Genomic DNA, 144179 nt, shown 5'->3' on the forward strand with positions numbered 1-144179 from the left:
TCACTATTATTTTCTTGTTCATGATTATAATTTGTTCACTTTGTTGTAATGAGGGATAGACTAGTTGAAAGGTGTTTGCCAAAACAATATTTTATATATTATACATTAATACATATATAATGTATGTATGCATTTAACATTTAATGTGACATATTAATATACATGTAATATTTATTATATATTAGATAAAAAATTAAATTTAATTATATATTCATTATATAATATTTATATGTATTGAATATCTACATATATTTAATATAAAAAGTAAAACTAAATACATATTATAAAAGAACAAGTGTTTATCACAACAATGTTTAATATTTAATAATAAAATTAAATAAATATTGTACAGATAACTTTTTTTTATTCTTTAATTTAATATTAAATTTACAATACATATTAATATATTATATATCTATATAATTAAAATTAAAATGGACATCTTTTTAGGCATATTTAAGGCTGGTGTAATGTTGTAAACACAACAATGTTTAATATTTAATAATAAAATTAAATAAATATTGTACAGATAACTTTTTTTTATTCTTTAATTTAATATTAAATTTACAATACATATTAATATATTATATATCTATATAATTAAAATTAAAATGGACATCTTTTTAGGCATATTTAAGGCTGGTGTAATGTTGTGTGGAAGGAAATTTTGGAGTCTACCAAACTTGTAATCCTAATAATAATTTTTATGGAAAAGGTACTTTCATAACATGATTAAGATAGGTATGTGATGTCCCATGCTATAATTTTGTAATATATTAAGCAATACCTGTACGGTGGCATATATGAATTTTTAGACATCAAATCGAATTTGGTCCGACCTTTGTCAAATCTGGGATTTCTTATGCCAAAATATAAATTAGATTTGAAAAATGCAATAAATGTATGGGATTATTTAAAACAGTGAATGTTGTGCATTTCCCCATGAGCACGCCAATGATCCGCCGAAAAGTTTAATTAGCAAATTTTTTTGGTCTATTTCTTGCATATATTGTACAATACTTGAAGTGAATTGTTTGATTCAATAGAAAAAAAAAGGTTAATTGGTAGGCCATATAGAAAATGATGTTTGTACAACAAATGTCTCAATGAAAAGTGATAGCTATAAATCCTATTCATCCACTTATAGGGATACAAACATGATTAAAACACGATTGAAACATGAGATGGAAAGAGGGAGAGAGATAAGGGGAGATAGAGAGGGATTGAGAAAAAGAGAAAGGGAGAGAAAGTGGAAGAGATGGATATATATGGGGAAAAAATAGATGAATATAGCTATATAGGAAGAGAAAGGGAGAGATATGTAGACATAAAAAATATCAGTAGGGGGATAAGAAGGGAGGGAGGGAGGGATGGGAAAAGATAGAGAGGAGGGAGAGAAAGGGAGAGAGACAAGTATAGGAGGAAAAAAGAGGAGGGGGGAGAGAGGAAGACAGATAAGAAAAGGGGGAGAGGGACAAGGAAAGAGGGAGAGATATAGATAGAGGGATAGGGAAAGAGATAGGGAGAGAGAGAGAGAGAGAGAGAGAGAGAGAGAGAGAGAGAGAGAGAGAGAGAGATAGATGTACAAAAAGATATGAATAGGACAAAGAGAGGCCTAGATAGAGAGAGATAATGAGGGAAGGAGAAAGAGGGAGTTAGAGGGGAGAGAGAAGTAGAGAGATAGAGAAAAAAGAGTGGGAGAGATGAGTGAATAAGATAGAAGTAGAGATAATGAGACAAACAGTTATAAATGAAATTAATCCTAATCACGTTTAATTATTATTTGCAATTCCATAAAAAGATATAAATAATTAAAATGAGTTTCAAACTTAAATATAAATTAAAGTCAAAACCTATTAAAAAGATAAAAAATCAATTTCTAATTTTATGATTTATTTAATTCAACTTATATATTTCTTATTACTTTGAATTATTATTGGTAATTTCATAAAAAAGACATAATTAAAAAAAATAAGACTTAAATTAAATTAAAATGAAACATATTAAAAAGATAAAAAAAAATTCTTAATTTTATGATTGTTTTAATTTAACTTAAATATACATAATAATTATTAAAATAAATGATTGGAAAATAATAAATATTATAAAAGCAACCCAAAATATTATCAATGGGTTTCCTTACATACTTTATTAACTTGATCATGCGTAGTGTCTCATTTGTAGTTGTCGAATTAGAACTAAGAGTGAGATTTTTTCCATTGGATGGAGACACGAGGGCCATTTATTGGTTTGTGTTGTGCACCATTCAAAAAAATTATATGTCATATTCTACACATATAGATATTATGAAACTTAACCAAAGCATAATAAAAATAATCTCCAATAAAGCAAAAAAGAAAAGAAAAATGAGAATAAATGACCACGATGAAAAAAAAGAAAAGAAAAACAAACAATTAAAATACTGAACTGAAAAAATAACAAATATATAATATATCTAGCATTAATAATTATATTACACAAATCATAAAATATAGCTACAAATATTCAGCTCCCACTAAAGCCATGATAATAACTAAAATTGAATATTCCCATATTCCTATAGTACTTCAATTATGCAACCACTTACAAGGATCTAAACACAATTGAAAACCATCTTTGCAGTAGGAATATAATCAAGCTCAAATACCAACAAGATCATTTTATGTTTGCAAAAAGGAGGGAGGAGGAATGAGGGAGAGATAGAGGGGCAAAGAGGGATATAGAGGGAATGAGAGGGAGAGATAAAGAGAGAGAGATAAGACAAAGATACATAGAGGTCAAAGAGACAAGTATAATGAGAAGGAGAGAGAGGGAGAGATGGAAAGAGATGTTCATCATGCTAGGAAGTGATATAAAGAGAGGAGTGGAGAGAGGAAGAATATAGGGGTAGAGGGATATGGAGAGATAGAGATAGATAGGCAAAAAACATGTTGGTATAGAGGTATATGAAGAGGGAGAGAGCGAGACATATAGAAATAGAGTGGTAGAAAGAGAGATAGAGGGAGAGGTAAGGTATATTGATGTAGGGAGATAGAGAGGGAGAGATAGAGAGATATAGAGGGAGAGGGAGAGGGAGAGGGAGAGGGAGAGATATAGAGATATAGAGGGAGAGGGAGAGGGAGAGGGAGAGGGAGAGATAGATATAGATGATGAGATAGAGTGATAAAGATATGAGGGGAGATAGAAGAGGCTTGGAGAGGGAGAGAGAAACAAGTAGAGGAAGGAGAGAGAATACATGGGTGAGAAAGGGAGAGAGACACTTGTAGAGAGAGAGGAGGAGAAGAAAAGGAGGGTGGATATAGGGAGAGATAGATAAATATATAGAGAGGGAGTGGGAAAGGGAGAGGGAGATATATAGATAGAGAGAGAGGGACCTCAATGAATAAAGAAGAAGAGAGGGGGTGATATATAGAGGGATATAGAGAGAGATAAACAAGTTCTTAATGGAGAATTAATAAGGTTAAATAAACTATGCATCTATTTATAAGGATTTAAACAAGACTACAACAAAATATTTGAATCAAGGAGACAATAAGGGTCCATTACTAATAATCCGATGTTATGTTTGGAATAGAGAGAGAGAGAGAGACAGAGACAGAGACAGAGAGAGAGGTAAGGAGATATAGATATAGAGGAAGATATAAATAGAGATGGAGAGGGAGAGGGAAACAATAAATCAATAAATATAGAGAAATAGAAAGGTATATTTGTGCTTTACTTTCACATACAACCTTGTGAGTATGAATATACTATTTTGATGATGTAAGCTTTATTACTATGAAGATACCATTAAAGGCATTCCTAAATATTGATACATTATGAGTTCAAGTCCTCTTAAGACCCATACAACCTTGTATTGTTCTAATGACTTTTATGTGTTGCTAATCAAATTTTAAAATAAATTAGCATTATTTTTTATTCTCTATTCAAAAATCATATTAAATGCAAATTAATCTAATTTATTTTATTGTGTCTCTATATTATACAAATTTAATTATTAACTAAGAAACTCTTATTTTTATATTCATAACATATTATTAAATTTATAAATAAATAATTACAAAATAATATTAAATCAATTTTATTATTTATTATATAATATTAAATTTAATAACTTAAATTTATTTCTATAATCTATTCAATTATCATATTAAATTTTATTTTATCTAATTTATTTTATCATATCTCTATATTATACAAATTAAATTGTTAAAAAAAATAACTATTATTATTATATTTATATCATATTATTAAATTTATAAATAATTAATTAAAAAATAATATTAAATTAATTTATTATTTATCATATAATATTCCATTAATAACTTAAATTTATTTCTATAATATTATAAAATAATGTTAATTACTTATTAATTATTATATAATATTAGATAGAATAAAATAATATTTATTGTTAATTTATAATTTAAATATAATACTTTAATTTAATCACCACTAATTATTTAGATAAATATCTATAAATAAAAAAGGTCAAAGTGAGAAAATAAAAGTAGTTAGAGTGCATATTTACAACCATGGTGAAAATGATATTTAACTTATTAATATTTATCTTGATCTCATCCAATTAATTTGTTTTTATTGCCAGTAATGTTGTGAAAAAAAATCTAAATAAAAAAAATAAAAAATAAAGTATAGGTTGGGATACAAAATAAAATGATATATATTAAAAAATTCTCTCATACACAACACAATGACTTTCCTTCTAAGACATTTACATCATAATTATAAATTATGATGTTTTCATAAATATTTCATCAACCAAATTTTAAACATTTATTTTCATCTCTTAATAATTTTATATGAATGAACATATATTTAAATACAAATAGTAAAAGCACAAAAAGATCTACAACAGGAAGGAAAATGAATTGATATCTGAATATTAGGATATAAACAAGAAAGATACAAAACTTTAACCATGTCTTCTACTATAGACTCGGAACAAAAACCTTACCTGACTCATTTCAGGCAGTTCTTCATCCTTTGCAAACACCTAAGTGGCAAGGTAAAGTGCAAGTAGCAGGATAAGTGAGCATAAGCCAAAGACTAAAACTATAATAGGTGAAGTATTCATTCTAATGTAGAAGAGAGGTCTGCTAATTTTTATTTGATCTTTAATTGAAGATTTTATGCAATTAGTTATAATTGAAGAATTTGGTATGAGCAGTGGTTATAAATACAAAATTATATTAAATTGTGGTTAATGCTAATTATAGTTAGATAATTAACTAAAACTAATCTAAATTATATTTAAATTTTTTATTATATTCAATTTTTTTTTTTATATTCAAATAATATGAAAATATAAATTACATAAAAGAGGATAGTTAATAGATTGTCAATAAAGAATTAACTAAAGTTTTACCAAAAAATATATAACATACCCTCAAATTGAAGCAAGTAATACAAACAGCCATAACTATAAAGAAAACTGTTCAAAACTAAAAATACAACTATGACTTTATTATTTCTTTCTTTATAACCTATCCTTATGTATGCAATTATGTCATTCAAGTCAAACTTTCACTAAGCTCCCAATCTTGAATAAGATTTGAGGTTATCACCTATGCAGTAAAGAAAGTGGTGCAAATTTCCCATCTTATGAGGAATAGATTCGTTCCACAGAGCTAGGAATACATGTACACAGTCCTGTACATGTTTTTTGACAGTAAATTAACTCCACTTGGCAGTTCTTTTCCTTAAGTGCAATGGTCAGAAAATCAGAATGAATGGGGCAAAGCAAATTGCAAACAAGGGAACACTATTAAATTTTATTTTCCTAGTAGGCGTCTATTGAAACACATTAAATATTCCTGGGCAAATAGGACAATTTGTATTTTGTCAGTAGATTCCTTTGTAAATACAATGGAGGGTATTGCTCACTACAGTACTAAGATATGATACATCTTCTAATAATGTCCATTCTCAAAATCTTATAATTTTTTATTCTTTTCATCATATGTTTACTAATGGATTCTAAGGTCTATGTGCATAGTGATGGATTTTCTTTGTCTTCCCCTTTTATATTGCTATTATTAATGACACTTCTATTTCTCAAGTGACTATGGGTGTTTTTTCAATATTTTGTGATGAATTGGTTAATGCTCTTTATAATGCACATATTATTAGAGACCTAATGATTGATGGATTTAGTGAAAATAAATTATATATTACATGGTAATAGTTTTTCATATTATAAGCATATGCATGATGGTACTTTCTTAATGAATGCATTTATAGAAACCTTAACTAATGAGACTTTATAATGCTTTGATATGTCTCGTACTTATTATACTTAATTCATTACTCTCGACATGTGTTCCTTGGTTGAATACTTTACTCCTTTCCTTCTAGTGTGCTTGCATAGTAATTCTAATATATTAACCTCTAGTGATCATTACTTAAAGGATGTTCAAGATCAGACTAGTCCTTCTAATGATATAATGTTGCTAGATATCCATAATGACTTTGTTATGGATAATTTTATACACTCTCATGATGCATCAACTTTTGAGGAACACAATGAATGTATGATTATCATGTTATCTCATAATCACATTGTATTCTCCAACATAAACAAGTAGGTAGCACAAAATTTGATGAAAAGAATTTTGTTGTGATAATTTTTGTTGTGATCTCTTTCAATTTCCATTTGGATCATTTGAAGATATTATTGAAGTCATTGATGGTCAAGTTATTACATCTTCCACGACACCATTTTCTCTTACTCAACAAAACTCTGAATACTACTTATCATGAACCTTTGTAAGTTAAGGATGTTATCCAATGCTTACCCATGAATGATAATGTATGCCTTCGTTATGTTGGTAATGATAATTGTTTATTTAATTTGATTTTACGTATTGATTATTATACTCACTAGGGAATGGATCCATAGTTTTGTAACAAATTTATTTCAAATAAGTTGCAAGCTTCAAACTAGACCCATCTATTAAGAAAGTAAACAAAATATTTGCTACTCACTTCATACCAATGATACATATTAAATTTTATTTTATTTCTTTGAGCTTATGCATCTAAAAGTTCATTATATGTTTATGCATTAACTTATATATATATACATACATATATATATATATATATATATATATATATATATATATACATATATATATATATATATATACATATATATATATATATACATATATATATATATATATATACATATATATATACATATATATATATATACATACATATATATATACATATACATATATATACATACATATATATATATATATATATATATACATATATACATATATACATATATATATATATATATGTATGTATGTATATATATGTATATGTATATATATATGTATATATATGTATATGTATATGTATATGTATATATATATGTATATATATGTATATGTATATATATATGTATATATATATGTATATGTATATATATATGTATATATATATATATATGTATGTATGTATGTATGTATGTATGTATATATATATATACATATACATATATACATATATATATATATATATACATATACATATATACATACATATATATATATATATATGTATGTATATATATGTATATGTATATATATATGTATATATATGTATATGTATATATATATGTATATATATATATATGTATATATATATATATATGTATGTATGTATGTATGTATGTATGTATATATATATATATATACATACATACATACATACATACATTTATATATATATATATATATATATATATATATATTCTTAAAATAGAAATTAAAAATAAATAAATTAAACATTAACAAAATATACAATTTAATAATCTAAATACATATCACAAATCAATACATGATAAAAGGAATACATCTATAATTTTAAAATTAAATAATTATAAATAAAACTAAAGTGAAAACAGTAATTTTGGGTATTTATTGGGAGAGGTAGAAAGGTAAATTTAGGGTGAATGGTCGGACGACAGAAGCCATACTCCATATTGAATTTTAATGCCTTTTTGATCAAACTCACCACCTACACATTGATTTGGTGGGGGAAATATGGAGTATTGTCGTGGCATTTGGCAAGCTAAATGTCATTTCGACATCAATGGCTCTGCAACCTTTCCCGTAGAGTGATCTGTCACCTACTTGCTCACACACAACCAAATTAATGAGAGGAGCATAGGTTACATTACCACCCAGATCAAACTCTGCTTCTTGTTCATGAGCAATACTAACTCCGATTGGACCCAAGAGTGAAGCCAAGGTGAGTATGTTTTCTTCTTTTTCCTCTTCGCTGTGACTGCTCCATGTTACCCATGTCTTTTCAGATTCTTTTGGTTTCCATCATTTTGTTTGGTTAGCCCAATTTCTTTGGTTATGTTGCTCTATCAATTTTTAATCTGTTGTTTGATTGAGTTCACATGAATCTATTACTATTGTGTTTGTTCTTCCTATCTATACAGTTGTTTGACTACTTCTGATCTTAAAGTTTTTGTTTTTCCTGCACAATATAATCCTGTTGTTTGGATCCTTTGTAGGTTTATTTTGTGTGTTCTTATACATAGTCATAAAACTTAGCATATCAATAATACCCTAATTTCTCTAAGATTAAATTTGTGATAATGAGTGTGAATGGGGAACATAAATACTCAAGAAAGGAAAGGCATACTTTTAGGGCCACCCTTAAAGAGCACACACTAAGCTGGCCCCCACTAAACTCTGACTCCGTTCAAAAGTTTTATTTCCGTTTCCATTTTCTCATGTCACTGTAATGGTTACCATTGTTGCGGTGAAGCATTAACATTTTCAAAAATTTGTCTCCCACCCAACCAACAGTCACAGTCATACACCAAATTTGATATATTTTGACTCCATTTTCCACCTATTGTCCAATCGCGCTATAAATTCTATGTCTGTGAGGGAAGAGAGTGAATACCACGCAAACAAGTACAAACAATGATGATTGATTTGCCCAGATTATCCAAGGAGGACATGAAGATGTGCATTTATGATGACTCCGCGACTATTAAAGCAGAGCCTAATAGGTGAAAATTAAGCTAAATAATACTCAGGTACTAAATCCAAGTAGCTAAAAAGTTCAGAGATTTTGGTCAATAAAGTTTGCACTCAACCAGGATTGATCTACATTAACTTGACTACAAGTCAGAATAATATTTGGGAATTCCGTAAATAATATCATGGGAAGCTTGCACCAAAAATATTTCTTCCTTTCAATAAGGTAAGATTAGAGAAAAAAAAACATCCAAAAAAAAAGAAAACTTAAAATTCAGTTTTGTTATTATAATGTAGCTTCCAAAACTAGATGGTTGAAAACTGCTGAGGCTGATGTACCATAACAATACATCTGCCTTATTTTGATTGACTTATCAATTGATTTTGTATTATTTTTTTAATATTTTAAAATTTTAAAAATTAAATAATTTCAAATTGTTTGTAAATGTTTGTATATGTTGTTGTAAATCTATATAAATATTTAAGTTTTTTTTTTTTTAATTTAAAAAAAAAAATCTTTTAAAAACGTTTCGTATAAATGATTAAATATACTATAGTTAGTCTATAAATTGTTTAATGTAGATTGAGATTATTTTAAATAACTTTTTATAACTTTAATATAGTTTAATTATTTAATACATATTATATTAAATTGTTTTGACTATTGAAGTTTAGGTGAACTTCAAGATTATTATTTTGAACATATATGGTTTGAATATGGAAAGTGAGAGGCTAAAAGTGTTGCCAAAATTTCAAAGATCTTAGAATCGAAAATACCAAATGAAATTGAGATCATTAAAATATATTTCAATACTATTTTAGACTTAAGGGATAAAATAGGTGGTAATACTCCTTTTACATTAGGCTTGAAGGTATCTAGGGCACTAAATTGTCACCTGTTATTAATGTGTAAGAAACTTAAAGATGGGTGATTTTTGTAAAGAAACATGAGGATATGCAAAGCTTACATCCATTTGGATAGGTTGTTTTTGGATTTAGAGTAGAATTCTGAGTGAATCTATTTCTTTTCTAGGGTATTCACTATGCTAGTTCAAATCACTAGTTAATTTGGTTAGAAATTATTAAAAATGTTATACCCAAATGTTGCTATCAGATTCAATTTCTTTGTTTTAAACATTTAGAGTTTCCTTCCATGCTAAAAGATTCATGGAAGGCCAAGTTTAAAGGGTGTTATAGACATTGTTTAAAAATGTTAGGAGATATCAAAGACAAGGTGACACTTTGCAATAAAATTATATTAGTTAACATTTTTCAGAGTAGAAGGTGGAAGGGAAACTTGAAAACTCTGAGAAGATGTTGAGCGACCTCAGAATTGAAACTAGGCATAAGAAGAGTAGCTTGATGCTAGAAATGAACACTAGATTATCAATATGGAAGACATATATTGGATACAAAAGTATAGGGTGAAATAGTTGAAGGAGGGTTATCCAAACACCAAATATTTTCATCTCTCCACAAACATCAAAATTTAAGTCAATGGAATTGAGGGAATGGTTCTCCCCTTTAAAAGTAAGGTGATTAACATAGCAACCATGTGGATGGAAGGAGTGCAGTGCATTAAGGAGTTGTTGGGAAAAAGAACTAGAGAAAAACCAAGATTCCCAAACCATCTTTCTTTGCAATATACCATAACCAATCAAGTAGAATAAAAATGATGAGCTAATTTAAAAACCTTCATTAAATGGAGAAAATCAATGGGTCCATTAAGGCTTGAGGTCCAAATGATGTTCAAGCTATAGTTTATTAGAATTCATAGGACATTATGGGTTTTCTCCCCATTGGTCTCAAGTTTGGATCTCTGAACTTGGTGTTTATATGGTGTATGTAATGTGCGGGCCCTTACCCACACCCAAGGGATTAGTCTCACCTTAGCTCGCCTAAAAAATGGGTGCTAGGCTTGGTCATGGGGATACACTTCGACACCAAAAAAAAACAAAAAAACTTGACAAGCATCCTATCGTAGTTTCACCACAATAATTCACCTTGAAATAACATATATTTTTGTGACTAATACTTAAGTATTCCTATTATTTAGGTAGAATGGGCCACCTCTTTATACTATGAATTATCCTTAAAAGGACAAGGGGAAATATCTAGATTATTACTTACCTCATGCACTTCTATTGTGTCTAGGTTTGCTTCTATCATAAGTTTTTTAAACCTTGTGTTAAACTTCTTTTGTTGATTATACCTTCATATCACACTTTCAAATCTTATTTATCCACCTAAACAATTTTATAGGGGTCTATTACTGAGTAAATTCAACACAAAAGAATGAAGGCTATACACAAATCTACTATAAGATTATTTTTCCCCCTTTTTTTTTTCTTTTTTTACCCCTATTTTCTCTCTCCTCTTATAAATAGTAGATATCTATTTTATAAAATATAATATTATGCTAGATTATTATGATAGGTTTTTGTTGTTGTGATTTTCCCATCTTTGAGAAAAAACTTACAAAAAAATTATTCGAACTTGTCATTTTGTGTAGCTTTGATACATAGGGCAGTTATATGCCCTTTTATCCCACACAACATGGGAATACATTAAAAGATCTATTTTTCTTTACCATTTATATCTCTATTAATTATGTTCGCTTTGGTGATCGACACATTATTATTTTCTTTGTTCATCAAATTGTATAGAAGTGTTCCCCTTTCCTTTTCTTCACCCCTCTACTGTTTTGATCTAGGAATCCTTAATCTATATTTTTCTAGTGTTGATCATTCATTCATTATTTATTTATTTTCAAAATGTGTTCCACTACACAATGTATGGAGCTCTTACCTCGAGTAATCATGACTCCTTGTTACATATATTTTTGGTCATGAATCTTATACATTCTTGTGTTGTTGAAAGTTATTTTATTATCCAGTGCAATGTGTGTTTTTGAACTTTAGTGCAATGGTGGATGTATGTCTTTTATAGACTTTTTTTTTTATTCTTTTTGTAGTTTACTTTACATTTTTTATTTTTATCATGTTTCACTATATATATCTTCTTTAGTCTAATTAGAGTTATCTAAGGATAGGTTAAAAGTTTACCCTTAATCCAATGGTTCAATTGCATGTAAATTCTTGGCCTAAGGAAATTTGCATTATATATGCAGTGTATTTCATCTAATCTAAGAGCATTTAAAAATTTCATCAATAAGAATCTTGCCATTAGATTCATTAAATTAAGAGCTTATTTTATTTTTTTATAAAATGGTATAATTTATCAAATGTGTGTAATCAATTCAATTGTTATTATTTACCTATTGAAGATATAGGTTGGCTACTAGATTCTTATTCTTTTCATTCACTCGAATGGCTTGGGCATAAATAGATTTTTTTAGATATTCTTTGTCCCTTCTCCAATTCAATCCCTAGATGTATAAGTCATCAATGTCTTTGGTAAGAATATTTGCATGAACTTCTCTATCTATGATAATTATACTTCTTAACTATGGTCATCCCTTTCTCTTGTACTTAGAACTATAAAACCTTAAAAAAATTAACTACTACTATTTCACTTAAGTTAGTTGATTTATTCTAGTGGCTCACTAGGGTAATTAATTTACAAATTGAAACTAGGATGGACTAAAATGACTATGTATGTGTGAATCTTGAAAAAATAGGAGATGTATCTTAGAAATAAGTTAATTAGGTAGTTGAATGATCATAAGAAGACACTAATAAAAATAAAACCATGAAAGGTAAGATACTTTCTCTTTGGATGTCTTGAATGTCTAAAGTGTCAAAAATAATTTAATACCTTTGAGAATTAATAACTAAATTTATTTTGTTTGAAGATATTTTTCATTGATGAATGCTTATTTTAGTATATGTTTAAAATGAATATATATTTAAAAATATGAGTATTCTAGTAATTAATGACTTAATTTTGATTAATGGGCTAGCTTATATCCTTAAACTCCTTGATAACTTGACAATAGGTAAAGTGTACGCACAATATGGACTAATGTAATTTTAGAGAACCAAGAAAGAAAGGAAGAGAATCAACTTGGACCAATCTAAATAGCGATACATTTGTAACCTTATAATCTATAACAAGCATGTTGATGAAGTAAAGTGATAGGTTAATTACTTTAGAAAAATATTGTCCATAGCGATATATTTTCAAAGTTTTTTCAAATATGAAGTCCAATCCTTATTTGCGCGATAGGATTAAGGAAGATGTTAATCTAAATGTGATATAGATATGACAAGTTTAAAATAAAAAGATTTGGTTGGCATGACAAAAACCTCCTCTTTAGTTTTATACCCAAGAAAATTAAAAATTGATACATTATCTACGGACTAGAAACTTGAAAATATTGTGCATAGGATAGATTAAGCTCCAACTAGTGCAAACAATTTATTAGCACAAACACCAATTGGCATTGCTACTACTTTCTCGGTTAGTTTGGTTTCATGCGAATTTTTCAGATCTCTTCATTCTTCCTAGCAAGAGGCTTAATGTTTCCTATGTTCAGAACAAAATCTTGAAAATCAACGAAAAAAAAAAACAAAGCAAGTTTGATCAACTTTGTAGAGAGAAACCTGAGCATTACTAAATGCAACACCCCTAGTGTTAAAAGACTAAATAATGCCTAATATGAGCGTAGAAATCCCTTCTGCTCCATCATATATATAAGGCAGTTATTGTCAAGTATATCGGGCCTAACAATGTCTGAAATAGAGAGGTTGATATTGTCAATGCTATTGTTTCTAGGGCAACTTGCTCAGAGAGATTTAGCAAATGCAAGCTTGATATTCGAGCAACAAATCAAACTTATGTCCCTTGCTATGCTTTCCACAGTTTAGTTTTGCCTGTGGGTTAAAAACCCTCCCACGGCGAGGTGAGCCAGCACATTCCTCTATAACATCTCCCCTCCTTCACATGCTATAGAAACTATTGTGCTAAATGAGCAGATTTACTGTGCAGCAAATCTGGGCAAACGGCCCACAGGAAAGGCTGCTTGTTCGCCTCCAAACACCACAGACAAATTTCATCAGATGGAGGACACCGCCTGCATATCCAGCCACTCCAAATATCTGTGTTATAATACCATATCCTTTCCTTGCTTTGGTTTGTAGGTAGGATTTGAAAATGTGCGGGAAAAAGTACACGGGCGGGAGATTAAGATTCAAAATTGAAAATCAAACTTAACCATGGCAGTGACTATGATCTGGAGAGTTAGAAGAATGCAACAGAAAACTAAACGGAGAACAAAAAGTTAAGTGGGCCCACCATACGTCACCTAAGCTGTCAAAGGCTTAGTGTCTGGTGGTTAAGCCAGCCCTATTTTTAGATTCTATCTTTTAAATCCCTGGAAAGTTCTTTAGCCGTCCCTCTTTTAAATCATGTTTTTTCTTGTCACAATGCAACAAAATCTGTAAAAATGTGTCTAGGATGTAAGAAAAGAAGAAGAAATTATCTTATCAAGCTATTTTTTAAAATAGTCTCACCAAATCTGTGAAGTAAAGACAAAGATGAAGTGAAAGAACATCGATGTTCGCACAAAGAGAAAATATGATGTAATGACTGAGTTAAGGAGACAAATAGTTTCATAACAATCTATTTTCTACTCCTCCCATTGCATGCATAACAGTCTATTTTTTGCTCCTCCCATTGCATGCATAACAGTTAGAATAATAAGGGCCTTCTGTGAACCCATCCTTGATTTGAAAATCAGAGAAAAATTCTTTTATGACAGTTAAGATCAAATCAAACAAGAACATTCTAACATTTATTCTTATCCATCAAAACTTACGAGTTAAAATTATTATTAGGGCGTGTGCACAAATATGGTGGTCAGAAAAGTGGACACCACCCAAAAAAAACTTGGAAAAATAGGCAGCGTGTATGTGGTTTTAAAATTTAAAATTCCTGCGTACATGCTTAGGTTTGTTCTTCCCGAGCCTAGAAAAGGTAGCGCGTACGCGCTACTTTTAGGAAAATGAGTGCGTACGCGCTACGCATAGGAAAATTAGCACGTACGCACTGCTTATTGGAAAATGAGCACGTACACGCTAACAATCCAAATAAAACCACGTACGCGGTGCGTGGTAAAAAAAGTTTTTAAAAAAAACTGGGTCTCATTTACCCGTAAACCGCATTTTTTACTTCTTTTTTCTCCTATTTTCTCGTCTAAACCACGAACGGGGTGCTAAATTTATCCTCCAGGCTATGGATCAAGGTTAGTTTTTGTTTATTTTTGTCTTTCTTTCCGGTTTATGCAATTTGTTTTACATTTTGAATTTAATTTCATTAATTTTAATTAGGGTTTTTTCATTTTTTGTTTCAAAAACCAGATTCTTCTAATCCAAAACAAGAACAACCAAACACACCTCCTGAAAACCCACAAGAACAACCAAATGCACCTCCTAAAAACACACAAGAACAACCCCCAAGTCCTCCTTTTGACCGCACAGTTGAAACACAAGAAGAATTAATTAATCAGTTAGGACAAAATACATCTAAAATCAATAGACTGATTGCAAAATTGAAAATTTCTAAACTCGACCATCATCAATCCCTCGCCACTAGCCTATAAGCATTAGCTAGTGGTGCCACAACTGTTTCCACATAAATTACCAAATGGAGAAGCTTCAGGGATAGGTGTTGTCAATTCTATGCCAATGGGCTATCATACTATGGAGTAAAAAACAAATATATTTGTAAACATCAAATATGTGCCCTTTTTGTTGATCCCAAAACTAGTCAATCATTACCTCTTAATGCAAAGAGGTTTCCCATACATTGGTGTACCAATGCGCAGATGAAGAATCTTTTTTGGCAGAGGTGGTGGATGGTCTTTGATGATCCACCTTGTAATAATTATGAGGTGCCATTATTTTTTTTGACAAAAATATATTATGAGTTTGTGCTCAATGTGCGGCCAAACTATTTTGACATGAAAGAGTTTCATGGTAGAGGTGGTGGCTCTGCCCAAGATAGACTTGAAGCCCGTAGGCGATTAGCCGTGGAGAGTCGCCGCCCCCTAGCACCCAAACCCAAGGTGCATTAGGTTGTCCCATTAGAGCTGAAAGAGTCGATGGAGCTATAGACTCTTCAGGTGGCCACAACATTGACTGGTGCCATCATCCAGCATAGGACATCATTAGCATACCCTATTGTATTGGATGATGAGCTGTTAGAGGGCGATAGAGAGCCCATCGAGCATATGTGTGTCAGTTGCTCGGGGATATGCTCGGGGATAGATGATGCAGCTGGTGCAGATGGATGCTCATATCATCTATATGCACAATTTGCGGTTGTAGATGTCAGGCTCACACGGTTGAGGATGTCACGCTGACAGATGAGTTGATGGACATGGTGTTTACCCATGAGCCACATACATAGGTGTGTTGATTTGAATTCATAACATTTTATTTATCAGTCACTTTAAATTTGTAATTACATAGATGAATTTTCATTTATACATCGATTTAAATTGAGACAAATAATATGCATTTTGGGATGTAGCAGCGGTATCCCATACACCTCCCCTAGTTACCGTAGTTGCAACTTTGATGCTTGAGGTATAAATTTTGTAACATGTTAAAATAGAATAGTACACTTTGAATTAAAAAAAATACAAGATATACTAACTATCTTTAATGCTTGGTCCAATTTCTGGTTTGTAGGTGTTGACAGGGGACGAAATGTCCCAGATTGATGACATCACGCTGTCGGCGATCGATTTTGGCCTACAAGGCTATACGGTATCATATTTTGTACAACTCTTTTTATGTATTGTTTTGATGGAATATGCAAGTCATTTCATTTTAGATTTTTGAAATTATATTTAATTTATTATCTGTACTAATATCTCATGTTAATTTTTTATTTTTAGGGCTCGTCCGAAGAAAAAGAATATCTCGAAAATGCCAAAACATGTGAAGAAGGTAATTGAACACATTTTTAGTTGTACAATTGTTTGAAAATGTTGAAATCAAGTATTAGTTGGGGTTTGTAGATTGATTAGTGTTTTTTGTTTATTTTACATGTACATCGGCCATTGAGCTTTGTGGATATGTTGAATGCACCTGATTCGCCCACGAATCAAGAGAGGGCGGAGGTATGTATCTCTACTTTATTTTCTTGATTTCATGATTATATGCACGCATACACATGAACTTGTGATATATTATAATCTTATAATTTTTTCATACAGGAAATATCCATACCTATTTCGTCAATGGCGAACCCTCCTCCTTGCATTGGAGAAGCATATCAGGATCCGGTAAACTTTTGTTTGATATGTAAAATTAATGTTTTTAACCTTCAATACTTATCATTATATTAATTGTATTTAATCTTTGTACATTTTTTGTATAGGTAATAGCGACCGTTTCTACATCGACGGTGAGCCATCCTCAGTCCATTGGAGAAGCATCTGAGGCATAGGTACGTCATTGTTCTCTGTATTATAGCTTTTAAGTGTTTTTGATATATTTATGTTAGTAAATTGTATTAATTGTACATTTAATCTATAATAGAATCCTTCATGGTACAACCATAACGTGGATCCATTTAAGTATGTCTTCAAGAAAACTCCTAAGAGTGACAAGGAGAGGAGACCAAAGACATTAGCTCCTAGATCAGCCGATGAGGTAATCTATATTTCAATTGCAAAGGAATTAAAGTTAAATGCATAGTTATGTTGTTAATTGTGAACTATTTTCTACAAAAGAATTCTAACTTGGCTTTTGAATTGTGGTTTTGCAGCCATCTACAGAGCCGCGTACTGCGCCGAAGAGGCTTGATTTTGATGATCCACCACAAGTTTGAGATCATATAGTGTTAGTTTTGGTCATAGAATGACCAATACATGTAGATATATTCTACATTTTTATTGTATATTGATTTGGACATGACATATGCCACATTTTTGTAATACTTGTATTGATTTGGTAGACATGCCTTTTTTATATATATAAATATTGATATTCGATCCAATAAATGTGTAATGAGTTCATTATTTTGTATTCATTGTATTTTGTGGTTGTCCTTTTATAAATTTAAATGAATATTTGCATATGTAATCAACAATATGAATATAAACAACATAAATATATGATATAAAGCATTGCAATCGTGGAATATGATTTGATAAAATTTCTAAAATGTTGAATTAACCCTACAAAACTCCTTGTATAAAGTTCATTATTGTGTATTTGCTGTATTTGGTGGCTGCCTTTTTATAAATTTAAATGAATATTTGCATATGTAATTAACAATATGAATATAAAAAACAATATGTTTGGTGCGAGAGCACCCTCACGCTCGCAATGGTCAAATTATGTTCATCGTGTGCACAAACCAACATTGCAAGCGCGCCCGGGTGGGTAGGTTTACACTAGGCATGGCCTTGTCATGCATCCCAAAGCACCAGAACGTCGAGAGTCATACCCTACCTGTGCAATCTCTCAAGTGCCCTGATTCCAAAAAATTGTCAAAATTTGACGGACTGTTTCTTCCAATCCATGACACATACGGTCGATTTGTTTGTTCCAGTGGGGTTGCGTGAGGCTCCTTTAAAATTTTCTATCTCGGTTTTCGACGACTAGGAGCCATTTTCAATTAGTAGCATTTTTTCGCTTGCTCCAAAAACCGTCAGTTGCTTGCAAGAATGGCTAGAATTGATTCAGTTTGTCGTGTGCACAAACCGACGTCACGAGCGCATCTGGGTGGGAAGTTTTACGCTAGGCATGTCCCTATCATACATCCCAAAGCACTAGACCGTCGAGAGTCATACACTATCGGTGCGATCTCTCAAGTGCCCTAAGTCCAAAAAATTGTCAAAATTTGACGGACTGTTTCTTCCAATCCATGACACATACGGTCAATCTGTTTGTTCCACTGGGGTCACGTGAGGCTCCTTTAAAATGGCCTATCTCGGTTTTCGACAACTCGGAGCCATTTTCAATTAGTGGCATTTTTTCGCCTGCTCCAAAAACTATCAGTTGCTTGCAAGGAAAAATTGCAAGAATGGCTAGAATTGATTCGGTTCATCGTGTGCACAAACCGATGTCATGAACACGTTTGGGTGGGCAGGTTTACTCTAGGCATGGCTCTGTCGTGCATCCCAAAGCACCAGAACGTCGAGAGTCATACCCTACTGGTGCGATCTCTCAAGTGCCCTGAGTCCAAAAAATTGTCAAAATTTGACGGACTGTTTCTTCCAATCCATGACACATACGGTCGATCTGTTTATTCCAGTAGGGTCACGTGAGGCTCCTTTACAATGGCCTATCTCTGTTTTTGACGACTCGGAGCCATTTTCAATTAGTAGCATTTTTTTGCCTGTTCAAAAAACCATCAGTTGCTTGCAAGGAAAAGTTGCAAGAATGGATAGAATTGATTCGGTTCGTCGTGTGCACAAATCGACTTCGCGAGCGCGTCCGGGTGGGTAGGTTTACGCTAGGCATGGCCCTATCGTGCATCCCAAAGCACTAGAATGTCGAGAGTCATACCCTATCGGTGCGATCTCTCAAGTGCCCTGAGTCCAAAAAGTTGTCAAAATTTGATGGACTATTTCTTCCAATCCATGACACATACGGTCGATTTGTTTATTCTAGTGGGGTCGCGTGAGGATCCTTTACAATGATGTATCTTTGTTTTTGACAACTTGGAGCCATTTTCAATTAGTAGCATTTTTTCACTTGCTCCAAAAATCGTCAGTTGCTTGCAAGGAAAAGTTGCAAGAATGACTAGAATTGATTTGGTTCGTCGTGTGCACAAACCGACGTCGCGAGCACATATGGGTGGGCAGGTTTATGCTAGGCATGGCCCTTTCATGCATCCCAAAGCACTAGAACATCGAGAGTCATACCCTACTGGTGCGATCTCTCAAGTGCCCTAAGTCCAAAAAATTGTCAAAATTTGACGGACTGTTTCTTCCAATCCACGACACATACGGTCGATCTGTTTGTTCCAGTGGGGTCGCGTGAGGCTCCTTTACAATGGCCTATCTCGGTTTTCGACGACTCAGAGCCATTTTTTCAATTAGTAGAATTTTTTCGCCTGCTCCAAAAACTGTCAGTTGCTTGCAAGGAAAAGTTGCAAGATTGGCTAGAATTGATTCAGTTCATCATGAGTGCATCCGGGTGGGCAGGTTTATGCTAGGCATGGCCCTGTCGTGCATCCCAAAGCACTAGAACATCGAGAGTCATACCCTACCAACACAATGTAGAAGTTGCTTGACAACTTTTTTGACAATTTTTTTGACAACAATGACAATTTTTGCTCAAATTGTATCTAGTCTCAATCTATGACCCCTATGACCCGATAATGACTCAAATAATTATCCATGATTATACAAGAATAAAGAATGCTCATGATTGACCAGGGACACATCACATATACTCAAAACATAGTCACAAAACATTGACACACAAAATAGTCACAAAACATTGTCACATATTATTCAAAAAATTGCCTCTAAATATGGTCAAATCAGCTCTTGGCTATTTGATTATACAAAAAATTGTCTTACAAATCATCTCATGGGCTTTTATACAAAATTTGGCATTACAATATGTGCGATTCAGCTCATCACCATTTTAATATACAAAATTTGGCATGTACATATGTACAAATCAGCTCATTGCCACTTAACTATAAAAAACTATGCCCCTAAACATGTAAAAAACAGCTCATGGGCATTTATATATACAAAAACCGAATATAGAACAATTCGTCAATGATTTATACAAAATTCTCAAAATCATTCTACTCTGAACCATAGAATCAATCAAGTGAGCCTTCAGGATTGACTCTAACCCGTATTGTGTCAAGTATTGCGTCGTGGTCTGATTCATGAACTTTGCATAAAATCTTGTTATGAGGTCTACTACGATACTTCATCAAATGAATATTTGTTGCAACAACAAGGTTAGAGAAATGAAGAATATGTTTGTGTGTTTCAAAGTCCTCAAACAACCAAACATCATAATTCTTGATAGGGTATCTCTGAAGCCATGTTCCTGTCATGACAACAGACCCTATTGGGTACTCAATACCCTCTCCATCAATGATTGTGGTTGTCAATTTTCTTTTAGGCTCAACACAACGACACAAATAGTAATTTGTTCCTTCTTCATTGTTCTCTTCTGCAACAACTACATACACATGACCTGCATTTTATAAAGTGTTAATTAATACCAAAAATAAAGTATGAAGTACAACAAAATGAACCAAAAAGAATACTTGCAAAAAAATTAACTCAAAAAATCACCTGAATCCACTAGGTCAGATACATGGTCAAATTCCACTGATGTCTCCATCTGGCTCAATTGTAGTGCTTTGGTAATTTGATATGAATCAACGGGAACCAACGGTCTACAAGACCATTTGTCGACCCACTCTTATGATTCACATTCTTCCCACAAACAATACATGCATGAAGAGCAAAAACATGCCATCTGTCTCATGTAAATTACCAGTGAACTTGAATTTGAACTCATAAATGAGTGCATGTCACTCGATCCTGCAACTGTATAACAATCTAGATAATTCTCAATGTTAGATTCAGTGATCAACCAAAAATATCTATGAACCAATGACGTACCTAGATTACCTGGACCCATCATAGACTTACACCATCGCACAATTGTTTCTGCATCTACCAACTCAACACCACCTTCATACTTCAATTCTTCCCTAGCTAGGGCTCTTTTCACACATGCTCCAGCACCATCGTGCTCTCCCTTACCATGTCCAGCCTCAGTAAAATTCCAAAAATGTTGTACACCGCTTGTCACATGCATCCTTGTCAACCAATAAAACATCCTTGCATTCTTGAATTGTGCAGTGCAATTATCTAATCATATTAAGTGTTGGTTGTATCATATGTTCCTTTCCCTTAAACTATCATAGAAAACTTTAAAGCATCCTTGTACAAACTCTGATGAATGAGTGTGATCATCACTTATGTAGAAGTGATACTCTCTTACAACCTTTCTATCCTCCTCTGTGCTATCATTTGCATGCATGAATGCTATGTGTACAAAAATAGAAACTTGTGTAGAGTGATAATACATGGATTGCACTTCATTTTGAGGTTGTAGTCTATAATTTTCACCGAAATCAACGATAGAGACAATGGTGCCAAGAGGAAATGTGTCCTTACATAACTTGAATTGGTCATCTAACCATCAAGCTCTATGTGTATGCATTATGTAATCATAAACTAGTTTCTCTTGAAAGATTTTCATAAATTGAGCTACACACGTATCATTTTTCACTAGCTCACATCTCTTCAAATCTTTTCCATCTTTAACTCCATATGTGACTATCTTGTATTTTCCAAAAGAAACTAGTTTCATAACAATTTCATGTGTGCTCTCCAAATGTATGCATCTTGGTAAATGTTGCAAACCACCACATATAGGACAAGAACCTTCCAAACAAGGCATCTTATAATAAATGCAACCATCATGTCTATTACATAGCACACTTGAAATAAATTCTCTTGCCGACTTAGGAGGTGCTTGTATATTACATTCCTGCAAAACATCGTTAGTGTGCAAAGTAGAACAAATATGATGAAAAATATCATAATGCATGGAAAATTCAATATGCATTATACAACAACACGTGGTGCGTACATGATTAATCTTAATATAAAAAGGTTTTGCCATTTCAAAAAATCTTTGGGAAATTCTTATTTGAGGAAACTTTTGAAGGAATCTTTCATAAAATTTAGCTTGAGTCATATCCAAATAGTGTTTGGCATGTGGCTGACGGTTTCTAGATCCAATTCGTCTTCTAACAACATCTCTTTGGTTGGGCGATACTCTTGTGTTGTCATGCCAAAAATTTTCAATTAATGTTTTTAGTGCATCTACAACAACCTTGTCTTTGCATGGTAGTCTACCCGAAAATGCCCAAAGAGAATTATTGTTAGGTTCCTCTATTTGTTCTTGTCTCTTTAATGCTTTACTTAATGTTGTTCTACTAACGTTTAATGACTTACTTGTTTTGCTTATCAAACGATCTTTTTTTATTTTCTTGCTCATTATGGTTGATGTAATGACACGTCGAGTAGCATTATAATCTTTACTACGTTCTTTTGAACCAATAGATTGATATGCATCAAATAGAATTCTGACAATAGTTCTTTCACTGTTACTTTCGGATGATCTTAGGCCTAGAATTTTCATTGTCTCTCTAAAATTCAAATTTTTAATCATTTGAACAATTAATTGACATCTTGCGGTTTGATTTAAGTTTTTAAAATAGTTTTGCCATATTCTTTTAACCATTCTCCTACAAGTTCGTTCATTCATTTTATTGGGCATTGACTTCAATATATTCTCATCAATGTCAATTAGATACTTTGGTTTCCTATGAATGATTCTAGGAGGTGTTAACATCGATGCATTATGTACATTCAATTCATCAAGTAGAGAAGGTGTAATATGTTCATCATTTAATTGATTATTCAATGCGGTATCTTCTTCAATTGCATTAGGTTCAAATGGTAAATTATCAAATGTTTCTTCTTCAATTGCATTAGGTTCAAACGGTAAATTGTCAAATTTTTCTTCTTCAATTGCATTAGGTGCATTATATTCATTTGGTAAATTGAATTGAGATGTTGAGGTTGACATACCTTCTTCTCCCATTGTTCTTATGTCATGCAATTTCGTCATACACTGCCTTTGTCTTTCCTTTTGATCCTCTTGTTGTTCCATCGTTCCTCGCTTGTTCTTTCCCATGGTTGATATCGGTTGACCTAAATAGAATCATATTACATATATATGTAAAGAAAAGTTCAAAAATAAATAAATAACCATAAATATGCATCTTATCACTATTTTTTGGAATCAAACTATTAAACAGTCACAATTCAATCATTTGAAACCATGCAAAAACAAAAAATTAATAAAAACAACAATTCAATCATTTGAAATCATGCAAAAACAAAAAATTCACTTACTTTTATGTATACAACAGTGATAGAAGTGTAGACATAGTTCCAGTGGGCCCTTCAATGACCTCAAAAACTTCTTTTGAGGCTGTTGAGGCTCTTGGGAAACTAAAACTATGTCTATAAACCACATACACACGGTTAGACCATAAAATGTTGACAAGCCCAACGGTATTCTTTTTTGCCATTCTGGGCTGATAAGTTGCGCGTACGCGCTTATGAGTAATAAGTACCACATACGCGCTACTAATCATTAAAAAAGTTATGGCAGGGCAGGGAACTAATAGCTTCAGTACCTAGTACACTCTCTTGAGAGAGGTAGAGGGAGGGAGACAGACAGAGATAGAGAGAGAGAAGAGGGGGGAAGGGAGAGAGAGGGAGAGAGGGAAGGAGGGAGAGGGAGATAGAGAGAGAGAAGAGGGGGGTAGGAGAGAGAGAGAGAGAGAGAGAGAGAGAGAGAGAGAGAGAAGAGGGGGGGTGGGAGAGGGAGAGAGGGAAGGAGGGATAGAGGGAGAGAAGAGGAGGGAAGGGAGGGAGAGGGAGGGAGAGGGGAGAGGAGGAGAGGGGAGATGGAGGGAGAGGAGAGGGGAGAGGAAGAGAAGAGGGGGGAGGGAAGGTAGAGAGAGAGAGAGAGAGAGAGAGAGAGAAGGAAGGAGGGAGAGGGAGAGAGGGAGAGAGGGAGAGAAGAGGGGGGAAGGGAGGGAGAGGGAGGGAGAGGAGAGGGGAGAGGGAGAGAGAGGGAGAGGAGAGGGGAGAAGGAGAGAGAGAGAGAGGGAGAGAGAGAGAGATAATAGGATAAGTAGAGGGGGAGGGAGAGAGAGAGGGAGAGGAGAGGGATGGAGAGGAGAGGGGAGAGGGAGAGAGAGGGAGAGGAGAGGGGGGAGAGAGAGGGAGAGGAGAGGGGGAGAGAGAGAGAGAGAGAGAGAGAGAGAGAGAGAGAGAGAGAGAGAAGAGGTAGAGGGAGGGAAGGTAGAGAGAGAGAGAGAGAGAGAGAGAGAGAGAGAGAGAGAAGAAGGGCTATGGAGGAAGGGAGAGGGAGAGAGGGAGAGAAGAGGGGGGAAGGGAGAGAGAGGAGAGGGAGAGGGAGAGAGGGAGAGAGAGAGAGAGAGAGAGAGAGAGAGAGAGAGAGAGAGAGAGAGAGAGAAGAGGGGGGGTGGGAGAGGGAGAGAGGGGGGGTGGGAGAGGGAGAGAGAGGGAGAGAGGGAGAGAAGAGGGGGGAAGGGAGGTAGAGGGAGGGAGAGGGGAGAGGGGAGGGGGAGAGAAGAGGGGGGAGGCAAGGTAGAGAGAGAGAGAGAGAGAGAGAGAGAGAGAGATGAGGGAAGGTAGAGAGAGGCAGAGAGGTAGAGGGAGGGAGAGGGAGAGAGGGAGAGGGAGAGAGAGGGAGAGTAGGGTGGAGGGAAAGAGGAGGGGTCTTAAGGGGTCACAAGATACCATATGACCTCTTAGGAAACAATACAACCTCTAATGACACCTAAGGGGTCATATGGTGGGCTAATAAAATGATATATTAAATTTAAAGTTATGAATAGAAGATCATACAATGAGACTCCAAGCGAACAAACAATGAGGATTCACCAAAAAGAAAGTGTAAGAGCTTGACCTAACCCTAAGAGTACTTCCTAAGTTCTAAAACATATGATGCTATTAAATTTGCAAGGTTATAAGACTAATCTCGATTGTGACTATAGGAATTACACACTTGATTTCTTTCATGGGTATGTACCGTTCGAAGCTGTTTGACAAGTGATGATCATCATATACTACCACTACCATGCATAAAACAAACTTCAATTTCTTTAGGTGACAGGTGTTGTGTAACAACATGGGAACTCTCGCATACCCACCACTATCATTCTACAGGACATCATTTGTGTTACTCTCCCTCTTTCTCTTCCTACCTGTTGTTTTCTTCTGAAAAACATACTACAGGTACTCTGACTCATCATGTTGCTTTGTTGATACTATTTTCCACATCTACTCTGCTCATTAAAAACACATTCGAGAAGAATATTGCTACAGGTTTCCTTGTTTGTCATGGTAATACACCCGTGGTTCAATTTCAAACCCTATTCCTCCTATTCAATATACACACAAAAATCCATCAGTCAATTTTTTTAGGAGAGGATACATGATAAAAATCAAAGAGGAAGTTGTAGACAAGAAATAAATTCACTTACTTCTATAGAAGTGCAGACACAGTTGTAGTGGGGTATGGAGGGAGAGAAGAAGAGAAAGAGGGATGGGGTATGGAGAGAGAGAGAGAGAGAGAGAGAGAGAGACCTTGTATGCATTTGAGAGGGAGAGATGATACACTTACATGTGTATATATATGTTTAATATATTACATATATACATATATTATATGTATATAAACATATTATATACACAATGTCATATTATACACATATTATATATTACATATATTATATGTATATACACATATTATACATAGAATATCATACTATACAATAGCGCATACACACTGTTTATAGTAAAAGTAGCGCATACGTGCTTATTACATTATAAGAACCCCGTACGCGCTTTTTAAACCATAAGTACTCAGTATGCGCTTTTGACTATTTAGGCTTGGAAATAGGCCTAGATGACAAAGCTACAAATTGGAAGTTTGATTTCCCTCCATTTCTCTCATTTTTGACATGTTTTATTTTATCAACTTGGTTTATCGACTTTGTCATCATAAGGTTTACACTTCATAAAGTGGGTATTTCTAAAATTGCCACCATATTTTCACCCATCTTCTGAGCTTTCTAACCATATAATTTATTTTCAATTTGAACAACAATAACATATTATTATTGAATTTCTTTTACTAGTGTCTCCATATTTCTCACAGACATAGGTGCACCATTTTTTGAATAACTTTTGATATACTTCTCCAATTTTAAAAAACTTTATATATTATTGTAGTTCACTTGATTCTTTACAATTTTAATTTTTTTTTTTTGTATTTTCGATTTGTTTAGTGCAACTTATGCTTCGCGCACGAATAGGTACCGAATTTTCAGGATGTACTCGATTGGAAAAAAAAATAAAAATACTCAACAAAAAATTACAAAAAAATACACATCGTCTAGTGCTCACTCTTAAATATCTTTCTGCCAAAGTATTTGTCAAAATACTAAATCTAACTATGACTTTTTTGATGTGCACGTCAGACACTATGTTATGTTTTTCAGAAAAAAAATAGGGTCAGTTTTTCGTGCGCGAAGGATTTGACCCCCTTAATCTTATCCAATTTTGAAAAAGTTTAGTAGTTTGGAAACTATATTCAGAGTAATACAATATTTGTTCTTTGATTATCTTCATATCTTGAGTGGATGACTTTCAAATTTTTCCTCCAAGTTCAGGTTCACCTGATTTCAAAAAAAAAGTGTCCACTTATACCCCCGTTTTTTACCACCATCTTTGTGCGCTTACCCATTATACTTACAAACTCGTTCTTTAAAACATTAATTATTTGATTAATAATCTATACAAGTCTTCAGCCATTAGGAAAAACCACTTGGAAAAATTTAGGATCAAATCACAAGGCCACTCAATGACGTTGTGATTTTAGTGGAGAGTAAAATGTATTTTAGTTCAAAATGTCATGTTATATGCCTTCATTCTTTTCTCAAAATGTATACATACTGGTAAAATAGAAAATATAATGAAAGGAGAATTTCATTTTGAATTTGTTTGGGAATGTTTGTATTTTGTTTTAACAAAATAAACATAAAACAAAAAAACAAATCTAGAATTTTCTTCAATGAAAACCTCTCCAAGAAATCTTGTTAGTATCAAAATTCCCTCTGAGAGTTCTTTATGAGTCTAGCAACCATGTGCATTGTAGATGACATTAGACATTTGATCTAAGGGAGTTAAGATAAGTTATATCAGAATATTCTCTTGAATTTAGAAGAATTTAAAAAAATGATAATTTTAAATGAATAACAAGTAATGGTCATTAGAATATTTGCTCAAATAGTTGAAAGTTAAAAAGTATTTATTGAATTTTGTTGTAAAATGGATATTTATTTTTATTGATAATAACTATAAATAGATAATAAATATTTTGGTGGATTGTTTAATTTATATTTTGCTTAGTTTTAATAAATTAAATAATAGTACCTTTATAACTTCAGTAATTTAGTTTTAATAAATTCCTTAAATTCATGTAAGTATATATTTTTTATTTCTATTAGTTTTATCCATCAACTTAGATTTTACATTTTACAGAATGTTTTAGAGTTTAATAGAAGTTGGATATGTAAGTTTGATTTAAAAAAAAATGATTTATAGTAGTATAATGTCTTAAAATAATAATAGAAATGTTACATTTAATATCTAAAAGTATAATTAGTGGTTGTTAAATTATCTCATATTCATTTCCTCCAATTCTTGTGTGCTTTAATTAATATCCGAAGTATAAAGTATATCTTACTATCGACGTTGTTGGCATATGCACACTCCAATGAGACATTGTAGGTGACTGAAGGTTTTGTCATTGATGGCAACCTTACAATCCTATAGCACCGGCAAGGCATTATACCGGCAAGGCATTACACCAGCAAGATAGTTCACTAGCATCAACGATCACACTCTACACCGGCACTCAGGACACTGGCACCGACACAGAGAAAAGAAGTATACCGACACAAAGGCCGACGGGATTTTGTTATATTATATTTTGTTTATTATTGTAAAAACTTTGTAAGCCAACTTGGCATGTTGTAAAATGACACATATATAAAAGAGATCATTGTAGACATTTTGTAAGAAAGAAGAAGAAAGTGATGTAAGTGAAATATTAAGGCAGACCTATTACGCAAAATATAGGTTAAAGGGTTTATGTAAGAAGCAGAGAAGCAACCGGTACTGAATCAGGCATTATAGATGCTATTGTAAAGCAGTACAAGTTATTGGATTTGTATAATCCACATTGTAAGTCAGTGAGACTTCCCATTGAGCAGTGAGCTCTAGGCAGTTGGCCTTCCTGCATGTGTAGGTGGTGCAGGAGAACCCTTCAAAGGGCTCCCACCATTTGTTTTGTTTGTGTTCTTGCTTCTTCATGAAGCCATTGTAAATAAAATAAAGAGCCATGTGCTCATTGGTCCTAGTTAGGGTCCTAGTTGAGGTCTTAGGGTCATGAGTCAAAATTGAGGATTTCTTGGAAATAGAGGGTGTGTGTGCCTTTGAGGTGTTTAGGGGTCCTTCTTAGCATGTTGGTGTCCTTAGGTTTTCCCAATGTGGGTCTAGGAGTCAAGAAAAACAACATTGAGAAAGTTGCTCAAAAGTTGCAAAAGTTGCATGACAACTTTTAAAAGTTATCAAACAACTTTTCCACCTAGAGGTCAAAATATTTAGGTTAGCATGGACAACCCTAATATGGGCACACAGACCAAGGAGAGGGTAGTATAAGTAATTGCAAACCCTAAGTTAATGGGTTGGATGTCAGAAATTGTACGGCCCAAGCAAAGTGACCTAACTGAGACTGAGTTTTTATTGCCAGTCGGCACAAATGGAGTAAAGAAAGGTCATTAATGGATTGATTTGCATGAAAAACCATGTGGAGTGTCTTGTATGGTGTATTTACTTTCATTGTGAGAAATTAGATTAGGTTTTTATTTGTACGTGAGGTGTGTTTGTAAATATTTTGTAAATTGTCTTCTCACTATCCAGTTTTGGACTGGTTTGTGCAAATGGAATCATAACTCCATTCCCCATTGTGGAACCACCATGAAACTATGGGGAATGAGAGTCTAGACCCTGTACTATACTTCACAGAAAGAAAGGCCCTTGAAAATGCAGGGAGGCCATCAAAAGACCCAATCCTAGGTGAGACTGAATAGTGCCCGGCTAGGAAGGGTTAAGTTGCAGGGGTCTTGGAGAGCAAGGAAGGTCAGAGGAGGAGGCACCCTTTGGAGGAGTTGCAGAGGGGTGAGTGAAGCACCATTGGTGTGAAGGAGGAGCTTCCACCAATCCAAAAAAGGTGGCAAGAGCATCAAAATCTACACTGTGACCCCGGCAGGCCTAAAAACCCTCCCAAAAACCCTTAAAAACTTTAAAATCCACCTAGGGCAATGTACGAACACTTGGAGGCCTAAAAACTAGAAAATCCTTGAGTCCTTGCCAAATTAATAGTAGTTCTTTTGGGAAGTTTCACAAACAAGTGCATCATTTGTGAGAGGGAGCCCTAAAGGACCGGGTAGGAGGCCTAATTGGTCATAATCCTTGTAGCCCTATTGAGTAGGCAAAATACAAAATAGTGAAATCGGTAAGGGGTTGGAAGCTTGAAACCTCTTGGGGACACATGAATGGGTGGAAAAACCATGAATTAGACCTAACTTAACCTTGCTAAGACCTAGGAAGGTGTGGAACAAGCCTAGCCCTTATTTGCCTAAGTAAGGGTTTCTTGAATCTCATGAGTAGGTGAGACCTTAGGAGTAGTTTTTCAACTTGTTGGTGGGTGGATTGGGCAAGGTCAGGGGATTCCACAAGAAGGGGAAGCCTAGAGACCATAGGGTGAGGTTAGAACACCTGGTGATCCAAGGAAAGGATCCAAGAGCATAGACTAGGCTAGTCTATCCCAAACCCCAACCCATCAACAGGCCCCTCTTGTAAGTAATATTCTCTTATTGGCCAATAAGTGGATATTGTGGGTCACAAATCCCACTGAGGTTTTTCCCACACTGGGTTTCCTCATTAAATCCTTGTGTCATGGTGTGCTTTTCATGTGGATGTTTTTAATTTTGCTTATTGCATTATTTCTTGCATACCGGTACACTGTTATAATATGTTCTGCATGTTTTAAGATAAGAAATTTTGTACACTGGTTAGATACTAATTCACCCCCCCCACCTCTCAGTATCTATGGGAATCCTAACAATTGGTATCAGAGCTTGGTCCTCTATTTTTAGAAGCCTAACAGCTTGAGGAAGATCTTGACACCGGTAAAGATGGAAAATCTGATGAAGCAACTTGAAGGAGCTCTCTTAGACTATGATGCAGAAAAATTGAAAAATATCAAACTAGTAGATGATCTAAAGGCAGCTCATGATATCATTTAGGCACTTCAAGAAAATATTACTATTACAAGAAATAAGAGAAGAGAACTTTGTGAAAAGATGAAAAATGAGAATGATGAAAAGGAATCACTTAATGATCAGATAAGCAAGCTGAAACAAGAGAACATGACAACAACGAATGAGATGCAGGATATGAATATGAGATTTTGTAAAGAAATTGAGGATAGGAAGAAGAATGAAGAAGAATGCAGAAGAATTGACCAGAAGACTAAGTGATGCAGCAAATGAGAACACAAGACTTAGCTATGAAAATGACATGTTGAAGACAGATCTGATGCACACTCAGAATGGCTCCAATGAACTGATGAGACAGAAAGAGGTCTTAGAAAGAGAACTAGAAACTGCAAATCAACATAAAGAAAAATTCAAGAAAAGCTCAGAGGAACTTGGCACCTTGCTGAAGAATCAAAAACCTAAAGGTGACACTTCTGGAATTGGCTTTGAAGTTGGTGAAAGCTCCGATACTGCAAATACTCAGGATCACAACAAACTGGTAAGACAACCTAATGCTTATAAATTCAATGGAAAATGCTTTAACTGTAATAAGTATGGTCATAGAGAAAATGAATGTAGATCTAGAAATTATCAGAATATCAACACACCCACCGATCAATGTTCAAAATGCAACAAAGTTGGTCACAACTCTGAAAATTGCAGAATGAATGTGAAGTGTTATGTTTGTGGAAAATTTGGATATTCATCTAATCAATGCAGAACACAAACCGACATAGGTTATGGGAAAGCTATTCAGAAGAATAATGTAACTTGTTATGCATGTAACAAGATTGGGCATATTGCAAAATTATGTAGAAGTAAAGGATCACCGGTAGACAACAAAAGTTCTAGCTTGAAAGGTAAAGAAAAAGTTGAAGAGGTTAAGCAAGAATTCTTAAAACAATGGATTAGAAAAGGTGATCTAAATATTGGGAATACTCCTCCACTGGTGGAACCAGTCAATGGTTCACTGGCAGGACAGAGTGATGCTTCACCGATAGGACAGAGTAGTGCTCCACTGGTAGCAAGTTCTTCATTGAATTGAAGAATATTTCCTTGAGGGTTTTGGCAATCTAATGACACATGTACTATTATTCCCTCGGTTAGAGATGAGAAGTTGGAAATTACTTTATTACCGGCAGACAATGTTAAGTGAATACTTAACCGACATGCATTTAATGTGGTAGATGGCAAAAAGACACTATAAATTTAAGGTTTTGGCTCCATTTCATTTAACCGAGATTTCAAACCTACGAAGAGCGCGAAGATTTTGAGCTAAGGCATTTCGAGCAAGAGGCAAGAACACTTCAAGCAATCATCCATCCTAAAGGTAGTAAAAGGTATTTATCATCATGGCATCCACCTCTGCAATTGAATATATATCAAACCCTATTGTTGTTGAAGTTATAAAAAGACCTGGGCCCGTATTTCAATTAGTTCTCAAAGTAGAAAAGAAAGATGATACCTTAGGTGCTTTTTCTCAAATTCCTAAGGGAGTTGTTTATGCTGAAGACCCCAGAATTTACATTCATTGTAACATTGAGGAACTAGGAGATGAAGAGATTAAAACCATGTTTAAAACTGTCATATGTGATGAATCCAACAATGTAAAAGATGAACATAAGATCATTGAAACCCTAGGATTTACAGAGATCCTTAGCATTCCCGAATTACCCAAGGATGAGATTAGGATAGTCTTAAGCAGGGTACATGGTGAATTTTTTTGGTTAGATGCAATTCACAAAATCACCAAGGAAGCTGTGAAAGCTATCACAGGGTTACCGACCACCGGTAAAAGGCCAGACAAAACTAAGAAGGTTTCCAATGACCTAGTTACTTAGTTAACTAGTGCCACATCCAATAGAAGGTCCTTAAGAGTCAATGATGTAAAAGATACTATGTAAGATTTATCAGCATGATATTAGGATATAAAGCTACTCATGCAAATAGACTCAATTCAGTTTCAAGTTTATGCATTAAGAGTGCTTATGATATGGTCACGGATAATGCAAATATTGATGTATGTGAGTGGTTGAAGGATGAATTAATTGACAACTTAGGCAAGATTAAGAAGGACAAGAAAGGAACTTTTAAATTTGGAAATCTATTAGTATGTCTGATGCTACATATAACCAAACAGGTTCCCGGTATAGGCTACAAAGAACTTGGATATGATATACCGGTAGGTAAACAGCTAACAAAACTATTCAATAATATGGGAGAAGATAAGGAAAATAATATCCATGATTTCTTTCAAGCACTAAAGGCCAAAATGAAGAAAAGAATCAGATTATCACAAAAGATTGTTGACAAATATAAGGATGAAATATGCTTTGTAATCAAGAAGGATGAGATCTGGATGGAAGCAGTTATCCCTAGGATAATCTGGGTAATAGAGATGGGCTACGAAATAGATGATCATATAATTGAAACTTATGCTAAAGCACTTCTGGAAGCCCCTAAAGAACCTAAGGAAGAAGTATTTGGTAGTGCAGAAACTATTGAAAGCCAAATACAATCTAAGAAAAGAGTGAAAAAGGTTGAGGCAGTTGTAAGAAAAGGTTCTAGGCAAGCAAAGGAGATCAAGGTTAGAGTAATGGACCAAATCGGTATAATAGAGGATGAGTTAGCAGCTCCACAACTTGAAACTCACCTATCACTGGTAGGTACTTCTTCCGAGAGTGACATGCCTGCAACTTTCAAAAGAGTTGTAAGGAAAAGAGATCCCTCACCGGCAACCACACCCTCACCTAGGAGGACAAGACAAAAACAACAAGCAGTGAGATCTCCGGTAAGAAAGGCTACACCAAAGAAGAAAAAGCTGACACCCAAGAAGAAGAAGAGGACAAATAAGGACTTGGCCCCTCTTGACATATTATTGAATGAAATTACAGAGGAAGGGAAATTGAAGAATATAGAGAAACTATACGACACTCTAACAACTGATGAAAAATAACAAGTAGAAAACAGTGTTATATTGCATATGGATATATATAAGAAATTTTTGATGGAAGTAGTAGATGAAGTACCAGATGAACTATTTAAGAGACTAGAAGCAAGGAGACAAGCAGTAGTAGAAATTGACAACAAAATAAAGATAGAAAAGCTACTTGTTGTATACTCGATGAATTCACCCAAAGAAATTGATGACTTAATTGTTGAAGCCAACTGGTCAGTATTTTCTACTGCACACCGGCACATTGCTTTAATGGTTGGAAGAGTTAATGAGGTGACTAAGGAGACAAAAAATGCATGGGACATTTTCCTAGTGGAAAAAGAAAAACAAGAAGATTATTTGAGCCACAAACCTATAAAGGTATATCAGAAAGAAAGAGATAAGGGTAAAGGTAAAGTTGGTGGACCACCTAGTATCAAGGTTAAAGACAACTTACCCCCACCTCCTTTTATTACTCCACCGGTAAAAACAACAACCATAAAAGATCAACTGGTAGTTGAAAGTATGGATGTAGAGGATGTCAATCCTAATCCCAAAGTCTTATATATAGTGGATGTTGATACTCAAAAGATCAACATTGTGGTAGACAAAGATACAACTGATAAGACTGACATGGCTAGTGAGCCTCCGGTAGCTGAGCAAACTGATAACACACAGGAGAAACCGATAGATGACAAAGAGAAAAAGGTATAAACTCAGACTCAGACTAAGACAATGCAACAAATAGAGAAACAAATAGAGCAAAAGACTCCTGAATAGGAACAGCAATAGAAACAGGAACAGGTTCATAAGGAAACAGTGCCACCAGCAACTGGAAAAGTAGAAAAACCATTGCTTAAGGAAATGCAAACACAAACAGACCTACCAGAGGTCAATACAAGCTTGGTTACTTCCACTGGCAGTACTCAGAATGTAGGTTCATCATCAAGCTACAAATCAACCAATGTGACTAAAGTACTATTAGATTCAATTAAAAAGATAACAGACTGTAGCTCACAAGCTTATAAGGCAATAGATGACACACTACCAATTTTGAAGGTAATTGCTCCTAATTGTAATATAGACAATATAGATTCTTTAGGACAACTTGATACCTTGTGTAAATATATCACAAAGAACATTAAGAAAATAAAGGAAGAGACATTGAAGGACAAATTGGAAATTGAAAAGCAAAAATTCTTTGATGAGCAGATAAAGAAGTATACCAAGGATTTTGACATACTTCTACCGGAATTGTGTAATTTATTGAAAGAGTACAAAACTCTGTACAAAGACACCTATAAAGACAAACTTTTTGACTGTAGATATAGATAAGAAGATGAGCAAGGTATAGGATGAAATCAATAAAGTTGCAGATAATTTTGTTAACTCACCTGATACATATTCAGGTTTTTGAATAGAAGATAACAAATTTTGAGGAAGAATTACTTAAATTGGAAAGAGAAAAAGAGAGAATAGTGAATAAGGCAAAGCATCTAAGATTAAAACTGAGTCCAAGATTGGACTATCTGGCATCATTGCGGAAGGAAATATTTGAGGCACTGATACAGGGACAAAAAACACCGGTAGAGCATTTGCAGCTTCTCACCGTACAGTTAAAAGAACAGAGACAGAAATAAGAGATAGTAAAAAGTTTAGGGAGAGTATAAACTCGATTTTGGCAGATCTATTTCAAATTGTAACTACCCAGTTACAAGGTTGAAACTAGAAACTCTACTGACATCTTGACAACCTTTGTCATTGATGCCAAAGGGGGAGTAGTGGGATGAGAAAAATCAAATATCACAGGAATCATATGCTCAGGGGGAGCACACATTTTTGGTAACATTTTTTGGACCTCACATTTTTGGATACACTTTTGAAATTTCTCATGAATGTTGCCATCAATGCCAAAGGGGGAGATTGTTGGCATATGCAGACTCCAATGAGACATTGTAGGTGATTGAAGGTTTTGTCATTGATGGCAACCTTACAATCCTATGGCACCGGTAAGGCATTATACCGGCAAGGCATTACACCAACAAGATAGTTCACTAGCATCAATGATCATACTCTACACCGACACTCAGGACACCGGCACCGACACAAAGAAAAGAAGTATACTGGCACATAGGCCGACAGGATTTTATTATATTATATTTTGTTTATTATTGTTAAAACTTTGTAAGCCGACTTGACATGTTGTAAAATGACTCTTATATATAAAAGAGATCATTGTAGACATTTTGTAAGAAAGAAGAAGAAAGTGATGTAAGCGAAATATTAAGGCAGACCTATTATGCGAAATATAGGTTAAAGGGTTTATGTAAGAAGCAGAGCAACAACTGGTACTGAATCAGGCATTATAGATGATATTGTAAAGTAGTACAAGTTATTGGATTTGTATAATCCATATTGTAAGTCACTGAGACTTCCCATTGAGTAGTGAGCTCTAGGCAGTTGGCCTTCCTGCATGTGCAGGCCCCTCTTGTAAGTAATATTCTCTTTTTGGCCAGTAAGTGGATATTGTGGGTCACAAATCCCATTGAGGTTTTTCCCACACCGGGTTTCCTCGTTAAATCCTTGTGTCATGGTGTGCTTTTCATGTGGATGTTTTTAATTCTGCTTATTGCATTATTTCTTGCATACCGGTACACTATTATAATATGTTCTGCATGTTTTAAGATAAGAAATTTTGTACACCAGCTAGATACTTATTCACACCCCCTCTCAGTATTTGTGGGAATCCTAACAGACGTAACCATTGCACCTTGTTTAGTGCGAGTGCTAGTAACTATTTCATTATCCCATATATTTCAACCCTATGACTTAGATTAATCATTTGCATATTGACTATCTATTTGCTTGAGGTTTCATCTGTTAAAAGAGATTTGATAGGACTGTACACTCACTTCAAAACTTAAATTTTGTGTTTCCTTATTGGGTAATCACTCAAAATTTCAATGTTTCTTACTATGACATACAAACATTAAACTATTTTGACTTGTAAATGCCATTAGATAATGTTGTTGTATCTTACCATAATGTTCTTTTGACTTTAATGAGCCATTACATAATGTCAGTGAACCTTAATATATGTTGAATTTCATTCATAAATATTTCTTTGAGTGTGATCAATGATCATAGGATGGTGCTTCCTATTCTTTCTTTTGTTCACTTTGTGAAAGATGCATATTTTTGCATTGTATATTGATTTGTAAGATCCCAGGGATGCAATTTAGACAATATGAACTTAATCATGGCCTTCCTAGTATTGAATTCATTATATTTGAGCATCTCATTTGCTAGGCACATTGACACATTCAATGCCTAACATGTTGATAGTTTTTGTAACTTTCCTTCTCCTTGGTTGTCTGAGTTAGATATGAACTTATGTACTTGTTTATGACCCATTGATAACAAGTGTTCCTAAGATCAAAGTTCATGTAAAAAAGTTTTTTCTAAGGTTATATTACACAACAAATTTTGGTTTATTTTGTAGTGAAATGTTTCATGCTAAGAAATATATTTATATGCATTTCAAATGAATATTACTCTCACCCTAAGAAAGCTTCTAATATTGGACACAATTATTTGTTTGCTTTTACAAATGTATTTACTTTTGAAAAGTGAACAATACAAAATAAGTGTTCCTAGACATCTGCCCACTGATTTGTAGCAATTGTAAAATTCAAGAAAAATTCATTAGTAATATGACATCATTTAATGGTTAACTATACATATTACAAGGGTTTACCATGTTATGGTGAGAGAATGGTACTTTTTAGATGCAACAAACATCTAAATTTTGAAATCTTAAAGTAGAAATCATAGGAACATTATAGAACTTTGCAGACAAAATTTACAGTTAGGGAAATCTTCATTAAACTGGACAAAACCTACACTCCCTTGCACACCCTTGGGTCAAAACCAGGCCTGGTTTCTAATATAGGACCATCTTCAGGAAAAGATAAACCACTTCCCAATGCACTTCCACTGCCATAATTAGGCTTGCCAAAACAATCCAACAACCAAAACTAGAACCCTATCACAAGTTATGAAAAATGAGATTATACTAATTATGATTGCAACATATTAGACAATGTCTGAATATTAGCATGCAATGTTCCATGACCATTGGGGAAGGGGTGATGGGGGACAAAGGGCCTAAGTTTGGGGATGGCAGGGGGACATATCTATGTATGGAGACATAAGAGGATCATCCCTTATTGCACAAAATCATGTTTAATAATTATGGAAATATCAATTTTAAAGATAAAGGATTCATCATGTCCTCAACTAACTAGTCATATTACTATTATACATGTTCCCTTATCATTGGCGAACATAAGCTTCATTTTGATAGTAAGTTTTGTTTGTTTATGATTGAAGGTAAACATTTCTTTCCTACACAAATTTTCTTACCCTTGAGATATCTTTTTCATTATGACATTATTATAACTAAATAAAACATTGAAGTTTTATCATAAAGATTTTAAAACCTCATTCAAGACTTCTCTCTTTTTTTTTATTCTATTACATACTAAATTTTAGATATTGTAAATAACTTAGGTGAATAACCCCTTGCACCCATACATCTATGTTGAATAGGGTTTACACAGTTTTGATCAATATATTCTGCTCACTATATTACTGATAATTTCCTCTAAATCTATAGCGCAACTAGACTATAAAATCTATATTTAGAAGTATTGATGAAGTTGTTGCCAAAATAAAGACAAGCCTTGAAACAGATACCATTAAGAGCTCACCAATACAAAATACATCAATTTCCTATCATAAAAGGTTTATTTAACAAAATATATCTTGCTGAAAGGAGTATTATCTTGTACTGTTAACTATGATATGACAGTGAACATTATAAGTAGTTTTCAAACATAAACTATTAATAGAACCAACGTATCAGATACTAAAAAACATAAAATGACAAATAAATCATTAACAACTGAATTCTAAGGATGACAGTGCTTAATTTACCTGGTTAGATTGGAAAATAGCGAATTATTCCTATTCATGATCATAGGGTCTCTGTGAGGACTGGGTTAGTTCAAGTAGACCATGCCATGGGTTATTTATGAAGGCCTTTGGATATGGAATATATTAGGATAAGTGTTATGGTATGGGCTTAAGTGTTAAAGACAAATATTCACCCAAGCGCAAGCCTTTCACAACTTCATGGAAAGCAAGTATTTACAATGGAAGGGGTTTGCTTGATACAAACCATGGAAGTAATTACTGACAACAAAGATGGTGATCCAATTAATTAGCGAGTATATTAGTGGTTGAATGCATTGTTTGTGTATATACATACACATCAAGAATGGCACCAGGTAAGGCAAATTTGTCATCAAGTGGCTTTCTATCTATATGTTGAGTCTTATTGAGAGGGTAAGGCATGATTAGGATAGCAAAAGCAACACTTTCTTTATTCCATGCACAAATCTTAACAAAGGATTTTGAAATAAGAATCAATCTATATTACAAAAGCATAGACTTACCTCTTTCTCCAGTCATGATAGGGTGATTTATCTCCTCAATTGCAAGTTTTTGAATCCTTTCCCCACAAAACTGCAAGCAGAATCTTTTTTTTGTTGTTGCCAGTATCCTGTTGGTTGAAAATTTTGTACACCTGGGGAATGTACAAAATTATGGTTTCAACCATAGTGTGTGAGTATGATACTCTCCTAATTAGGGAAGACTCCCCCTATCTACAAAATAAACTAATCTAATATGGGCGAGACAACAATCTTTCTTCTTTCAAGAAAAACTATACTCTTTTCTCTTCACAAAAAAGTAATAGCAATTGGAAATAGATAACAACAAATATAGAAAAGAGACTTTTTTGTAGGATTTTTGGAACATAAAGGGAAGCAAAGTTTCCATGAAAGCACAAAGACCTCCGTCACTTCCCTGGGGTAGGAAAATAGAAATGAAAGCACAAAGTCTTCAACACTTCTACTGTCCTATCAACCTTCTCAAAATGATAACAATGTACAACACACAACAACTCAATGTTTGTCTATATAATGCACTTCACCTTACATGTACAAGTCTTAAAAATAAAAGCAACACAAAGTCTACAAGTTATCTCCTTACTTGAGCTTTCTACACTAGCTTCAAATGTGATAAACAACTCAAAGTTTGCAAGACCAAGTATGAAAACCAAACCTATATCTCCAAATGCAATTAGCAGCTCAAAGTTTGCAAGATTGAATTTAAATCCCTCTCGAACAATAAAAAAAAAATTACAATCAACTCCAAAAAATGTCGTCACATAACAACTTGAATTGGCACAAAGTCTCAACACAACTTGCCTCTTTTATTGAAAGCAATTTGATTTACATCTAAGCTCAAAGTTTTAGAGTGCACATATAAACGAACAGAATTTTGTTGCATTGCCAAAATATATCAATTACAATAGACCCCTTCAAGTATTTATATGAGAGGGGTCTTGAGGAAAAGGCGGGAGGATCCCAACTAGCTTGATAAATTCTCTCAACCACCATGACTTATTCCAACTACTAACTAAGACATTCAAAATTACAAGTCCTATTCCAAATTGACTTGTAATTGACTTACTTGTAATTACAAAAGTGCAAGTGATAAACTTGCAATTATAAAATTGTGTTTTTTTTTACAAGTAAACTTTGTCAAAAGGAAAATTACAATTCTAGAACTATTCTATGTGTTCAAAGACACTATTTTAATTACATCATCCTCTATTTTGAAAATATTCATGCTGCTACAAGATACTGTGATCGAGGTAAATGACATCTTGAACTGGAATAAGAACTTGCACCTTTGATAGTCTTTGTGTCTTTAACCAACAAACTCCAACCTTTCACATGGTTGGGGAAGTACTGACTTTTCAAGAGAGAAGTTATTTGCAAAGTTGAAGTAAGAAGCCTATCTCTATCTTGAAAGCATTCTATTCTCTTAGCCATCTCCTTGTGTGGTTTCGTCATGTTGTTGTTCTTTCTCCAATCTTGGAATCTGCTTGCAAAATAAGGATCATGCCTTAATTTATTGATTTTTTAGGTTGTGTGTGCAAACATGACTGATATGGGTAGGGATAAATTGATTCAAAAATGGGCTCACAAGTGAATTTTGGGTTTTGGGGACTTCATAACATGTGTAGAAAAACAAGAGCATTAACTTGTGATTATGGAGGATAAATATGAAACTTCATATGTGTAATGGGAAAATACAAGTTTGCACTTTAATTGGACCCTAGAGACTCATTTTCAAGTGTTTTTGAGTGCATTTTGGACCAATTTCAGGTTCTGGAAGGTTGACTGCAAGTGAATATATAATTGCAATCGGGTTTTAAAATTTTGATTGCAAGTAGAATTTAAAAGGGAAAAATGGATGAAATGGTGAGAAAGGGATTTTGACATGAAGGAGAAGATGGAAGGAATGACCATGTACATGTATGGGAAGGAATATTTTCAGCTTAACAACTTGGGAAAAGGGAAAAACTTCAACTTGTAATCAGGTTTTTAAAACCTGAAATCAAATGAATGAGTCTTATGGAAATTCTTCAACATTTATAATTTTTGTAAAAAGAAGATTAACTCTTTTTACCAAAGGGGGAAGGTCAACATTACCATAGTTACTTGTAATCAAGTTTTGAAAACCCGAATACAAGTAAATAGGAAAAATGAAAGAAGGGAAAATCTTGCACATTTACAACTTGTATTCAATGAACCTTGCTTGAAGAATGCCCTAGACCAAAATAAATGAGCTTGGAAGAACTAAAATGCTCTATAAATAGATGAAGATGCCACCACTTTAGTATTACATGCAGCAAACAAATCGGTTTTGTATTCAACTTAGAACACAAAAACAGGCTTGGAAGGAGAGTCACATTTGATGCCAAACAATCTTCATTGAATGCAGGATGCAAAATGTGTTACAAACATGGCAACAATGGCAAAATATATACTCTCAAAATGTGGAACAAACTCAGTAGAAAACAGAATCAAAATGCCTCACATGTATGCACAATGTGTTTGCCAAAACCATTGAATCTAAAAAACATGGCACCAACCATCGATCTCCAGCTGCATAGCAAGAATGTGGGATGGGTTCAGGGGAATAATGCCAAAAAAATCGGATTTGTGTGAGCAAGAATACAGATCGGTTTCTTTGTCTCCAACTTCAAGCATAACGTGTCCTCCAAAGATGCAATCAGGTTTCTAAAACCCCTTTGCAATTTTTAAATTGCATCACTTTTTCCTTCACTTGAGCAAATTCGGGTTTCTAGGGAACAAAAGCACAAAAATAAAGAGCAAAACGACAACCCCCATTATAACTAAAACAAATAAAAACATAAAAACTTGTAATAGGGAAATAAAATTTCCATTACAACTAAAAGACATAAAACATAAAAACACTATAAAAACTTAAAAAGACTTGTAATAGGGAAGTAAAATCCCTATTACAACTTAAAGGCACAAAGTAGGAACTTTTATGAGAACTTACAAGTTCTCATTAAACTTGTATTTTTAATTTAACTTGTAATTTGTCTAAAAAGTTCCTACAAACAACTTAAAAGACAAAAAGGGGAAAGGGGAAAGGGGAAATAAAAAGCAAGTTACAAGTTACAAGTCTTTTAAAAAGTTCACATGTAATTGCTAGAAAAAACCTCTACAACACTAAAACATAAAGGAAACTCTAAACTTGTAAAGGAAAGAAAATTTTTCACTTATAGTCCAAGAGAATAAAACTCGATTTTGAAGGAAAAACATAGAAAACGAATTCACAATAAAATTTGAAACAAGGATGAATCGAAGATCAGTCCAGTTCAACAAAAAACAAAAATTTTGCTTTGGGAAGCATGTCTTGGAACAAAAATGACGTATTTTAAGAAAAAAATTATAAGGATTGTCACATTTTTAAAAATCCAAAATTTCAAAAATGAGGACAACATATCCAACCCCATTTATGTCTATGGAACAGGAACGAAGGGAAGTCATTTCCTTTTTTTTTATTAATTTCCATTATCATCTCTTCTAAATTTATCGCCGCCCACCTGAGTTTCAAATGAGTTGTATTTAGTTTCTCTTTATTAAATTTTCATGCTTTCCTTTTTAAATTCGATGGGAAAGCTTTTTGTAGAGTATTTTAATATCTACCCTTGCATGGTTTTCTTACGTGGATAAGCGGAGTTTATTTGAATTTCTTTTTAAAAAACTACTAATTTTAAAGTAAACCTCATTTAAAGATCACGTGGAGTAAGTCTCTTATTTATTTATTTAAGAAGTGTGCTCTCTTTAAAAAAACTATTACTTTTATAAGCATGTAAAATCATTGACCATAAGCACTGATAAACAATAGAATACACCCATCAAACTGCCTAAAAGAAAATACATGACAATTAAACATCATGTATATGAATTAAATGAAAACATTAGACACACTCAAACTCAAGGCATAATGATCCCACAAATTACACCCACAAAAGATGACACACAAAATTTAGCACTGAATTAGAAGAAAACTAAATCCTTAATTTATCAGAAGTTCTCATCATGTCAATATGCTCATTATTCCAAATCATTTTGTTCAATATTATCGAGGTAAAGATGATGTATGCACCAATGATAACTTTCTCCATATTTGATGTGTGCATAAGATCATGTTCTTAATGTAGCAAGTTTGTCTGAACTAATGAAGAGCCCATTCTATCTCAATTATTTTTAGAATGAGTAAATAACTTTGAAGAAGCAGTATCATCATCCATTCTTTTTTTTTTCATTGAATCAATGAATTCTCATTTCAAAATTTACCAACATTTCTAATTTGCATGTCAAAATGCATCTTTTAAGGACTTGAACAAAAATTTTGTCAAAGATTTGGAATGCTTAAAAATAGTTGTAAATAGAATTTTTTTTGTCTAACCTAATGTGTCTATATGACACATAGTTTTCATTAATAGGATTAGATGGTTTCGGATTTGCTTATAGATAATGATTATGATCTATGCCTTCATTATTCGTGAAGTGAGAATGTCTTTTAAGTACACTAATGTGGATTTCAGTTGTTTCTTTTAAGGAAAATGAATGAAAAACCTTAGGTGACTACAATAAAACATTTATGCTCCCCATTTTGTCAAAATATGTTGGAATCCCTGCAATAGCGATCTTTAAAAGCAACAAGGGGCCTATTATTGCCGAAAATAGCATAGAACTGTTATGAAATTGTGTAAGGACCATGTTTTACTGAATCTGCACCAAAACCTTTTAAATAATGCTTCTGGTTGGTGTCGACCTTGTATAATCTTCTAACTAATTTTGAATCTTTGCAGTGCTGCCATATTTTATGGAAAAGTACAACAGATTCTTTGTTTGAACGCCAATTTGTGAACCTGGTTTCAACTTTGTCTGGAAGCCCTTGTAAGATGGTCTTGTATAGCTTGTAGTTGCAAAGACTTCTTTGGTTTTCTTAGAACCATATATTAACTAATATTTATTTGATTTGAATTGGGTTATTTAGAGTTATTTGATATGAAAAAATGTCTGCAGCTATTTTTATTTTTGTAAGAGGAGAAAATTGAATTTTCTTTTCGTTATACTTTTCTTTGTATGTTCAAGTTATTGTCTGTCATCTTGCTTTTATTTCAATTCCTTTGTTTATTTTGAACTTAATATATTTATCGAATCGTAGAGAGTTAACTTGTAGTTTATTTCTTTTGGTGTTTTTCAGCCTTTGAGCAAGAGTTGCTTTGAGGGCATGTATTGGATCTTGCATGATAAGTACCATAGGCTCCTCACTTTGTAGAGATAAATTAGGCATTTTTCTTTAGATACATGAATCCCAAAGAATTACAAAGTTGTTTTTATGATTCCAGAGAGATGAGAACTTACTACAGAGATGTTACACTCTAGGAGTATTTTGCTTCACTTGATCTTTGTGTGCATCGACACCATTTGATTTTCTTTGTAATTTTTTAGGTTTTATTGTTGCCTTTTTAAAGAATTCTTTCTATTTCCAGTCAGCTTTCTTACATTTGAAACATGCAGCTTTTAGCTAAAAAAGGTTCTCATTGATCATCACATTCATTAAAAATTATCTTCTTATTTTTTCACATTTTAAGCTCACAATGTGTCCATAATGTTTACTTCATTTGTTTAAATACTTTTGGTTTGCTGAATTTTTCCCCAAATGATTTTTGCTTCTTTAGGATTCATTATAATAACTAATATTAGAAGTGGAACTTTAAGCAAGATATTTGTATGCCTTTAGTAAAAAATATTTTATTTTTCTTATTTTTATGGGTGAGTGAACTCTCATGTGCTCCAGTTTCTCCATCATGTTGATCGATAACACTTCACCCTGACAATGTTTTAAGTTAACTTTTACATCCTTTATTGACATAAAATAAATAAAACTTATTTTTTTGTCCACAAAATTTACCTTCTAGACTTGGTGAAGGTCAAAAGTGGACAATCAGAAGTGGACAACTTTGGAGCACAACAGAGTAATTTTCCCTTTGCCTTATAAGCCACATGGAGTTAAAATGCTTTATGATGGGAAGCCAGTTGATCTTTCTCCCGATGAAGATGAGGTGAGATCTTGTTGGTTTTTATTTTTGTCCTTTTTTGTGTTTTTCTATGTAACATGCTACAATGTTACTACTTTTTTTCAGAATTTTTGTAAGTGTGATTCACTTGTTTATTGAGCTTTTTGTTTTTTTGTATATTTATTTACATTGTTATCTATAATCTTGTTCAATATTCTAAGAATATGTAGATTCTTCTATGTTTTGATTTTGTAGGTTGCCACTTTATTTGCAAAAGTGAAAAGTACAGCTTATGCTACAAAACCAATTTTTGTAGAAAACTTTTAGTGTGATTGGAAGCAAGTTTTGGGGAAGAAACATGTCATCCAAAAGTATTAATGGCATCTTAAAGAAGAAGAAAAGAAGAAACAAATGAGCACAAAGGTAAGTTAATATGCTACATGAATATTGTTAAGGTAGATAATCATTTTGTCAGAATTAGACAAGTCAATGTATGAATATTTTTTTCTCAAGTATGTTATGAGAAATTTTTAATGATATTGCTTTGTTTTAGAATGTTTTCATTTAGTTTATCACCTATGCCTATATCGGTTGTAAATTTGCATTCTCTTCCCTTTTTTCCTATCTCTTATTTAGATGTAAGTTGCTACTTTAGTATAGCTTAGTGCATTTTTAGTAATTTCATAGCTAAGGATATAAACAATGTAAAATCATTAAGAAATATTTACAATTTAAATGCAGTTTTAGTTAATTTTGTTGCAATTGTTTATGTTAGAAATAGGATTTTTTCAAATGAATGTAGAATTCTTTTGCAACAGATTTTTGATGTTTTATGATGTTTTTTGGATTTTGTGATTGTTTGAATGTTTTTGGTATTGTGTGATTGTTTTGAATGTTTTTGGTATTTTGTGAGACAATTTTGAATGAAGAACCCATTGAATCACAAGTAATGTAGAATCCACTTCTATCAATAGGTTAAGGGCATTGGCCCTAGTGTTAGACATGACTATGAAAAAAAGTGGGATGCAAGACGCATGAAGTAATTTTCTTGATTGCAGATCAATAACAAACCATGGTTTGGGTGGATGGATGTGTGTATGTAATGAATGTGATCGCAACAAGCCTGAAACAAAATGGAGCCAATCAGAACAAAATGGAGCCATACCCTTTACGAGTGGCACCTCTTTGCTAGGTTTTCACCATCACACTTACCCAAGGTGCCACCAGAGTGGTTGTTCACCATTTGGATGTGTGATTTTTCTTTACTATTTTGATGTTTTTGTATTTTCTTCAGGACATTTTTCTGAATGTTTTTGGTATTTTTCCGGTATGTATGGGAGCTTGATGCTCTATACATCTTATGTATAAAACTATTTGAGGTGCATGTTGTTGATTGGATCTTCTAGCGGTTCTCATTCTGAAGTAGCCAACTGATACGCCCCAGACCCAAATACAACAATGATAACATATGGACCTAGCCAGTTTGATTCAAAATTTCCCTGATGTTCTCTGTTTGGTTGGTTACGAGGATTCTCTTGAAGAAGAAGATCACCTACCTCAAATGTATGAGGTCTAACCCGATGATTATCGCTTCTTCTCATGCGTTGTTGATAGGCTTTGAGGTGGTTGTATGCAGCTTGTCATTTCTCATCAAGTAGTTCCAAGTCTTGAAGACGTGATACTCTGTATGCTTCATCATCTATCATATTATGCAAGGAAACCCATAGAGATGGTATCTCAACCTCGATGGGAAGGATGGCTTCTGCACCATAGACTAGTGAGTAAGGAGTTGCGCCTGTAGGGGTTCGAATACTAGTTCGATACGCCCATAGTGTTGGATTTAATTGAACATGCCAATCATGACCGACATCATTGACTGTCTTCTTGAGGATTCTCAATATGTTTTTGTTTGATGCTTCGGCCTGAACATTTCCTTGTGGGTAATAGGGAGTGGAAAAGCAGTGTTGGAAGTGAAACTTCTCACAAAGTTCACAGACATCTTGATTCCTGAATGGAAGACTGTTATCTGTGATGATGGACGTGGGTACACCATACTGGTAGATGATGTAATTGAGAATGAATGAGGCGATCTGCTTGCCAGTGACTTGGGTAAGTGGAACAACTTCGATCCACTTTGTGAAGTATTTGGTGGCGGTAATAATGAATTTGTGGCTGTTTGATGAAGATGGATGGATTTTACCCACGAGGTCAAGTCCCCATTGAAAAAAAGGCCATGGTGTTGTGATTGGTTGTAGTTCCTGTGCTGGTGCATGTATCAGGTCTCCATGAACTTGGCATTTCTTACACTTTCTGACAAAGTAGTAGGAGTCTTTTTCCATGGATGGCCAATAGTATCCAACTCGTATGATCTTCTTGGCTAGTGATGGGCCACTTGAGTGAATCCCACAAATTACTTCATGTACCTCTTCCAAGGCCTTTGTTATCTCATCTTGTTCCAGACATCAAAGGAGAGTACCATCAAGACTGTGTCGGTATAGGGTTTCAACAATAATGATATATCGAGCGGTTTGGCGAATGAAGGTTTTACATTGGTTATTCGATTGGTTAGGAGGAAGGGTGTGATCGTGAAGGTAGGTGTAGAACTCACCATACCATGGGGATTGAGAACCGACAAGATGACATATCATCTTGGATTCGAGGATATCATAAGCAGGAATCCAAAGCTATTCGACCAAGAACTCATAGCATGTTGAATTTTGCAGAAGATCTAGGAGAGATGCAATAGTAGCCATAGCGTCAGCAGCTCGATTTTGATCTCTAGGTATCTACTCAAAGGTGATAGTAGTAAATGATGCCTTTAGACAGTCCACCATTTGCTTGTATGGCATGTGTTTGTCATCCTTGGTTGGATATTCATTGGTTGCTTGTCAAATGACCAGTTGACAGTCACCATATAGTGGCAGTTCTTGTAACTTCCATTGTATGGCTAGCCTGAGTCCTGTGATCAAGGCCTCATATTCTGCTATGTTGTTTGTGCATGGAAATGTGAGCTTTTAAGACTTTGGGATGCTATCACCTTGAGGTGTGATAAACAGAATGCCCACCCTCAAGCCATGCCTAGTGTATGAACCATCAAAGTATAGTTTCCATGGTTGTGCTTCTGTGATCATGAATATCTCTTCATCTGGAAAATTGGAAATGAGAGGATGATTGCCTATGAGTGGTGCATCGACCAACTGATCTACATTAACTTTCCCTTTGATAGACTTACAATCCAAATACTCGATGTCAGATTCAGTTAGAATCATCACCCATTTGGCTAAGCGACTAGTCAATGCGGCTTTACTGAGTAAGTACTTGAGTGGATCGATATTTGCAATGAGTTGTACCTTGTGTGTTAATAGGTGGTGCCTTAGTTTAGGGGCTACCAAGATTACTGCTATGCAAGCTCGCTCAATAGGGGTTTAATTGAGTTCATAGCCAACCAGTGTGCGAGAGATGTAGTAAATAGCACACTCTTTCCCTACTCCATTGTGTTGTGCCAATAGTACACCCAAGGCTGTATTAGTTGCTGAAATATAGAGGAATAGAGGCCTACTTGGATCTGGTGGGATCAACAATGGCGTATTCATGAGATAATCTTTAAGCATCTAGAATGCTTGCTGGCATCTAGCATCCCACTAAAAGTGGATATTTTTGTGTAGAAGGTGTGTAAATGGGTGGCACTTATTTGCCAGTTGTGCAATGAATCTTTGGATGGACTATAGCCACCCTTGTAATGTCCTTAGTTGACTGATGTTCTTTGGTGGTGGCATGTCCATGATTTCCTTGACCTTTGCTGGATCAACCTCAATGCCTTTTCTTGAGACAATGTATCATAGAAGTTTCCTTGAGGTTACTCCAAAGACACATTTCTTTGAGTTGAGTCAAACATGATATTGTTCTAGTCTATCAAATATTTTCTCTAATATGTCTAGATGACCTTCTCTTGTGAGTGATTTTGCTAGTAAGTCATCAACATAATCTTCCATTATGGTATGCATCATATCATGGAAGATAGTGGTCATTTCCCTTTGATAGGTCACTCCTGCATTCTTGAGACCAAAAGGCATTACATTCCAACAGTATGTGCCCCATGGACATGTGAAGGTTGTCTTATGTTGATCCTCAGGTGTGATCATTATCTGATTGTACCCTGAAAAGCCATCCATGAGTGAAAGCATGGCATGTCCTGCTATTAGGTCCACTATTATGTCAATGTTTGGTAGGGGTAAGTCATCTTGAGGACATGCCTTGTTTAGATCTCTGAAGTCAGTACAAATATGGATGCCCCCATTTGGTTTACTAACAGGCACAATATTGGAGATCCAATCTGCATAATCAATTGGTCTAATAAAACCAACATCCAGCAGTTTCTTAAGTTCTGCTTTGACTAGTATTACAATCTGAGGATGCATCTTGCAAAGTTTCTGCTTGACAGGCTTGGCTCCTACAGTGACGGTGAGGTGATGCATGACTAAATCCAAATCAAGACCAGACATGTCTGCATATGACCATGCAAAGTTAATATGGATTTTTTGGAAGAATTCAATAAACTTGGGCTATTCCTCTGAAGTAAAAAGAGATGCCAGATGTATGTGGTGAGGAGTTTCAGGAGTCCCAATGTTGTATCATTCCTATTGTGTACTAGAGGGGAGAATGTCAAACCTTTCATCCTCAGGCACCTTAGAGAGGTTTTCACCATTGGATACGCTCTTTCTTTTTACTTTTGTGGGATCAAACAATGCCACAATGTGGTTTTCACTGGAAGATCCATTTTTTATTGTAATGTTTTTGCATCTGACAGGTTTGGCATCCACCCCAAAGTATGTTGCGCTATTAAGTTCTATGGAGAATCCAGCTTTGTGATCCCCACTTGGTATGTTATCCCGTAGTTCCAAAAAGTCAAAGATTGCCTCATCATTTTGGAAGTGATCAAGACATGGGGGATTAGGTTGGTTCCATTTGATGAGTTCAGGATGGATAATGGGAATTACCTCATTGATTAGGTTGAGTTCGTTAGATGTGTCAGTGAGGGTTAAGACATTGTGGTGAAGGTTGTTGATGGTACTCTCCCTGTCAGAATTAGGCGTAGGATGTGACGTAGGGTCTGTGGAAGAAGTTTCCAGTTTAGGAACCCAAGAGGTCTTTATCTGTGCTTCTCCGTAAGCAAGGATGTCTTTGTGGGGTGGAGGTGGTGATGTATCTTCCTCATCTAAAGTGTTAAGCTGCACTGAATCAAATTCCCACTCATGCTAGTCAGTTTCTCTTTCCAGTAGTTGATTACTGTACCATACTGGGATATCTTTTGAGTTAAATACTGTAGGTGTGATTGGTTGATGTACCTTTGTAGATGAAATGATCGGTGTTGTAGAAAGAATTATGGGGATCAATGAATCCGATACAGGGAGGATTGGTAGTGTTGAATTTGCTGCTTTTGCTGGAATTGCCAGTGTTGTCGATACTGCCAGGAATTTTGATATAGTTGTTGCTGCTAAGGGGACTATTGATGTTATTGCTACTGCTGATGGTGTTGCTGGTTCGATTGATGGGATGACTAGTGTTGTAGATGGGTTTGCTGGGATTTTTAGACTCAATGGGGCGGTTGCTATGTTTTTGGGTGCTGCTTTTATAGTCAAAGGCGACCTCTTTATAGTAGGTTGATATAGTGGTTTGCTGGGTTTCCCTTTAAATCTGAGTTTAGGAAGGATCTCTTTTTGAAAGCCTAAGCCTGTGTTATCTTTGGGTTTTAATTTCAGTTGCAGCAGCTCATGTTGCCCTTGCTTACAATGCCCCAAAGCACTTCGACCATCATATCCCATTCTTTGCATAATGAGAAGACCTTTTCCATATTGATCTGTGGGAAGCTTAGCTTGTAGAATGTCGATGGTGATAGGATCTTTATAGATCCATTCTACTAAGTCTTCATCTCTGGTTTCCTCTTCTTGACTCTTTCCAAGGATGCAAGGTGTCAAAGTACATGCTGTTTTCACCAATGACGTTTGGAGTACCTGTTGAGGTTTTCCATGTGTTCTAGGAGAAGTGGGCATTTGTCCAACACAAAAGAGTTGGCTTAGATTGTACTCTCCAGGACCTTCTTCTGTTATTTTCATCTTAAGCTTCTCTTGCTTGGGTATAGTAGTGTTTGAACTAGAAAGAGAGGTTGGACTTACGTATGAGGTGGAGGAGATGGCTTCTCTATTGTTGGGAACGGTAATCTCTGGTTGATGACTTATATTATGACAATATGCAAAGGGATTTCAATCCCCCAGGATTGTGATTTCTACACCATTATGCGGGAACTCGATACACTGATGGTAAGTGGATGGAATGGCTTGCATGGCGTGTATCCAAGGTCTTCCCAACAACAAATTGTATGGCAGAGGAAGGTCCAGGACTTGACAGATGATGTGTTTCACCATAGGGCCCACTCGGATTGGTAATACAACAACTCCTTTGGATGAACACGGCATCGTCATAAGCTTTGATTGTAATCTTCTTGTGGGGATCCACTTATTCAATTGCATATCCCAATGCAGTGACTAATTGTAGTGTACAAATATTCAGGCCTTCTCCATTGTCGATCAAGACTTGCTTGATCCTATGCTGGTTGATAAACCCTTCAATGTGGAGTGAGGCATTATGAGGTTGCTGGAAGGATGTGTTGTCACTTTCAGAAAAAGTGCGACAAGGTGATGACCTTAGATTTCCGACCATGGTTTGGAACTGATCTGTATTTAGGTTTGCAGGAATTGACACCTCTTGGAGAGCTTGATCCAAGATTGTTTTATGAGATGGAGATAGGCGCAATATCTCTAAGATAGATATTAGTGCGGGTATTTTATCTAATTGGTCCACAAGGTTATACTGCTTTGGGATAGATGTGGTGCCTTGTGGAGCTACTTTTATGGTAATCTTTTCGCGACGTGTAACAACATTGCAAGTGGAGCTGGGATTTTTTATGGTAATAGTTGCAATTTGTTCACTGGCATTGTATAGGAGATTCATAGTGCAACTATACGTTGCTTGCATATAATCAATGGTGTCTATGTTTCTCCTTGAAGTGGAAGGACTCCTTTGATCTTGTGATGGAAGTGGATTTTTTAACACGAAATGATCATTGGGGTGGTGTCCTTCGATTTTGATTTCACCTCGGTCAATAAGATCTTGAATAAGATCTTTCAATCTACGACAATTGCTTGTCTTATGCCCTTTCCCTTGATGGAAATCGCAATGTTCAATATCCCTCCACCATGAAGGTTTGACTTGAGGTTCATAATTTTATGTTTTGGGTAAGGTTACCAGATTTTGAGAAACCAACTGATGTAACACGATTTAGATGGGTTCTCTTAAGGGAGTGTATGTTTGATTTGGTTTAAAATTTTGTTGACGTTGTCTGGGTTCTTCTTGAGATGTGTTGCAGCCTTGATTTGGAGGAGCAACTGTGTTATTCTTGGGTGGGGGATTCTATCCTGCAAATCGAACCACAAGTTGTGCACTTTTGATAGTTCTTGCATCCACACGATATTTTTGTTTTTGTTCCAGAAATTAGGTTTGTCACTATTGAAGCGTGGATGAGGGCCATCTTTTGGTTCATTGTAGATTTTGATAAGCCCTTTCTTGATGAGAGCCCGCTCACATTTTAAGCCTTTGGTGATCATGTCATTGAAAAAATCTGTGTCTTTTACATCTAGGTGAAATTCCATTTCTTTGTTTAAGTTGGAAATAAATATTTCCACTAGTTCTTGTTCAAGTAACTGAAGAGAACATCTGCTAGACATTTGACGCCATCGTTGCAGAAAGACTAAAAATAGTTCACCTGGTTTTTGTTTAGTGTTGCATAGATCATCCATGGTGATATCACGTTCAATGTTGTGTGAGTATTGTGCTAGGAATTTCTAGATGAGTTCTTCAAATGTCCTAATGCCACCTGGTAATCGGGAAAACCATGATGTGGTTGTTCCTCCCAAGCTTTGGGGGAAAAGGCTCATTAGGATCTCATTTTCCTCTATACTTTTCAAACATGGGTGTTTCAAACCCTCGTGGAAAAGGTGGCATATGAAGATTCCTATCAAAGGGATAGGGACAAATGTCATTGAGTGAAAATTGATTAGTTTTCACACCACTATGAAGTTGTTGGGTGATATTTTCAACTTGTTGCCGCAACATTTCTATTTCATTTGGAGGAGAAGGAGGTGGGGGATTACCTTGATGAAGGTTGTATATGATGTGATCTCGACCTCTTTTTTCCTCATTGCGACTTTGTCATTGTGATTCTTTCCTTAGTTGTGCAACATCAAAGTCAAAGGGTAGTTTGGCTCCTTCTTGAGCAAGTCTTAAAAAGTGAGCATCAACATTGCTCCTGAGTATTTCATCAAACAGTCGATTAAAGAGAGGGTTGTGTTGTGCCCTTTCTATTGCCGTAAGAGTAGGAGTACCTGGATTTTCGTCATTTATGTTTCCTCCCAGGGCTTATTGGAATTCATTGAGATTTTCCTCCTCTTCTTCCTCAATTTCCATATGTCTAGTTCTAGATCTGGTTTGAGCCATTTTGTTTACAAGTTTTTGTTGAAGTTGGGTGAAAATGATGATGATTTGTTGATGAAATGAGAGATTTATGTTTGGTGGGGTGTTTTGCATATGGATCTCTAGTACTAAAGGTAGATGTTACCAAAGTTCTTTCTTGAATTTCTTGTTGTGTTTGACAAAGTGTGATATGATAAGGTTTAGAGAAATCTAAGATGTGTTACAGACTTAACTACCTAGTAATGAGAGGATTCACCCATAGACTAGTTTTAACCTGCGTAGAGATTCATTTTAGGATGAGTTTATCCTAGATGTAGAGACACTCTAAAAAGTGATGTTTTTGTGTTTGATTCAAGCAATGTCTAAATAGAACTTAGGACAAGAACTTCTTAATTTTTTGGGAGTTGAAACAGAGTAATGATGTGAATGAGGTAATGGATGAAATGTTAACTTCAATAAAAGCTTTGTGTCACATATGAGACAAATTCTTCTTCTTCTCTTTCAGGAGTTGGTGGTTCTTCCCGAGCTACGTTATATGTCATGCAAATATCTGGAAAGAAGTCAAGATTGATCTTGCCTCCTTTGTTTTTGTGATAACTCAAAGCGTGATATTGCATAAAAGCTCGGCAGTTTAATGACTCTTGATCAAACTCTTTTGATTTCCCTTGAAGATAGAGACACATGTGATGTAGAAAATCTCTATTAGAGACAAAGATTTGTCTATTAAGATAGAAAAATTTCCTCCTTTTGATAAGAGCCTTTGAGCTTAATGGTATTTTCTTCAAGTAGATGTGTTGATGAAGACTCTTCTTTCTCAAGATGTGAAGAATGGTCATATAGTTTGATACTTTTGTTGTTTGATTTTGATCCTTTGTTGGTTTCTGAAAAATGTTTGTGTTGGATGAATACTTGTTTCGGAATTTATTTTTGATTTTTCTTTGACAAGAAAACAAAGAAAGCACACAAACACAAGAATGTTGCCTCAAAAAGGCACAAATAAGTATGGGTCTAGATCAACCCAATCCTTGGACTTTTTATGACCCTTTCCTTTAAATATATTTTAGGTGTTTTCCAAAGCCCGAAGTCGACTCAATTTGCACTGGTCTTGACTCAAAATGAAAATACTTCAAACACTCTTTATCCCTAAGGTCAAATGGCCAGTTGCGATAAGTTCAACCCACATCTTGATATTTCTTCAACTTTAGTATTACATACCTTATGAATCCCGTCGTGGCAGGTAAGGATGTGATATACCAAGTCTTGCATGAGCATAACAAATAGATGATCCCTATGATGGAAGAGTCACCACTTTTATCAGGCTACAAGTAACCTTTCAAAAAGCTATGTTTCTACTCAAGGAAATATGTATGGTGAGTATATTGGGAGCAAAACCTTCTATGCTCTTGCATTGAATGTATCACAAATATCCTCAATCATTAGAATAGGTGGGCTACTACTTAAAGGTGTTTAGTAATGTTCAATATTTTTGGACATAAGTTCATTCTATAGTGACTCACTTAAGAGCCTTGTAACTTGTGGTGGGGCCCGTTTGTCCTTTTGACAACTTACACTATAGGAACAACTATACCCAAGGCTACAACTTTCGCTCTCACCTGATTTCTATAGAGGCTTGAATGATTTATCGCGCGAGGTCATTCCCAAGAGTGACCGATCTCTTGGCAGGCCTCTCTTAAAAAGATAAAACTTGAGTGTTACTAACACTTTTCTCTTGCACGTAGGACTAGGAAAGCCAAGGGAGAGGATAGTGTGTGTTAGAAGTAGGACCACTCGACAAACTCTTTTTGCACAAATGTGCCAAAAATGAAATGCACTTGTTCTTTTTAACTTGTCATTGCAATGGTGTTCTATCTAATTGGAGATGTTGCTCCAACAATCATGATGTTCTTTTTAACTTCAAAGGCAATATGTTTGAGTAAACTAGAATTTGAAATCTTGGTCAACTTAATGAAAAACACGTTTGCATGAAGTAAAATCATTTTGTAACAAATAATGACACAAATTGATTGTTCTTTTTACTTGCCCAAAATTGAAGTGTGGATTGTGCTTTTTTTTTTTAAAATTTGATGCAAGAAATGAGATTTGTCTTGTTTTAAGCACCAAAAATAGAGTGTATCCCTAACTTGGAATGAAAAAAAATTGATTGTAAGTTTTAGAGCACCAAATGAAATGAATCCTAACTTGCAAAGAAATAAAATTTGTTTGTAAGTTTTAGAGCACCAAAATGAAGTGAACCTAACTTGCAAATAAATAAAATTTGTTTGTAAGTTTTTAGAGCATCAAAACGAAGTGAACCTAACTTGCAAATAAATGAAATTTGTTTGTAAGTTTTAGAGCACCAAAATGAAGTGAACCTCACTTGCAAATAAATGAAATTTGTTTGTAAGTTTTAGAGCACCAAAACGAAGTGAACCTAACTTGCAAACAAAAAAAAAATGTTTGTAAGTTTTAGAGCACTAAAATGAACCTAACTTGCAAATAAATGAAATTTGTTTGTAAGTTTTAGAGCACCAAAATGAAGTGAACCTAACTTGCAAATAAATGAATTTTGTTTGTAAGTTTAAGAGCACCAAAATGAAGTGAACCTAACTTAAAAATAAATAAAATTTGTTTGTAAGTTTTTGGAGCACCAAAACGAAGTGAACCTAACTTGCAAATAAATGAAATTTGTTTGTAAGTTTTAGAGAACCAAAATGAAGTGAACCTAACTTGCAAATAAATAAAATTTGTTTGTAAGTTTTTAGAGCACCAAAACGAAGTGAACCTAACTTGCAAATAAATGAAATTTGTTTGTAAGTTTTAGAGCACCAAAATGAAGTGAACCTAACTTGCAAATAAATGAAATTTGTTTATAAGTTTTAGAGCACCAAAATGAAGTGTTTTTTATTTTTAAGCCAAAAAAAAGAGTTAGTTTAAAACCTGCACATGAAGCAAATAGTTAGTAAAATACGACCATATGGTGGGCTTCCACAAGCCTAATTTTTTTTTTTTATCAGTTATATGACATTTTTTACAACGTTCTGTTACAATAGCGCTACTTTGTGTGAAAACAGAAGCGCTACTTAACACAAACACGCTACAATATATACAAAAGCGCTAAAAGAAAAGATTTTTACAACAATACAAAAGTGCTAATAAAGAAACACAAGAGCTAATTAATGAACAAAAGCGCTAATTCTTGGACAATAGTGCTATTGTAAGAACAAAAGTGCTAGAATACCAAAAACAATAGCGCTAAAGCGTGAACAAAAGTGCCAAAGTCTGACCTGTGTGTCAAGCTAAACAGTCAAAAGTTAGTTTTTTAAACAAAAAAAATGTTGTTGGGTATTTGATTCATGTCGGGTTCACCAAATGATGCTCTGCAAAAAGGATTAGAAAATCTGTTCGATGGCAACAAACACAAGAGCACAAGAAACAAATGTTAGTGTTAGCAACAAAAGATTATCCTAAACAGGCATATCAAGAGAGATATTACGCATGAAATAGAAAGCATACAAACATAGAATAGATAAACTATACTCCTCCAAATTCTAATCAAGATGCTCATAGTTGCTCCTCTCTTGTTCCTCTCCTCTCCAACTTCCACATGAGTGTAGCTCTCAGCTTTTAGCACTAGCCATGGATGCCATATGGAGATTCAAGATGGTTGAATATGATAAACAAATGCTATACAAGTGTAGATAGTGATGTTATGAAAAATCTCTATGCTAATACCCGTATAAAAACAATACTCTAATGCTTCCTTGTTTTCTTGAGGAGAAGGGTTCTATTTATAGAAGAAATGGGGAAATGAAGGGTTATGATTGAACAATCTTAACAAGGGTTAGGATTGAAAGACATTCAATCTATGTGAGACTTTCAACCCAATCCCATGTTGACAAGTGTCACCATGAGGAGGCTTGAGAGGAGAGATAAGGAGCATTAAATGCTTGAGGGGACATGATGGTTACCCTAGGGGGTTGGGTTAGGGTTAGGTTAATGGATATTCCTTTTATCCAAGGGATAAATGAATGTGCAAGGGTTAAATGGTTACCTTAGTCAAAGAAATAAATGCTTTGAAGAGACCCATGAATCAAAAAGATGGTTAAGTTAGAGGAAAGTCTCTAACGAAAGGTAAAAAGTGAGTTAACCATAAATGGTTATGTAAGAGCCTTTAATGGTTTGGAAGACTTTAGAGGTTAACCATTTGAAGACTTAAAGCCTTAATTGCCTTTCAAAGACTTTGAGGGCTTTGAAAAGTGACTTCAAGTTGTTTAGGAATGTGACAATATTTAGGGGGTGAATTAGGCTAATTAGAAGGAGTTAGAAGAATCTAGAAGGGATTTAGGCATGCAAGTGGATTTTGTAGGAGAATGCAAGTGGGAGGAATTTTAGAATTTTCAATTAAAATAAAATCATTTATTTCAATGAAATGGTGTAATTTGCATTTGGATAGATATTTAAATAAATATTAATTTATTTAAATGAGAAAACAGAAGGTAAAGCATTAAATGCTTGAAGACTTTAAAGGAAACCTTTAAAGGCTTAAGAAGACTCTAGAAGGAAGTCATTAAGTTTGAAGACTTTAAGGGAAACCATTAAAGGTTTGAAAAGACTCTAGAAGGAAGCCATTAAATTTGAAGACTTTAAGGGAAACCATTAAAGGTTTGAGAAGACTCTAGAAGGAAGCCATTAAGTTTGAAGACTTTAAGGGAAACCATTAAAGGTTTCAAGTGGGTAAGGATAAATAGGATTTTAAATAAATAATTTATTTATTTAAAATAGTTGTGCAACTTGCATTTGTGTTGAGGATAAAGGTGATTTAAATAAATGTTAATTTATTTAAATGTGGGAGATGGGATTTTGGGGGATTTAAATAAATATTAATTTATTTAAATGTGAGAGAAGATTTAATTAAACAAATATGATTTATTTATTTAATTAATGGTTTGAATTTGGTCAAGTGAATTAAATCAAATAAATTGAATAATTTATTTAATTAATAGGTGAAGAGGGTTAAGATGAATTAATTAAATATTAATTTAATTAATTATTGATTGATAGTCAAATAATCAAATAAATACTAAATATTCATTTAATTAAGTGGACAGATTTATGTGACTACACTTTGCATCTGGTTATTTTGATTTCTAAGGTAAGTCACCTCAGTAGACAACCTTTTCACTTGTTCTATTAGTTCCTTCATCTCGTCCCTTTCTTCTTGAGTTTAGGATGGAGTGGATGTGTTTTGTAGATAGACTGGTTGCAATGGCGGAGCTTGTGATATTGGGGCCCCTGGATGAGGCACTAATTGATTCACTGGAGCAGGAGTTGGATTCATAGCAGGGAGATAATTTGTTATGCCAACTTGTGGATTATAAGGCATTGTTCTTGTAGTAGTCGCAGGTGATTGTAGGCTAATATTGAAAGCTTCATCATAGGCCGTCTTCATATTATTTGGGTTGGTTTGCTTGACAAACATAGAGGTGAAATAGTCCAAGGCTGCATTGTATATATTTATAGCTGCTTCATCATTCACATTGTATGGCAAGCGTAGCTTGGAATAAGCTCTCGGGAATATTTTGTTAAAGGCACCAATCGGCTCCCACTGTTGTCTTCTTACTTCAATGAATTTCTGATACACTTCTGTTGGGTAAACAAGCAACTTGAATTTTGCCAAGAATGCATCTTTCATCTATCGCCAAGTTCCAATGGAGTCCATAGGTAGATTAATGTACCAATAGAACACCTCTTCGCCCAATTAATACGGAAATAGCCGACATGCGACATCCTAATGTTGGATATCTCTATTCTGGAGAGTGTCCTCAGATACTTTAATATGCTCCTCAGCAGTACGATTGACATCATTAACATAGAACTTGGTGAAAAAATGCTCTAGATTATTTGGCATGTTATGATACGCGATAAAAGATGCGAGTGATGAAGCATTTATGGGACGCCAAGCCACTCTCGGGGCTTCTTGCTGTTGCTATTGTTGTTGCTATTGTTGTTGTTGCTATTGATGGTGTGCCATTGTAGGTGCTAGTTGTTGCTGAACTACTGGTGGTGTTGGTTCTTGAATGGGTCCTTGCTGAATACTTGCACTAGCTACTCTTGGTATCAGCCATTGTGGTGGTGGAGTTTGAAATAAATGAGTAATATCTTCGACACTTGGTGAACCTTGACTTGTGGAGGTGGTTTCCTTCTTCCCATGTTTTGGCTTGAATATAATCTCTTGGAATTCCTTTGATGTCTTTCTGGTGAGAATGTATTAATACGCTCCAGCTTCTTGGTTCATCAGAGGCGCGGAGCACGTGGAAACCTTTGGTTGAGAAATCTCTTTCAATTTCAATAGCAATCTCAACGGCCTTCTCTCATTCTCCTCATAACACCAGTCGAATTTCATTGTACTATTTTTCACTTGTGCTTATTGTTTGAGAAAAATCAGCTATGTCAGCAATGATATCTTCCTGATGATCGTAGAATCCCAAACCAGGCTGCAAAACAGGAGGTGAACTTCTAGTGCCAAGCAACACCATCTTGAGTCATAACTTCTTCCTTGAGTAATAAAGTTTCTCCTTTAATGAAATTCTTCCCTCCTTCTAGTGCCAATTCTATTGACGTATATTTTATGCAACGTCGAACACAAAATAAAGTTACCAACGATCACCTTACTCTCTCTTGATCAAAATTAGTCTACATGCTAAGATTGCACAAAAAGTTCAAATGACTAACTTCAAGGTTCCTCCAGTGCATGGACGTGACTAAGTTGATTGATGGGTTTGTCATTAACCGAAGGGGCCTTACGTTTGCATCATTCTTTCAGTTCTTTGTTGTGGCGTGGAACTTCGTCATCATATATAGAAATTTGGTGATGCTTCTGCTTTGAACAAACTCAACTGGAATAAATAGGAATTTAAAGGGGAAAGGGTTTAGAAGGATCAAAATCTACTCCTAAGGGCAGTGATATCAACAGTTAATGCTTTGGTGGATAAATTCCAAATAAACCAAGCTCTGCTTCGCCAATATCAACTACAACTTTGCAAGAACTAGTGCAATCTTCTGATGATGTTGAAGGATTTTCACGTGGAGAAAGTGCATTTGAATACTCAACACAATGCAATCCAAATGACTATTCACAATTGAACTTAGCATAAATTTGGGGGTTCAAGCTAACTTTACACTGCATCTTACAATCAGCAAGATGCAAAAAGTATGAACCATGGAAATTCATCATACACCATTACATTATCCATTGAAATCAAAGAACTTTATCTAACAACTGAGAAAATAAAATTCTACTCTAAGTGAGGAAGGTGAATCCATGCAAGTTTTGAAAAATTAACTTAAGTGGACACCATCAGAGAACAATGTTTCACTATTATTATCTCAAAAGTTATCGCAACAATTTCATACAAGTCTCCCTCCCTTCTCCTAGGGCACAATCTCACAAGGAAAGGATTTCAACATTTTTCATGATTTCCATGGCAAGGTGGTTTTGGCGCCTTAGTGCCATCTAGGGCAAAATTCTTGCTTGTGGGGGAATTTACTAAATGTGGAATCCTCCATGACCTCTTCATTTTGGCGCATGTCCTTGGCCTGGGGTGGAATTTTGCCTTATGGGAGGAATTTCAACATTTCATGCCTCTTTTGAACTTGGATGGAGTTTTTTAAGTTTCTTCCAGATCAGACCACCATATAAGGATTTGGGATGATTTTCCAAACAGAGACAAATTTCTTGAGCTTTCCATTTCAGGAATGGGCTTCCAGCACTCAAATATTTTTTGGCTCTCACTGTCTACTTTTTCACTTTCTAGAATTATTGTTAGGTCTCAGAGACAATTGAGAGGGGACGGGGGGGGTGTGAATCAGTTGTCAAATAAATTTAAGCCAAAACAACTTTAATTAAACTTAATGCTTAATACTGGTAAACCAAACTTTATGCCGGTAGACAGTTTTATCACTTAATTGCAGTACCGGTAAAGATTAATGAATGAAACCGAAAGATAATAACACCCACAACACATAACACCAATATTTGTATGTGGAAACCCTGTAAGGGGAAAAACCATGGTGGGAAACCTTACCCACAATTAGATGATACTACTACAGATAGTATGTGTATACAAATGGGGTTTGCATATGCAGAAAGGCCAAGCGCCTAGAGCTCACTGCTCAATCACAAATGGGAGTCACACTGACTACAATTGGATGGGTAAATCCAATAATGATTTACTGCTCAGAATAACATCTTCATATGCTAGATTCAGTACCGGTGTAGTTCTGATTGCTTTTACAAAAACCTTGCTTCACCTTCAAATGATGTCTGCGTGTATAGATCTACTTAATCTCGCATATACCTTCTTACAATTCTTTTTCCCAATCGCATATTGATCTTATAGATAAGATCTTACATATATACCATAACCTAAGATCAATTTTAGTAGGTCGGCTCTAATAGATATTACAATAAAACAATTATAAGTAAATCAATAACTGATGCAATAACCGATACAACATGTCGGCTTTAATGCATTTACAACAATAATAAATCATCTCCAAAGTGTGTTGTGTTGATCTAGAATAGATAAGCCTACCGATGCTTATTTTGGACCTATTTGTTGGTAACAGCAAATATGCAAATATGAATAAACTAATGAACAAATCTCCAAGAAAAAGTGTCTCAATGATGTCTTCAACATAACCAAGTATTCTCCATGTTATTCCAAGTGCGGGTGAACAAGATATCCTGTCAGTGGACCAGATACCAGTGTCTGTGCATAAGTCACTTGTTTGCCAGTGAACATTTCCAATTCTCCAGAGTTGATAAGTGTTAATAGGTGTTGACATCAATGACAAAACCATATCAACATATCCAAAATACCAACAATCTCCCCCTTTGGCATTGATGGTAACACAAGATGGAAAAACCATCAAAGTGTCAAAATAGAAATGCCAAATACCAAAAACCAACAATCTCCCAAAAGAGATCATAACCAGAAATCAAAATACAGATATAGAGAGTAACAATCTCTTCCCAAATGAATAATCTTTCTCCAAAAGATAATGTGTTTTTCCATATCAATCTCTCCCCCTTTGACATCAAATGCCAAAGTTACTACAAAACCAAGTTCAAGTACAAAATACCAACTAATTCAGTATACTAACTACTCCCTCTAAGAAGTAGCTCTCCTCATCAAAACCGAAGTAAAAGATTTCTCTGTGAGTTCTGTTGGTTGATGACAAACATCAACTGTCTAAGTCTCTATCGGTGGGGGTATGACACCAAGCTGATCTCTTAGATATTCAAAATTCTCCTTAGGCAAAGGCTTAGTGAAAATATTTGCAATCTACTCTTTAGTATTCACATAAACCAGTTTTACTTCTTTTGCTTCAACATTCTCTTTCAGAAAATTCAATTTGATAGATACGTGTTTAGTTTTAGAATGTAGTACCAGATTCTTAGATATATCAATTGCTACAATGTTATCACAATATATAGTTATAGGTTCCTTGCATTTTATTTTTATGTCCTTCAAAATTTTCTTAAGCCATAATACCTTTGTACAGTTAGTTGCTGCTGCAACATATTTTGATTCTACTGTTGATAAAGATGTGCAACTTTGTTTCTTGCTCAATCGAGAAATTAATCTGCTACCAAGAAAAAATGCTCTGCCGGTGGCACTTTTTTTGTCATCTACATCTCCTGCCCAATTTGCATCTGTGTATGCACATAATTCAAAGTTTTCATCTCTAGTATACCATAATCCAAGATTTGTAGTGCCTTGTAAGTACCGAAAAATCCTTTTTACTGCTGATTCATGATTTTCTCTAGGATTATTTTGAAATCTTGAAACAATACATACTGCATTCATAATATCAGGTCTTGTTTGTGTAAAATATAGTAAACCTCCTATCATAGATTTGTACCTAGTCAGATTAACAGGTGTAGATTCATCCCTTAGTGATAATTTGTCATTTGTAGTCATAGGTGTGCTTACCAGTTTAGAGTTCTCCATACCAAATTTCTTTAATAACTCCTTTAAGTACTTAGATTGACTCAAGAATATACCTTTATCAGTTTGTGAAATCTACAATCCTAAAAAGAATTTTACTTCTCCAATCATAGACATTTCAAATTCTTGCTGCATTTTAATAGAAAAGTCTTTACATAATCCATCTTCTCCTCCAAAGATGATATCATCAACAAAAACTTCTATAACCAAGATGTAATCATTAGTCACTTTATAGTATAAATTGTTGTCAGCATTACCTTTAGAAAAATCAATCTTTAAAAGATATTTATCCAATCTAGAATACCAAGCTCTTGGAGCTTGCTTCAACCCATACAAAGTTTTCCTTAACCTGCAAACCATATCTTTGTTATCTATCAATGAAAATCCATTAGGTTGCTCTATGTAAACTTCTTCTTCAAGATCTCCATTCATAAATGCACATTTGACATCCATTTGATATACTTTGTAGTTCTTATGTGCTGCAAAAGCCAAGAATAATCTAACTGCCTCAATTCTAGATACTGGTGTAAAGGTTTCATTATAATCAATTCCTTCTTTTTGTGAATATCCCTTACACACTAGTCTTTTTTTATTTCTGATTACCTTACCATCTTCATTAAGTTTGTTTCTGATTACCCATTTAGTTCCACTTACGTTTATGTGTTTAGGCCAGAGAACTAATGTCCATGTGTTATTCTTCTTAATTTATTCTAGTTCCTCTTCCATAGCTTTAATCCAGTGCTTATCTTCATATGCCTCATTAATTGATGATGGTTCAATTTGAGAAATTAGACATACCTCTTCATTTGTCAGTCTTCCTCTTGTCATAACTCCTTGATACTTGTTCCTAATTATCTGATCTTCAGAGTGATTCAATCTTACATACCAAGGTGTCTTTGTTTGCTACTGTTCTTTAGTTACAGTGGAATTTTCATATGATACCGGTGTAACTGGATCTTCATTTTGTACCAGTGGGTTTAATGTAGGTTCATTTGTCAGTATTTTTGCCGATTCAGAGTCTATATACCTTGAAGTTCCTCTAAATTGTTCATCAATCTTCACATTTGTACTTTCAACAATTTTTTGCAATCTTTTTTTAAAGCATATATATGCCTTACTCTTAGATGGATAACCAAGAAATATTCCTTCATCACTTCTAGGATCAAATTTACCAATATACTCATCTCTTCTAATATAGCATTTACTTCCAAAAATTCTGAAATATTTGAGAATAGGAGTAATACCAAACCATAGTTCATGAGGGGTCTTACTGGTTTCACCTTTGATGTGAACTTTGTTGAATGTATAGACTAATGTGCTTACTACCTCTCTCCAATATACATGTGGTAGATTTGATTCTGATAACATACTTCTTACTACATCCAAGATAGTTCTATTTTTCCTTTCTAAAACTCCATTTTGCTGTTGTCCGGGGTGCTGATAACTGTCTTCTGATTCCATTCACTTCACAGAATGCATTAAATTCCTTTGATGTAAATTCACCTCCTTGATCTAATCTTAGACATTTGATTCTTTACCGGTTTCATTCTCTACCATTGCCTTGAACAATTTGAATTTCCCAAGTGCTTCTAATTTTCTCTGAGAAAAGTAACCCAACACATTCTAGAATAGTCATCAATGATTAGCATAAAATATCTATCACCTTGTAAAATTTTAGTTCTAGCTGGACCACATAAATCAGTATGAATTAAGTCAAGAGCATTATTGGATTTTTCTCGAATACTTTTAAAAGATTCTCTTACTTGTTTTCCAAATTGACATTCCTTACATACCGGGTTGTGAGGTTTGACAATTTTTGGTAAATCTCTAACAGCCTTAGTAGTACTGATTTTTACCATGCAATCAAAATTTACATGACAGAGTCTCTTATGCCATAGCCAACTTTCATCTATATGTGCAATCAAGCATGTCTTTTCATTGTTATTCAGATGAAAGATATTACCTCTAGTTTGACTACCGGTTGCAATTTCCAAACCAGATCCATTCATGATTTTGCATTTACCATTTTTGAATTGTTACTGAAAACCTTTTTCAACTAATTGACCAACACTCAAAAGATTATGTTTTAAACCTTCAACATAGTAAACATTGTCAGTATTGTGCTTACCATCAAGAGATATTGTACCTTTTCCTTTGATCAAACAAGCTTTATAATCTCCAAATCTTACTAGACCTTCGTTGTATTCCTGAAAGTTCAAGAATTTACCTTTATCACCAGTCATATAATGTGAACATCTTGAATCAATGATCCATTTGTCCTTAACTTCAACTTTAGCTGCTAGGGCCTGCTCTACCGGTTGAACAGTAGGTGTTGGTTGATCTTTTGTTATAGCAACAAAAACCCATCCATTGTCTACCGGATCCTCATCAGAATCATCAGTGACTCCTTCATCAACAAGATAAATAGATTTATCTTTATTCTTCTTAAATCTGTATCTCTGATATTCAGGGTTAGGTTTGTATGTTCTTTTAGCTTCTTCTCTTAGTCTAGCATGTTTATCAGAGCATCTTGAGGCCATATGACCAATTTTATTATAGTTAAAACATTTAAAGGGTGCTTTACCTTCATACTTACTTCCAACTAGACCTTTAGGCATTTTTCTTGCAAATAGTGCTTCAAGCTCTTCAAGTTCTTCATTTTCTCTCCTGCTTTCTTCAAGTTCACTTGCATAAAAGGCTTTCCAATCAGATTTGTCAAATGATGGTATAGATGATGTTGATGCCTTAAAAGCTAAATCTGTCTTTATAGTAGCAACAAGACCAAATTCCTCAATTTCAAAGGTTGAAAGTTTTCCAATCAATGTGTCCCTAGTTACTGATGTATTAGGCATTGTTCTTAATTCATTTATAGCAGTAATTTTCATTTTGTATGCCGGTGGCAACCCTCTTAAGACTTTTGAAATAATTTCATCTTCACTTAAGGTTCCTCCACAACATTTAATACCCAAAACACTTTCATTAACTCTTTCCATAAAGCATAAATCCTTTCATATTCTTCCATTTTCAGATTTTTATACCTGACCCGGAAGCTTTCAAGTTTTGTAATTTTGACTGTGGAATCACCTTCATTCAATGTTTCCAAATGATCCCAAATAGATTTAGTAGTAGACCTATCTGATAATCCCATGATTTGTTGATTTGATAATGCACTCAAAAGTGCTTCTCTTGCCTTGCAATCATTCTCTTCATCTTTAGTCAGACTTGGTGGATTAGGCTGACCAGGAGTAGGAGCAGTATAGCCATTCTTTGTAACTTCCTAGATATCCTTTCCAATGCAATTTAGATGTGTCTCCAATCTGATCTTCCATATCCCATAGTTGGTTCCATCAAGTTTAGGACTGTCCTTCCTAAAATAGTTAGTAGACATAATATCTCCTCAAGCTATTAAAATTCTACAAAAAGAGGACTAGGCTCTGATACCAATTGTTAGGTCTTGGAGACAACTAAGAGGGGGGGGGGTGGGGGTGAATCAGTTGTCAAATAAATTTAAACCAAAACAACTTTAATCAACCTTAATGCTTAATACCGGTAAACCAAACTTTATACCGGTAGATAGTTTTATCAGTTAATTGCAGTACATGTAAAGATTAATGAATGAAACAGAAAGATAATAACATCCACAACACATAAAACCAATATTTGTACGTGGAAACCCTGTAAGGGGAAAAACCACGATGGGAAACCTTACCCACAATCAGATGATACTACTACAGATAGTATGTGTATACAAATGGGGTCTGCACACACAGAAAGGCCAAGCACCTAAAGCTCACTGCTCAATCACAAATGAGAGTCACACTGACTACAATTGGATGGTTAAATCCAATAATGATGTACTACTCAGAATAGCATTTTCATATGTTGGATTCAGTGCCGATGTAGTTTTGATTGTTTTTACAAAAACCTTGCTTCACCTTCAAATGATGTCTGTGTGTATAGATCTTCTTAATCTTGCATATACCAACTTACAATTCTTTTTCCCAATCACATATTGATCTTACAAATAAGATCTTACATATATACCATAACCTAAGACCAATTTTAGTAGGTCGGCTCTAATAGATATTACAATAAAATAATTATAAGTAAATCAATAACTGATGCAATAACTGATACAACATGTCAGCTTTAATGCATTTACAACAATAATAAATCATCTCCGAAGCATGTCGTGTTGATTTGGAATAGATAAGCCTGTCGGTGCTTATTCTGGACCTATTTGCTGGTAACAACAAATATGCAAATATGAATAAACTAATGAACAAATCTCCAAGACAGTGTTTGAATGATGCCTTTGACATAACCAAGTATTCTCCATGTTATTCCAAGTGTCGGTGAACAATATATACTGCCAGTGGACTAGGTACCAGTGTCTGTGCATAAGTCACTTGTCTGTCGGTGAGCATTGTCAATTCTCCAGAGTTGATAAGTGTTAATAGGTGTTGAGATCAATGACAAAACCATATCAACATATCCAAAATACCAACAATCAAAAGTAGTCAAAAATGCTTGACCTTTGTCACCTTGCTCGAATGGTCATGTCAGAACAAACCTTCGAAAAATAGAAACCTTTAAAGTGTCAGCATTAGATCCCTAGACAGGACACAGGAATGACTTACTATAAATAGAAACTTTCTAAAAATAGAAATTACTAAAAATAGTAAGTTTGATTTTTGGCAAAATGATGGCATTCTGGGACTCCGTAAAATCCCTAAAAAATAGAAAGTTGCTATGTTTTGGCTCAAATTTTACTAGGAGGTTACTTGAAGGGTTTTTATTCCAGTCATATGTTCAGTTTTTCCAAAACCCTAACAGAAACCCCTAAAATCTTGGACAAAAGGTAGAAACCCTAAAATAAGACAAAACAAGCCCTAGACTTCACCAAACTCGTTCAAATGAAAAGCAGATTAAATCAAAATGACCCTCGAACACCTACAAAGTGGAGAGACTAAAGAGACTGCCATCGAAACCCATAGAAAACCAAGACCAAACAACCAAAAGGGCCTAAAAGTTAAGGGGTCCCTATCTAGGATGGGGTGATGTGTGATTAGGTCACAACACCAGCCTCAATGCAAAAATTATGGAAGTTACCAGAGGTGTACTCTCCTCCATTATCGGATCTCAAGACTTTGATCCTCTTCCCACATACATTTTCTACTTGAGGTTTGAATTCCTTAAATCTCATAAGTACCTCTTCAGATTCTTTACTCTTCAAGAAATATATCCAAGTCTTTCTCGAGTAGTCATCAATAAAAATAACATAATACAAGAATCCACTCAAGGATGCAATGGACATTGGACCACATAAATCTAAATGAATGAGTTCCAAAATATATTTGGATATACTTTCACTACTATGAAATATACTTTTAGTATTTTTACCCAATGCGCAACCTTTTGCAAGTACCTTCATTCTCTTGGTTGAGTTTTGGAAGGCCTATAACCATCTTCTCCATTGTAGGTAGTGCATGAAAGTGAAGGAAACCCAATCTTCTATGCCAAATCTCATAACTAATTGACAAGTCATGAAGCAAGGCTTGAGGAGGATGAGTGCAAAGTCTATAAAGATATCCATGACGAACTCCAATGACTTGAGTCATCTTGATGTTTGATTTCTTTGGCCATGCAAGGAATTTTCCATCTACGAATGCAATTCGATATCCTTTGTCTTCCAAGGCTGATATGGAGACAAGATTTCACTTAATCCCTAGAAATAATAGTACATCATTCAATTGCAAGGAAATTCCTAAATTTAAGGGAAGAGAGGAGGTCCCATCTCCAATGATCACTTGTTCATTTGAATTTCTCTCCACCAAATCATTTAGATGTCCTCTAAATCCGATAATGTGGCGAGATGCACCACTGTCAATTAACCAAGTATTGTGGTCGGTAGGAACATTACTTGAAAGGGCTGAATAGAATATGAATCCATCTAAATCCTTTTGTGGAAGAGTCTCACCAATACCCGCAATGGAAGCTTGAGGCATAGGCCTAGTTGGACATTCTTTTGTGTTATGACCATATTTGTCACATCTAAAGCATTGGACTTTTGAAATATTCTTTCTTCTTTTGAATGTAGGAGCACCATTGGATTCCTTATCTTTCTTCCTTTTGAAATGTCCTTTCTGACCTTTCTTCTTTGAGGAGTGAGAGACAAGAACAAGAATATCTTCATTTGTAGAGCTTTGGCCAATGCCTTTCGCAACCAATCTTGACTCTTCTTGAATGCAGTCTCTCTTTTGCGATCAAACTTAGGGAGTTTTGATCTTGCACTTATCCCTTGTGTAAATGAATCCCATGATGAAGGGAGACCATTAAGTGCCAACATGGTTAATTATTTGTTATCTATAATGTGTCCAATGGTAGAGAGTTGATCTCTCAATTCGGTAATCCTCATGAAGTATGAGACGATGGATTCTTCCTTCGTCATCTTGATATGGTGAAGTTGTTGCTTCAATGCAAGATCTCGAATCATGTTGTTGATCTCATACATATCCTCTAATGTCTTGAACATGTCATATGCTGTCATCAACTTGGAGATAATTGGCACAATGTGATCTTTTACAGAGTCAACCAACACTTTCTTTGCTTTGGTGTTCTTTCTCTTCCATTGAAGCTTCTCATCCTCTTCGGTTGGTTCCGGTACCGCTTTCTTCATGAATTCATCTAATTCATTTTCTTCTAGGGCAAGCATAACTCTAAATTTCGAAGACACGAAGTTTGATGCACCCTCAAGTCTATCTTCAACTTTAAGTCCATTCACCATCTTGACGTTGATAGATGTAATCAAACTTGAAGGAAATAATGGAGGATAACCCTGCTTCTATGAATCTGATCTAATCTTTTCTGAAGCTTTCTCTGATATCATGTTAAATTTCAATCAAATTTGAATAAGAAGGTAATTTCAAAATTTTATTTGTACTTTTATCACAATCTGATATCAATGGATGATATCAATAAATCACCATACACAACAATACATGAAATATGAACTGCACTGATGTAATAACTCAATCTGTTGTGGATATTCAATCTACTTGAAGATGACTTCACTTTGTCACATAATGAATTTGTTCTTCCATGAATGAATACGGACTTCCACTAGAAATTTGCTCCACCACAAATGAATGTCGACTGCAATGAATGGATATCAATAGATTGTGATTTCGAACTTTTGTAGCTATCGAACTTTTTGTATGTGTTCGTTGATTGTTTGTTGTAGAATATTGATCTGGTTGTTGTATTATCTGATACCAAGGAGGAGAAATATAATCTCCTTTATATCCATCAAGGGTGACCCTTCCCCAAGGGTCTACACCCTACAAAGAATCATGACCCAATGAAGGGTGGCGACTTTCAACATAAGTCAACTACTTAACAAATATCAAGAACTTCCCTAAAATTGATGAAGAGAGGGTTCGACTCACCAAGAAGGAAAATGTATCTTACTATCTCCCTCATCAGGTAAAATCCTTCTGGCAAAAGATGTTAAGAGTTTTAATGAAATACTTAATAGTTGATGGAAGGTTTTCGAAGGTTTATAATTATCATTTTGTTATCCTAAACCAGTTTCGCCATGGTTTTAAGATCTCTCTGCCTTTCTATTTAGCTTCTTCCCTGAATGATAGCTTGTCCAACCATGCCAAAAAACCCAAATCCTATCCTATAGCTCACCAAGGTCTCATACTGCCTATTTATGAGCATTTGAAGAGTAAAGCTAGGGTTAATAGGGAAGATCCTTTGGTGGCAAATGCCCACATTTCAAAAGGTCATGATGGTTTTGAGTCTGATGAAGATTCATCTAACATTCCACTTTATAAGAATGGAAGGGTTGGTGATGGAGCTAAATATGACATGGTTGTGAATGCTCGTTCAGTGGAGGAACAGGGGAAGGAAGTTGATGATGAGGCAGAGAGTGAGAAGAAAGAGGCTACGGGAGAGGAGGAGAAGGTGCAGAGTAAAGAGTATTTTGAAGAGCCAGAATAAAACCCTTGTCTTGGATAGTAGGAATGAAGTTCATCACACTACAGAGGAATTTAACCCTAGGCCTGTGAGCTCTACTTAGGGTATGGAAATGACAGATTCCATTTTGAACATTGCCAGAAATAGCACTCTGGAAATTTTCAATTTCCAGAAATGGGTGATTGAAAATATCTCCAGTATTCAGAATAAACAAAGAGATTTGGATTATAAGATTCAGAATTTGATTAAGGATACCAATACAGGTAAAGAGGATGCAGAGGTGGACACTAGTGAGGCAGACGATGAAAAAGAAATGTAGGATTGGATGGAAAAAGAAATGATTAAGGGATATTTGAAGAATCTTGAAGATGTGATCAGAACCTTCAAAGATAAGGGAGATGCTGATAATGAAATTATTATCAACCGGATTACTAAAAGTGAGAAGGCCCTGAAGAAATTTATGGAGCATAGCCTAGAGGTTTTGAAGGTTTCATCTCAAAATATGAACACCCTGGTTGATTATCTGGAGAAGAACAAGAAGAACAAAGAGATGGTGATCATTGACGATGTGTCGGTCACTAGTTCTGCCCCTCAATCCTCCAGATGAAGAACAAGGCATACTACCAGTGATCTAGAGATGAAGACTAAAGACACCCATCAAAAGCAGGATAACAAAGACCTGAGAGAAGCTGCTAAGGCTATCATGATGCTGGTTAAGGACGCGGAAGAGTATAAAGTTTTCTATCTGATAAGTAATCTGGTCTTTGGTTGCCAGTCTCTCGCTGGCTTTTTGCTGTCCTTTTCTTAGCTGTTGTTTTCTCTATTGGTCTTTTGCAGCTTTTCTTTCTATGTCATGTTCTCTCTAGTTTCTTTCATGCTTATCTTCTAGTTATTTAAGCGGGTTTCGAGTCCCTTAAAACCTGATTTTCCTTAATCAAAAACAAATGACCAATCAATTTATACACATATCAAATATTATTAGCAAGCTTATTAATCATGCATATTGAATAAGGTATAAGGCATAATTAAATAGATAATCATAACACAAAATGTGTAAGGCTGATAGGCCATTCACACATTTGGATTTTCTTAGTTGGCTTGAAGGAGACCGACTGATGCTATATCATCAACATTTGGATCTTGATATCTTGTGTGCAATCAAGTCTCTTATTTGCCATCAATGACAAATTCCAGATATGACAACAATTCAAACACACCATACAATACTTCTTACACCCTTCAAAAAAATAAAAATATATCCCTTTGAAATCTTTCATATAAAACTGAAGCGCAAACCTTTTCACAATGGATGCATTCTTTCTAAGAGAGGTATCTTTTGACTCATTGATTGCATCCCTTTGTGAACAATTATCTTCTTTACTTATTAATTTCTATACTTGATGTTAATCATTGCCATTTTTGTAATAACTCCTTAAACAAATCGCCACCTTTTGTCTTTGTCTTAACCGATGCTTGCTTTGAACAAAGTGTTGTCATTTTATAAGTCAATTTTCTATTATTTATAGTGAATAACTAATAAAAAAAAAATTATGCTTTGAGGACCACCTTAATGTGAATCAATGCATATTTGTATTATTTAACAAGCAAATTTTTAGTTAGCAATGATGCCTTCAATCAATTTAGTATAATCAGATCTCATTCCAACATTCATTGTTATTTACACCTTCAACGCATGTCAAGGCTTCCTCACGAGAAGGGGAATGAACAAACTCATAATATTTTCTTTTTGATTCAGAAAGGTTGCATGACAATTAAACTTTCTCAGTTGTTTATTTCTTGAGTTCCTCATTTTCTCAAAGACTGTCTTTAATCATTTAATTTACTTTGCCATGTGTTTGCTTTGGCAACCAAGTTTGTAGTTGACTATACATGAATTCTATTTGTGTATTTAAGCATATATTTCAAAATCGTTGAGCACACTTCTATGATGTCGATCACCATTTTCCTCTAATATATCATTGCCAAAACTTTACACGGAAGAAGCAACTTAACCATTTGATGATATAGTTCTTTGCTAGCTGTGACTTGATTTTCCTTGCATGACTTCTACAATCATACATTTTTGTAAGCATCAAGGGGTCTTATACTGACCACTTTTAGAATTTTTAAGCACAAGTAATTATAGGCATACACAGAGTAGATATGTTCTGAACACATCAGGTATGAACCATACTCAAAGCATACATATAGATTTATGCAAACACAGAGCATACACATAAAAAAAAGGCATACACATGAATATATGTAAATACAGAGCATAAATGTATTGTTAGATTCCTTCTCATTGACTAGAATGATTCATTGATTTATTTTTAACCTATAGGATGGTAGGATCAAACTTCCGATACCACTTGTAATGTCCCTTTCTAAATTTTGTCTTATGAATCAGAAAATTATAAAGTTAGGGTTAGAGATTATACCTTGTCAACTTAGAAACAGAAGATTAAATATAGATTCCCGCACATGATAATAAAACCATATACAAATAGATACATTCCTTTGATGAATAAGCATGAAGGTTTTACATCATGACATGAATTCTAATTTATCTAAACATGAAGTAGGGAAGGACGATACTATGAGGCCTGTTGTAGAGTCTCTCTACCCAAGCCCAAGAGAGGTTGTGTCTTTCAACTTTCTTGCTCCACTTGGTGACTCTACGGTTCTCCTCATATATCAACCTTCTTCATGGCTAGATTACCTTGTGGGTTAGGGATGAGGCTGTAACTAGCTTTCTATAATCCTCAAGGTAAGTGCTCTCAAGGTCCTAGATGCCTCTAGAGTCGTTCTAGGACAGCCAACTTACAGGTATCTCCTAACATCTCTCCATCACACCTTCATTCCCTTTCTCACAAGTGAGCATTGTAATTCTGATTTAAATACTATATTTTTATCAGTATGTTCTTAATGATTTGAGAATCCATGATTCATTACATAGCCTCTCATATTATTGTACACAACTTGTATTCATTGTGTGAAATTACTATTAATTGCTGAGATAGTATTAATTTGATTGTGTAAATTTGATTGTGTAAGTTACCATTAATTGTAAATCAGTATTCAACATATTACCCTGCTTCTGTTATTTGTACCAATTGTCTTAGGATTTATGAAGCTATTTAATATTGTTCCTTTATGACTGTAGTTATGTGATTGTGGATCATAACAACATATAGATACGATTCTAGTAAGTAATCAAAATGATTTTGCCATGACAAGAGTCGCTGGAGTATTGCTTTGTCTAAAACCTGAACTTGCTGGCCCATGCAAATTATTTCCTCCTATCTGGATCGATGGTGTTGTCGTTCGGTGCTTTTGATTCTTTTCCTTTATACCTCTCCATGTTAGGGAGAGGTCATACCTCTTCATCATGTATGCCCTTTGGCAAGAGACACACCCTTAACACTCTTTGAATGAGTGCAACTCTTCATTATTTTTGCCCTTTGAAAGGGACACAACCTTTCACAATCAGATCTACTCCTCTTATTTAAATCAAATCTGCACTTTTGATTCCCCAATTATCCCCTCTTCAAATGAGTTCTCTTCTCTCTTTTATACCTCATATTTGGGTGAGTCGCAACTTATCACTTCATGCCTTTTGACCCTTCATTAACTCTAATCAAATTTTAATTATATTCTTTTACAATTTAATTAAATTTTAATTTTTATTCTTTTGTTTTTTAATTTTATTATTATTATTATTTATTATCGTATTATAGTTCAAAGTGGGGACATTTCATTCCATTTTATACATTATTTTTTATTTGTTCGAACATCATGTTCAATATATATTGTCTTCAATCATCCTTTATCATTACTCTTTATATTTAATATTATTTTTGTCCAATCCATTGGTTTGGATTGCAAGTTTGTGTAAATATATTGTTTACTTGTAATCTATTCTCTACTTATTGTTAGTATTATTGGACAATCATTTATGGATTTAGATGTAACTGCTATTAGCATTGAGCATCACGTGGAAGAATTTATATGCAACTTAGATACACCTTATCCATCAGAAACTGACACATTTTGTTGTTACGTTTTTATGTTTTAAATATTTAGCATATATTTATAAAATTTGTTGTGTTAATGCAGGAAAAGAAGCAATTGAAAGAAGAAAATCTAAAAGAAGAGGAAAAATACATGTGTGCTATTGTGGATGGAGTTAAATAGAAGGTCTACAATTAATTCTTATTAGTGATAAGTAGAATTACTACATAATCTTGTTTTTACATTTCTTTTCATTTGCCTTTCTAGTGAAGAAGATTTTTCATTTGCATTGTCGTAGGTTGGCAATTTCAGAGTTGAACCCCCTGGGTTGTTCTATGGTCGGGGAGAGCATCCAAAGGTTTGATTTTTATATACTTCAAAAAATTGATATGCTAAATGTTGTAAAGCTTTTGGATTTTTAGGGCTGGAATTTTTTTGCTGGTGGTTATCATTTCTTTCTGAATCTTTTGTTAGTACCACAACAATAAAAGTTTTTTGTACCTATTCTTAGATGGGTAAATTGAAGAAGTATATTAACCCAGAGGATATTACTATTGACAATGGCAAGGATGCCCCCATTCCAGAATGTCCAATTCCAGGCCATAGGTTATACAATATGTGTTATCTGTTGCTAATTGCCATTATCAATGATATCTAGTTTTGGTGTTCACTACTAAACATGTGAAGTTTTTTTCTTGGTTCTAAGTATGTTTTTTGGGCTATTTCCTCCTTACAGGTGGAAGGAGGTCAGGCATGATAGAACTGTCACATGGTTGGCTTTTTGGTATGATTCAATCAATTTCAAGGAATTCAAGTATGTAATTTTGGATGCTAGCAATTCTCGAAAAGGTCAGAGTGACTTGGAGAAGTATGAGAAGGCAAGAATGCTCAAGGTAATTTGCTTCTCCTATGCTTGCTGAATTTTGGTCATCATTTTTGAAATAATTAAATTGAGATTTGTTGGTTTGTATCCAATAAATGCTATGATGTAAAGAATCTTTTTATGTGTTCGTGCAAGATTACATAGGTAATATTCGAAATTCATACACACAAAATGTCAAATCACAAAATATGATTGAAAGAAAAATTGTTGTTGCCACTTATCTTATTGATAGGCTTTCTCTAAGGGTTGGCAATCAGAAGGTGATCTAATAGAGGATTCTTATTTTGCACAATATATTTGTATATACATGAACATTTTTGAATTGATATTGTTGTGTGTGCTTTCATTAACATTTAAGAAATGTTGTCGCTGCATCATTGGAATTTAACAGGGTAGTTAGCTACAATTTTTTTTCTCTATTTGTAAATTGGTCCAAATATGAACTGAATTCTATTCTAAACAAGTATTGTGTGTCTTATTAGAGTGATGTTAATTTTTAGCAATTATTTAAGTGTGCTAATTTTTAGACAATAGGTTAGTAATTCATTTGACTTATGATGTATAGATGACAACAATTGGGGTTATCTCTCTCTTTCTATTAATACACTTTTTATTTCACTACCCCATGTGACATAGCTTCAAACTATTCCCTATTCTTTCTTCCACTTGTTATTTTGATTGATTTGGTCTGATTTTTGTATTTCATTTAAAGAGTTGGCTAATTGCTGGATAAATTTTCAATTAGTAAACATAGTAAATATTAGCCAATTGAAGAAATTTTTGCATGCAAGAATTCCTAGATACGACTGCAAAAACTCTTCATTGATTTATTTTCAGGGTTTTTCTTTCTTTCTTGTGGAAAAGTTTTGGCATGTAGATACTAGAACAATTTATCGGTCCAACAAATCAAGAAAGTAAACTTGTATGCCTGTATGCAATTTGTTATCAAATTTAGTAAATGAACATAATCAAACATACAAATTAATTATTAATCTAGCATTATGCAACTTTTCATAAAAAGTGAAAGGTAGATGTTCTCTCTAATTGATTTAACTATTTCGGAATAACATTTCTATTATTTTCTTGAATTATAGGATGATGATGAGGCTGATATAGTTGGTTGTTGTACACTGAAAGTGGAAAATGTGAAATTACTTCCTCCAAATATCCTACAGGTTACATGATAACTGTAATTTTTATATCTTATGCTTTAAGATTGGTTACGAACAATCTCACAAACAACAAATGAAATGCATGAGTTATTGCTTTTCTAAAGCTTCTGATGGATGAGGCCTTTTCTTTCAGCTTGACTTCCTAGGGAAAGATTCTATCTGATACTTAAATAAGGTTGAGGTTGATGAACAGGTCTATATTGCTATCGATCATTTTAGAAAAGGTATTTATGCTTTAGTTGAATGCTAAATTGCATTGTACAATGCCTTTTATATGAGCTAAACCAATTTTTTTATGTTTCTTATAAATTGTACTTGTATGCTTAAGGTAAACAGGATGGCAATTTTTTGTTTGATGAGCTGGATCCAAATATACTCAATGCTCATCTCAAGAAAATAATCCCTGGCCTCACAACAAAAGTCTTTAGAACATATAATGCCTCCATCACATTGGAGAAATTGGTATGTGCTGCATTCCTTAAAAGATGGTTCTCCCCAATACACACATAGATCAGATTTAATTACATTAAGATTCCCAAAGCTTCTAGAGTCAAATAAGAGCCCTATGGCCTCTAATGTTTGAACCCCAGTATTTTGCATGGCTGCTGCCCCATGTTTCAATCACTAGGTCACATGCCATAGCTTGATGAATGATTTGGCATATGCTAAAGGTTTTTTTTAGTCTACAAATGCTTCACCATTCATTGATTAAATGCACTAATGAAGTACATTGTTTCGTATATTATGGATATGGACTATATATTTTCACAAAATAGAGTCACTCTTGCACTACATGCTATTTAAATTTTTGAGATCATAGCATCAAGCCTTTATAGAATTGTTTGCAAATTCTTGCAAAATCACAAAACTTGAATCTAGTCGCTTTTGAAGTACACTGATTCTCAATGTTCATCTTTTCTATATTTATACTCATCATATGGCTTAGGATTGCTTTGATTCCTTTCTTATGGGCTTCATTTGCAAAATATCCTTCAATTTAATGTACACCTTGTGGAGTGATTTAATTCTAAGCACAATGTAATTATTCTCATGATTGTTTTGCCTTTTGTTTTCTTGTCCTTAAACAACTTCAAGAGACAACTAGTAGTGGTGCACTAGAAAAGATTGTTGGCTACCAGCAAGCAAACAAACAAGCAAGTGCACATTCATAATTAACAATTTCTAGATTCGTGTTGTTGACTGTTTCTTTGAACATTTATAGTTGACTACTTATATATATATATTTTTTATGAGAAGCCTTAGGTCTAATGGTTCTTAAATGTTCGAGTTCTTGTTCAGGTTCCAATTCTCTGTAACCACCAGCGCTCTGAGTCAAAGTCACACAATGCTTAAATGGATAAGATATCCAAAAAAATGATAACATTTGTGGTATGTCTTTGTTTTTATTGCATCATATTAAAGGCATGCACAATGCGTTTTTCAATTTTTTGAAATGTACGTTGTAGATTTTTAGTTTTAAAACACGACCTCTTAAACAAGCAGACGTGCTTATAACTGCCACAGTGATGCTGCATTGAGTTTGTGCTTTTTTATTCTTGTATTAAAAATTTATGGATTTATTGACACATTGTATTTTTTAAGTTTTAGAAACGCATATTGTATAGTTTAAGTTTTAGAACAATACCTCTCAAACAAACAGTTGTTCTTATAACCGTCACAATGATGTTGCATTGATTTTGCACTTTTTCATTCTTTTATTAAAAATGTATGGATTTATGAAGATCAGTTAGGTCTACTTCCATATAAAGACTTGAGATAGTGAGTCTTAGATCTTATTGTTAGAGTTTGTTCATTCTTAGTTTAGATCTTTAACATTTTGGTTCATTGAAAATAGGATCTTGTAAAGGAGCTTGAAACAAATTTGATCAGTGCAAAAAAGGGAAGCAACCACTAAATTATGCAGAAGGGAAGCCAAAGAGAAACTTAAATTTTACCAAGTATGGCCCTTTATATGGAATCATGCTTTTATTTATGAATTCCTTTTTGTGTGTGCTTGAATATTTGGTATGAGAATATTTATCCTTCTCATGTTGCAAAATTTTAAAAAAAAAATTGCATAGACCAAGGTTAAAATTGTTAAAATGAAGCTAAGAATGAGAAGAAAGGATGATTTTAGGACTCTAGCATTGGAAATATCTAAGAAAAATTACTTGGACCCAAGAATCACAGTTGCCTGGTGCAAGCGTCATGACGTTCACATCGAAAAGGTAGTTGTTTTATTCATATTTTTTCTCTTTATCTTTAGAAGCTATTGCCAAATGTTTGGTTGGTTTCCATCTAGGTGGATTGGTATTAATTCCTCTTCTTTTTTCTTGCTGCCAGATATTCAATAAATCTTTGTTGGCCAAATTTGAATGGGCAATGGACGCAGAGCAAGACTACAGGTTTTGATGTTTGTTTTGATTTTCAGTCATATTAAGTGCCTAAAGGTGTAGTTTGTAAGACATCTTTAAAGAGATTAAGCAAACTATACCCATCTGGTTTATTCCCTCTTTTTTGGGGGATGGCATAAAATGTTTTTCTCAAGTCTTGTAGATTTTATTTCATGGCTTTATCCCACGTGAAGTGCTAGGACTCAACAACCCCATCTTTTACGAAAGCTATGTGATTCTTTTCCTCCAAGATGGAAGTACATGATCTATATATTTATTGCTTTAGATCCCACTGTTCTATTCTAGGCTCATGTGCCTTTCTGTGCATTTTCAGCATTGTTAAAGAGTAAGAAAACATGTTTTTATTTTATGGTTTGAGAGGGTTGGCCTTTTCTGTTGTGAGAATTAAACCAATGTTTGGTCTGGAGTTTGGCAATAAGTTAGTTCTCAGGTGGAAATGTTCACTCAAATTTGAATAGATTTATTGGTTGTTAATGCTAATAATTCTTTTGTTCTATATAACTATTTTTTAGGGTGTGTGCATTTGGTATTATTGCTTTATTAGCCGATAGGCTATTATTTGGGAGAAACCTCCCACATACAAATAATGTCTCAAACCATAAAAAACACTTTCCAATCTCATGCCAGAGGAAAACAACTTTTAGAGAACTATAACATTCATCTTACATTCAATATTTCACCTGCCACACATTCATTGGTTGAAATAGAAAAATCAATACTTGCCAGGCTTGTAATTCTGGAGAAGTTTGTAGGATATAGATGGTAAGGCATGGAGTTTATTTACAATAATCTATGCATGATAAGGGATTTTTTCTAAGAGGGGCTTCGTGCCTTGTAGAGATGCCCTATTGTTGCGTATTTGCTCCTGTGCGGAGGGGTTAATTAGACTCCAAGTCAAAACGTGGAGGTTGTAGAACATGTGAGAATAAACTAAATAGTGGCATGGAACCTTGCAGAGGTTTGACATAGGAAAAAGGGTGTATTAAGCTTCAGTGTATGGTAGTAGTATTTTCTATGAATGCTCTACCCAATATTGTAAGCTACAATCTTTTAGTCTATGAATGAAAGAGGAAATAAGAAAATGAGGGTACCTATTTGTTTTTCTTTTTGGAAGGAAAACTGCATTATACAATACACTAAGTTTTTTACAAATCTTTGAAATCTAATGTTAATTGCTATTAAAAGAGATGAGATAAAAAACTCATTGACCATCTTAGTGATTTCCTAGTGCTGTTCTTGCATCAATCTCACCCTTGTAATGTCAGTTATTAGTATTATTGCAATGATTTGAATGTTTTGTGCAAGTTTTGTGTAATCTTAAAGCCACTGGAATACAAACATCATCAATTCATGCACACAAAACAACCAACTATATTTTCACTGCAAGGGGAGAATAGTGAAAAAACATTAGAAACTTGTTGAGGGATGTTATTGAATTGTTTGTCAAATTATCTATGGTAAATACTGTGCAAAATTTGGAAAAAAATATTGGTAGCAAACTGGGGTGCATATTACATTTTCGTGCTTCCCTTGCTTTCTATTGTGCATTTCTACAGTGAAAATTTCACAAAGGTAGGGCTCAGTAAATCTTTGGAAGAGTGAAGCGGGGGAAAGAAAATGTAAGAGAAAATTTGGAAGAACTAAAGGCCTAGATGATTGCTACAATTTGGTAGTTTTTGAATCCTAAATGCCTTTTACATTAGTAATCATGTCGAACTGACAAGACAATTTTTGGAGAATTTTGAATAACTTCTCATTTGTGGTTGTGGTTGTGGCTAAGATTAGTCCAAGAGGCCTTATCATGTGGGTTCCTTTAAGTAAAATAATCCCCTCCTCTGGAAATGGTGACATGACTATATTTTTACACATGAAACACTCTTTGGTTATGTTCACTCTGTCTTTGTACATCTTTCTCACTCCCTTTCCACTAGAATGTCATCAAGTATCAATTGAACCATGTCCAACTCCCTAACCTACTATTCCAGTACCGTAGTTTAGCAGTAGAGCAATTGGCACTGATAATAACCAAATCTTGGGGACCATCTAACAAAAGGAGTTTTGAGAATGAATCATTTGTATCCAAATCTCAATGAGATAGTTCTAAAGTCTAAAAGTAGAGTAATAATTCCTCTGGAAATCTATGGGGATTTTGAGAAAGCTTTCAGGATTTAAGATGCTTAAAAAAGATAACAAACTACTGTGAAAAATGCTTGTGAGATGGGTTTTCTTATACAAAACACCAACTAGGTTTGACCTCGTAGGCACTCACGTTAGTTTCTTCCTTGCAAGGATCACACAATCATGCAACACTTAACTAGTAATAATAATTGATGAAAGAATATGATAAGTTACAAAGCCTTTGAACGTGCAACGATATCTAATTTTATCTCACAATTGCACAAGATCTCAAAATGTAAAATTTTCTTTTTAGTCACTTCAAACTTGCAAAGCCTAAAAATATAATGGTCTTCAACATTGTTGTGGTTGTTGATCTCTAGTTGGCATGCCCCTTGAGGGAGACTGTATCAAATGGAATCACAACCAATATGAGATATAGAGATTAGAAACAAAACTTGTAAGAACTTGAGGGTATTTGTAGTTTCAAAATGCCAAAAAAAATTCATTTTTTTTATATCATATCTTGAGTATAAGAAATGAATTTTGGCAGGTGGAAATGGGGTAAATATTTAGAAAGAGAAGGCTTAAAACTAATTAGCAACTTAAAGATATTAGTTTTATTCCATGGATCACAATGTAATTATATTACTGTGATGAAGAGTAGAATATGATAACATACCTACAAAGCTTCATGCTCCACTTCTTCAATCTATATTTTCATCTATTCTTAAGATTGGGAAGAAGATACCAGTGAGGCAATTGACAAGGCCATTGATTCAATCACCAGTGATGCAGCCATTGGCCATGATCTCCTCTACAACATCGACACGAATTTCTTCTAGAGTAACCAATTCATTTCTTTGGATTTGAATTGGGGCTCAGTACTAAATCTCTCCTCTCATAGGACTCAAATCCTTCTCAAATAGTTTAATTGGGTGGTTTATTGTTTCACAGATGATTAGGGTAACTAGAATTTTCAACGACTCTAGATAATTTAAGGCTAATTATAATATTTTGTCAAAAAAACCATTGAGGCTTAGCCCACTCAAGGATTTTTTCTCTTGTAGGAACAAAGGATTTGTGAGTCCTCATTTGACTGCATATCCATTGAGAGGATAGTAGATAATGCTTGGTTACGACACAAGCACACCTTAAGAAGCATCTTAATTGAGTCGATTGGACTGAGTTTTGCCCTTAGGTTTTGCAATTCAATACCCTTATATCAATTTTCACATGTTCACTAATGTTTGTTGTTAAAGTATGGTTTGAAATCTTGATACTATCATTTAAGACATGTTTATGGAGAGAGTAGAGTGAGTTGAAAACAAATGGTTTCTTAAACTTTGCTGAATCTTTTAGCCCGCTTATTATTTCCAAAACATTATTTCAAGTCCACATCGCTATTTTGATAGACTACCAAAAAGAGGCAATGAAATTCTCTGGGGGAATTTATCTAGAGTTCTTTACAATTTTTCATAAAGTATGAGTCTTAAAAAGTGAAATAGAGAAGTCTCAAGTTTTCCACAATAAAGTGGAAGTCCTAAACTGGGTTCTATTTCTATTGCTTTGTTTTGTTCTGCTATAAGTAATGTTTTATTATAGCTTGAAATAGGGAGTAGGCACCATTTCTATGAGTTTATATTAAATGTTAGACTTGGTGATGAAATCTCAATATCAGAGTGTTGCCTAAGGGACTATTTAATGTAATACAATTTGAGTTTGTTAATTTGAGTGTAGGTCTAAGTTTTACTATTTTAATGTGTAATCGGTCAATAACTATTGATGGGTCCGTCTAATGTATACTTGTGGTTGCTAACTTCTTATTAAAAATATTGGGAAGTAAAAACTCATTTGTTGACATTTTTTAGCACTGTTTTGAATATGGTCATTTCAATCTGAGCTCTTTCTCAACTCTAAACTAGGATTTAGTCTAAATGTTATCACGATATCTGGAGGGATACTTTCACTATGTATGAAGATTGATATATAGGTCCTTGTTACTAGATTAGCTTCCTATAACGTGACCTGTAACCTGAATTTTGAATGTGGAAAAATTGTGTTGCCTCCATAATGTGTCTAAAATAATTTCTAGTTCTTCTTTGATTTGTGAATTGGCTGTATGTGGGGTTTGCCCATTTTTGGTGTGTACTTTTTATTTGTTTGTGTGGTGCATTGCTGGGAGAAACGAGGAAGTTTTTGGGAGTTTTTGTAAAAGGTTTTGGAAGATCAAAGAGGTATGGGAATAATGATGAGGATTGTACCCTAAATACTAAGTATGAAATTCAACAATCCTATGAAACATGGGATGATTGCCAGGCCTGTGGGTTGCCTATAATAAAAAATCATCCTCTAGATGAAGGGCCGATGTCCTTTACAAAACTTCCTAAAAATATTAGCTGAGAGAATACTGAAAATTAAATCCTATAGTTAACATGAGGTGATTGCACCAAAATGGATTTATAGCACTTGCTATCTATTGTGATGTATTCACACATCACCCCATTATAAATGGGGACACCTACTTTTTGCTTTCTAGGGTTTTTTTTTCTATGTTTCTAGGGTTTTATCTATTAACCTTTGCATTTTGAGTGTCGCCAGGGGGATCACTAGGATGGTAGGCTCTGCTTGAGCTAGGGTAAGTCCACAGGGCCCCAGAATTAGGGTTTCTTTGAGAGTCTTCCTTAGGACTTGGTTTTTCTCTTGTTGCTAATTGTGTCTTGCTTGGTGAGTGGGTATCATCCTTGAAGGTATGAGTTAGGTCAAATTGGTGAGTGATGAAGTTTGGAATGTCATCCTGATCTTCAAATGCCCTGAAATTTGGCTAAGTCTGGAATGTCATCCTGATCCTAAAATTTGACTATGTCTGGAAAATTCAGGAATCCTCCAAAAACTAGATTTTGCATTATAACTCCTGGAGGTCTGAAACCACTCTTAAACATCTTGACAGTATATATGGAATATAACTTAAAGTATAAGAAAGAGAAAGATATAAGGAAATGCCACTTATACTTAAATGTTATATTCCATAAATGAATCCTGACGGAGAGGCTAAAATGTCAAATTTCGCTCCTAAACCTTCCAAAGGGTCCAAAGCGAATTTGAATTTCGCTCCTGACCCTTCCAAATGGTCTAGAGCGAAATTTCACAAAGGACCTAAATTCTTCACCTAAGTCATTGAATGGTTGAGAAAATCTGCAAGGATATGGAAGGAAATGGATCTAGGATCAAGTCTAAGACAAAGTCAAGTCAGTTTGAAGGTGAATTGAGCCTAGAATAGGATTTTTGCTCCTGACCCTTCCAAAGGGTCTAGAGTGAAATCCTCTATAAGACACTCTACATTTCCCAAAGCCATGAACTAGCTCATTCCCAGACATTTGTGAAGACAAAACACTTATTTGGAGTGAAGAAATGTGAAAATAAATTCAGGATTTGAGCCCAAATAGGAATTTCGCTCCTGACCCTTCCAAAGGGTCCAGAGTGAAATTCATATAAAAACCCTATTTTTCACAAAATCTTGAGCTATGTGTCAACTTAAAGAGAAAATTTGCATGGTCATGATGGAAGGAAGCCTAACAAATTATGTCTAAGGCATGAAAAGGATAAAGGAAGTAAGAAATTATCTCAAAATGAGAATTTCGCTCCTGACCCTTTCAAAGGGTCCAAAGCGAAATCCTCATTTGACACTCAATTTTGGCCTAAGGCATTGAAAATGAAGATTTTTGAGCCAAGTGGATGGAAAGTGGACTTAAATATGGTGAGAGGAGGGTGAGTTTGATCGATTTTGAAGATGGATTGGATGAAAGAGGTGAGAAATCAATCAAGAATATGAATTTCGCTCCTGACCCTTCCAAAGGGTCCAGAGGGAAATTCTTAGAAGACCCCTTTTTTCTTCCTTGTTTGCACTAAAAGTCTTGTTCTTTGGGAATGGTGGGGGTGGATTGGTATGTTTTTTCCTTAAGAGGTAGTTGGACATTTTGAAAGATAAAGATTTTGCCTAAAACATGAATTTCGCTCCTAACCCTTCCAAAGGGTCCAAAGCGAAATTCTTTATTAACCTCATTTGCTTCCATGCTTGGGCTTCAAACCTTGTTCCTTGGGTGAAGAGTGATGGAATTTTACCTTGCAAATAAGATTGGGATTGAAAAGATGAAGAGTCAAGTCTAGAATGAAAAACTCGCTCCTGGCCCTTCCAAAGGGTCCAGAGCGAAATTTCACAAAACCACTCTTTTCCCTCAATTTTATGTGAAGTCTAGGGTGGTTCAAGGTGAATTTGGATTGGAAGTGTCCTTAGGTGTGACTTTGACTTGCTAGTGATTATCAAATTTGAAGGAATTGAGCCAAATCATGAATTTCGCTACTGACCCTTCCAAAGGGTCCAAAGCGAAATTCCTTAAAACTATCTTTTCCTTTCATTTTTATGCCAAGCTAAGCCTAGACCAAGGTGGGAGAAGTTGGGAGATGCCCCTAGGATTTCCCTTGAATGGATTGTCTCCTCCACAGATGAAGATTTTAGGCAAGGACAAGGATTTTGCTCCTGACCCTTCCAAAGGGTCTAGGGCGAAATCCTAAATATGTCCTGTCCCTAGCCATGGTTTTTGGCGAAATTCTCCTTATTAGACATTTTTGAGGCCAATTAAGTGTTGTCAAGTTGAGAGAAGGATTCAAATGGAGAATCAAGTAATAACAAAGTGGAAGAAATGGAGTTGAGTGAGAAAAAACAAGCAAAGAGAGAAATTCGCTCCTGACCCTTCCAAAGGGTCCAGAGCGAAATTCTCCAAATCAACCATTTTCTCCTTGAGTGAAGCTAAAAATTTGATACCTATGGCATGGTTGAAGGTGGAGTGAGGTATTGTTGCCTTGTAAGGTGAATTGGAATGAAGAAAAGGAGGGATCAAGTCTAAAACTTGAATTTTTCTCCTGACCCTTTCGAAGGGTCTAAAGTGAAATTCCCAAAATCACCTTGTTTGCCCATGATGAAGGTCAAGGTATGAATTCTTAAGCCTTGGTGGAGAGAAGGCTAGCATGTGCTTGTCTTGGGAGGCATTTTGGAGTGAATAATGATGGAATTTGAGCTTAGTCAAGAATTTTGCTCTTGACCCTTCCAAAGGGTCCAGAGTGAAATCCTTAAAAAGTCTATTTTGTTCCAATTTTGCATCAAACCTAGTGTTGATTGAGATTAGAATCATCTCTAGGTTTGAATTTGAACAAGTTATGGTCACAAGTTGTGAAGATTTTGTCCTAAAATGCAAATTTTGCTCCTGACCCTTCCAGAGGGTCCAAGGCGAGATCCTTTGAAACTCCTATTTTTCACCCTGTTTGAGATAGGCAAAGGGCTAGTTGTGAGATTATGATGAAATGAGGTCTAAATTTGCCAGGAATGAAAATTTCGCTCTTGACCCTTCCAAAGGGTCCAGAGAAAAATTCTTATAGGGCTTGTCCTTGGAGAGAATCTTGAGCAAACTTCATTTTGTTGTCTTCTTGTTGATGATTTAAGGTAGAAAATGCTATGTTAGAATGAATTTATTATGTGTCCTTAATCATCTTTTAGTTTGTTTTGCAAATGAAAAAAGACCAGGCCAGGACAAGGATGACCTCTTCCAGTCAATCTTCATCAAGGACGTTCTACATGCAAAATCAGAGGATTCAAGGTGCTTTGAAGCGTTGGTAGACCAGGAGTTTTCAAGGAGTTTAAGTTATCCTCAAGACTTAATTCTACCACAAGATGACAAAGAAAGGCTTCACCAGTACTTCAAGGCAAAGAATGCTACCGAAGAAGGAAGACTTGACAATAAGAAAGCCTCATTGAGCACTTGGGAGTAAAAGAGGTACACCATTCATCAAATTGAGACAGATTAGAGGATCAACCAAGTCATAAGCGTTTGACAAGGTGACATCCCAGTCATCATTCTTCCTGTCGGATTGGTCCACCTTAGCATGACCAGATTCAATCTACCTAGTTTATTGGAGGTGGCACAAACTTTGATGTACCTACCCTTGCTTCTTATTAGTCCTCACTCCAAAAATGTAATTTTCTAACTGGCTCAGGAAGTTTGTTGTAACAAACCCTAATTAGGGTTTCTATCTTGTAATCCTAGCCATTGGTTTTAAGTCAATCAGAGTCGTCTGTTTGTAAAGAGCTCCCTATAAAAAGCTCTGGCTCCTCATTTATAAAGGGTTAATAGTCTATTAATAGTTAAGAGTCGGTGAATAGTTAGAAATAGTGAATAGTCAGCTGATAGAATAGCAATTAGAGTAGACTAGGAGGACAAGGCAAGAAATTGTTGCCATTGATTGTAAATAAACTCCATTTTCATTGAAGTTATGGTGAAGTGTGTTGTTTCTTTGCAATATGCATAGTCTCTTGTTGAATGTTCAGTTTAGATGATAGGTAATTAAATTGAATGAAAGAATTTATTGAATGTACTCTCATGGAATCCACCTAGTCCAAACCACTAGCCTTTTGCTGACTGTAAGTGCGCCTTGCATGGTCAACTGGCATAGAATGAGCTTAATCCCAAGTCGTAACACCTATTATGTTCATGCATTATCCTGAATGGTGATCATTATCTGATGGTGTACAATTTTAATATATTTGAAACATCCCTTAGAAGATCACACTGAGTTGGTGTCGAATTGTTCAACTTGATGGTGAGACCCAGCTTAATAAGACTCCACCTAGTCATTCATCCATCTTCTTGCATTCTAGGTCTTAGATTAAATTCTCCAAACCCTGTATCTTTTGCCATTTCTTTATCTTCCATCTAGGAGATAGGATTCAAGTTCCAGCAAATTAGACGTTTATGCAGTTGAATGTAAGCCCCCTTGTGATTCCAGCAAAATCACATCATACCTCAAAGAGCTTATCCACATGTAGAGAACCTACATATTAGAACCTTGGAGTTACTCAGACTGATCCTTCGGCGACATCTTCAGCAGTCGGGAAACTTTGTTCAATAGAGGATAAGATACCTCTGGGTATTTTATTCTATGTTTCGTCATGTACAAAAGACATATCTACACTGTCCTAAACCTTCTATTATCTTCAGAAGACTTAAAATCTGACTCACAATTCAAGATCATGAAATTTAACAATGTTTCATGTGAAGGTTTGAATATTTCAACCTTTTTATGAAGGAAAATAAGTTTTTACAACATACAATTTATTGAAAATCAGATAAGCACAACACATAACCTGAACTTGCTATGAAATTCTCATTTCACAAAGCAAGAATGAGACATAAAATAAAGGATTTTAATAACAAATCACAATATTTTAATCAAATCATTCATCTACAATATAGAAACAAGATATGTTGAGATAGAATCTGCTATCTTTATTGAATATTGGATAAAGATTTGTTGTTACGTTGTTTGAATACTGAAATGAAAATGAGCCACAATTCTTTCTGTGCTATGTAAGCACGAAAAAAAAAGAACACAAAAATGAAGAGAAGAAAAAGGCTTATAGAAGAAGTCTTGAGAAAAACTTGAAGCTGAGTTGTTATGCCTTGTAGAAATGAAGATGAACTAGTTGCTTCCACCTTGTTTCTATCTCCAAATTGCATGTGATTAGCCTCCTGGGTCGAATTTGAAGAAGAAGCATGCAAGAAAGATCCTATAACTGCTGAAAATTGAGTGTAGGTGGGTCCAAAATGCCTCTTGACTAATGATGCATCCATGTGGGATCTTAGTTGGCCTTGAACTACTGGAAACTGCTTCAAAACTCCTTAATTTTAGGGTGACACCTGCACATGATCTCCTAACTTCACCTTTTTTCTCTCAATTGATTGTGAATTGATTCTTATAACAGTTTGATTGATGATCTTTCTTTTCAAGGCATTAATGAGTCTAAAAAGTTCTACATGATCTCAAAAACAAAGCAACAATCTAATGTATTAATTAGATCATTATTAAAAAAGCTCACACCCTTATCTTTGAGAAAAATATTGAGGCAGTGAACTCTCACATCTTGCCCTTAGTTTGTTGACAGAGACCTCTAATTTTTAATCTATATAATGCTCTTAAGTCAATGCTTGGATCAAAGGACCTGCTCACTGACTCTTTTTGTCTATGACTCTTCCGTGACTGTCTTCTTTCCATTATAACCTCTGTGGCTCTTATTTAAAACCATTATTGGATTGCAAAATACTGTATTTGACTGCATCTTGGCCTTTGCTCTATTATTTTACTGTTTGATTTAAGTTTTCAAAGATGACTATGAACATAAAGCTTTTGACTGTCCTTTCCTCTATTCATTGTAGCAGACTTTCTTGGGCATATAAGTTGTTTTGACTATCCTCGTAAATGGATGCAATCTAGTCTTTCATTGATGCCTACACATTTTCCTTCCTTGTATTTGACGGTGACTGTTCATGATGTTCTTTGGATGACTTGAAATCTTGTGGATACAAGTTCTTGTCTTCTAGGAATGTCCCTTTTTCCATTCACTATGATTTGCAATCAGTATTTATATCAGTGACCTTTCCTCTGTCTTACTGTCCCTGATTATCATGAAACTGTATTATGAAGATTCATTGCATCTACTCTACACTATTTCTTTTGAGACTGCATTTATCTCTCTATCAGGCTATCTCTATGCCCACTATTATTTCTCTATCATAGGTCTTCTCTTGATCATGGGGTTTACCATCGTTGCACTCTTTTACTGATCAAACTATGTTCATAGGCCTGTGTCTTTTCTTATTACTAGACTTTAACAACAACTCAAAAATAGCTTTGAATGCAACTTATTATATGGGCTTGTATGATGACTGTGATGGATTCTCAACAGTGCCCTCTTTGAATGATCACCACTAAATTTGGATTCAAGCTTGTGAAGAAAGTCCCCAAGGCTTTGTCACTATTCTTTGGCCCATGTTGTAAATGCTGTGATTGTAGCCTTCCACTGTGTCTATAGTGGCAAATTTTATTTATGATTTCTGTCTTTTTCTCTGTTGTCACTAATTTCCTTGTTTTGACAGAGATTTGTGTCTTGTTGTATTGACAATGAAACAACTTTTGGTAGACTCATTGTTATTCTTGATCAAGGATGGTTGGTGCTGATATTATTAATCTCTCAAAAATCCTTGTCCATTCCTCTTATCTTTGCAACTGATTTTGCTCCTTTGACTGCTACTCTGTTCAAGATGCCTGATTCTATTATTACTTGTGATTGTCATTGCATTTATCATTGTCCTCCATATTTTTAATCCATATACTACTCTTAAGTCATTGCTTGGATGAAAGGACCTGCTCACTGATTCCTTTTGTCAATGACTCTTCCATGACTATCTTCTTTCCATTATAACATCTGTGGCTCTTATTTAAAATCATTATTGGATTGCAAAATACTGTGTTTGAGTGCATCTTGGCCTTTACTCTATTATTTCACTGTTTGATTTAACTTTTCAAAGATCACTGTGAACATAAAGCTTTTAACTGTCCTTTCCTCTGTTCATTGTAGTAGACTTTTTTGGGCATATAAGCTATTCTGCCTATCTTTGTAAATGGATGCAATCTAGTCTTTCATTGATGCATGTACATTCTCCTTCCTTGTATTTGATGGTGACTGTTCATGATGTTCTTTGGATGACTTTCAATCTTGTGGATACAAGTTCTTGTCTTCTAGGAATGTCCCTTTTTCCATTCACTATGATTTGCAATCAGTATTTATATCAGTGACCTTTCCTCTGTCTTACTTTCCCTGATTGTCATGACATTGTATTATGAAGATTCATTGCATCTGCTCTACACTATTTCTTTTGAGACTACATTTATCTCTCTATCAGACTATCTCTATGCCCACTAATATTTCTCTGTCATAAGTCTGCTCTTGATCATGGGGTTTACCATTGTTGCATTGTTTTACTAATCAAACTATGTTCACAGGCCTGTGTGTTTTCTTATTACCAGAATTTAACAACAAATCAACAACAACTTTGAATGCAACTTATTATTTGGGCTTGAATGATGATTGTGATGGATTCTCAACACTGCCCTCTTTGAATGATCACCACTGAATTTGGATTCGAGCTTGTGAAGAAAGTCCCCAAGGTTTTGTCACTGTTCATTGGCCCATGTTGTAAATGTTGTGATTGTATCCTTTGACTGTGTCTATAGTGGCAAAAGCTATTTATGATTTCTGTCTTTCTCTCTGTTTTCATTGTTTTCCTTGTTTTGATAGAGATTTGTGTCTTGTTGTATTGACAATGAAACTACTTTTGGTAGACTCATTGTTATTCTTGATCAAGGATGGTTGGTGCTGATATTATTAATGTCTTTCACAAAAAGCCTTGTCCATTCCTCTTATCTTTGCCACTGATTTTGCTACTTTGACTGCTGCTCTATTCAAGATGCCTGATTCTATTATTACTTGTGATTTTCATTGCATTGATCATTGTCCTCCATATTTTTAAGCTATATACTTCTCTTAAGTCATTGCTTGGATCAAAGGACCTGCTCACTAATTCCTTTTGTCAATGATTCTTCTATGACTATCTTCTTTCCATTATAACCTCTATGGCTCTTATTTAAAATCATTATTGGATTGCAAAATACTGTATTTGACTGCATCTTGGCCTTTGCTTTGTTATTTCACTGTTTGATTTAACTTTTCAAAGATGACTGTGAACATAAAGCTTTTGACTGTCCTTTCCTCTATTCAATGTAGCAGACTTTCTTGGGCATATAATTTGTTCTGACTATCTTCTTAAATGGATGCAATCTGGTCTTTCATTAATGCCTGCGCATTCTCCTTCCTTGTATTTGATGGTGACTATTCATGATGTTCTTTGGATGAGTTGCAATCTTGTGGATACATGTTCTTGTCTTCTAGGAATGTCCCTTTTTCCATTCACTATGATTTGCAATCAGTATTTATATCGATGACCTTTCCACTTTCTTCTTATTCCGGATTGTCATGAAACTGTATTATGAAGATTCATTGCATCTGCTCTAGACTATTTCTTTTGAGACTGCATTTATCTATCTATCAAGCTATCTCTATGCCCACTATTATTTCTCTATCATAGGTCTACTCTTGATCATGGGGTTTACCATCATTGCATTCTTTTACTGATCAAACTATGTTCACAGGCCTATGTCTTTTTTGATTACCAGACTTTAACAACAACTCAACAACAGTTGTGAATGCAACTTATTATCTTGGCTTGTATGATGACTGTGATGGATTCTCAATAGTGCCCTCTTTGAATGATCACCAATGAATTTGGATTCGAGCTTGTGAAGAAAGTCCCCAAGGCTTTGTCATTGTTCTTTGGCCCATGTTGTAAATGTTGTTATTGTAGGCTCCACTGTGTCTATAGTGGCAAAGTCTATTTATGGTTTTTGTCTTTTTCTCTGTTTTCAATGTTTTCCTTGTTTTGATAGAGATTTGTGTCTTGTTGTATTGACAATGAAACTGCTTTTGGCAGACTCATTGTCATTCTTTATCAAAGATAGTTGGTGCTGATATTATTAATGTCTCTCTCAAAAAGTCTTGTCCATTCCTCTTATCTTTGCCACTGATTTTTCTCATTTGACTGCTGCTTTATTCAAGATGCTTGAATCTATTATTACTTATCATTATCATTGTATTTATCATTGTCCTGCATATTTTTAATCTGTATACTGCTCTTAAATCATCGCTTGGATTAAAGGACTTGCTCACTGATTCCTTTTCTCAATGACTCTTCCGTCACTATCTTCTTTCCATTATAACCTCTGTGGCTCTTATTTAAAATCATTATTGGATTGCAAAATACTGTATTTGACTGCATCTTGGCCTTTTCTTTGTTATTTCACTTTTGATTTAACTTTTCAAAGATGACTGTAAACATTAATCTTTTGATTGTCCTTTCCTCTGTTCATTGTAGCAGACTTTCTTGGGCATATAAGTTGTACTGACTATCTTCATAAATCGATGCAATCTAGTCTTTCATTGATGCCTCCACATTCTCCTTCCTTGTATTTTATGGTGACTATTCATGATGTTCTTTGGATGACTTGCAATCTTGTGGATAAAAGTTCTTTTGTTCTAGGAATGTCCCTTTTTCCATTCACAATGACTTTAAATCAGTATTTATATCAATGACCTTTCCTCTGTCTTACTGTCCCTAATTGTCATGAAATTGTATTATGAAGATTCATTGCATCTACTCTACACTATTTCTTTTGAGACTGCATTTATCTCTCTGTCAGACTATCTCTATGCCTACTATTATTTCTCTATCATAGGTTTACTCTTGATCATGGGGTTTACCATCGTTGCTCTATTTAACTGATCAAACTATGTTCATAGGCACATGTCTTTTCTTATTACCAGACTTTAACAACAACTCAACAACAAGTTTGAATGCAACTTATTATATGGGCTTCTATGATGACTGTGATGGATTCTAAACAATGCCTTCTTTGAATGATCCCCACTGAATTTGAACTCGAGCTTGTGAAGAAAGTCCCGAAGGCTTTGTCACTATTCTTTGGCCCATGTTCTGAATGCTATGATTGTAGCCTTCCACTGTGTCTATAGTGGCAAAGGCTATTTATGATTTCTATCTTTTTCTCTATTTTCACTATTTTCCTTGTTTTGACAGAGATTTGTGTCTTGTTGTATTGACAATGAAACTGCTTTTGGTAGACTCATTGTCATTCTTGATCAAGGATGGTCGATGCAGATATTATTAATGTCTCTCTCAGAAAGCCTTGCCCATTCCTCTTATCTTTGCCACTGATTTTACTCCTTTGATTGCTGCTCTGTTCAAGATGTCTGATTCTATTATTACTTGTGGTTGTCATTGCATTTATCATTGTCTTCCATATTTTTAATCTGTATACTTCTCTTAAGTCACTTCTTGGATCAAAGGTCCTGCTCACTAATTGCTTTTGTCAATGACTCTTCCATGACTGTCTTCATTCCATTATAACCTCTATGACTCTTATTTAAAATCGTTATTGGATTGCAAAATACTATATTTGACTATATCTTGGCATTTGCTCTGTTATTTCACTATTTGATTTAACTTTTCAAAGATGACTATGAACATAAAGCTTTTGACTGTCCTTTCCTCTGTTCATTGTAACAGACTTTCTTGGGCATATAAGTTGTTTTGAATATCTTCTTAAATGGATGTAATCTGGTCTTTCATTAATGCCTGCACATTCTCTTTCCTTGTATTTGATGGTGACTATTCATGATGTTCTTTGGATGACTTGCAATCTTGTGGATACAAGTTCTTGTCTTCTAGGAATGTCCCTTTTTCCATTCACTATGATTTGCAATCAGTATTTATATCAGTGACCTTTCCTCTGTCTTACTATCCCTGATTGTCATGAAACTATATTATGAAGATTCATTGCATCTACTCTACACTATTTCTTTTGAGACTGCATTTATCTCTCTATCAGGCTATCTCTATGACCACTATTATTTCTCTGTCATAGGTCGCCTCTTGGTCATGAGGTTTACCATTGTTGCACTATTTTACAGATCAAGCTATGTTCACAGGCCTTTGTCTTTTCTTATTACCGGACTTTAACAACAACTCAACAACAGCTTTGAATGCAACTTATTATCTCGACCTGTATGATGACTACGATGGATTCTCAACAGTGCCCTCTTTGAATGATCACCACTGAATTTGGATTCGAGCTTGTGAAGAAAGTCCCCAAGGCTTTGTCACTATTCTTTGGACCATGTTTTAAATGTTGTGATTGTAGCCTTCCACTGTGTCTATAGTGGCAAAGTCTATTTATGATTTCTATCTTTTTCTCTCTTCACTATTTTCCTTGTTTTGATAGAGATTTGTGTCTTGTTGTATTGACAATGAAACTACTTTTGGTAGACTCATTCTCATTCTTGATCAAGGATAGTTGGTGCTGATATTATTAATGTCTCTCTGAAAAAGTCTTGTCCATTCCTCTTATCTTGACAAACGGTTTTGCTCTTTTGACTGCTGCTTTGATCAAGATGCCTACTTCTATTATTACTTACTATTGTCATTGCATTTATCATTGTCCTCCATATTTTTAATATGTATACTGCTCTTAAGTCATTGCTTGGATCAAAGGACCTGCTCACTGATTCCTTTTGTCAATGACTCCTCTGTGACTATCTTCTTTCCATTATAACCTATGTGGCTCTTATTTAAAATCATTATTGGATTGCAAAATACTGTATTTGAGTGCATCTTGGCCTTTGCTTTGTTATTTCACTTTTTGATTTAACTTTTCAAAGATAACTATGAACATAAAGCTTTTGACTGTCCTTTCCTCTATTCATTGTAGCAGACTTTCTTGGGCATATAAGTTATTTTGACTATCCTCATAAATGCATGCAATCTAGTCTTTCATTGATGCATGCACAATCTCCTTCCTTGTATTTGATGGTGACTGTTCATGATTTTATTTGGATGGCTTGCAATCTTGTGGATACAAGATCTTGTCTTCTACGAATGTCCCTTTTTCTATTCACTATGACTTGGAATCAGTATTTATATCAGGGACCTTTCCTTTGTCTTACTGTCCCTGATTGTCATGAAACTGTATTATGAAGATTCATTGCATCTGCTCTACACTATTCCTTTTGAGAATGCATTTATCTCTCTATCAATTTATCTCTATGCCTACTATTATTTCTCTATCATAGGTCTGCTCTTGATCATGTGGTTTACCATCGTTGCACTGCTTTACTGATCAAACTATGTTCACAGGCCTGTGTCTTTTCTTATTACCAAACTTTAACAACAACTCAACAACAACTTTGAATGCAACTTATTATCTGGGCTTGTATGTTGACTATGATGGATTCTCAACAGTGCCCTCTTTGAATGATCACCACTGAATTTGGATTCGAGCTTGTGAAGAAAGTCCCCAAGGTTTTGTCACTGTTCTTTGGCCCATATTGTAAGTGTTATTATTGCAGCCTTCCACTGTGTCTATAGTGGCAAAGACTATATATGATTTTTATTTTTTTCTTTGTTTTCACTGTTTTCCTCGTTTTGATAGAGATTTGTGTCTTGTTGTATTGACAATAAAACTATTTTTGGTAGACTCATTGTCATTCTTGATCAAGGATGGTTGGTGCTGATATTATTAATGTCTTTCAAAAGGCCTTGTCCATTCCTCTTATCTTTTCCACTGATTTTGCTCCTTTGACTGTTGCTCTATTCAATATGCCTGATTCTATTATTACTTGTGATTATCATTGCATTTATCAATGTCCTCCATATTTTTAATCTGTATACTTCTCTTAATTCATTGCTTGGATCAAAGGACCTGCTCACTGATTTGTTTTGTCAATGAATCTTTCGTGACTATCTTCTTTCCATTATAAACTCTGTGGCTCTTATTTAAAATCATTATTGGATTGCAAAATACTATATTTGACTACATCTTTGTCTTTGCTCTGTTATTTCACTATTTGATTTAACTTTTCAAAGATGACTGTGAACATAAAGCTTTTGACTGTCCTTTCCTCCGTTCATTGTAGCAGACTTTCTTGGGCATATAAGTTGTTTCGACCATCTTCATAAATGGATTCAATCTGGTCTTTCATTGATGCCTACACATTCTCCTTCCTTGTATTTGATGGTGATTGTTCATTATGTTCTTTGGATGACTTGCAATGTTGTGGATACAATTTCTTGTCTTCTAGGAATGTCCCTTTTTCCATTCACTATGATTTGTAATCAGTATTTATATCAATGACCTTTCCTCTATCCTACTGTCCCTGATTGTCATGAAACTGTATTGTAAAGATTCATTGCATGTGCTCTACACTATTTCTTTTGAGACTGCATTTATCTCTCTATCAGGCTATCTCTATGCCCACTTTTATTTCTGTATCATAGGTATGCTCTTGTTCATGGGGTTTACCATCGTTGCACTATTTTACTAATCAAACTATGTTCACAGGCCTGTGTCTTTTCTTATTACTGGACTTTAACAACAACTTAACAACAACTTTGAATGCAACTTATTATCTAGGCTTGTATGATGACTGTGATAGATTCTCAACAGTGCCCTCTTTGAATGATCAACACTAAATTTGGATTCGAGCTTGTGAAGAAAGTCCCCAAGGTTGTTTCACTATTCTTTGGCCCATGTTGTAAATGCTATGATTGTAGCCTTCCGCTATGTCTATAGTGGCAAAGTCTATTTATGATTTATGTCTTTTTCTCTGTTTTCACTGTTTTCCTTATTTTGACAGAGATTTGTGTCTTGTTGTATTGACAATGAATTTGCTTTTGGTAGACTCATTATCATTCTTGATCAAGGATGGTTGGTGCTGATATTATTAATGTCTCTCTCAAAAAGCCTTGTCCATTCCTCTTATCTTTGCCACTAATTTTCCTCCTTTGACTGCTGCTCTGTTCAAGATGCCTGTGTTGGCATTTGGTATTATAAAAGATAATAAGAGATTGTTGGTATTTCAATAAGGATATTGAGAATGTTGTTGATGATTATAGATATAACTGATCAAGGATGTTTACTGTCTTAATATTACTATTTTGTCATTGATGTCAAGAAATTGATTTTCTAATTTAGTATGATGTTGCCATATCTTGAGAAGTATTAATTGATGAGTATAAAGATGTCGGTAAAAGACACAGAAAGAATATGATGAATAAAGAGAGGAATAAGTTATTCAATGGGCAACTATTACCAAGTTAGACAATGATGAGATCATGATGTTTAGATTGTTTTGATATCATACAAATGTTATTGATTGAAAGGTTAATACTATACTATGTTACCAAGCAAAGAACCTAGTCGATAAACCCTAAGGAACCTCGTCAGTAAACCCTAAGGTTATTGCTATCTATTAAAGAAGGCAGAATGTCTACCGAGTGAAGTTTAGTATTTACCGAGTTGCAATTGAGTAATAACAGAATGCATTAAATGATTACATGCATTATTTAATGAAGGAAGCTGATGAGTTGGCTATGATTAAATGATTGGTATGTCATGAATGAAGTTTGTTAAAGAATCTATGGCAAAGGAAAATTGGCAGGAAGATCTACAGCTCAGATTGAACCGCAATACCCTAGCACAAGTTCTAAGAAATGTATGCAAGTTCCAAGGCGGGGTAAAACATTTTTAGATCAAAGAATACATTGAACCTGGTCTAAGTTTGAAGATATGATGGCTATGATTGATCATGGGAAATGTGATCAAGGAGATTAAGCAGTTGACAAATTGTTTATAAATAGGGAACTGTTGATAAACAATGTATGTGGGCAAGTGTATGCACAGGGATGCTACATAGTGATTACCGAGCACAGAAGCTTGAAGACCTGTTTTGAATAACAGAGTATAGAGCCCAGTAGATGGACAAAATTAGTTCTATGTCTAAATTGTATTAAGTAAATAAGAATCTGCTTTAGCATTTTAGATGTGAAGTTGCAGATAGATCTTTATTACTGTTATTTTGTGAAGTGACGGAAAATCTCTTAACCGAGTGGACTTAACAGTCTTATTTGTAAAACCCTCTAGCAAGGTGACATTTTGATTGAGTGTTTGAAATCCTTTAACTAGGTCACTTCTAACAAGGTGAAGATCCTAATAGATCTGAGGGAAATCCCTTAACTGGGTCACATCTAGCAATGTGTTTGTAATCTATAACAGGATTTGCTTTTAACCGAGCATACTCTAGAAGAGTATATTTCTTAGTGGGTCCGAAATCTCATAGTGGTTTTTCCCTATTTGGTTTTCCACATTAAATCTAGTGTTATGAGTATTATGATGTTTATATGCTTTTGAGTTTGCATGTTTAGCAGTTTTGGTTATATTACTGAAATATATGTTACCAAGGTTGAATCTGATGTTTTTATTGAAGATTAAGTTTGTATGATTCACCCCCCCCTCTCATCTTATTAGCTTGGCATCTATACTTATCTTTAAGTATCAGAACTATCAGCCTGATTCTATTATTACTTGTGATTGTCATTACATTTATCATTGTCCTCCATATTTTTAATCTGTATACTTCTTTAAATTCATTGCTTGGATCAAAGGACCTGCTCACTGATTCCTTTTGTCAATGACTCTTCTATGACCGTCTTCTTTCCATTATAACCTCTATGGCTCTTATTTAAAGCCATTATTGGATTACAAAATACTATATTTGACTACATCTTGGCCTTTGCTCTGTTATTTCAATGTTTGATTTAACTTTTCAAAGATGACTGTGAATATAAAGCTTTTGACTGTCCTTTCTTCTATTCATTGTAGCAGACTTTCTTGGGCATATAAGTTGTTCTGACTATCTTCGTAAATGGATGCAATCCGGTCTTTCATTAATGCCTGCACATTCTCCTTCCTTGTATTTAATGGTGACTATTCATGATGTTCTTTGGATGAATTGCAATCTTGTGGATACAAGTTCTTGTCTTCTAGGAATGTCCCTTTTTCCATTCACTATGATTTGCAATCAGTATTTATATCAATGACTTTTCCTTTGTCTTACTGTCCCTGATTGTCATGAAACTGTATTATGAAGATTCATTGCATCTGCTCTACACTATTTCATTTGAGACTACATTTATCTCTCTATCAGGCTATCTCTATGCTCACTGTTATTTCTCTATCATAGGTTTGCTCTTGATCATGGGGTTTACCATCATTGCATTGTTCTAATAATAAAACTATGTTCACAGGCCTATGTCTTTTCTTATTACTAGACTTTAACAACAACTCAAAAACAACTTTGAATGCACCTTATTATCTGGTCTTGTATGATGACTATGATGGATTCTCAATAGTGCCCTCTTTGAATGATCACCACTGAATTTGGATTCGAGCTTGTGAAGAAAGTCCCCATGGTTTTGTCACTATTCTTTGGCCCATGTTGTAAATCCTGTTATTGTAGCGTTCCACGGTGTCTATAGTGACAAAGTCTATTTATGATTTCTATCTTTTTCTCTGTTTTCACTATTTTCCATGTTTTGACAGAGATTTGTGTCTTGTTGTATTGACAATGAAACTACTTTTGGTAGACTCATTGTCATTCTTGATCAAGGATGGTTGGTGCTGATATTATTAATGTCTCTCTCAAAATGCCTTGTCCATTCCTCTTATCTTTGCCACTGATTTTGCTCCTTTGATTGCTGCTCTGTTCAAGATGCCTAATTCTATTATTACTTGTGATTGTCATTGCATTTATCATTGTCCTCCATATTTTTAATCTGTATACTACTCTTAAGTCATTGCTTGGATCAAAGGACCTGCTTTCTGATTCCTTTTGTCAATGACTCTTCCTTTACTGTCTTCTTTCCATTATAACCTCTATGGCTTATATTTAAAATCATTACTGAATTGCAAAATAATGTATTTGATTGCATCTTAGCCTTTGCTCTATTATTTCACTATTTGATTTAACTTTTCAAAGATGACTGTGAACATAAAGCTTTTGACTATCCTTTCCTCTGTTCATTGTAGCAGACTTTCTTGGGCATATAAGCTATTCTGACTATCTTCGTAAATGGATGCAATCTGGTCTTTCAGTGATGCCTGCACATTCTCCTTCCTTGTATTTCATGGTGACTGTTCATGATGTTCTTTGGATGACTTGCAATCTTGTGGATACAAGTTCTTATCTTCTAGGAATGTCCCTTTTTCCATTCATTATGATTTGGAATCAGTATTTATATCAGTGACCTTTCCTCTGTCTTACTGTCACTGATTGTCATGAAACTGTATTATGAATATTCATTGCATCTACTCTACACTATTTCTTTTGAGACTGCATTTATCCCTCTATCAGGATATCTCTATGCCCACTGTTATTTCCCTATCATAGGTCTGCTCTTGATAAAGGGGTTTACCATCGTTCTAGTGTTTTACTGATCAAACTATGTTCACAGGCCTATGTCTTTTCCTAATACCAGACTTTAACAACAACTCAACAAGAGCTTTGAATTCAACTTATTATCTATGTTTGTATGATGACTGTGATGGATTCTCAATAGTGCGCTCTTTGAATGATCACCACTGAATTTGGATTCGAGCTTGTGAAGAAAGTCCCCATGGTTTTGTCACTGTTCTTTGGCCCATGTTGTAAATGTTGTGATTGTAGCCATCCACTATGCCTATAGTGGCAAAGTCTATTTATGATTTCTATCTTTTTCTCTATTTTCATTGTTTTCCTTCTTTTGACAGAGATTTGTGACTTGTTCTATTGACAATGAAACTGCTTTTGGTAGACTCATTGTCATTCTTGATCAAGGATTGGTGGTGCTGATATTATTAATGTCTCTCTCAAAAAGCTTTGTCCATTCCTCTTATCTTTGCCACTGATTTTGCTCCTTTTATTGTTGTTGTATTCAAGATGCCTGGTTCTTTTATTACTTGTGTTTGTCATTACATTTATCATTGTCCTCCATATTTTTAATCTGTATACTACTCTTAAGTCATTGCTTGGATCAAAGGACCTGCTCACTGATTGCTTTTGTCAATGACTCTTCCGTCACTGTCTTCTTTCCATTATAACCTTTGTGGCTCTTATATAAAATCATTACTGGATTGCAAAATATTGTATTTGACTGCATTTTTGCCTTTGCTATCTTATTTCACTATTTTGTTTAACTTTTCAAAGATGACTGTGAACATAAAGCTTTTTACTGTCCTTTCCTCTATTCATTGTAGCACACTTTCTTGGCCATATAAGCTATTTTAACTATCTTCGTAAATGGATGCAATCTGGTCTTTTATTAATGCGTGCACATTATCCTTCCTTGTATTTGATGGTGATTGTTCATGATGTTCTTTGGATGACTTGCAATCTTGTGGATACAAGTTCTTGTCTTCTAGGAATGTCCCTTTTTCCATTCCCTATGATTTGCAATCAATATTTATATCAGTGACCTTTCCTCTGTCTTACTGTCCCTGTTTGTCATGAAACTATATTATGAAGATTCATTGCATCTGCTCTACACTATTTCTTTTGAGACTGCATTTATCTCTCTATCAGGCTATCTCTATGCCCATTGTTATTTTTCTATCATAGGTCTTCTCTTGATCATGGGGTTTACCATAGTTGCATTGTTTTACTAATCAAACTATGTTCACGGGCCTGTGTGTTTTCTTATTATCAAAATTTAACAACTCAACAACAGCTTTGAATCCAACTTATTATCTGCGCTTGTATGATGACTGTGATGGATTCTCAACAGTGCCCTCTTTGAATGATCACCACTAAATTTGGATTCGAGCTTGTGAAGAAGGTCCCCATGGATTTTTCACTGTTCTTTGGCCCATGTTGTAAATGCTATAATTGTAGCCTTCCACTGTGTCTATAGTGGCAAAGTCTATTTATGATTTCTGTCTTTTTCTTTGTTTTCACCGTTTTCCTTGTTTTGATAGAGATTTGTGTCTTCTTGTATTGATAATGAAACTGCTTTTGGTAGACTCATTATCATTCTTGATCAAGGATGATTGGTGCTAATATTATTAATGTCTCTCTCAAAAAGTCTTGTCCATTCCTCTTATCATTTCCACTGATTTTGCTCCTTTGACTGCTGCTCTGTTCAAGATGCCTGATTCTCTTATTGCTTATCATTGTCATTGCATTTATCATCGTCCTCAATATTTTTTTTACATTTTCATGCTAGTGTTATTGCTTTCTTTCATCTTTATCTGTCATTTCACTGTGAAAAGGTCATTGTTCATTGCTACTATTGTCATTGTAGCTCACCTCTATATGCTCTTTGATCTTTATGTTATGTGACTTGCATGGTGACTATTATAGGGCTAAGACTACATTTAAGTTTGTAGCACTGTCTTTCCTTTAGGAATGGTGCTCATTGGAACTGAATTAAGGTCTTTCTATGCTGCTCGTTGGAGTGCTCGTGCTGATTCATTTCATGGCTATGATTCAATGGCACAGTTTGTTGCCTCTGTTCTCTCTCTTTTGCTCACTGTATTTTCTTCATTATGACTATAAGTGAAGTGAACAAACAATTCTAATACCATTACTTTCTTTGAGATCCATGTCTTTGATCTCCCTGCCATAACTTTGCATTCGCTGCCCATAGCGTTTTGATCTCAATCCATGTCATGACGCTTTTGACTACTAAAACATATGACTATTATGAACTTAGGCCCACAATCTTCTCACTGTTAAAACCCTTGTCTTATGGCTAAGACAAGCTCCTAATCATCATTCATGAACCTAGGGTTTGATGAATATGGCACCTATCTCTTCGTTATACCCATTGATAGATTTTTCTTTTACAGACTGCCTTAGTATCTTTGACTCCTTAACTGTCCATGTTGGTATTTAATGATCAACAACAACTTTGAATGCAACTTATTATATGGGCTTGTAAGATGAGTGTGATGGATTCTCAACAGTGCCCTCTTTGAATAATCACAATTGAATTTGGATTCGAGCTTGTGAAGAAAGTCTCCAAGGTTTTGTCACTGTTCTTTGGCCCATGTTGTAAATTCTATGATTGTAGCCTTCCACCGTATCTATAGTGGCAAAGTCTATTTATGATTTCTTTCTTTTTCTCTTTTTTCACTGTTTTCTTTATTTTGACAGAGATTTGTGTCTTGTTGTATTGACAATGAAACTTCTTTTGGTAGACACATTGTCATTCTTGATCAAAGATGGTTGGTGTTGATATTATTAATGTCTCTCTCAAAAAGCCTTGTCCATTCCTCATATCTTTGCCACTGATTTTGTTCGTTTAATTACTGTTGTGTTCAAGATGCCTGATTCTATTATTACTTGTGATTGTCATTGCATTTATCATTGTCCTCCATATTTTTAATCTGTATACTTCTCTTAAGTCATTGCTTGGATCAAAGGACCTTCTCACTGATTCCTTTTGTCAATTACTCTTTCGTGACCTTCTTCTTTCCATTATAACCTCTATGGCTCATATTTAAAATTATTATTGGATTGTAAAATACTGTATTTGACTGCATCTTGGCCTTTGCTCTGTTATTTCACTATTTGATTTAACTTTTCAAAGATGACTGTGAACTTAAAGCTTTTGACTGTCCTTTGCTCTGTTCATTGTAGCAGACTTTCTAAGGCATATAAGTTGTTCTGACTATCTTCGTAAATGGATGCAATCTGGTCTTTCAGTGATGCCTACACATTCTCCTTCCTTTTATTTCATGGTGATTGTTCATGATGTTCTTTGGATGACTTGCAATCTTGTGGATACAAGTTCTCGTCTTCTAGGAATGTCGCTTTTACCATTCATTATGATTTGGAATCAGTATTTATATTAGTGACCTTTCCTCTGTCTTACTGTCCCTGATTGTCATGAAACTGTATTATGAAGATTCATTGCATCTACTATACACTATTTCTTTTTACACTGCATTTATCTCTCTATCAGGCTATCTCTATGCCCACTGTTATTTCTCTATCATAGCTCTGCTCTTGATCATGTGGTTTACCATCATTGCACTGTTTTACTGATCAAACTATGTTCACAGGCCTGTGTCTTTTCTTATTACTAAAATTTAACAAAAATTCAACAACAACTTTGAATGCAACTTATTATCTAGGCTTGTATGATGACTGTGATGGATTCTCAATAGTGCCCTCTTTGAATGATCACCACTGAATTTGGATTCGAGCTTCTGAAGAAAGTCCCCATGGTTTTGTCATTATTCTTTTGCCCATATTGTAAATGCTATTATTGTAGCCTTCCACTGTGTCTATAGTGGCAAAGTCTATTTATGATTTATGTCTTTTTCTCTGTTTTCACTATTTTCCTTGTTTTGACAGAGATTTGTGTCTTGTTGTATTGACAATGAAACTGCTTTTGGTAGACTCATTGTTATTCTTGATCAGGGATGGTTGGTGTTGATATTATTAATGTCTCTCTCAAAAAGCCTTGTCCATTCCTCTTGTCTTTGCCACTGATTTTGCTCATTTGACTGCTGCTTTGTTCAAGATGTCTGATTCTATTATTACTTGTGATTGTCATTGCATTTATCATTGTCCTCCATATTTTTAATCTGTATACTGCTCTTAAGTCATTGCTTGGATAAAAGGACCTTCTCACTGATTCCTTTTGTCAATGACTCTTATGTGACCTTCTTCTTTCCATTATAACCTCTATGGCTCATATTTAAAATCATTATTGGATTGTAAAATACTGTATTTGACTACATCTTGGCCTTTGCTCTGTTATTTCACTACTTGATTTAACTTTTCAAAGATGACTGTGAACTTAAAGCTTTTGACTGTCCTTTGCTCTATTCATTGTAGCAGACTTTCTAAGGCATATAAGTTGTTCTGACTATCTTCGTAAATGGATGCAATCTGGTCTTTCAGTGATGCCTACACATTCTCCTTCCTTGTATTTCATGGTGATTGTTCATGATGTTCTTTGGATGACTTGCAATCTTGTGGATACAAGTTCTCGTCTTCTAGGAATGTCCCTTTTTCCATTCATTATGATTTGGAATCAGTATTTATATTACTGACCTTTCCATTGTCTTACTATCCCTGATTGTCATGAAACTGTATTATGAATATTCATTGCCTCTGCTCTACACTATTTCTTTTGAGACCGCATTTATCTCTCTATCAAGCTATCTCTATGCCCACTGTTATTTCCCTGTCATAAGTTTACTCTTGATCATGGGGTTTGCCATCGTTGCACTATTTTACTGATCAAACTATGTTCACAGATCTATGTATTTTCTTATTACTAGACTTTAACAATAACTCAACAATAGCTTTGAATGCAACTTATTATCTGGGCTTGTATGATGACTATGATGGATTCTCAACAGTGCCCTCTTTGAATGATCACCACTGAATTTGGATTCGAACTTGTGAGAAAGTCCCCATGGTTTTGTCTCTGTTCTTTGGCCCATGTTGTAAATGCTATTATTGTAGCTTTCCATTGTGTCTATAGTGGCAAAGTCTATTTATGATTTCTGTCTTTTTCTCTGTTTTCACTATTTTCCTTGTTTTGATAGAGATTTGTGTCTTGTTGTATTGACAATGAAACTGCTTTTGGTAGACTCATTGTCATTCTTGATCAAGGATGGTTGGTGCTGATATTATTAATGTCTCTCTCAAAAAGCCTTGTCCATTCCTCTTATCTTTGCCACTGATTTTGCTCCTTTGACTGCCGCTTTGTTCAAGATGCCTTATTCTATTATTAGTTGTGATTGTCATTGCATTTATCATTGTCCTCCATATTTTTAATCTGTATACTACTCTCAGGTCATTGTTTTGATCAAAGTACCTACTCACTGATTGCTTTTGTCAATAACTCTTCCGTGACTGTCTTCTTTCCGTTATAACCTCTGTGGCTCTTATTTAAATAAATTATTGGATTGCAAAATATTGTATTTGACTGCATCTTTGCCTTTGCTCTATTATTTCACTGTTTCGTTTAACTTTTCAAAGATGACTGTGAACCTAAAGCTTTTTGGTGTCCTTTCCTCTATTCATTGTAGCAGACTTTTCTGGGCATATAAGTTGTTCTGACTATCTTCGTAAATGGATGCAATCTGGTCTTTCATTGATGCATGCACATTCTCCTTCCTTGTATTTGATGGTGATTGTTCATGATGTTCTTTGGATGACTTGCAATCTTGTGGATATAATTTTTTGTCTTCTAGAAATGTCCCTTTTCTATGATTTGCAATCAGTATTTATATCAGTGACCTTTCCTCTATCTTACTGTCCCTGATTGTCATGAAACTGTATTATGAAGATTCATTGCCTCTGTTCTACACTATTTCTTTTGAGACTACATTTATCTCTCTATCAGGCTATCTCTATGCCCACTATTATTTCTCTATCATAGGTCTGCTCTTGATCATTGGGTTTACCATCGTTGCACTGTTTTACTAATCAAACTATGTTCACAGGCTTGTGTGTTTTCTTATTACCATAATTTAACAACAACACAACAACTACTTTGAATGCAACTTATTACCTGGGCTTGTATGATGACTGTGATGGATTCTCAGTAGTGCCCTATTTGAATCATCACCACTGAATTTGGATTCGATCTTATGAAGAAATTCCCCAAGGTTTTGTCACTGTTCTTTGGCCCATGTTGTAAATGTTGCGATTGTAGCCTTCCACTATGGCTATAGTGGCAAAGTCTATTTATGATTTCTATCTTTTTCTCTGTTTTCACTTTTTTCCTTATTTTGATAGAGATTTGTGCCTTATTGTATTGATAATCAAACTGCTTTTGGTAGACTCATTGTCATTCTTGATCAAGGATGGTTGGTGCTGATATTATTAATGTCTCTCTCAAAAAGTCTTGTCCATTCCTCTTATCTTTTACACTGATTTTGCTCCTTTGACTGTTGCTCTGTTCAAGATGCCTGATTCTCTTATTACTTGTCATTGTCATTACATTTATCATCGTCCTCCATATTTTTTTTTACATTTTCTTGCTATTGTTATTGCTTTCTTTCATCTTTATCTATCATTTCACTGTGAAAAAGTCATTGGTCATTGCTACTATTGTCATTGTAGCTCACCTCTATATGCTCTGTGATCTATATGTTATGTGACTTGCATGGTGACTATTATAGGGCTAAGACTGCATTTAAGTTTGTAGCACTGTCTTTCCTTTAGGAATGTTGCTCATTGGAACTGAATTAAGGTCTTTCTATGCTGCTCGTTGGAGTGCTCGTGTTGATTCATTTCATGGATATGATTTAATGGCACAGTTTGTTGCCTCTGTTCTCTGTCTTTTGCTCACTGTATTTTCTTCATTATGACTATAAATGAAGTGAACAAATAATTCTAATACCATTCCTTGCTTTAAGATCCATGTCTTTGATCTCCTTGCCATAACTTTGTATTCGTTGCCCACAGCGTTTTGATCTCAATCCATGTCATGAGGCTTTTGACTGCTAAAACATATGACTGTTATGAACTCAGCCCCACAATCTTCTCACTATTAAAACCCTTGTCTTATGGCTAAGACAAGCTCCTAATCATCGTTCATGAACCTAGTGTTTGATGAATATGGCACTTATCTCTTTGTTATACCCATTGATAGATTTTTCTTTTACAGACTGCCTTAGTATCTTTGACTTCTTAACTATCCATGTTGGTATTTAATGATCAACAACAGCTTTGAATGCAACTTATTATGTGGGCTTGTATGATGAGTGTGATGGATTCTCAATAGTGCCCTCTTTGAATGATTACCATTGAATTTGGATTCGAGCTTGTAAAGAAATTCCCCAAGGTTTTGTCACTGTTCTTTGGCCCATGTTGTAAATGCTATGATTGTAGCCTTCCACTGTGTCTATAGTGGCAAAGTCTATTTATGATTTCTTTGTTTTTCTCTATTTTCACTATTTTCCTTGTTTTGACAGAGATTTGTGTTTTGTTGTATTGACAATGAAACTGCTTTTAGTAGACTCATTGTCATTCTTGATCAAGGATGGTTGGTGCCGATATTATTAATGTCTCTCTCAAAAATCCTTGTCCATTCCTCTTATCTTTGCCACTGATTTTGCTCTTTTAATTACTGCTTTGTTCAAGATGCCTGATTCTATTATTACTTGTGATCGGCATTGCATTTATCATTGTCCTCCATATTTTTAATCTATATACTTCTCTTAAGTCATTACTTGGATCAAAGGACCTGCTCATTGATTCCTTTTGTCAATGACTCTTCCGTGACTTTCTTCTTTTAGTTATAACCTCTATAGCTCACATTTAAAATCATTATTGAATTGCAAAATACTGTATTTGACTACATCTTGGCCTTTGCTCTGTTATTTCACTATTTGATTTAACCTTTCAAAGATGACTGTGAACATAAAGCTTTTGACTATCCTTTCCTCTGTTCATTGTAGCAGACTTTCTTGGGCATATAAGTTGTTCTGGCTATCTTCGTAAATGGATGCAATCTGGTCTTTCAGTGATGCCTGCACATTCTCCTTCCTTGTATTTCATGGTGACTATTCATGATGTTATTTGTATGACTTGCAATCCTTTGGATACAAGTTCTTATCTTCTAGAAATGTCCCTTTTTCTATTCATTATGATTTGGAATCAGTATTTATATCAATGACCTTTCCTCGGTCTTACTGTCCCTGATGTCATGAAACTGTATTATGAAGATTCATTGCATCTACTCTACACTATTTTTTTTTAGACTGCATTTATCTCACTATCAGGCTATCTCTATGCCCAGTGTTATTTCTCTGTCATAAGTTTGATGTTGATCATGTGGTTTACCATCATTGCACTGTTTTACTGATCAAACTATGTTCATAAGTCTGTGTCTTTTCTTATTACCAGACTTTAACAACAAATTTGAATGCAACTTATTATCTGGGCTTGAATGATGACTGTGATGGATTTTCAACAGTGCCCTCTTTGAATGATCACCACTGAATTTGGATTCGAGCTTGTGAAGAAAGTCCCTATGGTTTTGTCACTATTCTTTGGCCCATGTTGTAAATGTTGTTATTTTAGCTTTCCACTGTGTCTATAGTGGCAAATTCTATTTATGATTTCTATCTTTTTCTCTGTTTTCAATATTTTGTTTGTTTTGACAGAGATTTGTCTCTTGTTGTATTGACAATGAAACTGCTTTTGGTAGACTCATTGTCATTCTTGATCAAGGATGGTTGGTGCTGATATTATTAATGTCTCTCTCAAAAAGCCTTGTCCATTCCTCTTATCTTTGCCACTTATTTTGCTCCTTTGACTGCTGCTCTATTCAAGATGCCTGATTTTATTATTACTCGTGATTGTTATTGCATTTATCATTGTCCTCCATATTTTGAATATGTATACTGCTCTTAAGTCATTGCTTCAATCAAAGGACCTACTCACTGATTCCTTTTGTCAATGACTTTTCCGTCACTATCTTCTTTCCATTATAACCTTCGTGGCTCATATTTAAAATCATTATTGGATTGCAAAATACTGTATTTGACTGCATCTTGGCCTTTGCTCTGTTATTTCACTATTTGATTTACCTTTTCAAAGATGACTGTGAACATAAAGTTTTTGACTTTCCTTTCGTATGTTCATTGTAGCAGACATTCTTGGGCATATAAGCTATTCTGATTATCTTCGTAAATGGATGCAATCTGGTCTTTCAGTGATGTCTGCACATTCTCCTTCCTTGTATTTCCTGGTGACTATTCATGATGTTCTTTGGATGACCTGCAATCTTATGGATACAAGTTCTTGTCTTCTAGGAATGTCCCTTTTTCCATTCATTATGATTTGGAATCAGTATTTATATCAGTGACCTTTCCTCTTTCTTACTGTCCCTGATTGTCATGAAACTGTATTATGAAGATTCATTGCATCTGTTCTACACTATTTCTTTTGAGACTGCATTTATCATTCTATCAGGCTATCGCTATGCCCACTATTATTTCCCTGTCATAGGCCTTCTCTTCATCATGGGGTTTACCATCATTGCACTATTTTACTGATGAAACTATGTTCACAGGCCTATGTCTTTTCTTATTACCAAACTTTAACAACAACTCAACAACAGCTTTGAATGCAACTTATTATCTGAGCTTGTATGATGACTATGATAGATTCTCAATAGTGTCCTCTTTGAATGATCACCACTAAATTTGGATTTGAGCTTGTGAAGAAAGTCCCCAAGGTTTTGTCACTGTTCTTTGGCCCATGTTGTAAATACTGTGATTGTAGCCTTCCACTGTGTCAATAGTGGCAAAGTCTATTTATGATTTCTGTGTTTTCTCTGTTTTCCTTATTTTGACAGAGATTTGTGTCTTGTTGTGTTGACAATGAAACTGCTTTTGGTAGACTCATTGTCATTCTTGATCAAGGATCGGTGGTGCTGATATTATTAATGTCTCTCTCAAAAAGCCTTCTCCATTCCTCTTATCTTTGCCACTGATTTTGCTCTTTTAATTGTTGCTCTGTGAACAAGATTACTGAATCTATTATTACTTGTGTTTGTAATTGCATTTATCATTGTCCTCCATATTTCTAATCTATATACTGCTCTTAAGTCATTACTTGGATCAAAGGACCTGCTCACTGATTGCTTTTGTCAATGACTCTTTCGTCACTATCTTCTTTCCATTATAACCTCTATGGCTCTTATATAAAATCATTATTGGATTGCAAAATATTGTATTTGACTGCATCTTTTCCTTTTCTCTATTATTTAACTGTTTGGTTTAACTTTTCAAAGATGACTGTGAACATGAAGCTTTTTACTATCCTTTCCTCTGTTCATTGTAGCAGACTTTCCTTAGCATATAAGCTATTCTGACTATCTTTGTAAATGGATGCAATCTGATCTTTCATTGATGCATGCACATTCTCCTTCCTTATATTTGATGGTGATTGTTCATGATATTCTTTGGATGACTTGGAATCTTGTGGATACAAGTTTTTGTCTTCTAAGAATGTCCCTTTTTCCATTCACTATGATTTGCAATCAGTATTTATATTAGTGACCTTTCCTCTATCTTTCTGTCCCTAATTGTCATTAAACTGTATTATGAAGATTCATTGCATCTGCTCTACACTATTTCTTTTGAGACTGCATTTATCTCTCTATCAGGCTATCTCTATGCCCACTGTTATTTCTCTGTCAGAGGTCTGCTCTTAATCATGGGGTTTACCATCATTGCACTGTTTTACTAATCAAACTATGTTCATAGGCCTCTGTGTTTTCTTATTACAAAAATTTAACAACTGAACAATAGCTTTGAATGCAACTTATTATCTGGGCTTGTATGATGACTGTGATGGATTCTCAACAGTGCCCTCTTTGAATGATCACCACTAAATTTGGATTCGAGCTTATGTAGAAAGTCCCCAAGGTTTTGTGACTATTCTTTGGCCCATGTTGTAAATGTTGTGATTGTAGTTTTCCTTTGTGTCTATAGTGGCAAAGCCTGTTTATGATTTCTGTCTTTTTCTCTGTTTTCTTCGTTTTCCTTGTTTTGATAAAGATTTGTGTCTTGTTGTATTGACAATGAAACTGCTTTTAATAGACTCATTGTCATTCTTGATCAAGGATGGTTGGTGCTGATATTATTAATGTCTCTCAAAAAGCCTTGTCCATTCGTCTTATCTTTGCCACTGGTTTTGCTCCTTTGATTGCTGCTCTGTTCAAGATGCCTTATTCTATTATTACTTGTGATTGTCATTGCATTTATCATCGTCCTCCATATTTTTTTTTACCTTTTCATGCTAGTCTTATTGCTTTCTTTCATTTTTACCTAACAATTTCACTATGAAAAAGTCATTGTTCATTGCTACTATTGTCATTGTAGCTCACCTCTATAGGGTCTTTGATTTGTATCTTCTGTGACTTGCGTGGTAACTATTATAGGGCTGAGACTACATTTAAGCTTGTAGCATTGTCTTTCCTTTAGGAATGTTGCTCACTATAACTACATTAAGGCCTTTCTATGCTGCTCATTAGAGTGCTCGTGTTGATTCATTTCGTGGCTATGATTCAATGGCACAGTTTGTTGCCTCTGTTTTCTCTCTTTTGCTCATTGTATTTTGTTCATTATGACTGTAAATGAAGTGAACAAACAATTCTAATACCATTTCTTGCTTTGAGATCCATGTCTTTGATCTCCTTGCCATAACTTTGCATTTGTTACCCACAGAGTTTTGATCTCAATCCATGTAATGAGGCTTTTGACTACTAAAACATATGACTGTTATGATCTCAGTGCCACAATCTTCTCACTATTAAAACCCATGTCTTATGACTAAGACAAGCTCCTAATCATCATTCATGAACCTAGGGTTTGATGAATATGGCAACTATCTCTTCGTTATACCCATTGATAGATTTTTCTCTTACAGATTGCCTTAGTATCTTTGACTCCTTAATTGTCCATGCTAGTATTTAATGATCAACAACTGCTTTGAATGCAACTTATTATCTGGGCTTGTATGATGTGTGTGATGGATTCTCAATAGTGCCCTCTTTGAATGATCACAAATGAATTTGGATTCGATCTTGTGAAGAAAGTCTCCAAGGTTTTGTCACTGTTCTTTGGCCCATGTTGTAAATGCTATGATTATAGCTTTCAACTATGTCTATAGTAGCAAAGTCTATTTATGATTTCTTTCTTTTTCTCTGTTTTCACTGTTTTCCTTATTTTGAGAGAGATTTGTGTCTTGTTGTATTGACAATAAAACTGCTTTTGGTAGATTCATTGTCATTCTTGATCAAGGATGGTTGGTGCTGATATTATTAATGTCTCTCAAAAAGCCTTGTTCATTCCTCTTATCTTTGCCACTGATTTTGCTCCTTTACTTGGTTCTCTATTCAAGATGCCTGATTCAGTTATTACTTGTGATTGTCTTCGCATTTATCATTGTCCTCCATATTTTTAATCTGTATACTTCTCTTAAGTCATTTCTTGGATCAAAGGACCTGCTCACTGATTCCTTTTGTTAATGACTCTTCAGTGACTGTCTTCTTTCCATTATAAAATCTGTGGCTCTTATTTAAATTCTTTATTGGATTGTAAAATACTGTATTTGACTGCATTTTGGCCTTTGCTATGTTATTTCACTATTTGATTTAACTTTTCAAAGATGACTATGAACATAAAGCTTTTCACTATCCATTCCTCTATTCATTGTAGCAGACTTTCTTGGGCATATAAGTTGTTCTAACTATCTTCGTAAATGGATGCAATATGCTATTTCATTGATGCTTGCACATTCTCCTTCCTTGTATTTTATGGTGACTGTTCATGATGTTCTTTGGATGACTTGCAATCTTGTGGATACAAGTTCTTGTCTTCCAGGAATGTCCCTTTTTCCATTCACTATGATTTGTAATCAATATTTATATCAGTGACCTTTCCTCTGTCTTACTGTCCCTGATTATCATGAAACTGTATTATGAAGATTCATTGCATCTTCTCTACACTATTTCTTTTTATATTGTATTTATCTCTCTATCAGACTATCTATATGCCCACAGTTATTTCTCTATCATAGGTCTGCACTTGATCATGTGGTTTATCATCATTGCACTATTTTACTGATCAAACTATGTTCACAGGCCTATGTCTTTTCTTATTACCAAACTTTAACAACAACTCAACAACAACTTTGAATGCAACTTATTATCTGGGCTTGTATGATGACTATGATGGATTCTCAACAGTGCCCTCTTTGAATAATCACCACTAAATTTGGATTTGAGCTTGTGAAGAAAGTCCCCATGGTTTTGTCACTGTTCTCTGGCCCATGTTGTAAATGCTATTATTGTATCCTTTCACTGTGTCTATAGTGGAAAAGTCTATTTGTGATTTCTGTCTTTTTCTCTGTTTTCACTATTTTCCTTGTTTTGACAGAGATTTGTGTCTTGTTGTATTGACAATGAAACTATTTTTGGTAGACTCATTGTCATTCTTGATCAAGGATGGTTGGTGCTGATATTATTAATGTATCTCTCAAAAAGCCTTGTCCATTCCTCTTATCTTTGCCATTGATTTTGCTCCTTTGACTACTGCTCTGTTCAAGATGCCTGATTCTATTATTACTTGTGATTGTCATTGCATTTATCATTGTCATCCATATTTTTAATCTATATACGACTCTTCAGTCATTGCTTGGATCAAAGGACCTGCTCACTGATGCCTTTTGTCAATGACTCTTTTGTGACTGTCTTCTTTCCATTATAACCTATGTGGCTCTTATGTAAAATCATTATTGGATTGCAAAATACTGTAATTGACTGCATCTTGGCCTTTGCTCTGTTATTTCACTATTAGATTTAACTTTTCAAAGATGACTATGAACATAAAGTTTTTGACTATCCTTTCCTCTATTCATCGGAGCAGACTTTCTTGGGCATATAAGCTGTTCTGACTATCTTCGTAAATGGATGCAATCTGGTCTTTCATTGATGCATGCACATTCTCCTTCCTTGTATTTGATGGTGATTGTTCATGATGTTCTTTGGATGACTTGCAATCTTGTGGATACAAGTTCTTGTCTTCTAGGAATGTCCCTTTTTCCATTCACTATGATTTGCAATCAGTATTTATATCAGTGACTTACTGTCCCTTATTGTCATGAAATTGTATTATGAAGATTAATTGCATCTTCTCTACACTATTCCTTTTGAGACTGCATTTATCTCTCTATCATGCTATCTCTATGCCCACTTTTATTTCTCTATCATAGGTATTCTCTTGATCATGAGGTTTACCATAGTCGCACTGTTTTACTAATCAAACTATGTTCAAGGGCTTGTGTGTTTTTTTATTACCAGAATTTAACAACAACTCAATAATAGCTTTAAATGCAACTTATTATCCTAGCTTGTATAATGACTGTGATGGATTCTCAACAGTGCCCTCTTTGAATGATCACCACTAAATTTGGATTCAAGCTTGTGAAAAAAGTCCCCAAGGTTTTGTCACTGTTCTTTGGCCCATGTTGTAAATGTTGTTATTGTAGCCTTCCATTGTGTCTATAGTGGCAAAGTCTATTTATAATTTCTATCTTTTTCTCTGTTTAAACTATTTTCCTTGTTTTGACAGAGATTTGTGTCTTATTGTATTGACAATGAAACTGCTTTTGGTAGACTCATTGTCATTCTTGATCAAGGATGGTTGGTGCTGATATTATTAATGTCTCTCTCAAAAAGCCTTGTCCATTCCTCTTATCTTTGCCACTGATTTTTCTCCTTTGACTGCTGCTTTATTCAGGATGCCTGATTTTATTATTACTCGTGATTGTCATTGCATTTATCATTGTCCTCCATATTTTGAATCTGTATACTGCTCTTAAGTCATTGCTTCAATCAGAGGACCTGCTCACTGATTCCTTTTGTCAATGACTCTTCCGTCACTATCTTCTTTCCATTATAACCTTCGTGGCTCATATTTAAAATCATTATTGGATTGCAAAATACTGTATTTGACTGCATCTTGGCCTTTGCTCTATTATTTCACTATTTGATTTATCTTTTCAAAGATGTCTGTGAACATAAAGTTTTTGACTTTCCTTTTGTATTTTCATTGTAGCAGACATTCTTGGGCATATAAGCTATTCTGACTATCTTCGTAAATGGATGCAATCTTGTCTTTCAGTGATGCCTGCACATTCTCCTTCCTTGTATTTCCTGGTGACTATTCATGATGTTCTTTGGATGACCTGCAATCTTGTGGATACAAGTTCTTGTCTTCTAGGAATGTCCCTTTTTCCATTCATTATGATTTGGAATCAGTATTTATATCAGTGACCTTTCCTCTGTCTTATTGTCCCTGATTTTCATGAAACTGTATTATGAAGATTTATTGCATCTGCTCTACACTATTTCTTTTGAGACTGCATTTATCTCTCTATCAGGCTATCTTTATGCCCACTGTTATTTCCCTATCATAGGTCTGCTCTTGATCATGGGGTTTACCATCACTGCACTGTTTTATTAATCAAACTATGTTCATAGGCCTGTGTGTTTTCTTATTACCAGAATTTAACAACAACTCAACAACAGCTTTGAATGCAACTTATTATCTGGGCTTGTATGATGACAGTGATGGATTCTCAATGGTGCCCTCTTTGAATGATCACCACTGAATTTGGATTCGAACTTGTGAAGAAAGTCCCCAAGGTTTTGTCACTATTCTTTGGCCCATGTTGTAAATGCTATGATTATAGCCTTCCACTATGTCTATAGTGGCAAAGTCTATTTATGATTTCTGTTTTTTTCTCTGTTTTTCATTTGTTTTGACAGAGATTTGTGTCTTGTTGTATTGAAAATGAAACTATTTTTGGTAGACTCATTGTTATTCTTGATCAAGGATGGGTGGTGCTGATATTATTAATGTCTCTCTCAAAAAGCCTTGTCCATTCCTCTTATGCTTGCCATTGATTTTTTTCCTTTGATTGCTGCTCTGTTCAAGATGCGTGATTCTATCATTACTTGCATTTGTCATTGCATTTATCATTGTCCTCCATATTTTAAATATGTATACTACTCTTAAGTCATTGCTTGGACCAAAGGACTTGCTCACTGATTTCTTTTGTCAATGACTCTTCCATCATTGTCTTCTTTCCATTATAACCCCTGTGGCTCTTATTTAAAATCATTATTGGATTTCAAAATATTGTATTTGACTGCATCTTTGCTTTTTCTCTGTTATTTCACTATTTTGTTTAACTTTTCAAAGATGACTGTGAACATAAAGCTTTTTACTGTCCTTTCCTCTGTTCATTTTAGCAGACTTTGTTGGGTATATAAGTTGTTCTGGCTATCTTCATAAATGGATGCAATCTGGTCTTTCATTGATGCATGCACATTCTCCTTCCTCTTATTTGACAGTGATTGTTCATGATGTTCTTTGGATGACTTGCAATCTTGTGGATACAAGTTCTTGTCTTCTAGGAATGTCCCTTTTTCCATTCACTAGGATTTGCAATCAGTATTTATATCAGTGACCTTTCCTCTGTCTTACTGTCCCTAATTGTCATGAAACTATATTATGAAGATTCATTGCATCTGCTCTACACTATTTCTTTTGAGAATGCATTTATCATTCTATTAGGCTATCTCTATGCCCATTGTTATTTTTCTATGATAGGTCTGCTCTAGATCATGGGGTTTACCATCGTTGCACTGTTTTACTAATCAAACTATGTTTACAGGCCTATGTGTTTTCTTATTACCAAAATTTAAGAAAAACTCAACAATAGCTTTGAATGCAACTTATTATCTAGGCTTGTATGATGACAGTGATGGATTCTCAACAGTGCCCTCTTTGAATGATCACCACTGAATTTGGATTCGAGCTTGTGAAGAAAGTCCTGAAGGTTTTGTCACTATTCTTTGGCCCATGTTGTAAATGTTGTGATTGTAGCCTTCCACTGTGTCTATAGTGGCAAAGTCTATTTATGATTTCTATCTTTTTCTCTATTTTCACCATTTTCCTTATTTTGATAAAGATTTGTGTCTTATTGTATTGACAATGAAACTGCTTTTGGTAAACTCATTGTCATTCTTGATCAAGGATGGTTGGTGTTGATATTATTAATGTGTCTTTGAAAAAGCCTTGTCCATTCTTCTTATCTTTACCACTGATTTTGCTCCTTTGACTGCTGCTCTATTCAAGATGCCTGATTCTATTATTACTTGTGATTGTCATTGCATTTATCATCATCCTCCATATGTTTTTTTTACCTTTTCATGCTAGTGTTATTGCTTTCTTTCATCTTTATCTGTCATTTCACTGTGAAAAAGTCATTGTTCATTGCTACTATTGGCATTGTAGCTCACCTCTATATGCTCTTTGATTTGTGTCCTCTGTGACTTGCATGGTGGCTATTATAGGGCTGAGACTACATTTAAGCTTGTAGCAATGTCTTTCCTTTAAGAATGTTGCTCACTGTAACTGCAGTAAGGTCTTTCTATGCTGCTTATTGGAGTACTCGTGTTGATTCATTTCGTGGCTGTGATTCAATGGCATAGTTTGTTGCCTTTGTTCTCTCTATTTTGCTCACTGTATTTTCTTCATTATGACTGTAAATGAAGTGAACAAACAATTCTTATACCATTCCTTGCTTTGAGATCCATGTCTTTAATCTCCTTGCCATAAATTTGCATTCGCTGCCTACAACATTTTGATCTCAATCAATGTCATGAGGCTTTTGACTGCTAAAACATATGACTGTTATGAACTCAGCCCCACAATCTTCTCACTGTTAAAACTCTTGTCTTATGGCTAAGACAAGCTCCTAATCATCATTCATGAGCCTAGGGTTTGATGAATATGGCACCTATCTCTTCGTTATACCCATTGATAGATTTTTCTTTTACAGACTGCCTTAATATCTTTGACTCCTTAACTGTCCATGCTGGTATTTAATGATAAACAACAGCTTTGAATGCAAATTATTATCTAAGCTTGTATGAAGAGTGTGATGGATTATCAACAATGCCTTCTTTGAATGATCACAAATTAATTTGGATTCGAGCTTGTGAAGAAAGTCCCAAAGGTTTTGTCACTGTTCTTTGGCCAATAATGTAAATGCTATGATTGTAGCCTTCCACTGTGTCTATAGTGGAAAAGTCTATTCATGATTTCTTTCTTTTTCTCTATTTTCACTGTTTTCCTTGTTTTGATAAAGATTTGTGTCTTGTTGTATTGACAATGAAACTGCTTTTGGTAGACTCATTGTCATTTTTTATCAAGGATGGTGCTGATATTATTAATGTCTCTCTCAAAAAGCCTTGTCCATTCCTCTTATCTTTGCCACTGATTTTGCTCCTTTAATTGCTGCTCTGTTCAAGATGCCTGATTCTATTATTACTTGTGATTGTCATTGCATTTATCATTGTCCTCCATATTTTTAATCTGTATACTTCTCTTAAGTCATTGCTTGGATCAAAGGACCTACTCACTGATTCCTTTTGACAATGACTCTTCCATGACTATCTTCTTTCCATTATAACCTCTGTGGCTCTTATTTAAAATCATTATTGGATTGCAAAATACTATATTTGACTGCATCTTGGCCTTTGCTCTGTTATTTCACTATTTGATTTAACTTTTTAAAGATGACTGTGAACATAAAGTTTTGACTGTCCTTCCCTCTATTCATTGTAGCAGACTTTCTTGGACATATAATTTATTCTGACTATCTTCGTATATGGATGCAATCTGGTCTTTCAATGATGCCTGCACATTCTCCTTCTTTGAATTTGATGGTGATTGTTAATGTTGTTCTTTGAATGACTTGCAATCTGGTCGATACAAGTTCTTGTCTTTTAGGAATGTCCCTTTTCCCATTCACTATGATTTGCAGTCAGTATTTATATCAGTGACCTTCCCTTTGTCTTACTGTTCCTGATTCTCATGAAACTGTATTATGAAGATTCATTGCATCTGCTCTACACTATTTCTTTTTAGACTACATTTATCTCTCTATTAGACCATCTCTATGCCCACTGTTATTTCTCTGTCATAGGTCTGCTCTTGATCATGTGGTTTACCATCGTTGCACTATTTTACTGATCAAACTATGTTCACAGGCTTGTGTCTTTTCTTATTACCAGACTTTAAAAATAACTCAACAACAACTTTGAATGCAACTTATTATCTGGAAGTGTACGATGACTGTGATTGATTCTCAACAGTGCCCTCTTTGAATGATCACCACTGAATTTGGATTTGAGCTTGTGAAGAAAGTCCCCATGGTTTTGTCATTGTTCTTTGGCCCATGTTGTAAATGTTGTGATTGTAGCCTTCCACTGTGTCTAAAGTGGCAAATTTTATTTATGATTTCCATCTTTTTCTTTGTTTTCACTGTTTTCCTTGTTTTGACAGAGATTTGTGTCTTGTTGTATTGACAATGAAACCACTTTTGGTAGACTCATTGTCATTCTTGATCAAGGATGGGTGGTGCTAATATTATTAATGTCTCTCTCAAAAAGCCTTGTCCATTCCTCTTATCTTTGCCACTGATTTTGCTCCTTTGATTGCTGCACTGTTCAAGATGCCTGGTTCTTTTATTACTTGTGTTTGTCATTGCATTTATCATTGTCCTCCATATTTTTAATCTGTATACTGCTCTTAAGTCATTGCTTGGATCAAAGGACCTGCTCACTGACTGTTTTTGTCAATGACTATTCCGTCGTTGTCTTCTTTCCATTATAACGTCTGTGGCTCTTATTTAAAATCATTATTGGATTGCAAAATAGTGTATTTGACTACATCTTTTCTTTTTCTCTGTTATTTCACTGTTTGGTTTAACTTTTCAAAGATGGCTGTGAACATAAAGCTTTTTACTATCCTTTCCTTTGTTCATTCTAGCAGACTTTCTTGGGCATATAAGTTGTTCTGACTATCTTCGTAAATGGATGCAATCTAGTCTTTCATTGATGTATGCACATTCTCCTTCCTTGTATTTGATGGTGATTGTTCATGATGTTCTTTGGATGACTTGCAATCTTGTCCATACAAGTTCTTGTCTTCTGGGAATGTCCATTTTTTCATTCACTATGATTTGCTATCAGTATTTATATCAGTGACCTTTCCTCTATCTTACTGTCCCTGATTATCATGAAACTGTATTATGAAGATTCATTGCATCTACTCTACACTATTTCTTCTAAGACCACATTTATCTCTCTATCAGGCTATCTCTATGTCCACTATTATTTCTCTATCATAGGTCTGCTCTTGATCATGTGGTTTACCATCGTTGCACTGTTTTACTAATCAAACTATGTTCATAGGCATGTGTCTTTTCTTATTACCAGACTTTAACAACAACTCAACAACAACTTTGAATGCAACTTATTATCTGGGCTTGTATCACGACTGTGATGGATTCTTAACAGTGCCCTCTTTGAATGATCACCACTGAATTTGGATTCGAGCTTGTGAGAAAGTCCCCATGGTTTTGTCTCTGTTCTTTGGCCCATGTTGTAAATGCTATTATTGTAGCCTTCCATTGTGTCTATAGTGGCAAAGTCTATTTATGATTTCTGTCTTTTTCTCTGTTTTCACTATTTTCCTTGTTTTGACAGAGATTTGTGTCTTGTTGTATTGACAATGAAACTGCTTTTGGTAGACTCATTGTCATTCTTGATCAAGGATGGTTGGTGCTAATATTATTAATGTCTCTCTCAAAAAGCCTTGTCCGTTGCTCTTATCTTTGCCACTGATTTTGCTCCTTTGACTGCTGCTTTGTTCAAGATGCCTTATTCTATTATTAGTTGTAATTGTCATTGCATTTATCATTGTCATCCATATTTTTAATCTGTATACTACTCTCAGGTCATTGCTTGGATCAAAGGACCTGCTCACTGATTCCTTTTGTCAATGACTCTTCCGTGACTGTCTTCTTTCCATTATAACCTCTATGGCTCTTATTTAAAAACATTATTTGATTGCAAAATACTTTATTTGACTGCATCTTGGCCTTTGCTCTGTTATTTCACTATTTGATTTAACTTTTTAAAGATGACTGTGAACATAAAGTTTTGACTGTCTTTCCCTCTATTCATTGTAGCAAACTTTCTTGGACATATAATTTGTTTTGACTATCTTCGTAAATGGATGCAATCTGGTCTTTCAATGATGCTTGCACATTCTCCTTCCTTGTATTTCATGGTGACTGTTAATGATGTTATTTGGATGACTTGCAGTTTTGTGGATACAAGGTCTTGTCTTCTAGGAATGTCCCTTTTTCCATTCATTATGATTTGGAATCAGCATTTATATCAATGACCTTTCCTTTGTCTTACTGTCCCTGATTGTCATGAAACAATATTATGAAGATTCATTGCATCTGCTCTACACTATTTCTTTTGAGACTGCATTTATCTCTCTATCAGGCTATCTCTATGCCCACTGTTATTTCCCTGTCATAGGTGTGCTCTTGATTATGGGGTTTACCATCGTTGCACTGTTTTACTGATCAAACTATGTTCACAGGCCTATGTCTTTTCTTATTACTAGAGTTTAACAACAACTCAACAACAATTTTGAATGCAACTTATTATCTAGGCTTGTATGATGACTGTGATGAATTCTCAACAGTGCCCTCTTTGAATGATCACCACTAAATTTGCATTCGAGCTTGTGAAGAAAGTCCCCAAGGTTTTGTCACTGTTCTTTGGCCCATGTTGTAAATGCTGTGATTGTAGCCTTCCACTGTGTCTATAGTGGCAAAGTCTATATATGATTTCTATATTTTTCTCGGTTTTCACTGTTTTCCTTGTTTTGACATAGATTTGTGTCTTGTTGTATTGACAATGAAACTGTTTTTGGTAGACTCATTGACATTCTTGATCAAGGATGGGTGGTGCTAATATTATTAATGTTTCTCTCAAAAAGCCTTGTCCATTCCTCTTATCTTTGCCATTGATTTTGCTCCTTTGATTGTTGTTCTGTTCAAGATGCCTGATTCTATTATTACTTATGTTTGTCATTGCATTTATCATTGTCCTCCATATTTTGAATCTCTATACTTCTCTTAAGTCATTGCTTGGATCAAAGGACCTGCTCACTGATTGCTTTTGTCAATGATTCTTCCGTCACTATCTTCTTTCCATTATAACCTCTATGGCTCTTATTTAAAATCATTATTGGATTGCAAAATATTGTATTTGACTGCATCTTTGCCTTTGCTCTATTATTTCACTATTTGGTTCAACTTTTCAAAGATGACTGTGAGCATAAAGCTTTTTACTGTCCTTTCCTCTATTCATTGTAGTAGACTTTCTTGGGCATATAAGCTGTTCTGACTATCTTCGTAAATGGATGCAATCTGGTCTTTCATTGATGCATGCACATTCTCCTTCCTTTTATTTGATGGTGATTGTTCATGATGTTCTTTGGATAACTTGCAATCTTGTGGATACAAGTTCTTGTCTTCTAGGAATGTCCCTTTATCCATTCACTATGATTTGCAATCAGTATTTATATCAGTGACCTTTCCTCTGTCTTATTGTCCCTAATTGTCATGAAACTGTATTATGAAGATTCATTGCATCTGCTCTACATTATTTCTTTTGAGACTGCATTTATCTCTCTATCAGGGTATCTCTATGCCCACTGTTATTTCTTTGTCATAGGTCTGCTCTTGATCATGGGGTTTACCATCGTTGCACTATTTTACTAATCAAACTATGTTCACAGGCCTATGTGTTTTTTTATTACCAGAATTTAACAACAACTGAACAACAGCTTTGAATGCAACTTATTCTCTGTGCTTGTATGATGACTATGATGGATTTTCAATAGTTCCCTCTTTGAATGATCACCACTGAATTTGGATTTGAGCTTGTGAAGAAAGTCCCCAAGGTTTTGTCACTGTTCTTTGTCCCATGTGTTAAATGCTATGATTGTAACCTTCCATTGTGTCTATAGTGGCAAAGTCTATTTATGATTTCTATCTTTTTCTCTGTTTTCACCATTTTCCATGTTTTGATAGAGATTTGTGTCTTGTTGTATTGACAATGAAACTACTTTTGGTAGACTCATTGTCATTCTTGATTAAAGATGGTTGGTGCTGTTATTATTAATGTCTCTCTGAAAAAGCCTTGTCCATTCCTCTTATCTTTGCCACTGATTTTGCTTCTTTGACTGCTACTCTGTTCAAGATGCTTGATTCTATTATTACTTGTGATTGTCATTGCATTTATCATCGTCCTCCATATTTTTTTTAACCTTTTCATGCTAGTGTTATTGCTTTCTTTCATCATTATCTATCATTTCACTGTGAAAAAGTCATTGTTCATTGCTACTATTGTCATTGTAGCTCACCTCTATATGCTTTTTGATTTGTATCTTCTGTGACTTGCATGGTGACTATTATAGGACTGAGATTGCATTTAAGCTTGTAGCACTATCTTTCCTCTAGGAATGCTTCTCACTGTAACTGCATTAAGGTCTTTCTATGCTGCTCATTGGAATGCTCGTGTTGATTCATTTAATGGCTATGATTCAATGGCACAGTTTGTTGCCTATGTTTTCTCTCTTTTGCTCACTATATTTTCTTCATTATGACTATAAATGAAGTTAACAAACAATTCTAATACCATTCCTTGCTTTGAGATCCTTGTCTTTGGTCTCCTTTCCATAACTTTGTATTCTTTGCCCACAACATTTTGATCTCAATCCATGTCATGAGGCTTTTGACTACTAAAACATATGACTGTTATGAACTCAGCCCCACAATCTTCTCACTATTAAAACCCCTTGTCTTATGGCTAAGACAAGCTCCTAATCATCATTCATGAACCTAGGGTTTGATGAATATGGCACCTATCTCTTCATTATACCCATTGATAGATTTTTCTTTTACAGACTGCCTTAATATCTTTGACTCCTTAACTGTCCATGCTGGTATTTAATGATCAAAAACAACTTTGAATGCAACTTATTATCTGGGCTTGTATAATGAGTGTGATGGATTCTCAATAGTTCCCTCTTTGAATGATCACCACTGAATTTGGATTCGAGCTTGTGAAGAAAGTCCCCAAGGTTTTGTCACTATTCTTTGGCCCATGTTGTAAATGCTATTATTGTAGCCTTCCACTGTGTCTATAGTGGCAAAGTCTATTTTTGATTTCTTTCTTTTTCTCTATTTTCCTTGTTTTGACAGAGATTTTTGTCTTGTTGTATTGATAATGAAATTGCTTTTGGTAGACTCATTGTTATTCTTGATTAAGGATGGTTGGTGTTGATATTATTAATGTCTCTCGAAAAGCCTTGTCCATTCCTCTTATCTTTGCCACTGATTTTTCTCCTTTAATTGTTGCTCTGTTCAAGATGTCTAATTCTATTATTACTTGTGATTGTCATTGCATTTATCATTGTCCTCCATATTTTTAATCTGTATACTTCTTTTAAGTCATTGCTTGTATCAAAGGACCTGCTCACTGATTCCTTTTGTCAATGACTCTTACGTGACTGTCTTCTTTCCATTATAACCTTTGTGGCTCTTATTTAAAATCATTATTGGATTGCAAAATACTGTATTTGGCTGCATCTTTGCCTTTGCTCTGTTATTTCACTGTTTGGTTTAACTTTTCAAAGATGACTGTGAACATAAAGCTTTTGACTGTCCTTTTCTCTATTCATTGTAGCAGTCTTTCTTAGGCATATAAGCTGCTCTGACTATCTTCTTAAATGGATGCAATTTGGTCTTTCATTGATGCCTGCGCGTTCTCCTTCCTTGTATTTGATGGTGATTGTTCATGATGTTCTTTGGATGACTTGCAATCTTGTGGATACAAGTTCTTGTCTTCTAGGAATGTCCCTTTTTCCATTCACTATGATTCGCAATCAGTATTTATATTAGTGACCTTTCCTCTATCTTACTGTCCCTAATTGTCATGAAACTGTATTATGAAGATTCATTGCATCTGCTCTACACTATTTCTTTTGAGACTGCATTTATCTCTCTATCATGCTATCTCTATGCCCACTATTATTTCTCTGTCATAGGTCTACTCTTGATCATGGGGTTTACCATCGTTGCACTGTTTTACAAATCAAGCTATGTTCAAAGGCCTGTGTGTTTTCTTGTTACCAGAATTTAACAAAATCTCAACAACAGCTTTGAATGCAACTTATTATCCGGGCTTGTATGATGTCTGTGATGGATTCTCAACAGTGCCCTCTTTGAATGATCACCACTGAATTTGGATTCGAGCTTGTGAAGAAAGTCCCCAAGGTTTTGTCACTGTTCTTTGGCCCATGTTGTAAATGCTATGAGTGTAGCCTTCCACTGTGTGTATAGTGGTAAAGTCTATTTATGATTTCTGTCTTTTTCTCTATTTTCACCGTTTTCCTTGTTTTGATAGAGATTTGTGTCTTGTTGCATTGACAATGAAACAGCTTTTGGTAGACTCATTGTCATTCTTGATCAAGGATGGTTGGTGCTGATATTATTAATGTCTCTCTCAAAAAGCCTTGTCCATTCCTCTTATCTTTGCCACTGATTTTGCTCCTTTGACTCCTTCTCTGTTCAAGCTACCTGATTCTATTATTACTTGTGATTGTCATTGCATTTATCGTCATCCTCCATATTGTTTTTTACCTTTTCATGCTAGTGTTATTGCTTTCTTTCATCTTTATTTGTCATTTTACTGTGAAAAAGTCATTGTTCATTGCTACTATTGTCATTGTAGCTCACCTCTATATGCTCTTTGATCTGTATCTTCTGTGACTTGCATGGTGACTATTATAGGGCTGAGACTGCATTTATGCTTGTAGCACTGTCTTTCCTTTAGGAATACTGCTCACTGTAACTGCATTAAGGTCTTTCTATGCTATTGGTTAGAGTGCTTGTGCTAATTCATTTTGTGGCTGTGATTCAATGGCAGAGTTTGTTGCCTCTGTTCTCTCTCTTTGTTCACTGTATTTTCTTCATTATGACTGTAAATGAAGTGAACAAACAATTCTAATACCATTCCTTGCTTTGAGATCCATGTCTTTGATCTGCTTGCCATAACTTTGCATTCACTGCCCACAGCGTTTTGATCTCAATCTATGTCATGAGGCTTTTGACTGCTAAAACATATGACTGTTATGAACTCAGCCCCACAATCTTCTCGCTGTTAAAACCCTTGTCTTATGGCTAAGACAAGCTCCAAATCATCATTCATGAACCTAGGGTTTGATGAATATGGCACCTATCTCTTCGTTTTACCCATTGATAGATTTTTCTTTTACAGACTGCCTTAGTATCTTTGACTCCTTAACTGTCCATGCTGGTATTTGTTGTATCCTTGCTAATGACTGCTCTTAGGTTTTGCCACAGGTCCACATTCATAGCTCTTAGTGATGGATCTTTCTTATGTTTTACATATATGGTATGTCTAATAAGACTGTTATATGATGTGACTATGACTTCTACTCTATTCATGAAAGTCTTTTGTGGGTGCTTTGTATTATTCCAGAGTGAATACTATTTGAAAAGAAAACAAACTTTGAAAAATACGAAATTGGAATAAAAGTTTTTCTTCTTTTACCCATGAGAGAACAGCTCCAAACTAATGAAGACCCCCTTTCTCTATTTTCCAAACTGCACGTGTGCAAGGCATAGAGTAATGTGTGGCTTTGACTGAGACTTCTTCACGTGAGAAACCTTGAATGGCTTCCCAACTCTTGAAAACTGAAGAATCACTGAAAGTGCATATTATCTCAGATGAAAAATATGTGAAATACTGGTGAAGCAATGAAATAAATGCAATATTTTCTCCATCAGAATCCTCGATGAAGACTTGGAATAATGCTGGCTGCCAAGATGAGTCTGTTACAGCAAGAAAGCTTGTAGAAAGAAAACAAAAATAACTCAAGCTCTCTCAACAAAACCCTTGTTGAACAAGGGTTAATTCATGTTGATGGTATGCCACGTACAAAACACAACCTTACCATTTTAATTTTTCATGCAACAACATGGACCTATCTTTTGAAGCCTTTTTAGAGTTTCAACAAAACCAAGGAGATATTACCATTTTAAATTTTTCACAGTACACATGAAGAGGTAAAAAACTCACTCGAGACCTATTTTAACCTGGAAGTAGAAAAATAGGCAACAGGGATAGAGTAGATTGCTTGTATATTGAATTTATGTCAAGAATAATTTATTATCACATTTGTGAACAAATATAATGATCCAATTAGCTCAATATGCGAATGAAGGAAACTATTGAGAATATATAGGCAAAAGTGGGAGGAATTAATAAACAATATTCTTCTATTTAAAGCTGACAAGGCCTAAGGCAATTGCAAAAGCTGTCTTATTTTCAGATTCCAGTCGATAGTTTGACTAGATCTAATTGCACTGACATTATGGTGTGTCATGAATACTATTCATAATCTTAGCCAGAAAAAAACCTCAAACATGTTTATTTGCCATAAATGACTAAATCAAATTATGTTTGCGGCATTTCAATCGATTGTTCAGACTTGTGCTCCCAATATATCAACGACTGCGCTTTCTGGAACAACAATGAAAATGAAGGATGTTAATGAAATGGTAGGTTAATATTTCTACTCTTGAATTCACATCTCTGATAAATGACATTGCATAATAAAATTTGACTGGCGTGTTTCCTTTTAATATACGCAAGACAAAGTAGCTCGTAGATTTGATGGTGTTAAAGTGCGGAAGATTTTACAAAGTGCTCAGTGGGAGGGTCATGTGAAGCCGAAAGGTGCCATTTTTCTATACCTTATAATACATGAGAATTGCAAAATTGAAGTGACATTCTTTGGTCATGTTTACACCGCCCACTCTTCTCATTTTTGACCAGTTCATATACTGATGTGGACAGAAGATTCAGAAGTTTATAAAGATTTTAAATCTTCTCGTGATAAGGCAAAAGATTTTAGTTTGTCGAATGCACAAATAAAAAAAGGATGGATAGTACAAGCCAAAAATTCATAGGTTTTTAAGCAGTTCATAGGATATCTCTTGTTTCATGGCTACTTATGAGTAATAAAGATGAGGCAAAGGCATCATTGCAAGAGATACAATCATTAAAATATTGAATCTTTGTATTATTAAACAAAATTAAAAAAAACTCATTTATTGTTTCAACTTCTCTTCATTTCTTTGTTGAGCAGACTTGAATAAAGATGTTCTTACATTCCATTCGAACAGTCTGCATGATTCAACAATATAAACTTTTGTCAAATCTTTAAGGGTGAAAGGCATTTGTTGTTCCACATATGTACCGCGGATAAGCTTACACATTTATATTTTTTCATATTTTATATGTAGGATTTGATAAAATTTTAATAAAATTCTACGACAACTAGGGGTAACCCTTACACATATTTTTGGGGAGATATTTTTATATTAGAGTATTTTGGAATTTAGATTAGATGGTTTGTAGAATTCATAAGATAAGAAGATTTGAAAAAAGTTGTTTTAAGATAGAATGAAAGATGGGAGAATAAAAAGGAAGAAAGTACTATCCAAAATGTTTTTGATTAGAGTAAAATAAGTTTTGAAGGGAGCCAAAATCTTGAACAAAAACAAATAGCCAATTCCAAGAGAAAGAACCAAAAGACAACCAACAGCTGGCAAAAAACAAAACAAACGGCAAAAGGAGGGGTACAACTACCTGACTTGAGAGCCTATTGAATATTTTTCACCTTTTTTGACATTTCAACATTTCTGTTGATAACATCTTCAGAAAACTCTTTGAAAGTCATTTCTTTCTCATTTAGCTATTAGAGGCCCTTAAAAATATTTCGTATGGCAATTCTTCTCACAATAACTATGCCCCTAATCTTATGGATTTTATCAATGGAGGCTTCAAGGGCTCTTATCTTTTTCTCATGATCAAGCTTCATTTTGTTCACATCCTTCACAACATTCTGAATGAGGGCGAGTATTTTATTCATATTTTCCATGAGCAATCACACCCATCTATCCCTATTCCAATTTATCATAAGGGAGTTAACCCATTCTTTGAGCACATTCACTTCCAATATCATCTAGTAAAAGATATTACCCTGCCCTTCCGTCACATCCTTAACCATCATTAGCATATTTCCAAACCCTATGGATGAGGACCCTTTATCCATACCCACAGGGGTACCTTTCACAATATCAATAGGGATTTCAATATGGAAGTCCATCGTCTTTGCCTCCCCCTCATAATTAGGAATATCAGCCTTGTCCCCTTCCATTTCAATACATTTCTTTTTATCATTTAAATTATCTAAGTGCTTTCTGACATGGTCAGAATAGGACAATTTTGTCCCCAATGGTCAAATGAGACATATTGAGACCTTTTTTCCTTGCTTTCCCCTTTTTAGTAGGTTCACAGACAGTTCCCCCAAGAGGCTTTTACCCTTCCTAGCAAAGCCAAGGAATAGAGAATTAGGGACAATCTCAACTAAAGGCACATACTCAGAATCATCTTTATTAGTTTCATAACCATGGGGCTAGTTGGGAAAAGTCTTTTCCTTCCTAGGGCATTTAAAACTTCCAATATGGAAGCATGCATCCTCATCAGAAGGGTCATCCTTAGAGTCGGTAGAGAAATTAGAAAAGTACCTGCACACATTCTGGGCAAACTTGATTTTTCAGCCTAAGGGATTAGACTGAATGGCTAATTCTTGAGCATGCTCCATAAGAATGAGGATGAGGCCTTCATTAAGGGTTGGGGAAATGTGGTTTTTTCTATGAGGAGAAATCCCATATCTAAGTGAAGACAAAGGTAAAAAGGCAGATAAATCCATTTATCATGCCTAAAATGGTTCAAATTTCATGAAATGGTAGCTAAACAAGCTAGAAAAATGGTTGTCAAGGGTTAGATACCTCATAATCACCTCTATAAAATTGAATCAATGGGGTTTGATGGTCACACAATCATAACCCATATTAGTAGTTCTCTTTACCAATTTTCATTTAGTGCCCATGAAGAAGACATTGACTGCCTCATTTGACATCTTGCAGTCTCTGTAGAATTTCTTTCTTTCCACCCATATTCCTATAATTTTAGTAATAAGGTCTTCAGTTTTAGAGATTCCTACCTTATACGCCTAAAGAATACCATTTTCCCAACCATCTTGAAAGGATTTAGTAACCAGAGGATTATGACCATGAAGATTTTCCAGGTAGGGGATAATGCCATTGAGTGATAATTTATCCCAAATAAATTATTTATTCTACCATTTTTCATTGGAGGTGGGATCAAGTCCATTTCTATCTCCTCCCATGGCTATAATAGAGGGGTCTCACAACTAGCTAACAAGAATTAGGACCCAACATAGTAGGTAAAAAACAAGCGAGAAAACACCTCGAGTTGAGTAAACTTGAAATAAAAAGATTTTTCTTTGCCTTCCATAATGGGGGGTGGACACCTCAACCATCTTTCCTACACGAGCCATCATTACCAAGAATGTCATCTTCCCAGTATAATCTAATGCATCAGTAATGAGATGTTTAATGTCCACAAGGATGTGATCAAAAGATCCCCATCAAACAATATGATGTTGCTTAACACCAAAATTAGCAAAGCCATCAACAACTTTATTGGCCTCACAAAAGACATGAGAAATTTTATATACTCTTCCAACAAATTAAGCATGTCAATGAATCTAGGATCAAAATTTTAATTTTCCAACTAGGGATTTGAATACCCCTTAGACAATTAATAATATTTAGAGAATCACTCTCTAACCACACTTTTTGATATCCATTAGAGATTGCCAATTTGATACCAATGAAAGCTGCCTTCAATGAAAGTTATTATGTTGATGAATTTTTCAATCACCATGTTGATGAAGCTTTTAGTCACAATTTGCCTTCAATTGGAAAGTGATTATGTTTGTTCATACAATCATTCTATGTTTATGTTTGGTTAAATGCACAAAGTTGGGTCCCAATCCCACGGAAGTCCGCAGATTGGGAAAAGAGCCCGCTAGAAATGGGTGCCCAACCCGTTTCACTTCGGGTGCCCAAGCCATTCAAAACCAGGCGCACGTTTTTCAGAAACGTGCGCCCATTTTGGTTCGGGTGCTCAAAGCTAAACAGGCGTCCATTTCTTGAATGTTTTTCTTTTTTAAACCATTTTCCATCATTTTCACTATTTCAAAAACTGGTAAATGTTTCAGAGGAGCACAGGTACCCATTTTTTCATCCCAGCTGACCCCCCAGACCATTTTTTACCTCCTTCCTGGTACGTAGTTTTGTTTTTTATATTCTATTTTATTTATTTTTATTATTTTTCATAAAAAATGTTAATTTACTATTATTATTTTTCATTAAAAAAATGTTAATTTATTTTAATTTTTTAATTTTAGTGTTTTAAAGTTTGAAAAATGTGTTTTATTTTATTTTATTTCATGTTTAAAATAGTTTTTAGTTTTTAAATATTGCAAAAAACATGAAAAGTAAAAACCTTAGGAAAAAAACAAAAAACAAAAAACAAAAACGTAAACGAACAATAAACATTAGACACAAAAAACAAACAATAAACCCTAAACAAAAAAAGAACACTAAACCCTAGATAGAAAAAATGAACAATAAACCCTAGAAAATAAACGAACAACAAACCCTAAAAAATTAACAAACAATAAACCCCCCTTCTCTCTCACACACACACACACGTACACGTTACCCTCTCTGTCATTATGCTCTTTATCTCTCAATCTCTCATTACCCCCTCTCTCTCTCTCACACACACATTACCCCCTCTCTCTCTCTCACACACACACACATTACCCCCTCTCTCTCCCTCTCCCTCACACACACACATTACCTCCTCTCTCTCTCACACGTTATCCTCTCTCTCTCTTTCATTACCCTCTCTCTATCATTACCTACTCTCTATCTCTCATTATCTATTCTCTCTTTAACTCATTGTATCTCAAATTACCTACTCTCCTTGTCTCTCTCTATCTATTTTAATCATGCGTAAAAGTTTTAATGTTTAAAATTATATTTCCAAATGTTGTATTTAATTATAGGATTCTTTTGCAAAAGTTAGATGTTTAATTTATGTTTAAATTGAACTTTAAAATGATAATGAATATGAATGTTCTTTTTTGTGTGTGTGAAAAATAGGGTTCTTAAATTTGATAATACTCTAACTATCACTATTAATCCTCACTAGTTCCTAACTTAGCCCAATCTCTAAAGATATACTATATATTTACAAACATGATAACATGTCATATACTTTGACTTAATAGTGGAAAGAGAAACCACAACCTGTCACCTACTCATCCAACTAATTGCACCACCACATAGACTAAATACATAGTCAATGTTAGACTTCCTAATGTCAACATCCCATATCCAATTTGAGTTTACAAGACCCCATATTTTTAATAACATGTGGAACAATCCTACTCCTAAACTTTCTTCTTTCCAAACTTTGTGCTTTGAAAACATGGTTGTTGAAAACATGGATTTTTCTTCCTCTTTTAGATTATTCCATGAATCACCAATCATTTTAGTGATCTCCCTATCCTTGCCAGGACACAATGCTTTCAATTGTTTATACTACTCTACAAAGAAAAAATTGTAGCCATTACTATTTTTCTTTGAAAACGTGGTTGTTGAAAGCATTTTTTCTAAATTTGAGTCATTGAGATGCTAGATATTAAATTCCAACCTAGAGGTAGTATGTCCATAAAGTCCAATGGCTACCAAAGTGATAGATTTCCACTAAATGTCAGCTCTTATTGAAGTAACATTAAGTGTTGTGAAAGTGTCATAAGAAGTTGTCAAAGATTCAACTTGTCATCAAAGTGACATTATTGGTGAAGTATCCCAATTGTTTCTAAAATGACATTATTATATTAAATTTTAACTAATCCTAAAGTCCACGTTATACCAATGTCGCAATGTGCATCTAAAGATGTTTTTGAACTTAAAAAATATTACACTAAATGTAAAATTATGCCTCAATGAGAAATAGAATGTCATGTGGAAAGAATCTCTATATTTAATCATCCATGTATCCTCACATATATGCATTCCAAATATATAACAATTATATCACTATTGTCATCCTAATAATTTATTGAATCTAAATCATCATTTAATTCATTCTTGTAATATTTTTCTCGCATTCATTTTTATTTGGATTTTCTTGACATAATTATAAAGATTAACATAGGATTTATTGAGAGACATAGATCTCACTTTAGATCTGGAGCTTTGTCCTTTTTCTTATTTTTTCTCTTTGCTTTATCCCTTTATCTTCCTCTAATAACCAATGCATCATTTAAAAAAAATAGATTTTTTTTTTTGTTTTAACTCCTCCAAAATTAGAGAACCTACTATTTATTCAAGCTTCAACTTAGTGTAGCACTACTAGTTGTGATCACTAAATCATCCAATGATTCTAGCAAAGAACACAACAAAGTAGTACGTGTATTGACAAGTTCATAGATATAACTTATGACTTTAATGAATTTAGTTAAAACCAAAAGAGAGTAGTTGAATCAATTCCTATCAAGTTGAAAATATAAAATGGTAGCCTAATTGACTATGATGGTTAAATATTACAAGGGTACTAAATTGTAATTCCATGGAGTTACCTTCTTTGAAAAGATGAACTACACAACACTAACATTAAACTATGATTAGAAGCCTCTCATGACAAGATGGTCAACTATCATAGGTATTTTAATCATCCATCTCTCTATAACAAACATACAAATGCACCATGATGGCCCAAAATGCCAACTAAAAAAAAATCTTAATTGAAAACGAGCCCTCAGTGGAGTCTAGAGGAGATGATTATTCATTATCTAAATCAGTGGAGTCATTTTACTCATTATATATTCTCTCTCTCTCTCATGATTATTTTTATGATTTTGCTGGAATTTATACTAATGCGTCTTTAGATGTTAAAAAGTATTGTTTGAGTTGCATGAGCATTATGATGTTTTATTTTGTAGAATATTTCTTATACTTTGATTTAAGTCAATAATATTTCTTAAATGATGCTTATTATTAAAATAGACCCACCTATTAATAATATTATAGATCTATGTGAGTTTCCTTGTTTTATATTTAAGTTGGTAAATTGTATTTAATTATAAGTTTTTTTGCAAGGTGAAATGTAAATTAAATAGTAATTGTAAATTTTCATGTTTGTATATATATGCAGATTATTTTCACATAATGGATGAATTTGAGATAGATGAGCTATTAGGTCTAGCACCACCTCCACCTCCACCACCTCCACCTCAACCTCCACCTGATTAGTTGAGGCAGACCATTAGGAGGAATATTGATTCTTGATTAGAGATATCCATACCATTAGACGTGAGCCTCATCCACCTCCGCAGTTGTTATGCCTTGCAAATAGTATGCAAGGGATTGTATAGTATGTACAGGCTTTAGATAGCAAGCTAGATAGCTATCGTATTTGTCATGAGGGATAATGTGCATTTTATGCTGATGGCCTAACATACAAACAAGTCAATGAATTAAAAATAACAAAAATGGATTTGAAACAATATTTTTTGAACCCTAGGATGGGTGAAGAGATAGATCCGAAGAAGCCATAGATCTCAATTCGATGGAGTAGGCACCCAAGCATAGCTAGACACTTTTAGGAGCGGTGGTGGATGGTATTTGACTATCCGCCACACTCCAATCATGAGGTCCCCATGTATTTTTTGAAAAAATTATGGGCCGAATTTAAATTGGGTAAAAATCCCAATTACTTTGATAGTAGATCATTTTAGGGGGTCGGGAGAGGCATGCCCCAGGATAGGTTGGTGGCCAAATTGAGCGATAAATTTAGAAACCGTGTGCATGATGATCCCTTCATTCCTCTTCCTGCACCAATTGTTCCAACACCTACCCATCATCGAGCAGTGGATTCTGCTCTTGGTTCATTAAGTGCCTTGTCGAGCACTTTGGTACAGCAATTGCACGAGGTGAGGGTTGTCCCCAACTTAGCACATGTTTGCACAAGCTGCGGGAATGTATGTATGGGTCCACAGAGTGAGGTTTCCCTTGGAGGAGATGGTGATTTTGATGATACTGATGCTGCCCATGGTGGTTATGATGATGTTGAGGAGGATACACATGCTAATGTCGTCTCTTCATATGTTGATCTCTTGCGGGCCGACGATGATCAGCCTATAGAGGTACAAATTTATTTATATAATTTACAGTGCAATATTAAATTCCTTATATATACACATGTGAACCATAACATGAGTTAATTTTTTCTGAACAAAGGATGGATCATACCACGTCATTGAGGAACCGACATCATGTTACCTCAATACCTAGAGATGTTGGTGCCCCATTTACGGTATGCACTTTCATCTAGATACATTGTATTAATATGTACATTTAAAATAAAAAATAAATTTTTTAATGTAATGATGTGTATGATACGTTTTTTCAATTTTGTAGGGTGCTTCGTGTAGCACCGAGGTGGGTAGTTCTTCATGTGACCTGTCGACCACTGAGGATCAGCCTCATATACCACTAGTATGTTTTTCATCCATTAATTTGAAGTGTTTATATGCTTACTAATTTATGTAAAACTTTGATTAATGTTCTTTATTTTTTGCAATTGTAGGCTTCTGGATTGTTTGATGGTGCATCACATGTATGCCTTCACCCATCAGTTACTTTGCTTGCACATGACACACCATATGTATGCTTTTATATGATAAACTTGTAGTCTATATATATATATACTTTATAATTTAAGTATATATACAAGTTTGATTCATGATTTATATATGTTGTTCAGGTCAATACCACTACCAGTACTGGTATGGCTATGGGATTAAGCCAGATGCAACCGTCAACATTGTCATTTGCGGTGATGATTAAAAAAATAATTTCTAATTTGTTTATATTATGTACCTGGTTTTTATAGGGATTATCAAAATTGATGTACAATGTTTTTTTTACAGGACTTGACTACAACCACTTTTCGTGTTCATGATAGTGGACATCCACGTACCAATGAGGGAATTGTAGAGCATAGTCATATGGTAATTTATTTTAAATTTTCAGTATTTAATTACTTTATAAGTGAATTATGCAAGTAACTTATTCTCATGTTAAATATTCTTCTCATGTAAAATCTTTTAATAATGTACAGGAGGGTGGAGACACTGATATTGCACACACACACGTGATGGTGCATCTCAGGACCATGTGCAACAAGATGATTCATCTTAGCAACCTTCACGTGGAGTGAAGAGGACTACAGATGAGATGCATGAGAGTTCTTAGATTATATATTTTAGATCATGTCATGTTATTGTATTATGGACTTTTTATGATGAGACTTGTTATGTTATCCTGGGACTTGTTATTATGTTATTTGGACTTGTTTTAATGTCATTTCCTTGTTATTATTTTTTCAGGATTTGTTATTATGTCATCAGGAATTGTTCTGTGATTGTATATAGGACTTTTTATTATGTCATTTCATTGCTATTATGATATCAGGTCATGTTATGTGATTTGGTGCACTCTAGTGATTATATATTTGATGTTGTTCTGTTGTTTTGTTATTATGTTATTTGGACTTGTTTTAATGTCATTTCCTTAATATTATTTTTTCAAGACTTATTATGTCATCAGGAATTGTTATATGATTATATATAGGACTTTTTATTATGTCATTTAATTTCTATTATGATATCAGGTCTTGTTATGTGATTTGGTGCCCTCTAGTGATTATATATATGTGATGTTGTTTTGTGATTTGGAGCCCTCTAGTGATTATATATGATCTATTTATGACTTTATATTTTAACATTGTGATTGATCATCTTATAGTGCAACAATTTATAATTAAATAAAATAATTATCCCAATTTATAATAACATCCTATTCTTAAAATAATAATAAAATCAAGAACTTACAATTAATCTATGAAGAGATTACGATAAAATAAATATATCATAAAAAATTAGAATGATTGTAACACAATTACAATGTGCACAAAATAACATTAAGAAGAAGATAACTAATACAATTTTGTTTATGAAACCAAAATTGTATCAAATGTAGACAAATACAATGTAAAAGGGATGTAAAGAAAAAAATTTATCATAAGTAAATATAAAAGAGTTCACACAATTAACACAAACTTACATGCATATAAATTTGATTCAACCTAATGTACCATCTGCATCCTCTCTCTTCTGCAATGCGTCTATGATTGCCTCATGCTCTTCTACTGAAAGTGTCCATAATACCTTATTAGTAGGTCTACCTTTGTATCTTTCTAATTTGATGTTTGTTGCCACCACCAAATGAGAATAGTGTATAGTCTTCTTTTCTGATTGGTAGTCTTTATAAGCTGGTAAACCATTCCTTCTTGTTAAGTATTTGCGTAGCCATGTGCCAATTACCACAATAGAACCAACTGGATACTAAAAACCATCATCATCTACTCGATCACATATCAACTTTTTCTTAGGTTCTACACATCTAGCTAGCCAATACTCAACCTGCTCATAATTATCCTCAGGTGCAACAACAACATACAAATGTCCTAGAAAACAAATTTAGGTACATGTAGAAATAAAATTGTTAGAATTTATAATTCAAATACAATCATAAATTATATTACAATACATGAAAATATATAATTTAAAGTTATAAACAAGAAATTGAATTAAATTACGTTGTATGAGGTCTGAAACATGATCATAATCTTCTGATGCAAATGCATGATCTGGGTCTTGATTTCTTCTAACATTTTGATATTGTGTCTCACTAGGTGTTAAGGATTTGTGTTGCGATTCTTCAACCCATTCCGTATTCTCACATTCTTCCCATTCACCTGCAACACAAAAATGACAAAAACATGCAAGCTCTCTAGTCCATATAGTCCAAGTGTTAGAATTAGAACTCTTAAATGAATGCCATCTAGCTGACCCATTGATTGTATCACAAACATATCTTGGAAGGATATTCTCCTCTTTAACTAGCCAGAAGAAACATCTAATTGTAGAGTTCTGACTTGATCCTATGGATAAAGTTGCACTACACCAATCCACAATTGCACTTGCATTTTTAAATTTAGCCCTTTCCTCAAATTTGAGTTGCTCTTTGCAAAGGGCTCTCTTAACACTTGCACTGTCACCATCATGTTCTCCTTTCTCGTGTCCAGCCTCAAACAAACTCCACATGTGTTCGATATTAGTTTTCTTACGAATCCTACTCAACCAATAAAACATTCTAGCATTCTTGAATTGACCTGTGCAATTATCTGACCATATTAGATGTTGTGTCATGTGAATTTCTCTCTCCCTCAAATTCTGAAAAAAGGTCTTGAAGAAATACTAGACAAACTCAAATGAATGTAATTTATTATCACTCATATAGAAATGGTACTCTCTCAAAATTTTACGATCCTCTTCTGTACTATCTGGTACATTCCTATAGACAATATGGACAAAAAATGATACTTGCACTGAATTGTAGTATTGTGATTGGACCTCATCTTGTGGTGCAAGCTTGTAGTTCTCTACAAAGTCAATGACTGAAAGTATACTACCAATAGGAAATGTATCCTTACATATTCGAAACTGACCATCGAGCCATCTAGCATTTTGAGTTTTTTTAACATATTTAGGTACGATCTTACTCTTAAATTCATTCATAAATGCATGAACACTAACCTTTTCAGTGATTAGATCGCACTGCCTTCCAACCTTTCCATCCTTCAGTGGATACTCAATATTTTTCAATCTTTTAACATCAACTAATTGTTGTCCAAAATCATTTGAAATATTTTCATGCAAACATTCATCCAACAATGCAAGATTGCCACATATATCACATACACCAGAAACACATGCATTGAGAAGAAAATTTTTCTCATTTGGTGGGTTGCAAACCAAACTTGATATAATCTCCTTTATAGTTTCAAGTGGTATATTTATACCACAGACTTGGAACATTCCAATACTATGCATGGTAACATGTATATATCAAAATACATCATAATGGTAGCGCAATTAAACATGAGTTTTACAACATGTGACTCTTTACTTGTTAATTCGAACATACCAAGGTTTACACTTTTCAAAAGACCTTTGACAAATGCTAATAGTCAACACCTTATCATCCAAAATATTTTTGTACAACTCAGTTTGAGTCATGTCCAATAGGTGTTTTGGATGTGGATCACGAATTTTTGACCCAACTCTTAATTTAAGAACATCTCTAACATTAGGTGATACTCTCGTATTATCATGCTAGAATTTTTCGATCAAAGTTTTGACTTCACGAGTAAGTTTCATATTAGACCTTGGTAGTCTACCACTAAAATTCCACAAATTGTTTGCCGGATCACTTTTAAAATTAACTCTTCTTTTTACAGCACTTGACAAAGTTTTACAATGAATATTAAGATATCCATTTATGTTACTCATCATTCTTTTATTAGAAGTTGTTTGGCTTACTAAAGTGGTTGTTATTGCCCATTGTGCCACATTTTTATCTTTAGAATGAATTTTCTTTCCAATTGTATCAAAGTCGCTAGCAATAGTCGATACAACTTGTTTTAAAGACTCATCCTTCTTCTTGGGTTTGACATAAAAGCCTAACCTCTTCATCACTTTTCGCATTTAAGTCATTTTCATTAGTTGTACCATTAATTGACATTGAAAACCAAATTTTTTATTATAAAAAAATGTCTAAACAATCTATTTGCATGTGTCCTCATCTGTCTCCAAGAAACCAAGCTAGGAAGGTTGTCTAGTACATCACTTTTAATTTCAAAAAATTTATTCATTTGATTATCACTCAAACATGTTTCATTTTCAATTGGTGTTTCCATGTCTACATCCACATTATTGGTTTCAGTTGCAGGTGGATTTTTAATTTCATTTGGAGTTTCAAATTCGGTTTCAATTTCAATTTCAAGTTGAGATCTAGTTTCATTTGGGGTTTCAATTTGCATTTCAATTTCAGTTTCAACTTGAGTTCTAATTTCATTTGGGGTTTGATTTTCAATTGGCATTTGATTTAATAAGTAACCTGCTAATACTAAATCACCAATTTCTTCATGAGAAAAAACATAGGGCTATCAAGACATACATGTATCCAATAATGGATTAGAAGATGCACCTAAATTAAATGGTTCTATTGTGTTTCCTTCGTCAGTATTTATGGTCTCATTGATGTTCTCCTCTTCTGAAATGATTGTGGAACTTGAAGCTCCTTGTCTCATTCTTGATCTTCTCTCTCGTTGACGTATTGCCTCCTTCTCCCTATTTGCTGCAATCTCCTCAACTATCAGAACCTTCCTTTGCCTCTTCCTGCATTGATTTGATCCTAGGGTTGCACCAAATTTTAAATTTGAATCGATCTTCTTACCAAATCGACAATAAGACAAAAAAAAGAATAATTAATCAAAACATTCTCTTTGCAGATCGTACTTGTCAGGCAATGATTGAAAAGTCATTCAATCATTGGGATTTGTGCTTGTGGGCTAGATTCTGGCCCAATGGATCTTTTTAGAAACAAGCGCCCATTATTTAATGAAATGAGTGACTGTTTTAGAATCAGGGGGCCATTTTTAAAAATGAGCGCCCACCCATTTCTCTTTCAATGGTACAAAGCGAAACAAGCGCCCATTTTTTGAATTTAAGAAATGGCCACCCATTTGTTAAAATTAGGGGTGGGAAACAACCGTTAGCATTGTTTTTTGCTTCGGGCTAGGCTTGGTCCCACCAAGCCTATGCTTTGACCTTCAAAAAAATGACTAAGGTAAAATGACATCATATTTCTACCTTTGCCTAATTTTTTGAGGGCCTTTCTGATTGAATTTTTTGAAGAAACAAAACCCATTAGAGTTTTCAGCATCCTAATTTCAGAAATGTAAGATTCATAGTGATAAGATTATTTTTACTATTTTTGTATTATTTATTAATAAAAAATGGAACCTAAACCTAAAATACCAAGGTTCACTAAAACTTTAACAACTTTTTTTTTTTTAGGATTCTAGAAAAATAAATTATATGACATCGATCTACATACAATTATTTTAAATATTAAAAAAAATAAAATTGAAAAATATGAAATTTTCATCAAATTATGGTGGTCATACACCCGATGTTTTGAAAATATACTTTATTATCAATTAAAAATTAATAAAAAAAATATATTCAATAAAAAAATAAGTAAAAAAATTATCACCAATATTTGGTGTCTTAGGTATCGTTTCCTAGAAGGATTTATAAAAATTCATTTATTTGCATCAAAAAAGGGTGGTCGTACACGTGTGGTATGGTCCTGAAACAGGCATTTTGAAAAACTAGTTTTTAAACATGCCTACTAAAAAGTTATTTATACCATGTGGGTATTATAATAAATTACATATATGAAACGTAGACTTCAAGCACTACATTTTCTATTATTGAAGTTTTTTGAGATTTAATTTCTAAGTGCATCAAAATTTGACATCAATCGACATAAAATTTGAAAAATAGAGAAAACACTTCTCCTTTTTGCCCAAAAGAGGGACAACTTCTTATAGCCACCCATTTTTATACAATAGTTTTAATGATTAATGGTCTTAGGGTAACAATTTCTATGTAGTATTC

At 34.4% G+C, this 144179-nt stretch overlaps 1 pseudogene; it reads left to right on the forward strand.

Annotated features, from left to right (window-relative positions):
- The first annotated feature begins 13967 nt into the window (after positions 1 to 13967).
- LOC131056621 (DNA topoisomerase 1 alpha-like) lies at positions 13968 to 80550 on the forward strand (annotated as a pseudogene).
- The last annotated feature ends 63629 nt before the right edge of the window (positions 80551 to 144179 follow it).

Source organism: Cryptomeria japonica, chromosome 5 (assembly GCF_030272615.1).
Source record: "Cryptomeria japonica chromosome 5, Sugi_1.0, whole genome shotgun sequence".
NCBI lineage: Eukaryota > Viridiplantae > Streptophyta > Pinopsida > Cupressales > Cupressaceae > Cryptomeria > Cryptomeria japonica.